General features: G+C 35.7%; 1 protein-coding gene across 1 annotated transcript; it reads left to right on the forward strand.

Annotated features, from left to right (window-relative positions):
• The first annotated feature begins 20,278 nt into the window (after window positions 1-20,278).
• Window positions 20,279-116,470, forward strand: AIR9 (Outer arm dynein light chain 1 protein). The gene is made up of 38 exons (XM_086440338.1): window positions 20,279-20,436; window positions 20,802-21,635; window positions 25,185-25,256; window positions 34,237-34,302; window positions 35,090-35,161; window positions 35,261-35,326; window positions 35,547-35,609; window positions 35,717-35,782; window positions 38,328-38,427; window positions 38,728-38,829; window positions 40,174-40,406; window positions 40,507-40,621; window positions 44,445-44,565; window positions 44,717-44,892; window positions 47,813-47,948; window positions 54,677-54,777; window positions 54,882-54,929; window positions 56,550-56,734; window positions 57,291-57,408; window positions 65,319-65,446; window positions 65,844-66,012; window positions 67,292-67,410; window positions 68,010-68,178; window positions 68,349-68,433; window positions 68,558-68,631; window positions 68,735-68,854; window positions 82,848-83,043; window positions 83,139-83,260; window positions 83,777-83,984; window positions 95,479-95,552; window positions 97,917-98,055; window positions 98,921-99,102; window positions 100,618-100,773; window positions 112,131-112,262; window positions 113,469-113,527; window positions 114,995-115,027; window positions 115,152-115,283; window positions 116,041-116,470. The coding sequence occupies exons 2-38, from the start codon at window positions 20,826-20,828 to the stop codon at window positions 116,215-116,217; spliced, it is 5,124 nt and encodes a 1,707-aa protein (XP_086296464.1). The 5' UTR covers window positions 20,279-20,436; window positions 20,802-20,825; the 3' UTR covers window positions 116,218-116,470.
• Window positions 116,471-144,179: the final 27,709 nt, after the last annotated feature.

Genomic DNA, 144,179 nt, shown 5'->3' on the forward strand with positions numbered 1-144,179 from the left:
TCTTGAAAGTAAAGTACAAAAGGGGACAATGGAGGAAGAACTACTGAAACATTTCCATACAAAACATAATAGGCACCAAATCTATCCTCTAAGTCTTTGATTTGAGAAGACTGGTCAATGATGATTCTCTCCGCATCCGAGGCAAGATGACTTACCGAATACTCAAATATCAGGTCGTCATGCATTTTCAAAGCAAGTCTCTCTCGAGAACGGCCACGCTACGTTAAGCCCTCTCAAGACGATCCCGTAACTTCCATGAAGGGGAAACTAAGTTCAAAATTTAAAATCAATGAGGGAAAAAGAAAAAGTATCTTAAGATTGCATTGCATGGTTTAAAACGTCAATCATTTTCTAAAACTCATCAAAAATCAATCCAAAATTTCAAACGAGCTCCGTGCCACGAAGTCAAGGGTTTCAAAAGGTCAACCCTGTCAGACCTTGTGCTTGGGTAGCCACATTCTACAAAAATATTCAATCCATCCGATGTTTTTAATCATTATGCAATAAATTATTTCGGATTCGTGCAAATAAAGGGTCTAATTTATTCTTTGCAGTTCTTTGCAAGTAACTCCTGCAAAGAGGGGCAGCTGTAGACACCCCAATTTGCACGAACCCCTTAGGAAAATTCAAATTTTTTCGAATTGATTCCGAGTTAGACTCAAGCTCTTTGACGGACTCCCATTGCCACGTGGCATCATTATTCATGCATACTTATTGCATCTCATATCATTGCATGCCCATACCTTGTCCCTAATCTACTTTAAACCTATATCCATCACCCATATCCTAACCCAAGTCCATAAATAAAGTCCATATCCCAAACCCAAACCCAAGTCCATCCTAAGCTCAAACCCAAGTCCATATCCTAACCCAAACCCAAACCCAACACCAAGTCCACTCCAAGTCCATTCTCTCACCCCTTCACAAGATGACACATGTTGATACCTCATAAGCCCCCAATACCCAATGCATCATCTAATTGGAGGGTCAACTTCCCCTTTGTGAAAACTCAAGAATGCCTTCTCAAAAAGTTTAGTCAAACCAAAAAGGTATTTGATCTTTGGTAATAATCCATAAAGGTGAGAGAACTTCCCATTATACCCTCAAAAGGTGGGAATCTTCAAGTACATACATGGAGTTCTCCCATTGGTCCATTTCAAAATACATTTCCACCATTGCTCTATGAGTTATTTACAAATGAACCAAGGTCTACTTTTCACCTACCACTTCACCTTTACACATGGCATTCTCCTATTCACCATCCCAAAAGTACTTTTGTTCTCCCATTGATCTATTTCAAAAATATACTTCCACCCTTGCTTTATTTGTTATTTACAAATGAACCAAGATATACTTTTTACCTACCACTCCACCTTTACACATGTCACACCCTTATTCACCCTCCTAAAAGTACTTTTGTTTTCTCACATCTATTTATCAAAAAGTCAAAGATCAAAGAATGCTTTTAGGATTTCTTCACAAATGTCATCTTTACCCTTAAACAAATGGAAAATCCCAAAAGAAACAACCTAAACCTCATGTCCATTTTCTTTATTTTTAGGGTTAGATCACTTTATCCCCAAAAGTCCTCCAAAAATTCTATAAATACCCTCATTTTCTAAGAATAATTCATGCTCTCAAGTCCCCCATTTCTCAATCTAAAACTCTACCAAAATTCCTACTCATTCTCTTACCTTCCAAAATTTCAACTCAACCCTCAACCATCTCACTCAACTCTCAAGTTTACTTTTCAAGGTTCAAGTTTATTAAGGGATAAGGTGGGGTTTAACATGTAGTCTATCTATTTCAAAGCTTGCATCTTCTTCTTCTAATCCTCTACTTTATTTTTTTAGAAAGCCTTAGGATGTAATGCATACCCTCTCCCATCCCCGGTAGATTGGACTAAGGTTCGATTGAAAGGATGGTAGTTGAAGTCCTTTTCACCTCAATCTCATGCATCATATTGTACACAATGCACACACTCACTTATGCATGGCAATGATGAAGAAATGTGTCACCCTCTTGATGGGGTGAAACACTAAGTTTCTAGCTATGCATCCATGCATCAAGGTTGTGGCCTCAAGGAAACTCCATCATGGAGTCTCTCTAAAAGCTCAAACCAATATTCACATTCATAAAAGTAATGTGGCTACATGGGTCATTTTTTATAAAATGTCCCTAATGTCACATTGAAATCAATATCCCTTTTTAGGGAACATTCCACTTAATGCACACACCACTCTTATCATACATTCTCATGCATTTTAATATTTGTTTTCTTGAGTTTTTACAAAATAAAATGACCAAGCAAGGTAACCACCTTTGGTGGAGAGGATGGGGTGCCTAACACCTTCCCCATCCTCTTACCGGACTTCCTTACCTAGATCTTAGGTAGACCTTGCCCTTTCCAACAAATGAGAACCACTACAATGCCATGAAAAAATGGTTTTCAAAAAATTGATTTGGGTGCCCATTCACACCCATTTCCAAAAAAGAATGGTGGCGACTCCAAATAATATAGCATTGAGGTTCATTGTGAACATTTCATGTCTACAGTTTTCAAAGCATTTTCAACAATGGGATAGCTCGTGATCTCGACATTTTCTCCTTAAGATCAAGAATTTGTACTAGCTCCTCTTCCTATGATATGTCTTCCTCTAAATTCATAGATTGCCAGTCTATGACATGAGATGGGTCGAGTTCATATGTCTTTAACATTGACACATGAAACAGATTAGGAACCATCTCCAACTGATCTGGTAAAGTTAACTTGTATGCAACAATTCCAATCACTTATATGATCTCAAATATTTCCGTATATCTCGATTTCAATTTATCCTTTTATCCCAAACCTACTAATTCCTCTTTTAGAAGATATCCTCAAGAACACAAAATCAGCAATAGTCATTTGTGATTGTCTACATAAGTCTTTTGTTTGTTTTGTGCTACCTTCAATCTCTCTCAAATGATTTTAATCTTCTCATTAGTCTCTAAGATTATGTCAGGTCCCAATAAAATACTGTCCCCAACTTCTACCCAATAATTTAGTGATTTACATGGTTTACCATACAATTATTCAAATAGTACATGCCTAATGCTAGGTTGATAATTATTATTAGAGGAAAATTTGGTTAATGCCAAATGATTATTTTAATTAGCTCTGAAATTTAACACACAAGCCCTCAAGATATCCTCCAATATCCAAATAATTCATTCTGACTATCAATCTGTTTGTGGGTGGAATGATGTACTAGTATTCAACTTCGTATTAAAAATAACTTGAAAACTTTATCAGAATTGGAATGTGAAACATGAATCCTTATCTGATACAATTGACATTGGGATTCTATGTAACTTTTCTATTTCTGAAATATAAATTATGTTCAATTATGTTCAAGCGTGATAACAACAACCGGCCACAAAATCAAGTATAACATTACCGAGAGTAATTTGGAATATCAATTCTTTATGCCAAGGTTGTGGTATCGATGTGTTCCTTAACACTTTTATTGACTACACTGTTTGTTTGTATTGTGTATTTTTCAAATTACATTTATACCTTTCTATCTTTATTATATAAAAGAGTTGGGTTTTGATAAATATGAAAAGTAAAAAGGTAGAAGAAAGATAAAATGATATTTTTGGTAAAGAACCTTATTTTCAAAAATGATAAATTACTGTTTTTAGAATTAATTTGAATGGTGTACCGTTTTGAAAATTTTTCAATTTTTGTGCTCTGTTTCGATAATGAGTTGTGCTGGAGTGACCCCAAGATTGGACCTCATGTCGCACATCTTGACGTGAAAGTGGATATGAACCATAAATGTTTTTCACTCGTATCTCGAGGAAAACGTTTATGGTTCTCGTACACTTTCACATCTAGGTGTGCAATGTGAGATCCAATCTTGAGGTCACTTCAATATTATACTTGAAGAATTTGCTCTATATTTTTTGAGTCGTATTGGTGTGACTTGAAGATTGACCTCAATTCACACTTTGTTGATGTGGAGGTGTGCACAAAATCATAATTGGAAAACAGTTCACCATTCAAATTAGTTTTGAAAGCAATAATTTATCATGTTTGAAGATAAGTTTTAAAAAAGAATAAAAAATAGTAAGAAAAAAAATTAACAATATTTTTTATAATTTTCGTATTCAAAATATCATATTTTAACTTTACATTGAAATTACTTAACTACCCTTCTTTGCATTTATATTGAAATTACATTTATAACCTCCTATCTTTATTATATAAAAGAGTTGTGTTTTAAGAAACGTGAACGGTAAAAAAGTAGAAGAAGGAGAAAATAACATTTTTAGAATTAGAAATGTAGTAATTACTATTTATTTTACTTTTTAAATTTTAGTAAAAAAAATTAATTTTTGAAAACGATAAATTACCATTTTCATAATTAATTTGAATAGCATACAATTCTGGGGATGTTTCAACTTCTATGTTCCATTTTGATCATTTGCTCTATATTTTTTGAGTGACCTTGAGATCGACCTCAATTCACACTTAGTTGATGTGAGCATAGTTCACTATTCAAATTAGTGTCGAAAATGACAAATTATTGTTTTCAAAAATAAGTTTCTTTTTTAATAACAAAAAATGGTAAAAAATAAAATGAACGGTGTTTTTACAATTTTCGTACTCAAAATACCCTTTTTAAATTTATATTGAAATTATTTAATACTCTTATTTTAATTTATATTCAAATTACATTCATACCCTCATATCTTTATTATATAAAAGAGTTGGATTTTGATAAATGTGAAGGGTAAAAATGGTAACAAGGTAGAAGAAAAAGAAAATGACATTTTTTGTATGAAAAATGTATAAATTATTATTAATTTTACTTTTTTAACGTTTTGGTAAAAAAAAAAAAATTTCGAAAATGATAAAGTATCGTTTTCAGCATTAATTTGAATAGTGCTCTGTTTTAATTTTTTCTTTGCACTATTTTGATAATTTGCTCTACATCTTTTGAGTCTTGCTGGAGTGACCTCGAGATTGAATTTAATTCACACTTTGTTGATGTGGAGGTGCACATAGAACCACAATTTGAAAATGGTTCACTATTCAAACCAATTTTGAAAATGATAATATATCATTTTTGAAAGTAAGTTTTTTATTTTACAAAAGCAATAAGAAATAAAATGAACAATATTTTTTTCCATTTTCGTACTCAAAATACCAATGTTTTATATTATATATAAATTACCCTTCATTTAATTTATATTCAAATTACATTTATACCCTCATATCTTTATTAGATAAAGAATTGGGTTTTGATAAATGTCAAGAGTAAAAATGGTAAGAAGATAGAAGAAAGAGAAAATAACATTTTTGGTATGAAAAATGTAGAAATTAGAATTCATTTTACTTTTTAACATTCTACAGTTTGGTAAAAAAAAAAAACTTATTTTGGAAAATAATAAATTATTGCTTTCATAATTAATTTGAATAGTATACCATTTTGAAAATGTTTCAAGTTTTTTGCTCAATTTTGATAATTTGCTTTATATGTTTTGAGTAGTACTGTAGTGACCTTGAGATTGACCTCAATCTCAAGGTCACTCCAACATAATTCATATATATATATATATGGGTCGCATTCGGACGACAACCATTTCCACTCACATCGCGACAAATCGATTCAGTCGTTCGATTTTGATCAGATCTACGGTTAAGATCATAAGTAGCGTTACAATTGATTTTAAACTAATGACTTTTTAGTATTTGCAATTACCTCTCCGTGAAAATGAGTTCTTCTTTCCTCTTTTTCTCTCTGCTATCGATTTCTTCCTACCTCAATTTTCCAAATCAGAAACTCAGCTAAGTTTCTTCCTCATCTCTTCGATTCACTCTCTCTACAACACTTCTTCCTCATCTCTCTCTCTCTCTCGATTTCTTTCGGGGATTCACTGCGTCTGCTGGAAAACGAAGATGACGCCCATGACGACAACGTCGACAAATCTGATCCTCTTCGACAGCGTCTTCCTCATCGACAGCAATCTAATCCTCTCAGATTTGCGGTTCATTTCTAAACGGCTTCTTCCTGACTCTCTCTCTCTCTAACTCGTTCTAAAGAAACCCTAAATTCGATTTCTCTCAAAGGTAAGAAATGACAAACCCTTAATTAGTTTTTATTATTTAATTTTTTTTTTTAATTTCATGTTCTGCTGAGTTTTTTTGGGTTTTGGCTTAGTTTGGATCTGGAATTGATAATGTGGGATGGTTAGGTAGGAGATTGAAATATATTTATGAATTTTAGGATTTACTCTTTTAGAATTTTGAGTAGTTTTTTCAGTTTTATATCTTTCCTTTTGTGTGTGATTTAGTTTGAGTATTTCACTCCATTTCTGTGGACATATGGTGATCTTTTTGTTGAATTTTAGGGTTTCATACCCAATTATAATCTGGGTTTGATTTTCTGAGTAGATCTGGTATCTATGGGTTCTTATTTTCATGAGGTTGCATTATGATGGTTTCCTTCAAATGTGTTCTTTTAATGGGGGGTTAATGTTTATATTGTTTGTATTTTTCTTCCGGATTTTGATTTTCTTTCATTATAGTTGAATTGATGTCTTCTGAATAAATTTCTTTTTTTTTTCTCTTGGCTTATCATTATAGTTTTATTTTTTATTTTTTCGTTATCATCTCAATTTGCATGCTATCCTTAGACCTATTGCCCAATTAGCCAAAAATATCAGATTAATTTAGGCTACAATCTCTCTTTTTATCTGATATATACATGGACAGTTGTGCATTTACAGATTCTAATGTATTGAGGCTCATTAATAAAATTATAAATCATTTTTGAACTTCTGTTGTATTCTTAATATCACAAGAACTATATATATATATATATATATTGAATTATTTATTCTGATCGTATGTTTTAATATTCATCTTAGAGTTTTGAGGCCGAGTTTATAAGATGGACATCATCTCTCAACTACAAGAACAAGTGAATACAATTGCATCACTTGCCTTCAATTCTTTAGACTCCCAAAAGAATATGATAGGATACTAGGAATTGGTATCATCTGGTTGGGCCACCTTTTGTTCTTGGAGCGCTTCTAGGTAAGGTCGATCTAGTATTGTGTCCCAATCTCTATGTGTGTGTCATGCTGATGATGATGGTGGGCATTCCTTGCAATCTGTTTGATGGATACTTTAATTCTCTTTCTAATAGTTTTTTTTCCCCCTTACAAATATATAAGATTTACATTTCAAAAGGATCCTGTTAAAAACATATATGCTCTTGAATATCTATTCTTGATGACGAAAATGGTAACTCCTCACATCTGTCAGTACATGATTCACTAAGAATTATGAAGACCTTGTAGAAAAGACGGTCAAACATCTGCCATCACTACCCAAAATGGTCAGGATTTCTTATTCAATATCTGCCACCACTATGGAAAATAATAAAATATGTTTACCCATTAAGTATAAAATATAGGCTTCATATTCAGGCCTCCTCAAATTCATTTCCTTCCTTCTGTATTCGGTAGCTTTTTTTTTCCCATTTACACTTAAATCGAAACTGCATGCATAACCTCTGAGAGAACATATAGAACTTGGCAAAAGTGCAAATGTTATGTCTCTCATGAGAATTGAGGCCTTTCTTCTATGGAGAAGTGCTTGCAGTTTGTATTGCTCTATAGATTCAATATCTTTTCTTATTTTCAAGCTTCATGCTTGATTGAATGAGAAATCTGGAGAACAGTTCATTGTGTTTGTTCTTCTATAGAGACTTCATATGTTTTTTTCCCTCTCTGGCCTTCGCGCTTGACTAACTGAGAATGATGTTCGTTTTTAGGGCCTTGTCACTTGTGGTTATAGACATAAGGTAGGATTAATTTTTCAATCACACCCATCAACTAATGGGCTTTGCTATTTGTTCAAGGTCAAGATCATTCCCAATCCAATCTTAGTGTTTTAAGAACTTCTCTTTCTGCAATTTTGATTTCTACAATACCAAAAAAAAAGTTAATTGAAACGATACTTTTTATAAGCATTAAGACATGTGTTATCAAATCTAGTATTCTTTCACTGGACATCATAGTTATATTAAGCGTTAAGACAATTGCATATAATGAATCAATTATTATTAAAACTCATTGTTATTTTTCCATTATATCATTCCGTCTTGTACTATGAACTAGCCAAGATGCCAAACCAGACAGATTTTAAACCTTGTATGTTATTAAACCACTTTTACCTCCGCAGTTTGATGTATTGGTTGTGGCACTTCCAGTGTCAGAGGGTGGCAAGGAAGCCCAATTGAAACGGATTGCAGAACTTCAGGTCTAGTTTTGACGAATTTACTGTCATTAATGTCAATTTTCTTGACTTTCCATTACTTCTCTCACTCCTTAATTTGCTCTCCAAGCAGAAAATGATGCAGTAGGACAAGAACTCCATAGGCAGCTGGAGGCTGCAGGTCACTTCTCTACCCTTTTCTGCTTAGGAACTGATGAAAGCGTGTATAGACCCAGAGTTGGTGGCTGCAATTATTTGCAATGTGAAGATCACTGCTCCTGGCCTTACCCAATTGAAACAGAAGCAAAAAAAAAAAAAAGAGGAAAGAAAACCACCAAAGGACAAAGCTAGACAGTTAATGTAGTTGACCTATATAATATGAACCTCTTATCTTTTGGGGCTCCTTATTACATGGGAATGTGGCATTTTGTATGTAGTCTTATCATTTTAATGTCGTATAGTAGCATTTAAAAGTGTGTGATGTGAGAAAAACTTGGAACTTGTAAAAAGGATAATATCCTTCTTTTTGTCGTTGAATGGAGCTTGAATTGGTATATAATTTTGATCGATTTGAGTAACGAATGTGAGTAATTTTTTATTAATGTCTGTATGAAGCAGGATCGATTAGGAGGTAATGAATGTGTGCACTTGCCTCTCTCTCTTTTGAGAGTTGTGGTTGAGTTTCAAAATGACCATGATTTGCCTTTGAGCAAATGTAGTTTGATCCATTCAATTGTGAAGGGTTTATAATTTTGAACTCAAAGAGAATAGATCCAACTGATGGGCTCATAAAAACTGATGTTCAATCTCAAAAATCTCAAATGGCATTCTAATTTTTCTAATAATAAGCACCTCCCCGTAAAAACAGGGAAAGATAAGACACTTTTGTTTGATTGAATCTTCACCTTTTGTTTGATTATGGTATTGGCAGAATAGACTTGTTATTTTTTTCCTTTTGAGTTTTATTTTGTCATGGATAGGATAGAGAAGGGAACACTGATGTCTTGTTGATTTTCGAATTTAACAAATGATGCAAGACTTTGGTGGATTTTGGCGTGAATGCATTCGCTAGCACAATTTGTTGAAACTTATTTTTGGTGGAATCTTGGATGTTATAACTTTCTAGGGGAAAGATAATGCAAATGCACTATATCAGCTCTCACTATTTCAATCTAACATTCTTACTTTGAAGCTACAATCACTGACTTGTTTAATTGCTTGAAAAAATGAGTTATTTCCTCATGGACTGCTGGAATTTGTTCAAGTGGAATTTCAGCTATTCCCGGTGCACTAGTTGCTCAACAAAGTTGTGCAAAAACAAGTTTAGCTTTACAACAATCACTATCTGTTTTAAATTTAGGAATTTAACAGCATACATGTTCCCAAAACTTTCATAATAGTAGCTGAAATAAGGGGAAAAAACTGCTTCCTTTCATTAAGTGAATACATCCATCAGAACTAACAAGCTTAGAAAACAAGTTCCCATTATGAAAAAAATAAGACTTATAAGGGAAGGCAATTCGTTGTTCAGTTTAAAAGCTAATCTTGACGCATATAAGTTCATTAGCCTGCCATTCCCCTTCCAGTTTGTTTGCTCCCATTTCATTGCTGCCTTAAGGGAATACATAGCAAATAAATGGCACGGCTTGTCTCTCAAACCTCAACTGCAATGACATATGTATCTATGTTCCTGTTTACTTCTAGATTCCCCTTAACCCCAACAAGGCAATGTTCCTTGCTGTGATTGAGCGAATGGCATGTGCGTCCCGTTCTGATAATTCTTTGTAGTTGATTAGCCTTCACCCAAATGAGCTCCTCGATGTTCTAAACTGAAGAACATAATCAAATGTATGTTAGATTATTTGCACTTTACAAGCATACAAGATCCTCCAAGGCTGAAGCAAGATCTGAGAGTTCCATCCAGGACAGCAAAATCCGAACAAGCATGTATGACAAGATTTTGGTTAAAATCTTCACATTTTACTATGCATATATCTCCATTATCTACAAAAACTTGGATGAAAAGTATACCTGAAAAATCAAATATGTTAGAAAACAACTTCTTACGCGATTTGCCATTCCAGTCAAACAACTTAAGGAAACCCCCAACATAACCTCCACCACCCTTTGAACCTCGTTTGTCAATCCCCATGTCTCATGTAGAGATCAAGACCATCCAACACTCAAATGAGGGGAAAATCATGTTTCTATAAACATGTTTCTCAAGAATCTGGAAATCGACAGATATAATAAGAATAATTAACTTCACCAAGCTAAAAATTTATCACAACAACACATAAAACAGAAATTTCAATCAAATCCACATTTTAGAGACACTCTAATTTCAATCAAAATGGATTTTGCTGTATAAGACATTACGTACCACATTCAGCCCAATTATTTGTAAACTAGAATTTCAAACTGATGAATTGGACAATAAACTAGACATAATTGTATGGGGGGACATAACTTATTCAGCTCAATTATCTGTCAATCAAGATTCTTATCTACTGTCCACACCAAGTTTGCATCATGAGCTAATATACAGTTTGAAGTCACCTTCTTGAGTTAATGGTTGAATATCCGACTCCAACACATTGAATTCAATCTTGTAGCTTCTCAGCTTGTTCAAGGCAATTGCTGTCATGAATTTGAGTAAGATGAATTATAAAAACAACTGCAATGAAATAAATCATGAAGCAGTGGGCACGAATTCAATCAATAAAATCCAATATATTGTGTTTAACAATATGGGATGGCATACCTGACCATGAGAACCTTTGCCTAGAAAAGTTGTTGTATCGAAGTTACTTGTAGCCTCTTCAAGCTCCTCAAAGGATGATGTTTGATAAGCCGGAAGCCCAAGTGCTCCTAGTCTCATGGTTTGAGACATGTACCCTTCAACCAAGCAAGAAAAGTCAATCTGTCAAACTTTGTACTCATAGAGAATTTGTTGAAGTCATATCAGGTGAAGGCTATGTACTCCACCAAATTGAATTTGTGACATAAATACCATGCGAAATCACATATAAAAAAAACAGGAGCATTGATTAAAGAAAAAAGAATCACGTCAAAAGGTAACTAATTCCAAAAATATATTGTCATGAGTATGTAAGCTGGGCTTGAATGTATATTGTGTTGAGAGAACAAAATTCAATAATCTTTCTACAATTCATTAAACCAAAACCAATTGGCCAAAGCAATTTGTACTAGACTACTTCTCTGCGATCATGAATTAGGGTAAGATGAATTATAAAAGGGAGAATATTGTAGCTTCTCAGCTTGTTGAATGCCCATGAAGTGAAGGTTTTAGTTGCATTCTCACTTAACAAAGAACCCATTATAAAAATGGCTATTCATGCATTTTAGTTACAACAATGCATAAAACTTAACAAAGAACCCATTGCATTATCACTTAACAAATTTTGAAAAGATCTTTTCAAATTATTTGGAACTCCATTACAAATTTAATTGATTTTATACAAGAAATTTCAAAGAGAGATATGCCTAAAACTTTCAAGACGTCTGCCATTCGAACGACCTTTTCAGATTAAAAAAATAAGAGTGGCATTCAGGTTGTCAAGTAAAGAGTGTCACCAACATGTACAGTTTTCATACATAAAACTCATAACATGAAATAAATAAATAAAATAATACAAAGTTTTATTAATTCGATTTTCCTGAAGATTAGGGTATATAAAGCTATACAAACTCATATACAGTTTAGAGACAAACATTGAGAAAATTAATTCAAAAAAATTGTTTCAGGTCTCATGAAACAATGTCAAATGCATTTGGAACCATACAAAGTTTAACTAAGCAGCTAGCAACAACAATAGTAAATAGCACAAGAGAGAACTTTATAAATTCCTTTGTAAAATCACTTGATGAAGGATTACCACAGATCATAACTTTGCACAAACTTATGGCAAAAAATCACTCTATTTTATCAGTGAAACAAAGCAACTAAAAAAAAGTGGCCAAATTTCGAATAAAAATTTGTCGATGATTTGTCATAATCGATACATAAGAAAAAAAAAACAAATGAAATAAAAAAAAATTTTAAAAAATAATTAAGGGTTTACCTTAGGGTTTCTTTGGAGAGAAAGAGAGAGAGAGAAAAAGATGAGGACGAAGCCGCGACCTTCGTCGGCGCCGTCGCAAACAAAGGGGAAGGAAGAAGATCGTCGTTAGCAGACGAAGTAAAAAAAAAACAGATCTGTTTGAATCGAAAATAATGAGTTGCATCTTCATTTTTGGGTGATTCGAATATCTGTTTGAATCGAAGAGATGGGTTGGAATAGTTGGCAGATCGAAGAGTGAAACGAAGAAGATGACGCAGATCTGTTTTTCGATCGGAAGAAGAAGATCTGAGTCGAAGAGGAAGAGTGAAATGAAGAGGAAGAAACTCTTAGATCTGTGTTGATGGGGAGGTAATTGTAAATACTAAAAATTCGTTAGTTTAAAATCGATTGTAACGCTACTTATGATCTGAACCATAGATCTGATCGAAATCGAACGGCTGAGTCGATTTGTCGCGATGTGAGTGGATTTGGTTGTCGTCCGAACGCGACCCATATATATATATATTTGCCAACATATATCTCCCAACGAATTCAGACATTATTTCAATGAAGAGCCATTCTAAGGGCGCCCTGTTGCTAACATGATTAGAATCAAGGTGTATGGTACATTAGTGCATTAGGGGGGCAGCAGCAATTCCCTTCCTCCTTTTTCAAAGGATGGACTGAATCATATATGTTTGATGAAGCAGCGTCGGCTTCCATTTCTTCAGTCAAATGTGATGTACAAGGTACCCCATTATCTTTCCTCTGACGAAAATTTAAATGGGTTTGAGTTTGTTGTAATGTTTCCTTACAAGATTACTGATAATTTGTAGATACAAGTAAAAGTAACCCAAATAGATGGAAATGAATTCTGCATCGAAGTTTTATGCTAGCACAAACCCATCATATACAAGAGATCAAATGCTTGCAATGGTCTGCATCTTCAGATTTTTCGTTTTATTACCATTATTTTTTTCTTAATGATGAAATAAACTGGCATCCCTTTTCAGGAGAAGCTAATTCTTAAGAAGTTGATGTTCCAATTGAACTCACCAACCCCATATGTGTTCATGCTAAGGTTTCTCAAGGCTACTCAATCTGACACAAAGGTATATATGTGTAATGCTTTCAAAATGAATAAGATTTCCAATCACTAACAATCTTAATATTTCTTCTCTTTGTGGGATTTTCTACCAGCTTGAACATCTATCTTTCTACCTCATCGAGTTGTGCTTGGTTGAATATGAGGCTTTAAAGTTCAAACCGTCCTTGCTATGTGCATTGGCAATCTATGTTGCGAGATGTACCCTGAAAATGACTCCAACTTGGACCCCACTACTTTGCAAACACACACGCTATGAAGAATCTCAACTCAGGCATATACTTCCTTTCCTTATTGTTTTTCGATTTATCATCATACCTTAAGAAAATGTCCCTGATTTGATCTCACTATCCCGGGATAAGGTTATGCTTAAGAAAATGTCCAAAAATGCTGAGCATTGAGGATTGGATGGGCAGAAGTTGATGAGGTTAGGTGAGAAACCCAGTAGCTTACCTGAACCAACAAACTCCTTGTCTTCTCATAGTTTAAGAGCATTAAACATTCGAGATATTGAGCTAGGACAAACAAAAACAAAGTACTTAGATTTTCAATTCAAATCACAGAGTTCAATTTTTTGGATGAAGTTCAAAGTTCCACCCCAGTAGGTCTTTGGATAATATTAGAAAAACCTCCTGTATTTTAAACTGTTGGCATAATCCCTTTGTCATTTTTGACCCCACACCCCCACACGCCATGAAGAAAAGCCCAAGTACATAAAACCTTCCTGGGCAATAAGGATGCTCATTAACCTTAATAAATTAATAGATAATGTATTTTTTTTTATTCATCTTCTTGTTCTTTCTAGTTGGACAAACTTGTGATCCTGAACACACCCTAATTTACCTATGGACTCCTCCAGTCCAGCCACTTAAATCCTGTTAAACTTCTTCAATTGTGAATCCCCACAATGAAGCCATAGTTGTTGATATTGCAATTAATTTACATTAAGATTTATTTGATCGTTGTTTCAAATAAAGGGCGTGTGCGAATATGATCTTGAGCTTCCAGAAATCTGCCAAAACTGGGCCTTTGAAAGTTAGTTATGAGAAATACTTGCAACCTGAACTCAGTTGTGTTGTAGAGATAAAAGTCATGAATCAGCTTCCTCATTGATTTAACTTTCTTTAAACAAGCTTGCAATCTCACTGTAAATTTTGTCCTCCATTCGAACCACACACTAACACTTGTGCTCATGTGGTGGTAAATCCGTGGTATCAAACATTCATGAAGAAAGATCCTGTGTCATTTTGTGCGTATAATATACTTCAAGAAGTCCCTTATATTGTTGTTGATAGTTACTCTTGTCTGTTATAGTTTGGAATTAGGATACTAAGGAAAAGTGATTTTTTTTGTAATTCAATCACTATTACTATTCACTTAATTTCAAATTCAAGCACTCTCCTAAGACTTGTGTTAAAAAAAAATGGTACCAGAAATTGGGCTCTGATGTATTGTTGTTGTTGACATTTTGCTTGAAGAAAATGGGTATTTGGAATTATAGGAAAGTTGTGGGGTACTGAGGTGGCACGAGAAGTAGGACCATCTTACCTCGCCTTCCACAGTTGAGAAAACCTTGCAAAATTCTTAGTTTATCCCTTATTCAGACATGGAAAGATTTACAGGACTTGAAGCAGCAATTTGGCACGGAGAAGTATGAGTATTTGATGAGAATGAGTGCAGCCATTCAAGCACTCAAACTCAATCTGGGAGTATTTGAAGCAATTCCAAGCCTTTTGCTGGGCATTACTATAATTCATCCATATGTGGGCGACATCATAATTTATTTTCCATTAACCAATTGGTCTTCTTTAATCTTCCATTCCAACCAACCCAATTGAATGATTGTATCATACACCTAATTAGCAGTGTTAGTGGGTATTTTGATCACCCATCGTATCCAAATTGGGTTGTTTCATTTTGGGGTTTATCATTCACTCTTCTTTGTTATTGTTGTAGTTTTTTTTTTTTTTTTTGAGAATCACAAAAGTGGATGTATGGACATGCAACTTTCCTCAGATTTACAAAAGAGCATACTTGGAATGCAAAGATCCAAGAAATAGTGAGATGGTCTGAGTAAATCCAAGCATACTGGACAACAGCCACCCCATCTTCATCTAGACAACAATAATTTTTTTTTTATCTCTAATTGGATTTGGTTCAACTCATATCATCACCACAAGTGCAACTCATAAAAAACAGGATGAGCGTATTGAACTCTTTATGGATAGAAATTCTGAAACTTGGAGTAAAAATGAAATAAGCTTTGACGGTACTAAGGTTCCTAGACCATGAATGTGGTCATACATGAAGATTGGAAACTGATAATCATCTCCAAGCTATTAAAAAGTCATAATGGTAACAAATCATCCTCGACTGTACTATTTAGAAGTGGAATGCATTAGCAAAAGTGGAGAAGTTCCACTCTAAAGTGTATCAGTCTTATCATATATTGTTCAAAATAGAGTAGAAGATAATAAACAATGCATCATTCCACACAAAATTGGAATTTTACATCACTAGTTGGAGTTTCCCAAAATAAATTCAAATGGTACAACGATCAAGAGAAAATATCATCCAAGTTAAAGAGGTAATATATCATTTAACCAACGACAATTTGATAAATAAATTACATAACACACAATTATATAATGGAATGAAGGAACGTGATTTATTTAACCATAATTTGGGATCTCATAAGAAAATTATTGAAAATTTTGGTGATATTACAAGATTCCTTAGATGGATCCATACAGAAAATACAAATTACAAATGTCTATTCTAGTCTTCGATTTCTAATTTATCTAATTTTTATTTCAAATTATTACAAAGATTTACAATATGTTTGTACAACGGTGAATCCTTCCACCAGTTTGAGCCGCGGCCATCGATGATATCTTCACCTTGAATTGTAATCCCACTCAGCTTTGTGAATTCAAGCCATTGAAACAATCCTGAATCCCAAGCTTTGAAGCTTGTTGGAGCAATGATGGTACCATCCAATTGCAAGAGATCCAACACTTCAATACTAAAACACCAAATAAAGATATTGGTACACAATTTAGATGTTATTTGTAATTCAGCATTATCCTATCCTTGCAAAAAATTACCAATTGCAACGTCAATAGCCACAAGCACAGCTTTCATCTTTCCCAAAACTCTCTCTTATAATCACTAATGAACAAACCAATGAGGGAGGAAAACATGAACTATTTTATTTTAGTTTTTGATTTGTAACAATATACAAAATTCAGTCACACAAAAACTTGTCAAGCCTTAATATTAAAAAAAACACAACTATGGTAACAATTGAATCACAGTTATACAGTTTTCCTAGCTAATTTCCTCTCTTTGTCAATAATAATCTGTTATACTTTAAGAACAAAAATTAGTGGCTTTAGTAAACTTTAGGCTACATCGAGGCCTTATTACCCTGTCTGATTCTCTAGTAACGGACATACAAATTTACCAATACGTGCAAACTTAAGAAAATGATAACCGTATAATGATGTTCAATTAACTAAATTACCTGGTAAATCTTATTGGTGGTGGTGATAATGTTGTCACGGGTCAAAAGACCGGTATGATGATAAATCGAAAAACAATAAGGAAAGGAAGTACATGCCTGAGTTGAGATTCTTCATAACGTGTATGTTTGCAAAGCAGTGGGGTCCAAGTTGGAGTCATTTTCAGGGTACATCTCGCAACATAGATTGCCAATGCACATAGCAAGGACGGTTTGAACTTCAAAGCCTCATATTCAACCAAGCACAACTCGATGAGGTAAAAAGATAGATGTTCAAGTTGGTAGAAAATCCCACAAAGAGAAGAAATATTAAGATTGTTAGTGATTGGAAATCTTATTCATTTTGAAAGCATTACACATATATACCTTTGTGTCAGATTGAGCAGCCTTGAGAAACCTTAGCATGAACACATATGGGGTTGGTGAGTTCAATCGGAACATCAACTTCTTAAGAATTAGCTTCTCCTGAAAAGGGATGCCAGTTTATTTCATCATTAAGAAAAAAATAATGGTAATAAAACGAAAAATCTGAAGATGCAGACCATTGCAAGCATTTGATTTCTTGTATATGATGGGTTTGTGCTTGCATAAAACTTCGATGCAGAATTCATTTCCATCTATTTGGGTTACTTTTACTTGTATCTACAAATTATCAGTAATCTTGTAAGGAAACATTACAACAAACTCAAACCCATTTAAATTTTCGTCAAAGGAAAGATAATGGGGTACCTTGTACATCACATTTGACTGAAGAAATGGAAGCCGACGCTGCTTCATCAAACATATATGATTCAGTCCATCCTTTGAAAAAGGAGGAAGGGAATTGCTGCTGCCCCCCTTATGTACTAATGTACCCATACACCTTGATTCTAATCATGTTAGCAACATGGCGCCCTTAGAATGGCTCTTCATTGAAATAATGTCTGAATTCGTTGGGAGAAAGCAACGCCTTGACGGCTGCTGTGTTATATAAACAGCATAGAAAAAAAGCAAAAAAAACCTTATCATTACAACAAATAATTTTGAAAAAAAACTGGGATCAATTCCATAATGACAGATTTCTGAATTTTGGAATCAATTCAATAGTATCATGGCATTTCAATTTCTACTACATAAGAAACTTGATGCAAACAAACATGTATACAATTGAAGTTAAGAAAATCTCTTTTTGAAACCTAACAATATCTCTGAAAAGCAAAGAATTTATCAGAAAAAAAATGTAGCCAAGTTGATGGGATAAAATGTTAAACCTGTGTTTCAATCATGCAATGTATAATCGATTGTGGATGAATCACAATCTCAATATCATCAATATCATCATCATCATCATATATATATATATATATATATATATATATATATAGGGTTTACCTTAGGGTTTCTTTGGATTTCTTTAGAGAGAAAGATCAACGAGTTAGAGAGAGAGATGAGGACGAAGCCGCGACCTTCGTCGGCGCCGTCGCAAACAAAGAGGAAGGAAGATGGTTGTCGTCGTTAGCAGACGAAGTCGAAAAAAAACAGATCTATTTGAATCGAAAAAAAAATGAGTTGCGTCTTCGTTTTTGGATGATTCAAAGATCAGTTAGAATCGTCGCGATGGGTTGGAATAGTTGGCAGATCGAAGAGTGAAACGAAGAAGATGACGCAGATCTGTTTTTCGATCAAAAGACGAAGATCTGAGTCGAAGAGAAAGAAACTCTTAGGGTATGTTTGATTGCATGGAAAGTGACTTTCCATGGAAAAATAGTTGTGGAAAATAGGTAGGGTTGGAAAATCAAATTCTATTGTTTGATTTTACTTGGACAAAATCATGGAAAATAATAGAAAAAAGAAGAAGAGGGGGAGGGGGAGAGGAAGAAGAAGATGAGGAGGAAGAGGGAGGGGGGAGGATGTGGCGGCGATGGTAGTGGCGACGGCGAGGGTAGCGGCGATGGAGACGATGGCGGCGGAGGAGACAACTATGGTAGCGGTGATGGCGACGACGATGGAAGTAAGTGAGGAAGAAGATGGGAGAACGTGGCGATGATGGTGGCGACGGTGGCGGCGACAGAGGTAAGTAAGGAAGAAGATGATGAGGAAGATCGGGGGAGAAAGTGGTGGTGGTGGTGGCGAAGGAGGCGAGAGAGAGAGAAGGTGGCCGGAGATGATGATAACGGAGACGGAGATGACGACAACGATGATGATGACGACGAGGTTAGTGTAATGGTGTTGGTGGTGGTAGGGAAGAAGAAGATATGAGTGGAGAAGAATTGGGGATGGAAAATATGGGTGGATTTCACTTTCCCACTTATATGGATGGGAAAGTGAAATCTATGTTTTGATGGACTTTTTGAAGGAGGTGGAAAATGAATTTCCATTTCCATATGTAATCAAACATTTGAAAAATGTTATTTTCCATGGAAATTGATTTTCCACCCTATTTTCCATGTGCAATCAAACATACCCTTAGATTTGTTCGGACGGGGAGGTAATTGCAAATACTAAAAAGTCGTTAGTTTTAAATCGATTGTTACACTACTTGTGATTTGAACCGTAGATCTGATCGAAATCGAACGGCTGAGTCGATTTGTCGTGATGTGAGTGGATTTGGTTGTCGTCCGAACGCGACCCATATATATATATTTTGAATGATGTTGAAGTGACCTCAAGATTGTATCTCATAACGCACATTTTGACATGAAATTTTATAGGAACCATAGATGTTTCATCGAGATATGAGTCAAAAGCATTTTTAGTTCCTACACACTTTCCCAATAGGATGTGCGATGTGAGGTACAATCTTAAGGTCACTCCACCATGACTCATTTTTTTTCAAAGGTTGGACAAGGAGACTGAAATGGGGGGTTAGTTTAGATGGTTTAAAGAGTCGTGATGAATGCATGCCGTTAGGTACACGATAAACGTGACAAAGGATACAAAATCATACATATTTTCATCGGGATACATAGGAAAAAGATGGGAGGTTCTTTGCCATTGTCACATCAGCCACGTAATCAATCGTATACTAAAATCGAGTGCATTCATCATTATTCTTCTTTTAAATTTCAGACTGACAAAATTTTCAAGATGGATAATGCTGTAAGTAACATTGTGAGGATATCTCGAGGGGGCTTTTTTTGACGTGGAAGTATGTAGGGTCCCCTTATAATATCTTCCACCCGCACATGTTGCTTCAGCGCGACTCTTTCAAAGTCTCGAATGGAACGTTTATGATCTCGGACGAATTGTGACTCGCCCGAGTCGCCTTTTAATTGATTTAAAACATGAGTCGAGTTTTTCATTTTTAAAACATACATACTCACTAGAGCGGGTAATGTAAGAGTAGTGTAGTACAGCAGCTGCCGGAATCTTTCTTTTTCAGTTTTTTTTTTTTCTAGCAAACAAACTCTCTCCATCTGCATTTCATGCAATCGCCTTGAAAGGGGCCAATTTTGCTATGGAACTTCACTGGATCTAGAAATCAACAAAGGTAAGATGGACGATCTCTTCACTCTCTCTGTTACTTCAGAATTATTCCTTGTTACTGTTCTTGCTTTGGATCCTCTACTTTTCGCTAACTCAGATCTAACTTTATATGCTTATTTTCTGGTTGAGGAGCCTTCATTTTATTCCAGATTGTTCATCATCGCTTAAATCTGAAAAAAAAAAGAAGCTTTTCCTCTTAGATTCAGTAATTTTTTTTTAGTGTTTAGGGGCCTCTCTGCAACTTTTTTTTGGGACCTAATCTACTTGTTTTAGGGTCAAAATCTATTTGTTGAATTGCTGTGAAATATGGTTAAAATGTGCCGATTTTGAACTGGACAAGGTTTTTTTTTTTGTTTCAATTTGTTGCAGTTTTTTCTTCTTTAACTCATCGAAATGGAGGATCCATCAGTAATTTCAACCGGAGGATCTTCGATGAGACAGCGTCAAGCTTCGGTGTCGCAGTCACTGAAACCTTCTTCGGTTTCTGTTAATTTGGATGGAAATGTTAAAAAATCTGCTAAAACTGCAAAACCTGGCGTTACTTCCGAAGTTAGGGTTTCAGGAAAGAGCGCTTCTGAATCAAGCTCTAAGATGATGGTGAAGAAGACAACTGTAGCAAAATCGCTTCCTAGCTCAAATGCAGCTCCATCGGTGAGGCGAAACAGTACAGGTGGCATACCTGGAAAGCTTCCAGCTTCTGTGCCGAAACGGCTGGATGAGGCCACTTCACTCGCCAAGAAAACTTCTACTTCTGCAGTTTCCAAGCCAATGACAAGATCTCTCACTGAAACTAGACGAGCTTCATTGCCTTCAGTTGGCCCTAGAAATTCAAATCAAGCAAGCATTTCAGACACAAAAAAGCTGTCTCCAGTTGCAAGAAGATCTAATATAAGCAAGCAAGATTCTGCCAGGAAGCCATCTGTTAGATCAACATTATTGGTTTCTGCAACAAAGAGTGTTCCTTCTTCATCCCTGGACAGTAGTGGCAGCAGCAGTAGCATCTTGAAGAGGACTGGTTCTAAGATTTCTTCTCCATCTACTCGCTCACCTTCCATTGGCAGTGGTTCAAAGTTTGGGTCCTTGTCGTCATCGGTAGACAGGGGTTCTTCTTTTTCTGGTCGAAGGAAGGCATCAACTCCGGAAAGTAGGGATTCTCGCTTCATTGTACTTCCTCAAGTGGAGGTCAAAGGTGGAGATGATGTGGTACGTGTCTTAGTCAGCAAACTTTTTCCTATAGTGCAATATTGTTTGATAAGATTTGGTATTCCATTTAAGCTTGAGTGGATTGGGTTTTTGTAATTCTATGTGTTTGAGGAGCAATTGAATTTGGCCTTCTTTTTCAGCTCTCACCGTGGGACAAAAGTTGGTGTTTGACATGATAACTTGGGTGCCTAGTTTCAATTCTATATTTCCTATTTAGGAAATTTCTTTGAATTTTGTGGGGGACTTATGATAGGAAACATATTGCTAGGATTGATTATTTGGATAGGAAAATTGTATTCCAATGGGAGACTATTTGGGATATGTAGATGAGGATGTTGTTGATTTCAAAGTTCTATTTTCCCCCCCATGAGGGCTCTTGGTGGTGGTTCATGCTTGGGATAAGTAGGTTGATAATTATTAGCTAGTGCACTGGGAACATAGCATAGTTTTTTGTTTTTTTGGTGTTTATGATTGTGAGGCAAGACTAATTATTTTTCAGTTCATTACGAACTTGTTTGGTTTTTCTAATTTTAGTGTGCTTTTTAGGATTTATTCAGAATTTTTCTTCATTAATAAGAAGTTGACAATTTCATTTTTCTTTCTGTTTTTGATATCTAAAGACCTAGACTTAGTGGCAATAAGGATGAAATTTGAGTTTTATACTAACTACGTTTTAATCAAGATGTCTTATATAGGATTTAATGATTGGAAGAGTTAGCAAATTTTCTTTAGCATATTTGGTTGTTTATCATAATAATCATTCTCAACATGGTTCAAAATTTCATTTCATTTTGGAAATGTCTCGGTGGAGCATTTTGGCTTTGGTTGAGACTAGAACGAAATATTCACATCGGAGCTTTGAATGTTTTGGATTGTTTTAGAATTAGAATGTCTTGTAATATTTCATTCAAGAGTATCTCACCAAATTGAAACATTGTCACGAGGAAAGATTTTAAACCTTGATTCTCAATGCAATATTTATCTAGAGTTTCTATTAGGGCATGCGTTTGTGAATGTTTCCTTACTTCAAGTCATTTTCAGCTTTCCTTTCACCCTTTTAGAGTTTTCCATGTTCCAAAGCACTCCTCACTAGTGCCATAATTGGTTTTCATTGTACATTATTGAACCATTTTAGGTTGACTTTCCTTTATTTTATCACATCTTATTTGGACTACTTCTAGACTTCTTTAAATGTGTTTATTTGTAATTGGGTCTTTTGTTTCTTTTTATTCATCCAATTCAAACATTTTTGTAACTACTAAACTCATTTTATCAACATGTTTCTTGATGATCGACCATTGCGCTTTGTCTTGTAAAATTTTCCTTGCCACCAAACTCTAATTCTCTGGACATTATCTTCTTTATCTCTTCTTTTTATGGATAGTCAAAATAGATAACAAAACTTGTGGCTTTGGGTATTACTTAATACCCAAAGCAATACCCAAAGCAACAAGTTTGGAAAATATAATTGGACTAGAATCCTTTTATTTTTTGGAGGACATAGAATACAAATTAGGGAATTGCATTTAAAGGAGAAGCACCATACAAATGATCCTTCCAAAAATTCATCCTATTCTTTCTTCCAACCTTAAAGGCGACCCTCTTATGAAAGTCCAATTATATTTTCGACATATGTCTTTCCCACACACCACAATTGAAGGAAGATGACATCTCTTTACTTTCCCAACTGTAATTGTGTTCTCCATATTTTTCCTTAATCACTCTCGATCGCAAGCTTTTAGGATTATTCCCAGACCTCCACAACCACTTCCCCAACAACGTTATACTCATGGAACTAAACTTTTTGAAACCTGACATCTTCCCTCTCAAGAGAGAAAACAAGAATCTTTGTTTACCCCCCTTTTCATTCCAAAGGAAGCCATGAATCATCAAGTTATCCAACTGTAACTTAACGCTCATAGGCATGGATAACAAGAGAGGAATACATCGGAATAGGCATCTACCTTTCCAAGATTCCAGCTTTCCCCATACCCTTTCAATTACTGGACCCCATAATCTCTGTTTTTATAGGTGGCCTTGAGAGGAAGATCTAAGTAGTTCACTGGGAACGAGGCCACCTAAGAACCCAGACTCTTTGGTAGAGTTTGAAGGTTGGCTACAATGCCAACCCAAAAACCTTCCTCTTATTAAGATTAACTGATAAACCCAAGATCAAAACCAACAAGGAGACCATCAAAATACTAGATCTGACCTATATATGCGTCTAGGAAAATCAAGTTACTATTCACAAACTGAATGTATGTCACTATTGGACAATCCTTATTAGTACAAAACTTCTTAGTGCACCATTCAACACCACCTTAGAAGTCATTTTTGTTTTTGTTTTGGTTGATAAGTATAAATTTTATTAAAAAAAGGAAAATGAGAAAAGGAGGCTAAGATAGCCCCCCTGATACATCAAAAAACAAAGAAAAAAGCAAATAAAAAAAAAAAAATCAGAAACTATGCTTAGCAGAGCGCATCCCATTTGAATAAGAAATCCTCGAAAGATACCACAACAAACTTACTGCTCAGCTTGGACCAAAAGTAAAGAAAACCCAAAATCTCCAAAAAACATTGCTTAGGGAGTACTTTCCTTTCCCTGGAACACCCTGTTATTTCTCTCCTTCTTAATACCCCACCCAATCGCTGGAGGAAGAATAGTCCAGAGGTATCTTTTTTTGGCAAGAGAAAACATTGTATGTCCACCCTTCCAAGAGAGAAAAGAACGAATGAGGGAAATCCAATCTACTTGGAAAAGACTTAAAAGGCGCATCCAATTTTCCCTCGAGAAAGAGCAATGAATTAGAATGTGATTTACAGATTCCCCATCTCTCTTACAAAGGAAACAAAAGTTTGAGCACATCCACCCTCAAACAATCAAATTATCCAAGGTTAAGATCCTCCTAGGGAGGCAAGCCACAAGAAGGAAACCTTGGATGGTACAATGACAAACCATAAAATAGATTCTGAGAAAGACCGAACAAAAGAAGGGAGTAGGATTTATAAAAAGATTGAATGGAAAATCTCTTATCCTTAACCCTGGTCCATTCTCTTCTGTCCTGAACATTCTCCCAGACTTGGTGAGAATTTAGGAGATCTAGACTCTACAACAATATTGAATTGGAAAGGAGATAAAAGAACTCCTTGCTTGAGCCCTTTGGAACTCCTAAAGCATCCAACAAGATTCCCATTCACTAAGGGCCCTCTTATCTTACTTGCCTTCACCAATTTCCCCCAAAAATGGGTTATTATATAGCTTCAATATTGGCTACTATTGTTTGAGTCCGGATGAGTTCTGTGATACCCCCCCCTTCTTTTTGTCTTAATCTTTGCTCTATCATTCTCACCTAAGTATATTTTACTGGCTCTGTTGATAAATATTAAGTATTCTTATTATCATTATTCTTTTTTGTATTTTTTTGTTTTAGATTCAAATATGCAGTTAATGAGGTGGAGAAGAATTCTCATAGGATATTATATCTTTCTATACAAGTATTCCTTTTTCGTAATTTTCATTGCATCTGATTGTTTTACTCATTGTTGTAGAGGCTGGATCTTAGAGGTCACAGAGTTCGCAGTCTCAATGCCAGTGGGTTAAATTTGTCACCCAATTTAGAGGTAAAGTGATTTTCTTTCTGAAAGCACTGTTATTTGCATCAGTACATCATATGAAAAAAAGGTTTGTGCAAGTCATATAAGGTGTCTTTTGAAAATGTAGTAGTTTAGGGAATCTAGAAATTTGTTAAACCAAGCATTTAAGGTGATTCATAAGCTATAATTCATATCTAAACTCATAACAGAAGCATCACATATGCAGTGGTGTCATAATCTGTAAAAGTTCATTCTTTCATCATTTTGGACAATTTTGCCGGAGAAATTTCTCTCTGAATTGATATAGGACACATCATAGACACTTGTGAGACTCTAGTATTCTTTGGAGTTTTACTACCATCAAAGTCTTCATTGATACTTTTAAGAATGTTAATTGAAGTTGGCTTATTTTATAATCCATACATAAAGAGCCTGTAGCTAGGGCATGTTGCAAATAATGTTTTGCATAGTCATATTTTGTCATATTGAAGCTGCAGCATGATAGAGGAGGGGCTGTGTGCTCATCTGTGAACATAAATGATATGATCCTGCTTTGTTGGCGATGAAAGAGGATTTGCTGAAATAGGTAAAGTAAGAGGAAGCATATAAAATGAGGAACTCGTTCAAAATGGGTAACATCCATAAAAGTGAAGAAACAAACGAGACGTCATAGCATCTGTAGCCCTTGAACATATTGAAATAGCCAATAGAGAAACACTGAATGGCTTTATCATCTAATTTATCACGATTAGGATGATGGTCCTATACAAAATAGGTACACAACTTAACTTGAGGCTCAATAGGAAACAAAGGATCTTTATGACAGATAAGTTGTTAGGGAGTATGACCTTCTAAAATAAGGCAAGGGTTTCAATTAATTAGCAAAGAAGAAAGAAGCCATGCCATTGATCAATAGGACTTAGCCATATGCATGTCCCATAGTAAAGTTCTAGTCACACCAAGGAGGTGCCTATTCTTACACTCTGCCACACCATTTTGGTAAGGAGTGTAAGGATAGGAAAGCTGATGAACCGTACTTTGGTTCTAGAGGTATTGAAAAAAGAGAGTGAGAGTAGTACTGATCACCATGATTAGAAGGACTTGAGAAGGACACCATGCTGAGTATGTACCATAGATAGAAATTCCTGAAACTTGGAAAAACCTCATCTTTAGTTTTTTGAAGATGAACCTAAGTAGAGAAGAATTTTAGAAGGGGAAAAATTACAAGTCTCATAATGAGAGCTTGATATATATTTATAATCCATTATAATAGAATGGACATAAATGCCCTTACATAGAAATAATATAAATAAACTAATGAAAATAAAACTAGAACTAACTATCTTAGTATTTCCAATACTCCTCCTCAAGCTGGGGCAAATATATCAACTAGGCCCAGCTTGGCAAGATGAGAGTTTGTGACAGAAGATCCAACAGACTTTGTAAGCATATCGGCCAGTTGATCTGAAGAAGGAACAAAGATTGTCTTAAGTACACCAGATCGAACTTTCTCCTTGAGAAAGTGAACATCAACCTCGATGTGCTTAGTCCTTTCGTGGAGAATTGAGTCAGATGTAAGCATGATAGCAGACTTGTTGTCACAGACCAGCGAGGAGGAACCATCAGTAGGAAATCCTAACTCTGTTAGCAAATATCGAAGCCAAAGAAGTTCACATGTGCCAAGGGCCATAGCACGATACTCCGCTTCAGTAGAGGAACGAGAAATTACACTCTGTTTCTTACTTTTCCACGAAATAAGATTACCACCATAGAAGGTACAAAAATCAGATGTAGATCTCCTATCGAGAACCCGCATAATCAGCATCAGTGAAACATGACAGATGTGGCTGAGTAGTAGATGAATAAAATAAGCCTAGACCAGGACGAGACTTCAAGTAGCGAAGAATACGATACACGGCATCAAGATGAGAGGTACGCGGAGCATGCATAAACTGACTGACTACACTAACTGCGAAGGTTAAATCCGGTCTAGTGTTAGTCAGATAAATCAAACGGCCTATGAGTCTCTGGTAAGATGAAGGATTAAATAAAAGTTCCCCAGATTCAGCATGAAGACGATGATTCTGATCCAGTGGGGTAGAGGCAGGACGACAACCAAGCATACCAGTGTCCTAAAGAAGATCCAATGTGTATTTAGGTTGAGATAACGAAATACCATGCCGTGAACGGGCTACCTCTAATCCTAAAAAGTACTTGAGGGGACCTAAGTCTTTAACCTCAAAGGTACTACCCAACTGCCTCTTAACTCTGTCAATCCACTGTGTATCATTTCCAGTTATTATAATATCATTCACATAAACCAAGACAATGGTATTGCGGCCATCTATTCCTCGTCGAGTAAAGCAAGTATGGTCAGAGTGGCATCTGAAAAATCCCATAGATAGAATGACCTTAGAGAAACATTGGAACCAAGCTCGCGGAGATTGCTTTAGGCCATACAGAGATTTGAGGAGGCGACATACTTTCCCAGAATACTTCCCCTGAAGACGAAACCCAGGAGGGGGGTCTATATAAATAACCTCTGTTAGATCACCATTTAGAAAGGCATTCTTCACATCAAGCTGGTGAAGAGGCCATGAACGACAGGCCGCTAAAGAGATAAGTAACCGGACAGTAGACAGTTTGGCTACAAGGGCAAATGTGGCTCCAAAGTCCTTTTCCGGAGTCTGCGTAAATCCCTTAGCGACAAGTCGAGTCTTGTAGCGATCAGCAATACCATCTGCGAGATACTTGACTGTGAAAACCCATTTACAACCAACAGTCCGCTCCCTAGAAGGAAGTGAAACAAGATCCCAGGTGTGGTTCTTCTGCAATGCATCCATCTCAGTAGTCATAGCTCTACTCCACATACGATCACGTAAAGCTTCAGATATAGACCGAGGAACCCGAATAGAGTCTGTGGTGGCAAGATAGGTTCGATAGGAAGGAGAAAGACCCTGATAAGAAACAAACTGGGCGATAGGGTGATCAGTAACACACCCTCGCTTACCTTTGCGAAGTGCAATAGGTAAGTGAGAGTTAGAAATAGAAGGAGTAGGCGTAAATGTAGAAGCGGATATATCTGAGTCCAAGGAGGAGGTTGGTAAAGTTTGAGAGGGGGGAGGGCGACGAGAGTAAACTTGCAGCGGCGGCGGCGAAGATGAAGATGGAGAGAAAATTGGAGAGGGTAGCACTATTGGAGAAGAATCCTGCAAAGTAGAAGAGTCCTGCAAAGAAGATGAAGTACGAAAATATGGAACATTTTCCAAAAAAGTAACATCCAGGGAATGAATAATACAATGAGAGAGGGGATCATAGCAGCGATACCCCTTTGACATGGAAGAGTAACCTAAGAAGACACAACGGGTAGCCTTGTCATCTAGTTTGGTTTGATGAGGAGTTCTATTCTGAACAAAGCAAGTACACCCAAAAACTCTAGGTGTAATAGGGAAGAGAGTGCTATCAGGTCGAAGAACATGAAGAGGCACCCGTCCTCCTAAAGTGTGACTTGAAACATGATTCAGGAGGAAAGCAGCAGTAAGAATTGTCATATTCCAATATGACTTGGGGACATGCATCCCTCGCAGGAGGCAACGAACGGTGTTCATGAGGTGGCGATTCTTACGTTCCGCCACCCCGTTTTGCTTAGGAGTGTATGGACAAGTTAACTTATGAAGCATACCATGCTCATGGAGATGGGAGCGAATTCTAGCAGAAATATATTTTCCGCCATTATCTGTTCTAAGAGTTTTGACGGTAATGTTGTATTGAATTTGAATCATTTTAAGGAAATTAACAAAAATAGGTAGTACCTCAGAGCGAGAACGCATTAAATAAGCCCAAGTACAACGAGAATAGTCATCAATAAAAGTAACATAATATCTATGACCATTAAAAGCAGTAATAGGGGAATGCCCCCACACATCAGAATGAACTAAATCAAAAATAGCATTAACTCTATGCATGCGAGTAATATAAGAAGTACGAGTGTGTTAGAAAGCTCACACACAGAGCACTGAAATTTATGTCCATTACAAGATTGTTTTAAAGTAGGAAATAATGAACATAAGTGCTGAAAATGAGCATGTCCTAAGCGAGCATGCCATAAGTCTAAAGTCTTAAAAGAAAAAGTATGAGTTCCAGTGAGTGGGAGCACGGAAGTGGGGACATCAATGGGTGGAGCGTCAAACAGGTACAACCTATCCCTCTCATATCCCTTGCCAAAAGTCCTCCTCGAAGTCAGGTCTTGAAAGACGCAGTGAGTAGGAAAAAACGTTACAGAACAATTAAGCGTTTTTGTAATGCTACTCACAGACATAAGGTTAAGAGATAAGTGTGGAACATGGAGAACAGAATCATGAGGAAAACCAGGGGATAGGGATATAGTACCCTTACTGTGAACAAGGGTAAGAGACCCATTAGCAAGGCGAACCTCCTTATGAGTAGTAGGAAAAATAGAAGAAATAAAATGAGTGGACTCATCGGTCATGTGATCAGAGGCACCAGAATCAATGACCCAGGTCAGAGGAGCAGAGCCAGACTGAGTGGTATGAAATGCAGAAGAAGTACCTGGAGGAGTGATAACAGATGCGACTGTCGAGGATGAGGGAGTCTGAGCCTGGAGCTGATCTCGTACAATAGCTGAAATCTGTGTTTGAAGATGTGGCAAATCAATAGTACCAAGAGAAGCATGATCAACTGAGGTAGATTCCACAATAGTAGCACGGGGCTGACCCCCATAAGATCTCAACAGGTGGGGATAGAGCTGAAAGCAACGGGCCTTTTCATGATCAATTTTCCCACAATGACTACACGTAAGGCCACTTCCTTTACCACGCCCACGGCTCCCACGGCCTCGATTTCTAGATCCTTGAGTACGGGAGTTAGAAAAATCCGAATTGGCCGCAAGAGCCATCTAATCTGTATCAGGAGCAGAGATAATGACAGAAGACTGAGTCTGAGAGGCAACAACACGACGACGATGCTCATCGCTATCAATAGTCGCGAATGTCTCAAATAAGGAAGGTAGAGGAGTGGTATTAAGGATTTGGGTCCGTAGTGCCTTAAACTCAGGGCGTAAACCCATGAGGAACTGGGATGTTTGATGTCGTATTTTTCACAGCGCAAATATCTATTGCAGCATGTGAAGGGTCAATAAATTCTTTATTGCAACATGCGATTAAAAAAACATGAATCAAAGAAGAAAAGAGCCCCCAGAGGGGAGAGAGATCGTATTAGGTTTTTTTTTCTTTTCTTTGAGCTCTGATACCAAGAAGAATTTTAGAAGAGGAAAAATTACAAGTCTCATAACGAGAGCTTGATATATATTTATAATCTATAATAATAGAATGGACGTTAATGCCCTTACATAGAAAGAATATAAATAAACTAATGAAAATAAAATTAGAACTAACTATCCTAGTATTTCCAATAAGTAGCTTGAGAGTAATCTATAAATGTAAGAAAATCATCAAAACCAATGTTATCCTCATTTGCATTATCATTATATTACGCTTTATTAGTAAAATGGTTACCATCATTTTCATCAAGGTCATATCCTCTTACTAGTGCAAAAAAGTCATCTTTCGTTTTTCCTTATTTAATAGTAAATATCGTGAAGTTTGTGATTTAATTGCGTAATTTGCAAAAACCGTGTCTTATTTGAAAAAGTCATGATTAAATTGGAGAAGGTAAAAGTCATGATTTAATTGCGACTTTTTCAATAAGTAGGAGAATTTGGTGATTATGAGTATGAGCATGTAATGCTTACGACAATGTTCTTGTCCTCTGCCTCCTCTACGACCTAGGTTATTCCCTCTTCCACGACTTGCAGGAGAAGGACGAGAATCATTAGTAAAGGATGCATGCTCCTACTATATAGGAGAAGACATAGTCATAATAGATTTTCATTGCTCCTCAACAAATAAGATGCCATAAATAGTGTTGGATCCATTTCAATTCACCTTTTTCAAATATTTGGACTACATTTTTTTTTCCTGTAGTTGATCTTTGCTTTAGCTGGCCCCAAGGTTTAAATCTCATTTCGATACTCAATCTTAGTCAAGAGAGAAATTGAAATTATCTCGGTCAAAATTTTTTGAGACATTCTCAAAACATTCAAGGTTTAGAGGGAATGTTTCGTTATGGTCTCAGTCGAAATTGGACAGTTTCGTTGAAACATTTCGAAATGTCTCGATACTTTGACCCATGAGTAGCTCTGTAATGTTTTCAATGGTAGAGGTAGGATCTTATGGAGTAACTTGCCAATTACCATTTGCAAATTGTTGGGGAATTAAGAAATAGAGGAATGCTAGAGCTTTCGAGAGCAAATTAAAGGAGCTTCATAATATGGTATTAGATGTCAAGGCTTTCCTCTTTTGTGGTCTAATTTGCATGAATTGAAAGGGAAATTTTGGTAAGCGGATTTTCCTTTAGTAGTTCGTTTTTAGATTGATTCTTTAATGATATATATATATATATATATATATATATATATATATATATATATATATAGTAGCCTAGTACGTCTTCTCTTTCATATATATATATATATATATATAGGAGCCTTGTACGTCTTCTCTTTCATCTTTTGGGTGGGTTTGTCTGTTCTAAGAGTTTTAAGGGAGACCAATGGGTCTGTCATATATATATGAGTCTAGTTTGTCTTCTCTTTCAACTTTTGGGTGGGTTTGTATGATTTAAGAGTTTTAAGGCAGATAAATGGGTCATCTCTTCCTCTATCTGATATGGTGTCACAGCCCAAAATCCTAACATGCATCCCCGTGATTAAGTATTAGAATATCGAGGTGTGAGATACTTCCCATATAGTGATGAACACATATAACTCAATGATTTCAGACAATGATACCATATACTGCAGCTGAAGCATAACTAAAAGACAATGCATAAACAAAACAACAATTCTAACTTACAACTCCCATTATTTATATATAATAGAAAGAAATATTGGCACATTCTGTCAAGAGTATGCTAACATGCTCTCTCAACATGAACCAACTACTCTATCTACAAATGCTCACAACACACAAACCTACTGATCCTGCTACTACAATAATCCTAAAGCTGATTATCTATCACTGGAACTAAAACTGAGGTGAATGGTAGGTTGAATAAAAGGGAAGTTACCCAGTAGGAAAGGTTTCAACATATAGTTAAGTATTCAGGAAAAACAACTAACACATTTTAACATATGCATTTTCAACATTTAAAACAACAATTAAACAGATGCTAATTAATTTCAACATAAACAATCTAAATTAGCAGATAACTATGCTTTTAAACTCATTAACATGCATCTATATATACATCCAACTGATAGGGTAACAATAGGAGTATTAACGAAATTCAAGAGTCACGCGTACTACGTGTGAACTCGTTGATTCCATCTATACTCTTTTCATACATCTATCTTTACAGACCAAGTTTTCTATCAAAGATAGCAAGGAACATCCCAAATTTTAGGTGTGATGTTATTCTCCAGGGTATTTCATACTATCAAGGAGAACGGACGCCTCAACTGTCATCCTAAACTAGTTGCCAATCTAGATCAACAAGCTAATCTTTATGGGCTTTCTTAAACACTTTGCTAGGTCACATTTACATATAAATTATTGAACACCCTTTTTGTTCTTTTTTTCAAGTCACAAACACATCCATTTTTATTCTCAAGTCAAAATCCATGTTTTCCTTTTTCAAATCCATATGACCCGAAAAATGTGAAATAATAAAAATAAATGAAACATCCATCACCCATTTCCGTACCAACACAGAGTAAATAAACCCTTCACGCTAATACGAGTATAAATAGCATCCCTTGCGCCAAGATGAGTATAAATAACATCCCTCGCACCAACACGAGTAGTAAATAAATCCCGCACCCCAACAAGAGTATAAATAGCATCTGTCACACCAACACGAGTATAAATAACTCATGGTCACTCACGTACCACACACATTACATTGGAAACTTTATTTCTATTTCAATCTCTATTGTGCATCTTTGATGCCTACCTACTCAAAAACCAAATCAAATGACTTCTACAAGTCATTTTGTGATAAATCATAGTTATGTTACATGTACAATATAAAACATTTTCAAAGAGAATTTTGAAGTTTTGATAGCCAAAAAATCATTTTTCAATTTTTTTTTTCCCTTCAATTAGCTGAGGAACAAAATTCTAATTTACACGTTTTCTGCAAAAAGAAACTGAAGGGAGCATCGGTTAGTCGAATGTGTGAAAATCCATTTTCCAAAACTCGATTTCCACTTCAAAAGCTTCAAAAATCTTCCATCCAAAACCCTACACATACGTGCATGATTTACAAAATAATCATATTTTAACATATGTGAACATTTCTAAAGTATTTTCTCTAAACACATAACCATATGGAGAAATCAGAAGTTTCCTACCTCTTTGGATTCAAATTCCTAACTTTTAAACTCGACGTCCTGAATCTTTATTCAACTAGTCCCAGTTTTTGATTCCCTTTCTAAAGATATCAAAACCTAAATAAAAATCAATAGACAATCAGGTTTTATATTCAACTTCCCTTGGTAGGTTTGACACAAAATGAACATGAACTAGCTCTTTATAAACATATATATTCTTAAATATCTTTTGTGTCAACTAACTTAAACTATCCAATCAAGATCACGCAAACTATGTTTCTCAACAGTTCTAAACCAACTAACAATACCTGGTTGACTAAAAAAACTATCCCATCACAACTTTGAATGATAATCAACAAATTTCATAAAATTTATTCCTTAATACGTAATAAAATTTTCAGGGCACTACATATAGGTTTTGTGTAATTTCTTTTGGGTGTAGTTAAACTTGTTTATACATCAAGATAAGAACAAAAGAAGAAAAAGAAAAATGATTTCAAGATTGAAAGAGGACATATTTTCTTCTAACGCCCTTGATAAAGTTTAATTTATATCATAGTTCTTCAATAACCTTAAACTAATACTCTTCTGTTGCAGTTTGTTTATCTCAGGGACAATCTCTTATCGTCCGTGGAGGGAATTGAGATCTTGAAGCGTGTAAAGGTTTGTTTTTATAATTCTAGTATCGTAAAATATGTATGTTTTTTAACATAGTTCCTTCCATATATTAAGGTGTGTTTGTTAATGGAAGCTAGTCTATTCTAGATTAGGATAAAATTTCTCAGGATTCACCCTTTATATGAATAAAGTTCCAAAGCTCACAAACTTGTGGCCGTTACAAAAAATTCTACAACTCATGAAAACCATTTTCTCAATATATATATATGTTGTGAATTTTATTCCAAAACCAGGAATTTTTTTTGACATCTAATAACAACTAATACCATCTAATGCCTATGCAATACAAAAAGGGGAAAAAGAAAAATACAAACATCTTCAATTTCACATCTATACTTTGAGGTTGTGCCCAGTTGATATGGTTAATGGTCTTTGAGATATCCTGTGCAACATAATGTAATTTGAATCTACATGGATGAGTTGGTTGGCCAGGTCCATGGTCCCTACAACTTCGAAAGCTACTCAATTATATGGTGGTGTGCCTGCTATAGGTCCACCTTTGATGCGTATTAATGATTTTCTAGAAATATTACCGGCAGCCATCGGTGTAATTGGGATAGAAGAAATTAATAACTTAAGGATCATTTTGGAAGTTTGGATGTTGTGGGACGTGGAGCTACTATTGTAAGGGGCAGTTTTATAATTTTTTTAATGGTGATGGTTAAAGCCTCACTATTAGGCGCAATTAGTTTTCTTTTAGCAATAAAGAATTCCAGTACCTCTAAGAAACCTATTCCTGGTGGTTGATCGGGCTAACTTTGTTTCCCTGCAGGTTCTTGATTTGAGCTTTAATGATTTCAAAGGACCCGGGTTTGAACCTCTTGGAAATTGCAAAGCCCTACAGGTCTGTGTATTGCTCAGGCTCTTGCAAAACACTGTGTCTCTATCTGTTGTTTTGAACTTTTCTATGTTATGTTTGTTGGAATATGTGTTATTTATGCAGCAACTCTATCTGGCTGGGAATCAAATCACATCCCTTGTGAGCCTTCCTCAACTTCCAAATCTGGAGGTATACCTCAGAAGCTCAGTTCTAATTATAGTGATACGATGATGTCTTCATTTACTCAACCCCCCCCCCCCCCCCCCCCCCCCCTATTGCATTTTTCTAACTTGTTCCTTGTATTTCTAAAACATTTTCTTTCCCAGTTTCTCTCAGTTGCTCAAAATATGCTAAGTCTCAATGGAAATTAACTTGTCCCTTGGATTTCTATAACAATTTTTTTCTTCAGTTTCTTTCAGTTGCTCAAAATAGGTTAAAGTCTCTCTCAATGGCAAGTCAGCCTCGACTACAGGTCAGTTAGTTATTTTAATTTATTTTCCTCGGTATGTGTTATTTCTGTGTATCTTTTTTTTTTTTTTATGTTTTTTTTTTTAAATTCCTTCTTGGTAAACTGCACAGGTATTAGCTGCCAGCAAGAACAAAATATCAACACTAAAGGGTTTCCCACATTTACCAGTTCTTGAGGTTAGTTTCTTCTTATGCACCTGAATCATTGGGCATGTTGCATTGTTACTCTGGCAAGTTTACCTATTTTATTCCACTTAAATTTTAATGGATAACATTAGTTTGTTTCTGGGTATTTTTGAATTGTAATATCTATTGTTGTAAAATTTCAATCTCACCTTGACAGTCCAGAACTGGGGTCGTCTCTTATGGGGATATCTATTTGCATGGACTTGTTTAACGATCTGCCCTAAACTTATTATTTATTCCTGTAATCAGTTATAGCATGTAGTATAGTATTGTCAGATGTAGAGGGAGGTGTTATTGGTTCAGTATAAGAAATTGGACCCATGCCCCATCCTTAGTTTTTTAATGATATTCTGTTTTTGAGGGGGCATCTCATTATCGATGGAGATTAGAGGCATGTTCTGTGTTCTGAGGTAATTTCGAGTTTATGTATTAATCTATCCAAGAGTTGGATTTTTGGGAAGTCGAGTTGGGCTGCATTGATGGGCTAATATCGTACTTCGGTTGTAGCGTTGGGTTCCCTATGACTTGTTTGGGTCTAGTTCCTGGGCTAGTTATCCTTTCAAGCATAGTAACAAAAATCGGCGATTTTTTGAAAAAGTAGCGTTTAAAATGTGACTTGCATCCATAATGATTAAAACGGTAACTAAAACACGACTTTTTCCCGTGTAACAAAAATCACTGACTTTATCCCCTTTTCTTCCACATGGACAAAATTTTAAACATTTTCTCTTTTTTTAAATGTGGGATTTGATAATTCAAAATTGTAAAAATATGGTATTTGATGATTATAACTTGATTTTATCTTTTATTTTCATCGTTTTTTTCCTGCTTTTTTCTCAATTTTTTTTTCCGTTTTTTACTTATTTCCAAAGTTTTCCCTTACCGATTTAAAACCGTACTCCAACTTTGTGATTATGGATTCAAGGTGTCATGGGGATCCAGTAATTGAAATATTTGAGAGTAGACTAACAGCTAGGAAGAAAGGCTACTTGTTGAAAGGGAGTAGACAGCCATGATCGATGAAACTTTGTCCATCTTGGCTATTTATTATTTGCTCCTCTCTTCAATGCCAATATGTGTTGCAAACAATTTAAAAAATTAATGAGGGACTTTCTGGCTTCTGCAGATGGGTATGGTTGATGATAAGACGTGCCACCTGGTAGAGTGGAAAAATGTGTGGAGTGGAAAACTATACTCCGAGGGGGGTGGGGGTATCTAGAGGTTTTTGCAGGAGGTGGATAACATTTGGAGGAGTGTTGTAGTGTGTAAGTAAGGGTGTGGGGTGTGAGAACGTTTTGGATTATCATACGTGGTTACTTACGGAGACTTGGAGAGTCATGTTGTATGTAATGGCTGAATTCAGAAGGTGTATGTGATGCAAAGTTGGGAAAGGAGGGTCATTTTTGAAAGATGTATGGTGTGGAATTACTCCTTTGAATGTAGATTTTCTGGGTTTGTTCATGCTATCAAACCAGAAAAGGTTGCTTAGGTGATCACTTGCTTATGCATTGTAGGGTAGCAGTGGTGTGCATAACGTAGGCTCCTTATGGTAATGTGCATCCAATCCCATTGGTGACTTTCTGGTGGCCTAGGTTGCACAATCATGATCAACCGTGATTATCACACCCTCGGCCCATTTGTCGCTTCCATCTATCTTGTTGGCACTGCACCCACAGTTGACCACTATTTCTCTATGTATTTGATCTTGTTGGTCACTTTCATTTGACTCTCAAGTATCACATACATATGATCGGCCCCATTGGTTGCTTTCGTGTGGACTCATTGTTTGTTCGTTCTCAAAAGTAATTGTAAGAATACCTAAAGAACACAATGAATTTGTCAATACAAGTAACTAGACTGTATAAACAGAAAATTAATGATAACATGTACAGGTGCTAGAGCTCAATATTGGATAGAGGAATGACATAAGAAAAATAATCGTAGCTAGAGCTCCATTTTAGGTGGAAAAACTCAAGAAATGTAGTACCTCTTCTTTGGTTTAAAACACATAACTTAGTACCTGCTTGATTTTCTGCAAGCTCCTACAGCCCACGGTAACTGTTTCTTGGTATCTTTCTAATCATGAAAAGTAGTTGTAAGAAACTAAGAATTTAGTGTTATAATGACCCTGAAAATTTGCCTCATAACCTTAGGAGCATGTTGATGTAGAAAATATGAAGGATATTGCTGAAATGCTTCTGTTTTTATTTTTATTTTATTTTATTTTATAACTTTTAGTTATTGTTATTATTTTAATTATTCAAAATTTAAAGAGTAAGTTCTTCTAGCCTCGGTAATTTATTTATTCTGCACTTAACAAAATTCTTCTACAAAAGGCCATCATGTTTTCATTTGAAACAAGGTATAGGACAAACCTGTCCTTTGAGGGTTTGCAAAGAATGCAGCCTCACCTCTGATCTTTACTAAAATCCTAAAATATGTGTATTTTTCTGTAGAAATTTATTGCACGGCCACATTGCTTGCCTCTATTTTTATTTATGTAGTTGGCCTGAGTTCTGTATATTATTTGCCGCAGCATTTGCGGGTGGAGGAGAATCCTATCCTTGAGATGCCTCACTTGGAAGCAGCTTCCATTTTGCTTGTTGGCCCTACTTTGAAAAAATTCAATGATAGAGGTACTTTTAAGTTAATTAATAGAGGTACTTTTAAGCTATGTAGCTAATGCATCATGCATTTCACGTGCGTGAGTGTGGGTGTGGGGGGAAATAAAGGTGAACCATTCTATGAAAAGAAAATATTTTTCTTTCTTCTGAAGACGTTTTTTTCCTCTTTATTTACATCTTTGTATAATTAGTTAATTTCCATTATTTCTGGCACATTCTATACTTTGCTGTAACTTGATATTCTGATTTTCCTGATTCCTTGTGAACTTGTTGTCAATTTTTTTCTGCATCAAATATGGATAATTCATGTAGATCTTTCTCGGGAGGAACTAGAAATTGCAAAGCGTTATCCTGCTCAAACAGCGTTATGCATTAGAGATGGTTGGGAATTTTGCCGTCCAGAGCTTGCTGAGGGTGAGGTTTCTCGATTTTGTATTATTCTGTTGATGAGTGGCTCACATTCTTGATTTATTCTTTAATAACTTGTGTATCTAACATTCTCTGGCTGCTCTGTAATACATTTTTATCTATGATGGACTATTAGTCATTCAATCAATAGTGTCAGATGAGGATTGGTTTCCACTTCAACATTTCCGATTCTGGTAATTGGACCAATAGGCTATCTCTCAAGCCTGTCCTTGATTAAACAGAAGCCTAGAAGGCTGATCCTTCACCTTATTTTGTTGACTGGTCATTTTTGGTTTGACAAATATACTGTTAGAGACATGCCACAATGGATCTCTCTCTTGGTTATGAGTATATTAAGGGGAAGACAAGTACAGGGGTTGCAATGAGGTTTGAGGAAACATACAAAAAATACAATTCAGAATAAAAATCTATCCCCCTATATACAATTCTACCTCACACACTACTTATTCTCTTCCATTAAAAACCGTCGTATCTTTTCTCTCCATAATCCCCAACAAGCTACGTGTGCTCTCAGGGGGGGGGGGGGGTGTTCTCCAAATTACCTGCCCTCTTGATGGCAATTACAATATAGAGGTTGACCAACCCTGAACCAAAACACTCCTGGGCATAATCTAGCTTGTACAAAATAAAAATTATGGAGTCCATACTTTCCTAGCAAATACAATTGGAGTCAATGATTATCCACCAACTCCTTCTTTGCTTTGCTAATGGCACTATAATTTGATAAAATTTTCTTGTACCCAGTCAAGTTATCAAAATCTTGTCTTAGCAGGCCTGGAGCGTGTACAAAATCATTATAGAAACCATGGCTTCTGCTTCTAGAATTATTATATCAATGGTCTAACCTTACAAGGAAAGGGACTGAAAACCATTATAGAGACCATAGATTCCTTTGCTGACAAATAATTCAGTCCCTTTCCTTTGTTGACAAATTCAAAGAAGGTAAACTCGACACTGACAATAATTTCTGAGGAAGAGGATCAAAGCAATTGTATCTCTTTTGAGTACAGTAACCAAGAATGTTGCTTTTTGAGATATTTGGGGGTTCTTGACTCATAGTTACTGACTGTTGCTTTTTAGAATGGTTGTAAATGATGCATGTTTTTGTACTTTGATTGCACATTTTGGTTAGTCTTCCCTGATATGTAAAATTTTCTTTTTGTTCATAAAATTTAACTGACCAACTTAGTGGAGTTATGTATAATTGAACACAATGTGAGGAGATCATTATAAGGTTTACCTATAAAATAAATATATATTGTAAGGGTTTGTGATACGTTTCTTCTATTTGTGGATCATTGCAAACATTAATGCTGGACTTTTAAACAGATTCGACTTTTCGATTTCTTTTTGAGCAATGGAAGGATCATTTGCCTCCCGGATACATGCTCAAGGAAGCCTCTATTGACCATCCATTTGAAGAAGATGCTTGTCGCTGCCACTTTGTTTTTGTGAAAGACCGTGCTCTTAGCACTGATTCGGATTTGGTCCTAAAATACCAATGGTTTATAGGAGAAAGAACTCCTATAAATTTTGTGCCTATCGCTGACGCTGTGAAAGAGGTAAAGAATTACAACAATGTTATTATTGTTCTTTGAATTGTTTTTTCATATTTGTTAAATATCACATTACGCTGAGCTGATAAAACTGGTTAGCCACCAGGTATACTGGCCAAAATGTGAGGATATTGACAAATTTCTGAAGGTTGAGTGTACTCCCATATTGAGAGAGACCGAGTATCCTTCTATTTTCGCCGTCTCTTCACCAGTTTCTCCTGGTATGGTGTCCTTTCACTTTTTGCTGCGAATAAAATTTATATCATACTCTTTCAATGATAAATTATTAGTTGTAATTTCAAGTATAATTTTTTTTTCTACGTAAGTTTAAATTTGTGTAGAAATTAAAATACTGAATCTCTGTAAATGGAAACACATGCTGACATTGAAATATTTCTTGCTGTAGTGTAAAATTCCAATTGCTAATCTAATTTTCAAATTTATCCTTGACATATTAATTTAGCTATCCAATTTACTAAATCCTTTGTTTGGTGCTTCTAAAATTTATACAAAGTTTGAGAAACAAAAGATGATAAAGAACTAAAAATGGTATTTTAATCAAGGTTTCAAATAATGGTGTGGTAATGCGGATTATTTTTCTGAAAGAATGATACATATGCGATGATCAAGGTTTAAGTCCTTTTCTTGCCGCAATGTCTCTGTTATGAGAGAAAATGAGTCAGTCTCAGTTGAATTGAGAGGATTAAAATTGATGATTAATTAATTAGCCCTAATTAGGCTTTAAAGGGATTACATAGTCTGATTAGTGGAAAAGACTAAAAAGGACAAAAAGACTAAAAAACCTAATAGAAACAGAATTATTCAACACTCCCTCTTAAGTTGGTGCGTGGATATCAGCAATCCCCAACTTGGACAAGACACCTTCAAAGGCTGTTTTGCTAATACCTTTAATAAGAATATCAGTTAGTTGTTGAGATGTAGGAACAAAAGGAGTACAAATCTATCCAGAAACAATGTTTTCTCTAATGAAATGTTGATCAATTTCAATATGTTTCATTCTGTCATGCTGAATCGGATTTGCTGCTATATTAATAGCTAATTTATTACCACAATATAGTGAAAAAATTGGCTACCACGGGAAGACACAAGCTAGTAAGATCTTGAGCCACAAAAACTTACACACTCCAAGTGCCATAACTCTATATTCTGATTCAGTACTGGACTGAGAAACCACATCTTGCTTCTTACTGCGCCAAGTTACTAAGTTGCCACCAACTTTACTACAGTACCCAGAAGTGGATTGTCTATCAGTCACTGAACCAGTATAATCTGCATCTGTCCATATCTCAACGCGAAGATGACCATGATTATTGAACAAAATACTTTGATTAGGACATCCTTTAAGATATCTAAGAATACAATAGACAACAATAATATGAGATGTTCTATGCGAGTACATAAACTGACTTACAACACTAGCAACATAGGAAATATCAGGACAAGTCAGAGACAATCATATCAATTTTCTCACAAGACGTTGATACTAGCCAATATTCGACAAACACTCCCCCTCAGAATCAGCCAACCTGTAATTCTACTCAATAAGAGTATCAACGGGATGAGAACCAAGCTGATCGGAGTCACTGAGTAAATCAAGGGCATATTTTTGTTGAGAGATAAATATACCGGATTGGGACCGGACAACCTCAATACCTAGAAAATAGTGAAGATGTCTAAGGTCCTTAATATCAAATTGATGTCCTAAATAAGATTTTACCTCAGTAATACCAACATTATCATCTTCAGTAAGGACAATATCATCCACATAAACAATCAGAGCGACAGTTTTGCCGTGGGAGTGACGCAAGAAAAGGGTGTGATCAACAAAACTTTGATGGAAACCAAACTGATGCATGGCCTTAGTAAAACACTTAGACTATGCGCGAAGAGATTGCTTCAGTCCATAGAGAGAACGGCGAAGATGACAGACATGTGCAAGAGAAACAGATGTGAGAAAATCAGGAGGTTGGACTTTATAGACTTCTTCCTGAAGATAATCATTGAGAAATACATTCTTGACATCTAACTGAAAGAGAGGTCACCCTCTGATAATGACAACATAAAAGAGAACTCAAATGGTGGTCATCTTGGCAACCGGAGCAAATGTCTCATGATAATCAATCCCATAAGTTTGAACATAATCCTTTGCCATCAGATGTGCCTTATAACGAGTAATAGAACCATCAGGATTATGCTTAAGAGTGAAAACCCAGCGTCATCCCACAATTTTCCTCCCAGGTGGAAGGGGAACACGTTCCCAAGTCTAAGTTTTTTCAAGAGCACTAAACTCATGAATCATAGCTGTTCACCACTCAGGATGAGTAATAGCATCTGTAACAATATTAGGAAGAGAAACAATAGAAATAGAAGTAAGAAAACTTCGATAGGAGGGTGCGAGGGTAGAATCAGATATATAATTAGAAATGTGATAAGTACAAGTGTACTTACCCTTACGAGTGGCAATAAGATGATCATCACAAGGGACTTGAGGGAAAACCACTCACATTGAATGCCAACGGACCCATTGTAGTATAGGATATGCTAAAAAAGGAAGCATCCCGAGAAATGAAACGTTGTCGAGAAGGAGGATTGGTAACAACGATATCCTTTCTAGATAGAGGAATAATCCCAAAAGATACATTTTACGGCCTTAGGGTCAAGTTTAATATGAGTTTGGTAAAAAATTTGAACAAAGTAAACGCACCCAAATATATGCGGAGGAAGTGGAAATAAGGGACGATCCGGATAGAGTTGAGAGAAGTGCATGGCAATCTAAAGAACGTGGGAGGGGGTCCGATTAATAAGGTAAAAAGCAATAAGAATTGCATCGGTCCAATAGGATTGTGGCACATTCATGCCAATAGAGAGGTCATGAGCTAACTCCAGAATATGACGATTTTTTCGTTTCGATCGATCATTCTGTTGAAGGGTCTTAACATTGGATATTTGATGCTCAATGCCAGACTCTAAACAAATTTTCAATACCTTACTATAGGTGTACCCAATACTATGATCAGAACGGAAAGTCTTGACGAGACGACCAAATTGGGTATGAACTATAGCGAGAAATTGCTTGAAGATCCCATATACTTCACTCTTTTGTTTCATAAGATAGATCTAAGTGGTACGACTGTGGTCATCAATGAACAATACAAAATAGCGAAAATCAAGAGTGGATGTGTCAGGAGAAGGGCCCCACATATCATAGTGAATTAGGTCAAATATATCAAGAGTAGTAGTATTCATACTAAAAGGATAAGAAAAACGCACATGTTTAGCTAATTGGCAAGTTTCACAAGAAAAATCAAGCAAATTGTTATTATTAAATAAAACAGGGAACACGTGTTTCAAATATTCAAAGGAAATATGGCCTAAGCGTCAATGCCAACACATTATAAGTGCCTTATTAGATTGACTATTACTGCTACTAAGCTGAGAAGCAGAATGAGTGCTAGGTGAAACAGGTACGTCCAAGAGATACAAGCCATTCATTTCACGTCTAGTGCCAATCGTCCTTTTCTTCCCTAGATCTTGCAATTCAAATTTTTGGTAATGCTACTAACAGATATAAGGTTTGTAGTACGTTGAGGAATATGCAGTGTGTTAGTTAAGGATAAAGATGTAAAAGGAAAATGACCTTGACCAGCTATAGGAGGCAAAAAAGCATCAGCCAGGCGAACCTTGCGATGATCAAAACAAACACTATAGGTTTTGAACAAAGAGGACGTACTAGTCATGTTATCTGAGGTACCCAAATCAATGATCCATGGTGAGGAAGTGGTGGAAACACTGTGTGCAGATGTAAAAGTACCTGAGTGAGCGAAAGTAGAGATCGATTGAGATGAAGTTTCCCAACTTAGATATGATAAACTCTTAGTCTAGGCTTCTCTAATTTTATGGACTAGGTTTTCAGCCTCCCCTTGTAGATATTCATATGCCAAGGTCTGTACAAAGTTTCATCATATGACGCATTCAAGTGATTTCTTGTTCTATTTGCTTATTCTAGCCCTTTTTCTTACACAGGAACTGGGCATCCGAAGGTTCTGAACCTGAGCGTGCATGGTGAACTCGTGGAGGGGAATGTGATCAAAGGTTATGCTGAGGTTGCATGGTGTGGGGGAACTCCAGGGAAAGGTGTTTCAAGGTGAAATTCTTCTACAGTTCTGATTAAATTTGTTACTCAAAAGATCTTCACTGCCCTTGAACTCTATAAGAATTACCTTATATATAAAAATACAGCTTTTTTTTTGTTTAAATAAAATATGTCAAATAATTTTTCTTCCCAAATTTTCTAGTTGGCTGAGGCGAAGATGGAACAGTAGTCCTGTCGTAATAGTTGGGGCTGAAGATGAAGAGTATCGGTTGACTATAGATGATGTTGATTCAAGTTTGGTTTACATGTATACTCCTGTAACAGATGAAGGTGCTAAAGGCGAACCTCAGTATGCAATGACAGATTTTGTAAAAGCAGGTGGGATGTAGCTTTTGTGTTTCAATTATATTTCATGTTTTTCAATAGCCATAACATAATAATTTGAGCTCACCTGAGATCATCTCCACTGAATTGTTGACAAATCAAAACACTTGTCTCATGCTGAACTTCCCAGGAAGTTTTAAAGATAATTACATTTTATTTGCATCTTCTCTATGTATTAATTGAGCTGGAACCTCATCCTCTCATTTGAAATCACTGGAGCATGGCAACCATGTGAGGATCAATGCAATTGTTCACTGATATCCAGAATGTTTATCCATTTCTATCCATGGAAATTAGATTCATTGTTGTTTGACGGAAGCAGGAATTCAGAAAACATATAAAAGATGTAGTGTATATCTAACAAATTTATGTCTTATTCCTTTCACGTGCATAAGATAAATATAAGTGTTAACTAATTTTTGACTATGATTATTGGGTTAGATGTGAGCTGCACATGTGTCTATCTTTTCATTTATGCATTTTCAATGCAGATCTCTTTTTCATTTTTAATAACATTGCCTTTTTAACTGATAACAAAATATGCATCCATAATTATTACAGTTTTGTGTGTTATCACACATTTTTTTGTTAGCACTAAAAGGTACATTGAACAGATATGAACTTCTCCTGCTGTGCCACATCTGCTTATTCCATTTTTCATAATCCCAGGTATTAGATTTTGTTTTTGGAAATATTTTGGGCAGCTTGGAAATGGAAATATTTCGTAAAAACATTTCAACTAGTCTAGAAATATTTAACTTTCAGGGAAATGGTGAAAATGTTATAGAAATGATTGAATTATTAAGAACATTTTCATTGAAACTGTAGGAAATAATAAAACTTGCATGAAAAACAATCATAGCTCATCAATCTAACTAATAACCTTTTCAAATTTTTTTTTCTTTTCAAAAAAAAAAAAAAAGATCAATCTAACTAATAATAATTTGTTTATTCCAGTGAATAAATATTACGAGTAATTTACAAGTCTTTCTACGAGTGATTTATATATATATATGGGGGGCGTTCAAGGGCCACGTTTGAAAACGCATGTAAATATATGGGTTAGAAGTTTCAGAATGGGCTGATTTTTTGTGAGGATGACCTCTATGGTGAGGAGATCATCCTCACCAAAAATCTGCTCATTCCGAAACTTCTAACTCCAGTTTACATGTTGAAGAATCGTGGACCGTCCAATTTTTGTAAACCACTTTTGATGGGGTTAGAAATTTTGGAATGGGTTGATTTTTGGTGAGGATGATCTCCTCACCATAGAGATCATCCTCACAAAAAAGCAGCCCATTCTGAAACTTCTAACCCGTATATTGAAAAATGTTTGTCTTTCCATGCATTTTCAAATGTGGCCCTTGAACGCCACCATCTATATATTTGTTATTTTTAGAATACTATAGTTGGCCGTGCCTATGGCACATTCATCCACTTTGGGGTTAGGGGGGGTACAAGAGGTAAGACAATAAAGTTGTAGGGGTATTATTGGAAAATGGGTAGAAGGGTAAAGGTAATAGAGTTGGAGGGTATTATTGGAAAAAGGGGAGAAGAGGAAAGAGAATAAAGTTGGAGTGGGTATTATTGGAAAGGGGGTATAAGAGAAGGCAATAAAATTGAAATTGTTCCTCGAGATGCATGGGAAGTTGAGCCTGAACCGCTCTTTAGGGGTATAAACATTGGAGGAAGACAACTATTGTGTTTTATTATATAGTTTGTTTTTTATATGAAAGAATGTTTCGGTCAAATTTAACCGTTCATTGAAATCTTACCTCTTCCTTATACCTAACGTTTGATCATTTTGATTACTATTTGCCAAAATATTTGTTGAAATGAATAGTTATTTTACACCGAAATATGTACTAAATAAAACTGTTGTTAAATTTCATGACGAGACTTGTGAAAATGGTTGTATTTCGGTGTATTTTGTGGAACTATGTTGAAAGTTAGTACTATGCCATTATGCATCTGGCATTGCAAGCCCTATTAGGTTCCACATTTGCAACTTTTGCGGGAGTTTTTAATAGTGATAGCAAAGGAAGCGTGTCAATTCTAATAATTGCTACTCTTGATATTTTCCACTGCAATATTTTGGACTAAAAGGTGCTAAGTGCTTGACAATTTCTGGTGGCTTCTTCTTTCTGGTTTAAAGTTTACAAAGGAAGCTTGTCAATTCTAATAACTGCTACTCTTGATATTTTCCACTGCAATATTTTGGACTAAAAGGTGCTAAGTGCTTGAAAATTTCTGGTGGCTTCTTCTTTCTGGTTTAAAGTTTGCATACGTAAAGAAGTCTACTAGTTCATTTTTTTTCCTGATCTATGGTTCAGTCAATGGCAGTCTGTCGGCGGTCTGTTCAATATGGCAAACATTTTTCGTATATACAATTATTTGAAATTTCAGATGCACGTTTCTTCCTTTTTCAAAGCTTTATTCAACAGGTGTGGGTGTGCTCTCTTTGAAAATATCAGCTTAAGTTTCATGATTGTTGCCTTGCTTCTAATTTATTTTATTGGAAGAGGGCGGGTGGTTTTGTTTGGGTGTTCCTCTTATAAACTTCCAAGGAAATAGTTTGTAATAAATGAAGTTTTTCATGGATATCTGAGTCTATCATTTCTTCTCCTTCCTGTTCCTGCATCCTTAAATAATTCTATTTATTTAGTTATTGTACAATTTGACACATTTGTTGCTAAGGAACAAATTTTAGTTTTTCCCCAGAAAACATTCATTTGGAATTTACTTATCTAGAATTTCTCCTTTTTTTAGTTGATTTTTCTGGAATTACTATTTGGTTTTTAACTTTTTTTTAAATTCATCTGTTGCTAGTTGAATCCAGACTGTTATGCTGTTCAACTGAAATCATTTTTAGTTTACTAATGAGTTTTTGTGGCTTATGATATTGTTGTAACAGCTGCTCCATCAGTAAGTAATGTGAGGATTCTTGGTGATGTTGTTGAAGGAAATACAATCAAGGGGGTCGGGGAATATTTTGGAGGAAGGGAAGGTCCCAGCAAGTTTGATTGGTTACGTGAGAATAAGGAAATGAGGCAAGTATTTCTTTCTTACTGTTATGATTCATTGCCATATATCTAAAAGTTTTTTTTTTTTTGGCTAGTATGCTACTTGTTTTTTTGATAAGTAAAATTTTTATTAAAGGGGAGGACAAGAAGTCCTCAAGAAAACAGTGAACAAGAGGAAGAGAAAACAAGGCAATCACTGCCTAATTACATTTTTCTATCTAAACAAAAAATCTTCAAAAAATAAACCACTAAGCTCCTTGAATTGCTTACATCAAAAGAACAACAAACCAAGAATACTAAAACTGAGCTCTTGTAAGGTGCTTTCAATCCTCTCGAACGTGCATAGGTTCCTCTCTGTCCACAAGCCCCAACAAATCGCAAAAGGGGTAAATTTCCATAGAATCTTCCACTTGTCAGAGAAGGAATGGGTCTTCCAACTAAAAAGAAGAGGAACAATCGAATTCGAAAGACACCTCGAAACATCAAACAAAGATAGAAAAAAAGACCAAATGCTATAGGCTACCTCGCAATGAATAAGGAGGTGATCCACCGACTCACCACTAGACTTGCACAAACAACAATTGTCAGTCAAGATGAGGCCTTTACGAAGAGAGTTGATTGTTGGCAATTTATTCAAAGCTGCAAACCACATGAAAAAAGACACTTTTGAGGGAATCTTGGGAGCCCATATCAAGGAAGAAGGGAAGCAAACCTTGATATTGTCTTTAAGAAGCGAGTAAAAAGAGCTAACCGGGAAGCGACTGTCTCTATTTCCTTTCCAAATTCGACAATCTGCCTATCCATGGAAGGACCCGTAGTGGCAAGTAAATTTGAGATAGAGATAGCATCTTGAATCTCCTAATCATTCAGTCTTCTTCTAAGCCTGAGGTCCCAAGACTCTCCCCTCTCATTAGGAATTAGAAAGGTAGAGACATGCATTCTTTTCCTCAAAGAAAACGAATACAACCCGGGAAACAGAAACTGTAATCTACTGGGCTGACTCTCCCAACCAAGAGGATCTTCCTCAAACTTAGCAGCTAGTACACTACTAGCTTTCCATGATCTTCTTATCTTCATATTAAATGTTTGATGTTACATACATCTTGTTTTCATATGATGGACTTTATTAGGGAAAAGAAAGAGAGTACATGAGGGAAGTGCTTTTCCTTGATAAGTAAAAGAAAAATTTCACTCCTTACCCTTGCTACGCGACTTCTCTAAATTTCAAGAAATTAGTGAAATCCGACCCCCAAAAAAATCGTATACGCTAACATTCATGAATTACTTAAAAAATTAATGACCAATCCATTAGAAACACTATTGCATTGGGATCACACATCCAATTTTCAAAAATTTTATTGTTCCACTCCTCTAGACTCAAAGAGGAAGTCACATGTTGCAACATCCTTCATAAAATCATGCCTCTACTCCCTATATAATCACCATGCATCCAAATGCATTCACCATGTTGCTTGGGAACACACAATTGTCCGAAAATGTATAGGACAAAACACTATATCGCATGGGTGACTGTACAATTGATGAAATATATGGCTAGTAATCTCATCATTTTTCTGCACACAACTCGTGTTTGAGTCATGAACGTCCTATTGTTAATTGGTCAATCATTAGAATTTCGTCCAAAGTAGTTGTCCTAACAAAAGCCTCAACACTCAAAGATAACCAATTAACATCTTATTGGACCACACCATAACCTTGCATCTTGGAAGTTTAGCTATGGTTCAAAGTTTTGTTCCATTTCACAATATTTTGGTGGAATGTTCCGGTTTTGGCAAGTCAGTTTGATATTGGCGAAGGTCAGCATGAAACATTGACCCTGAAACATTCATTGTTTCGAGAATGTTTTGAAATCCCTTAGAATGTTTCAGTATGGACACCTTTCTAAATACAACGTGAGTTTTGGGGGTGGTATCTTAACAACCTAATTATTAAACAACGTGAGTTTTGGGGGTGGTATCTTAACAAGCTCCCCACTGGAATCGTGGTTGACGTGGGGAGCTTCATTCTCGGCTTTGAAACGGATTCTTTGGTTCTTGACACCTTTTGCTATTTGTTGGGGTATTTGGACAGAACGTAATCGATGCATCTTTGAGGGGAAAGGTATTTCAACGGAAGGTCTAGTTATGTCTATTTTGGAGCTCTTGTACTCTTGGAGCAAACTCTATAAGGAATTTAAGGGGGTTTTCTTTGAAGATTTTATTGTGAGATGGGATAGGGTTTGTTCGTTGTCGTGAGAGTTTCTTGTTTTTTGGGTGTTGTTTGTTTTCTTCTTTGTTTTGTTTTTCTTGTTGCTTCTCTTTGTTTCTTGGGATGGTCATCTCGAACCCCTCGTTTTCTTTATCAATAAATCTATCTTTATCTATCAAAAAAAAAAAAAAAATCTTTCTTTCTTAGAACCCTCTTGACCCTGATAAAACAATGAATTCAAATCCTTGTGATTGACGATTCAAATCGTCGATCTTGAAAACTTCAATTGTTGAATGTGATGATTCTTGTACAAATGCCAAGATAGACATTTTGCAATTTTTGATCTCGCTGGTTGTGAAAGGTCAATCTCGACGACTGGAGCAAAGGTTGATCTCAATGATTTGAATTGTCTATCTTGAGAATTTGAAGGCTGGGGGATGAGGGGGAATTATGAAAGAATTTTTTTACTAAATTGACTATCAAGTTAAGAAATCCCTTCGCCAGGTTCATTAAATTATTTTTTTGTGTGTGCATAAATTTCCTGAATTTGACATTGTTTATTTTACAAAAAGTTTCTTATGGTTCTTAGGTTGTTATTTTCAAAGGGTATTAACTTCTTGTGTGGGAAAATAAGTTACTTACATAGGTTGTTTTAGTCTTCCATCTTGACTATGGTTAACACTGTGAGTTAGGTACATACGAAAAGTAAATAATTTGTCTTTTGTGATGAGTATTATCGGTGTTGTCAAATGCAATCGCATATGCGATTTAGGGTTTCTGGTTCATTATACCATGGCATACAAAAGTATGCGATCACACATTGTAATATGCGATGACATATTACTCCAGTAGGCAATGATTTGACTATTGGAGCATTAAATTTAAGTTTTTTTTAATCTATCTTCTCCTACAACTACCTTATTTCCACCCCGTATTTATGCATTATTCTAAGCCATTTTTTTATATTCTTTTACTCGCATATATTCACTTTAAATTTTATTTTTTACTTTATTTTTTCCAAATATTGAGTTTATGCATTCTAACATAAGATCATAATATCCAATGATTAAACTATTAAATCAGAATCCACTTTAATTATCTAGAGCTAGAACTAGAACTAGAACTTAATAATTAAAGTAGGCCACCTTCGTATCATAAATAGTTTATATATTATTGACTTCTTAGCTTTTTGAGTTCTTTTATTCTTGTTACTAAATGGCTAAATGTAAGCAATGTTATTCAATTTGAAAAATGAGTGCTATCCAAAATCCAAATATATTGTTATAGTTTTGTTTTTTTTCTCCTTATATTTTTCTGATTTTTTAAATATTCCCCCCCCCCCCCTTTTTTTCTTATTTTTTACTCTTTTTATTTATTTATTTTAAATAAAAAAATATTTTGTGCAATATGCGACCGCATATACCATTTCACATATGCGCACAACATATGCTGGTTGCATATGCTATTTGATAACATTGAGTATACTAATGGTTGGGTGTTTTAGACTAAACAAAGTAAATTCTTGTATTTACTATACATAGTCAACATTAGGGTCGTTGTTCAGAGATCTATAATGAATGGGAAATCTACAGAAAAATATTTTATAAGTTTTCTTAAATGAATCTGGTCCCCCTCCCACCACCCCTCCTTTTTTTTTTTTTTTTTTCAAACTTTAGCTTTTAGGATCAGTGTCTTGAACAAGCTTTACTTTCATTTTCCTTCGAGAAATTTTGACTCCAAAGGATATAGGAATCTCTCTTTTTGTAAGTGGATTCATTTCCTTTTTAATTTGCTTCAAGTGGTGTTAGAGCCTTGTTACTTTACATTTTGTTCCTATTATGGATCCATGGCTGGATGTAGGAACGACTTGGAGTGAAATAAATTTTTTTTCAGAAGCATCTCAAGCAACATATAATATAACCATGGCAACAAAAGAAGACGAGGAGAACCTGCAAGAATAATTTGCTCAACTATGTGTTAGGTTTAAGCAAGTTCGTAGATTTTATCCTCGCAATGCGATCATTGGGAGATAAAAGAGGACAACATGCCCATGTGTATGAATGTAGAAGTGGAAGAGGCCAACCTTATCTAGATACTCTTGCATAATAAATTCATTCATTTGGCATTGGAGCTCTTCGTTCTCGTTTGGGCTTATTCAGTTGTGTGGTACATCAAATCAATAAGATGTTGGATGTGTCTCTTAGTTATTACCTTCTTATATTATTGCATTAGAGGTTTCAACTGTGTGGGTATTGCTGGTTGGTCGGTCTCAACCTCTTTAACTATTAGAACATAAGACCAACTTCATTCTCCTTAGACTCTTTCATGAATGTTTGGGTGGTCAATAATTTTATCCCTCCATTTTGGGCTGAGGAAGAACAACCTAATCCTGTTTTTGTAAAAGGTTGTGTTCTTGTCACCAAGTTGTATAGCCCTTTAATCAAAGTGTTTGGTACCTCTCAACGAGAGATGGCATGCCTCCATTTCAAGCACATCGCATCGGGCTTTATCAAAGTATTTTTTGCAAATTGAAATTGGAACAAGGCACTGTGAGTTAACTTCGCCTCCTTATTGAACCATTGTGATGTTCAATAAGGCTTGGGATGTGATTGGACTTTCAAGGTCAGCTTGGTTTCCATTTCTTTGGAGAATAGGTCCTCACAACTACCTCCATTACTAATGACGTTGCATAAACATCAGCCAGATGAAACCTTGTCCTAGAGATGTTATTCTTCTTCGGTAGGCTTTGAACCAGCAATGGTACATTGTTCAACAAGACTAGGCAAGTCTTGATCATCGTGTCACCTCATCCCTTTTTTTTTACTTAAAAAAACATCGTACTGTTCCAACTTTTCTTCTTGTCATAATCCTCTTCTTCAACCACTAATATAGTGGCTTCTCTCCTACAATTAGAGGATTTATGTCCCTTTTTCCCACACTTGTAACACAAGGCTATCCAGCAAAACAGCTGGTGTTGTTACTCCTACTTGGAACATGGTAACAAGGAAACCTACCTCTACCAGTTCTTGAGGGTTAGGTGTTGTACAGTTATTCAGATTATTGTTACCATGCCTTGACTTGCTCTTGGGTGTCTATCATGTGGCTGTGTTTGCGACTTTTTTGCTGGTGTTCCATGTTGGCTGGAATGAGACAATTGTGCCTCAACTTGTGGCAATTTCACCACATTGGGTAGGGCCCAACAAGGCTGCGACTCCACCAAATTACCAATATTGAGTCGAAACTCATCTAATACTGGTGGATGATTTGTTTCTCATGAAAATCCTCAGCTTGTGGAAGCCATTAATTATTCCTGAACTGTTCTACCTCTTGCCTAAGTGATTGGTACTATTGAAACAAAATTGCTTCATAATTGAGATGGAGGAATTGGCTTTTTAGCACCTTCTGTATCTTGGGATAGATCTGAATTTTTTCTTTTCCAGATTGAATCCTTGTCATTTGGACTTTTTGTCACCATGATGAAGCATGATCCTTCTGAAATTCCTCTCAATGATTTTGGATTATCTTTTAATGATTTAACCTAATCGGTGTAATCACTCTGACCAATTCAGATCTAAAGATCTTTTATTTGGATTGTTCAATGGATTAATAGGTTTTGCGATCACAATGCATGCAATCAAACACAATTTTTTTACATGGAGAACCCAACTGGGAGAAATCATGGAACCCTGTCCAGTTGTGAAGGTGTTCTATGTGAAAAACATGGTACCCACACTCAACCAGACATCCTGACTGATTCGATTACCCACGAGCAGCCATTGGTGGATTAACCATGGCCACGATCCGATTCCATGTACTGCCTCATGTCACGATCACAATCCATAGTCCAACGAATCTCACTACGCTTGAGTCCTTAAGCAGGAAGTATCACGTTTGTTGTTGTTGAATGAATCAATTCTCCTAATTCGAGATCAATATAATGGAATCACATGTAGAATTGAATCTACATGCTTGAAGCTTGAAGGGTCTTTGACTGATTGTATGGAGCTTTAAGGTTTCTCAGAGAATTTTTAAAAGGCTTATTATAACACTAGAGAAAGTTATAATATATATCAGCTCAAATACAAAACCCTAAATTCAGAATTTAGTTAATTAATTACGTGTTGTCTGATTGATCGCAAGCACTGTTCAATCGATCGGATTGTTCAATTCTGATCAATCGCTTAATAGTGTTTGATCGATCGGCTGTAAGCCCATTTCGATCGATCGATCGGTTGTGTACTCCGATCAATTGAAATTGATTTGAATTTTGGCTTCAGGAGCTCTTACTTGAGAACATATTAAGGTAATAAAATTAATTGATTACCTAGATTAATTAGGGTCTCTAAGTCACCAACATAGATGGTGAGATGACGACACCTTTGGACAGTCATCATCATCCTTGCCAATCTTCACCGAGCAATGACTCAAACACAACCAATTACCTAGATCGGCTCTACATAATATCATTCTTTTTGATAAGTGGGTTTACTCAGCATCGTAGCACCTCCATTTTTAATAGTTCTTAATTACTATAGCTATTTTTGCAGTGGTTTTGTATTGATGTCAACTGGTACTGCTGAATATTCTTTGACCAAGGAGGATGTGGGCTGCCGATTGGCGTTTGTATATATACCAATCAATTTTGAGGGTACACTCATCACCTTTTAGTGCTTGGAGAAACCAATCATAATACTATTTTGTTGCATGGCAGTTACTATTGATTTAGTGTGGTTTTTTCTGTTTATTTTCCAGGGCAGGAAGGTGAATCTTCATCAATTTTGACTCCAATTGTAAAGCAAGGTACTTTTAGTTTGTGATATATTTCGGCATATGTAATAACTGATACACGCATCTGCTCAGAGTACCAGTAATAACACAATAAGATATCATTTGTATGGGGTTTCCCTTTTAGAGCTTCCAAGCGTATTTTGTGGGGCCTTCTACCTTTAGCCATCTGTAGGGGAATGTGGAAGGAAAGGATTTGACACACTTTCGAGGGAAAGGAGTTGCAGTTAGAGGAGCTTATTTTATCCATCTTGGGTTTGTTTTTTTTTTGGGGAAGGCTTTTAAGGAGTTTAAATGAATCTTTTTTGAGGATTTTGTTGTCAGGAGGGAGTACATTTGTAATTTTGAGGCGGACTAGGGGGTTTCTTCTTTTGATAAGTTTCTTGTCCTTTTGGGGTCATCTCGACACCGCTCTTTTTTCTTTAATAAATTTTAGCTTATTAAAAAAACACACACACAGACACACAATAAGATATCAATATCAATACCCTACTTGCACGAATAATTCACCTGAACAAGCTTCTGTTTCTCAAGCAGGGAAACTCAAATGCCTTACAGTCCATGTAACAATTTTCTCATTTCCTTGTGTTTTTTGGACATGTCATTGAATCTTTGTACCAAAGATTTGGGTTTGGCTGAATGAAGCCTGCTCCTCTATTCAATTTTGTTTTGTCTATTGTTATTGCAAGCATGGTTCAAAGTTTCTTTTTCTTTGGAATATTTTGGTGACACATTCTGATTTCGATCAAGGCTTGACTGTTTCGAATTGTCTCAGAATGTTTCATAATGTATTGGAATGTTTTGGTCATAAGTATTTGTATAACGCCTCGATAGTTAGTACAATTCTGCATGTCTTGTTTATTCTCATATATATAGGTACTACATTACTCTTTTTCCATTCATACAACTATCTTTTTAGTCTTCAAAATATTATTAACAGATACTCTTAAAAAGACTAGTGTGCTGGAAACTTGAAAGTTGAGGGGACCTTTTGTTTTTTTTTCTTTGGCGGGCCGCACGTGCCATCCAACCCGACACGTGCACAGTATTAAATAGTTTCTAAAGGGAAATGGAACACATTATTATCATGATATTTGATTGTTACCATGTATGCAAACATGTCCCAGTTTTCAGGAAACAAGGAGTTGTATTCTGCTATCTATATTCTATACCACTTTCTGTATCAGAAAACCATATTTTGGCATCTTAGATTGGTAGTTACTTGGTATCTTCAGCTTCCTCCTTGAATCTGTGACTACTGAGAAATTGATAATGGAATTATTAATGCTATTAAAAATCCAAATTCTGCTTTTGATTTTATCTTTGATTTACCTGACCTCTTTCTGATTGGAGGGATGCGATCGGTCTTTTAATGTACTGTAGTCCATACTTTAGGATACTTGTTTCATATACTCATTCATGTTGATTAGGGCACTTGTTTTTTCCTCCTAGATTTATTTTGCTTATGTTTCCTTCAACATTTTTTTGTCACAAGTCTCTTTAAATTTTCTCTCACTAAATTCTGTTTCTGAGAAAATTTGAGCTTTCATTCAGTTAGTAGTATTTATGCAATAATATTCTCAGTTGTCATATATCTGCTTTTCTATTCTGGACTTATCTCTATAAAAATTGCAGCACCCCCAAAAGTTACTAGTCTGAAGATAATTGGAGACTTAAGGGAGGGGAATAAAGTTACTGTAACTGCTATTGTTACTGGGGGAACTGAAGGATCTAGTAGAGTTCAGTGGTTCAAAACAAGTTCCTCGAAGTTGGTGGGTGAGAATAGTCTTGAGGCTCTAACCACATCCAAAATTTCAAAGGTGAAAAGCTTCAACAACTCGTTATGTGTCCATCAGTTGATATCGTACTTTATTGCAAACAACAATATTCTTGTTGCTGATATTCTCTATGCAACACTTTCCTTACTGAGTAAGATTTTAAGCCTTACTAAGGGTTGTTTTTCTCAAATGGACTACCATATTGGCAATCCAACACCATACCCCTCTAGATTTCATGGAAAAACTCATAAAACAAATAATTAAAAAAAAAAAATAAAAAATATTTTGGACTTGATCCAAGGTTTCGAAAATGGATGGCTATTGAGCTTCCACTTAACTCCCAAATTTAAAATTAAAATTCAATGGGGAAAAATAACTTTTTTTTTTTCTTTCAAAGTTCATAGAATTTTGTTGTTTACAACCCTGAAGAATCAGATAATGGTTTTTCTATGCCACAAGTTGAGCCCAAGGACCCTTAGTAAGGGTTAAGGGTTAATTCCTTATTGACTTAGTAAGGCTAGACTAACTCTTTTGGAAATGGTATGTTTTCTTATTCCGTTTAGACTATCATGTTGATTAAGCATTCTTCATTGCATAGGCTTTTCGCATACCCTTGGGAGCTGTTGGCCACTATATTGTCGCAAAGTTTACTCCTATGGCTCCAGATGGTGAATCTGGTGAACCATCATATATTATTTCTGAAAATGCAGTTGAAAGTAAGTGTTATTTTTTTTTTGTGTGCCAAATTTTGATGGTTCATGTTCTCCTTACCAATTGTTAAACATCATCAGATAGGTTCTTGTTATAAATATAGTTCTATTTTATTTATGTTTACGTCATATCTTTTTTTTTGTAACACTACTAACAGACTCAAGATTTGTAGTGAGATTAGGAACATGCAAAAAATTAGAAAAGGAAAACTATGACAAACCTTCATGGTTCCTTTACCGGCTATGGATGATAAGGAACCATCAGCTAGACAGACTTTGTCCTTGCTAGGATAAGGGCTCTAGGAATGAAAGAAAGAAGACATACCTGCTATGTTATATGAAGCTTCTGGAGATGAGGAAACATGATGAGCAGTGGTAGGGGTACCTGCGTGTGTGAAGGAAGATGTCATAGTTGAACCATCCAATAGAGTCCTCAAATGGATAATATCCTCTTGGGAGAATGGTGCATATACCACTGAAACCGATATCTCAGAATTCAGGGAATCATCTAGTATGTCAACATTGAAAGCATGATGAGTTGTGGAAGATCGACTCTTAGGCTGAAATGAATCTGGATGACCTATCAAGTCCCCACACTTTGTTTGAATATGCCCAAATTTGCCGCAATGGTCATACTTCGGCCTCTCTATGCTATTGGGTGCTCGAGTGGATTTACCAAACTTCTTCGCTCCTGAAGCTTGTCCTTCTCCCTATCTAGTAGTTGCCATGACATATCTATCACTTATAGGAATATCTAGCTATCCCATAGCCAAGCATCGACTATCCTCACTTGAACATAAGAGTACACAATGTTCAAAGGAGGTAAAAGATCTCTGTTCAGAATTTGAACTCAAACCATCTCAAACTCAGGATTCAGATTGACGAGAAATTGGAATGTATGACGTGTCTCAACATATTTGTTAGACTGTGCACAATCTTTAGAGCTTTCCCAATTGAAGGGTAAATAGTGATTGCGCTCTTCCCATATGTTGCGCAATTAAGAGAAGTAGCCTGACAATGTCTTCTCCCCCTTTTTGAAATGTGATATATTCTTTTCCAACTGATAGATTGTAGCATTGTTTTGAGCTTGAGAATAAGTTTGAGTCACTGATGTCCAAATTTGTTGTATTGTCTTCAAGAAAAGATATCCTCTACTAATATGAGGTTGCATTGAATGCAACGACCAAGATATAACTAAGGCGTTCTCAACATCCCATTGTTCGTACATAGGATCTAAGATATTAGGTTGTCTCTCTTTTCCATTCAAATAACTCGCTTTTCATCTTTCATGGATGACTAGTTTAGTAGTCTAAGCCCACTCCTGGTAGTTTGTGCCATTGAGTTTGTCACGCCCCAAAAACTCAACCCGAATCCTCATGATTCCCAAGTTGAATCCAGAGGCATGATATAAAACCCATATCATGATAATCAATTCATAAACGTAAACAACAAATAATATAACTATATGTCATACCTGATCATTGCTCAACAGAACATATACGTATCCTCAAACATCAGAACACTTGACATATATACATAAAACAATAATGACATAATATGGTTTTCATAATTACATAACAAAAACGACAACTAAAGACTTAAACCTAACTCTAGTTGAAGACTTATTACTAGTAATACCCATGCTCCACTCCTGGAAGCTTGGATTGATCATCTATAAGGCTCTGGCACTGAGCCTCCTCAGAAGGATCACCTAAACCAGGTGTGCTTGAAATTTGTGATGTCGTAGGGGTGAGTAACAGGGGAGTTACCCAGTAGGGGAATCTTATAATTCTAAATAACATGCAGTTTAAACATTCTAAGAATTCATAAATCATGCATATTTGATATTCAACACATAATTGAAAATAATTGAAGACCGATATCATAAAATCTAGTAGGAAATTGAAACACTTAAAATCTAACGAAACAATTGTTCATAATATAACATCAAATAATAGAGTATTATAATAGAGAGTTGAGGGTCACGACTGATGTGAACATCTCAGTCAAAATACGATTATTCCAATACTTCACCAGTGTGGAACCCCACCGTTAGTTCTTGATTCTATGGCCAGCCTCTGCCATAATTTAGGTAACTGTTTTCCGGCTCAGGTTGGCCGTTGACCAAGGCCTTAAGAAACGGGCCAAATCAAGTAGGTCATTCTTTCTTGACTACTCTAGACTATTAATGATCATTAACTAACCATCTTCATCTATGCCAATCTGGCGTGCTTGTGATCTTTGATATTCTCTATCAATCATATAACTATCTACATCTTGTTCTCTATTAAAGATAGAAAAGAAATTCCCGGATTCTTGTTGTGATGTTGTGTTCTTATGCATCCCATAATACATAATAACTTAAACAACGCAACTGTTATCCTAGAATAACACATCATTCCGGAAATGTCACAACATGTTATTTTTTATAGGTTTTCACAATCTCTTTAATAAATCACTAAAATACTACGTATAAGTATTTATTTTCTTTTCAAAACGTAATAAAAGTAAAACATACACGTGTTTTAAATACCCAGTCCACTCTTAAATGTACAGTCTCATCTCTCTTTTCTTTTTCTTTCTTTCGTGTCTTAAACAGTCTATGACTGAAGCATCACTTCATCTTTTCTCTCATTTTCGTGTCTTATACGGCATACGCCGAAGCATCTTACTAATTGGGTATTTTAAAAGCACGACATTCAATTGAGAATTCGTTCTCATATTTATTTTAATAAATTACTTTTCTACACAACTTTTTAATTAGAAACATTTTTTGGAAATGTTTCACTAAAATGATTAAAGTAAACTGTCCACCAGTATAACTTATTCAAAAATTATGTATGTTTATAAAAAAAATGTGAACAAAATATATGTATTGTGTGTAAAAAAAACAGCAACTTATATAGTTGCTGTATTTTCTTTTTGACAATATTAGATAAAAACAGCAACTTTCATAGTTGCTGTATTTTATATTTAACACGTATAAATATGTATAACGTACGTATAAAACACATATAACGTACGTATAAAGCAATAATTTTTTTTTATATCCTTTCTAGCATACATATTGTCAATTTAATACAAAAAAACAGCAACTTTCATAGTAGCTGTATTTTGTTTTTAGCATGTATATTTAAGTATAAAACATGTATAAAGTATATGCATGTTGTAAAAAAATTTACAAAACAACTTTAGCATTAAAATTACTAAATCAGAATTGTTTTAAAAACAAAACAAATTCTATTTTTTACAACTATAAAATCAGCAATATATATATTTTGTCAAATTACTAAAACTATTATAAAGAGTTGTAAGGGCCTACCTTCTTTTCTTTCTATTCCTTCTTTCTTTTCTCTTCTTTTTTTTTTTTTTTTTCTTTTCTTTTCTTTCTTTGTGTAAAGAAAATGAAACAACAAACAAAAAAAAATCAGCTAATATCTTATTTTATATTTTCAAAAAAAATATCTAGATATTATAAAAATTCTAATTCTTTTAGAATTTCTTAAAAGATCTTAGTCAAAGTTATTTGACTAGTCAACAATAATTGACTTGACTTGACTTGAGTCAATAATGGTTGACTCAGTCAACCTTAGTTGACTTGGTCAACTTTTTTTTAAAAAACATTATAGAGTTTGACTGTGGTGATCTGGAGGTTTGGATTTTCGTCTGTGATTTATGAGGAGCCAAACCCATTATTGGTAGATTGTCTTGTAATTACTTCTGACATTACTGCAAAGAAATAATACTACTCACAAAAAATCCAGATCAAACGAGAGATTACTTGGAAACACTAATGAACTACTGACAACATGAGATTAGAATCTATCTCTGCAATCCTGATGAAAGAAAAAAATCTGACTCACCTAGAGGTTATTACAACCATGACATAGGCTGTAATAGCCAATCAAGTGTGAAGAATGACCCAATGGAGATCCACAAAACCCTACTAGGTTGGATGAAGAACCCATAAGAGGTTTTGAAGGGAAGCGATGGACCTAGGATAGTCTGTGGGAGGTGGCAACAACCCTAGGTGGCAGCCCTAGGAGGCGGTGAAGTGGTGTTACAACCCTTAGATGGTTGCTGCTGATGTGTGGTAGTCCCTAGATTGTTGTTGCTTATGGAAACAAGCCCTAGATGGTGTTTGGGTGGTTGGCGACAACCGTAGTTAGGTGTGCGAAGGCCCTAGGGTTGTAAAAAGGTGGAGATTGAACTCTTGTAACTCTCCTTGAGTGATTACAAAATTTCTCTACTTGTTTCAGAACTCTCTTTGATCTTCTTAGTCGTCACCAAAGCTCTGATACCATGTAGAAAGTGATTTAGGGTTTAAAGAAGATAAAGAGATAAAAGAATAGAAGAAGAAATTCTAGAGAAAAGTTATGTTTATTATTTCTTCTTTCCTATTTTTATAAGTTACATGATAAATAGGAAAAGACGAAGAAGGGCATGACATAAACATAAATGAAAAATAACTATATTTAATAACCATAAGATTCCTCATTTCGGGGTAAATAGTATATTTATAGAGCAAAGTAGTGGAGGGTGATTACATATAGTCATCGAGGCTTAAAACCTTGTTTTATTTTGTTGTTTTAGTTTTTCAAAAAACCAAAATGGGACTAAAAAGCAGTCACTTTAATAAATAAAAACAACTTTTTTTTATAAATAGTCAACCCACTTTTTTTTTGATCGATAAAGATGAATTTATTAAGAGAAAGAAACTGGGGGGGGGGGGTCGAGGGACCAACCCAAAACAAAGAAGAGAAAAAGAAGAAAAAAAGCAAACAACAACAAAAGCAAAGACAAAAGACTCTCACGCCAACAAACAAACCCTATCCCATCTCACAACAAAATCTTCAAAGAAAATCCCTTTAAACTCCTTATAAAGTTTACTCCAAGAGAATAGAAACTCCAAATTAGAAAGAACTAATTCTTCCACCGAAGCCTCTTTTCCCTCGATAATTCGAAGACTGCGATGTTTCCAAATTCCCCAACAAGCTGCGAAAAGAACCAATTACTAAAGAATCCGTTTAGAAGACAAGAAAGACCCTCCCCAAGATAGCCAAGACTCCAAAGCCGACTTAACTGATCTGGGAAAGCAACCCACGATGCCAAACAAAGATAAGAAATGCGACCAAATATGTTGAGCCACCTAACAATGCATGAATAAATGATCCATCGATTCTGCCTGAGAACCACACAAACTACACTTATTCAGCGATATGAAGCTCCTTTTAATCAACTGATCTATAGTAGCGAGTCTCCCTAAAGTCGCAATCTAAAGAAAAGTCGAGATTTTCAGAGGAATTTTACCACCCCAAACTAAAGAGCAAGGAAAATACGTTACTGAACTAGGAGCAATACCCTCATACAAAGACTTCATAGTAAATTTCCCAACCCTAGTACCTTCCCACACTCTCTGATCTTCCGAGGAACTCTCCATACTACTGCTCTCCACCAAAGAAGTTAGCTTCTCAAGATTATCCACCTCTCAATCATTAAAAGATTTTCTAAATCCAAAATCCCAATTAGTGACTCCGCTATATAAACTTCTAAAACACGAGATAACTTGATTCTTTTTCAGCGACAAAACATAAAGATTCGGAAAAAGGTCCTTCAATGGGCCATTCTCATACCACCAATCCTCCCGAAATCCCACCTTACTCTCCCTTCCCACCTTACACTTCACTTTTTTCTTCAAATGTGGAAGACGTCTAAGGATATCTTTTCACACCCCACAACCCAACGCCCTTGTAGCCGGTTCACGCTCCCATCCATTCTCATTCACCCCATATTTATCCACAATTACTTTCCTCGAAAGACTCTCCCTTCTCCCCAAACATCCATAGCCACTTTCCTAACAGAGCTAAATAGATATAACTAAACTTCCGAAAACCCAAACCCCCACTCCTCTTAGGCAAGCATAACTTGTTCCAACTCACCCAATGATGTTTTCTTACGCCCTCTTTACCATGCCACAAGAAGTCCCTACAGATTCTATCTAATTGCACTTCCACATTCCTAGGCAGTGAAAATAAGGAGAAAGTATAACCCACTTTTTCACATTGGTACACATTCAAGATGTTCTAAAGCATTCTGCAACAAACATAGGTACCTTGAGACATTGTATTTGATGCTTATATAATGTTGAAAAATTATGTTTTATTTGATTAAATAAATTCTACGAGTTATAAGATTTGTTTAATGCTTAATATATTGTCGAATACCGGCATGTTTTGAGAAACGTTTTGAAACACATTGAACACCAAGTTAATTGGACATATGACAATCATTCTGGCACGTAGGGTGGTGGGGATGTTTCGGATGAATCAATCCCAAGTTGAACAAAACTTTGAATTTTTTTTGTTAGTCGTTATAGCAGTTGAAAATTCTGCTAGCCTTGAAAATAATACATTTTTTTGCAAATGATGGAAGTGTTGTGGGAATGACAAAAATATCATAGAACTATTATTTTTGTTTTTTGATAGGCAAATAAAATTTTATTAATAAAAGAAGGGAACTTGAGACGACCAATTCAAGGGAACAAATCAGAAAAACACGACACCACCTCCAAATTACACACCTACCCCTTCCTTATAAATTCTCTAAAAGCTTTACACCAAAAAAATAAAGAAGGACAAAACAGACAAGATAATATCATGAATAGGGAGTTCCCTGTTCTCGAAGATGTGTCTATTTCTCTCCTTCCAAACTCCCCAACAAATGATAGAAGGCATTAAACTCCAAAGGATGTGTTTAGAAGCCGAGAACAAAGACCCCCAAACCGACCGAAAGTGTAAAGGATGACCACACCAAAGCTGGGAAACAACCCCTCAAGCCAAAAAGATCAATAAAATTCCCCCAAACCAACTGAGCAACCGGGCAATTAAGCAATAAGCGATCCGTCAACTTCTGCATTCTTCTTGGACATGCAATAGTTTGGCCCTTGGAATCCCCTCTTGATAATTTAATCCAAAGTAGATACTTTACCCAAAGCACTCGCCCAAGAAAAACAGAGACCTTGAAAGGCACCTTTGCTTCCCAGACAATAGAAGCCGGAAAATCCCCTGGCAGGAGTAGGTAGCCTGCCAAATACATCGATCTAACTGAAAAGGTCCCATTCCCCTGGCAGGAGTAGGTAGCCTGCCTATCCTCAGCATTCCCAAAGGTAGGGACCAACTCTAAAACCTCCAGCAAACACCCCACACTTCCAAGGTCCATGTTGTTAAATCATGGAACATTTTTCTTAAGCTGGGTTCATGGCCCAGACAACTAATGATGCCATTGTGGCCTAGCAATATCTTCTCTGTTGTCCTTGAAGCTTCCAATCATTTTAAGCCTCCTCTATTGAGGTGGATTCCTTTATTTGACCATCATCTACAGCATGAAACCTTGAAGTAATTTTGGGAGTTGGCTTTTTGTAAGTTGCATAAAAAAAATAGCTTGCATCTGTATTGGTTAAGAATCACATTCTACTGGTCTCTCATACATCATTAAGAAGTTGACTTGAAAATTATTACCAACAAATTGTTGACTGGTTCTGCTTTTCCATCTAATAGGGTTCTTATGATCTTTTTTTCTAGTCACAGAAATGCATAGACCACCCACACTCGCACCTACAATTTTGATGATTTTCTTTCACTGTTATATTTGGTATATTTTATTGTGCTTTTATGGACCCCATTTTTAGCCGATTGAATGGATTTCTAGAGTTCCAGTTAATATGTGATTATTATTTTTTTTCTTACTAATAATTTTACTGAAATCTTATTTTCATTAATAAATACATAACTTTATAGGTTTTCTTATGGACTTAAATTTTCTCTCAACTGACGAACTTCTAGGGTTCCATAATATGTGATTCGTTTCTTCTTTGCACTATGCCTGTTTATTTGACTAATCATCTAACATCTTTGCAGCTCTTCCCCCAAGCCTAAATTTTTTATCTATTACTGGCGATTACTTAGAGGGTGAAATATTGACAGCATCATATGGATACATAGGTGGTCATGAAGGCAAAAGTCTCTATAATTGGTATCATCATGAGGTAATTATTTTTCATATTACATAGGGAGCTATGAATTGCTTCCTCCAATGTTGTATACTCTGAAAGGGGAAGGAATATCTGTCAAATGTGATGGTGCACAGATCCTTCAAATCACCCTAGTAAATTTGTGTCAACAAACATGACCCGCTTATCTGATCCATGTTGGGTATGGCTCTGCTGTACTCATATTATATTGAGAAGTTCAATTAATGAGAGAGCACTCCTAAACTTAAAATCAGTTTAGTCATTTTTTTATATAAAATTAAAGTATATATATTAAGAAGGTTGCATTTTGCAAGCTCTATTCCCAATCTGATGCTCTTGACCATTTTCATGTCAAAGAATTTGTCACAATGTTTTCATTCCATCTTATTTATGACTTATTGGTGATCCGCAGGTTGAAACTGATCCAGGTGCTTTAGTACCTGAGGCATCAGGGTATCTTCAGTTCTGTATAACCAAAGATGCTATTGGAAAGTTTATTTCTTTCAGATGTACTCCGGTACGTGATGATGGTACTGTGGGTGAGCCAAGAACTTCCTTTGGACAGGAGCGGGTTCGTCCTGGTGATTACATTTCCTTTCTTTATTATCATGATTGACAACTACAACAAAAGAAAAAAAAGAAAAAAAGAAAAAAAGAAAAAAAGAAAAAAAGAAAAAAAGAAAACAAGTTTCTTGTACCAACCATTTGGTGTTGGCAACATGAACCTTTATTCAATTAATCTCGAGTCATATGCTACATTTTCCTTGATGTTGTGAAATGTCGTAATGAATATAGAAGTAGGTATGAGCTTTTCCCATTTTTTTGTAGCTTGCTACTAGGGTTTTATAGAAAGGAAAAAAAGAAGAAGAGAGGAGCTAAGAGAGGAGGAGAAAAAAATAAGAGAAGATTGGAGAAAATAGTAGAAGGGGACATGAGTTTCTTGATCGCTACCACAATTCCCTCTCCTAATATTATTTTCTTGAAGATAAAATGCTTACATACCTCTGTTTAAGTAATAAAACCAGAAAACACCATTATACCCTAACAGGCTTATAAATATTAATAAATAAACATTAACTTCCCTCAAACTGTAGCATAGATATCATTTATTCCAAGCCTGGAACAAATTCTAAGGGATTTCTTCCATGTGCCTTGGTAAACATATTTACGAGTTGGTTCACATATGCCACATGAGGGGTAGATATCACGTTATGTTTCCTTTGACCTAAAATCCTATTTCTTGCATAAGGGTCTTCAACTGAATAAATTCACATGTTGTATGAGGCATAGCTTTATTTTCCTGTTCACCACTTGTTCTAGCAACTGACCCTTGTTTTTTTTATAGGCATTGTGAAATTTATAATGATATGGAAGGGATATAATCCCAGTTTGCACAAAGTATGAACAGAGAGGAGATCATGAGATGGATACCTTTGTTTTTTTTTTCCTCCATGGATAATAACCTCTCAATTACAAGTGAAGCTAGCATAGATATCCACGTTGAGTTCTTCTAGGATAGAGCACCAAAAAATATTACTATGAGCGGTTCTCCTCTATCACTTGGTCTTAGTTTCCACGCATATGCAACGATTATATTCTTTCCTTTTAAGCTTATGGTTCAATATATTACCAAGGGTGGTGAACCAAACAAAATATGCCGACAAACTTCAAAATTGTTGGTGGGCCATCATTGAATGGGATTAAGCAAGGTCCTCCTAGGCATGATCAAATGGATCCTGAGATTTTAAAAAAAAAAATCATATCTTAGATTTACCACTAAGCCTGAAGTCCCAAAGATAATTTTTGGGTTTTAAATGTTGTTCAATTTGTTTCTTATATGAAATTCAATTCAATGAATAGGTAGCCCCAAACTGCTTGCTCTACAAATATTGGGAAAGGCTATTGAAGGGACCACACTGCACATTGACAGAACATATTGGGGAGGGGAAGAAGGCGATTCAATTTTCCGTTGGTTTCTGGTATTACTATCAATCTTTATCTATAGCAGTAATGTTCTTTTGTAGTTGTCTTGTGAAGCTGTGATTTAGCTCGGGCTTGGCATATATTTTTTTAGCTATTGTTTCAGTAGTAAGTGGAGGAATATCATCTGGGTGTTGTAACAATTAGCTTTCTAGAATATCAAAATTGTCTGTACAGTGTAGATTACCTGCGTAAGCCTTTTCTATGTTTTTTTTTTTTTTTTGTAATTTTGATATATGGGGTTTCGGTCAGTTTCTTTTTTACATCCCATTTTCACCGTATTTGGGCTTTGTTAGGCTTGTTGCGATAAAATCTTTTTTATTGGTAAAAAATAGATAGCTTTGCTTTTTTAAATATTTTCCTCAATGTATGGGATGGTTTCTATTTGTTATTTTTTTTTTCCTGATAGATCAACAGAAATTTATTGAAGAAAAATGGAGGTTGGGAAGACCTATTGAAACATAAAAGGATACAATCATGACCTACCTAACTTGGAACAAATGAAGTCCCACCTATAGAACACCCCTTCGATTTTCTACCATATGATTGATGTCTAAATGTCTCATTGAATTAACGTGATTCACACCCTGTTTTGCAGACTGGTTCCGATGGATCACAAAGTGAAATCAAAGGTGCCACCTCTGCATCATATACCTTATCAAATAATGATATTGGCTTCTTTGTTTCTGTTTCGTGTGAGCCGGTAAGAAGTGATTCGGCCCGTGGTGCTATTGTTCTTTCTGAACAAATTGGTCCCATTATACCTGGTAAGCTGTTGACAAATGTTTATGAATTATGAACTTCAGTTTCTAAATAAATACCACAAAGGTATTTCTACCCTTCCAATGAGTTCCTACAATACTTTTCTTTCTCCATGAATGATTGTATTTTATGATGTTAAACCTTTCCCCCCTAAACATATGCATCAATAATGTAGGCCCACCAATTTGTCAGTCTCTCGAATTACATGGATCAATGATGGAAGGAGAGCGTCTAAGCTTTGTCACCAGATACAGTGGAGGGTGAGATTGTCTCTATCTCTAACAGCTTTTCGGAGTCATATTTTACCTCTGACCTTTACTTTTGATTCCGGCGCACTTGTGCCTGAGCCTGAGTCATGAACTTCTACTTTTGTTTACCATCCAGTGAAAGAGGAAACTGTTCCCATGAATGGTTTAGGTTGAGCAGTAACGGTGTCAAGGACCGACTAAGTGTTGATGGTTAGTATCTTTAGCTCGCCATGTGCTTCTTACAAGCTTTTCTCATAAGAAACAAATACAACTAGTAAGGTTTAATAATTATTTTAGTTTATTCTCTTGGCAGAGTATCTTGATTTAACCGTGGAGGATGTAGGTAGTATCATAGAGATTGTTTACACGCCTGTGCGGCAAGATGGACTAAAAGGGACCCCCAAGCGTGTAGTCTCAGATGTGATTGCTCCTGGTAATATCTTTCTGAAAGAAATATTTCATATTTTGGAATAATGATCAATTTGTTCTTAACTCCGCCGATCAAAGAGAAAAAAGATTTCCTAACTTGAACAAACTTGCCATGTTTTTTTATCCTTTTGGAATGATGGAATTGAGCTTTACATCTGCTTTTTTTCTTTCTTCATGATACATACAATTCCTTTTTCAAAAAAAAAAAAAAAGCATATGTAGCTAGCATCATTTAAGATCAAATAGAGTGCTAATAAATCTTATATAAATTGCTGGTATCAAGGTTTAAAATCTCATCTCGAGGCACTGTTTTTTCCCATTTTGAGACAATCCGAATTGTAGGTTGTTTTCCATTGGTCTTGGCCGAAACCGGAATATCTCGGCCAATACATTCTGAAATGATATGAAACTAACCATGGCTGATATGATACATAATGACCTATTAAAAAATCCGAGACATTGTGAAACGATACGAAATTCAATGAATTCCAAACATATCAATTCAATTATCTTTTCTTTCTTAATTACTTTTTTAGCTTTATGCTTTATTTTCTTCCAAGCCATTGCTTGTTTATCAATTGAATCTATTGGTTCAAATTGATTTTATGTGTTCCATTGAACACAAACCCTCAATTTCTTTCTAATCTATTGATTCACACACTTCCGCTATATTAAGTGGTATTAGAAACTTGATTGAGATCCACCACATGGCTGAAAGCAACAATTTCGTCACCATGGAGCAACTAGATGAACGATTGGATCAAAGATTTCAAGAACTTGAAGATCGCTTAATAACCGAGATGCAAGACATGATCTTGACTACTTTTAACAAGCATAATGGTAATGGAAAGGAAGGAGAAGATCATCCTAGGCAATCAGAGAGTTCTCCACTAATTTTTAGCCATGAGGTGACCCTTGACCTGTTAGAAAGGGCTGATGAGGATTACCAAGGAATCCAAGTCAGAACCTTTCCTGATTTTGTGTAATCCAAATCAGAACCTTTCCTGATTTTGTGTTATTTATTTCCTTGGTTAGGCTATGATTTAGTTTCCTATTTTGTTTAGGCTAATTTAGTGGGTTAGTTTCCTAGAATAGCTCCTAGATTGATTCAGTTTCCTATAACAGCTCCTAGATTGATTCTTAGAAGCTGTATATAATTGTACAGATTGTTTCAATAAAAATCTGAACAGAAATTTTCCAAACTTTTATTTCTGTTTTCATGGTATCAGAGCTGTGCGTTCCTACCGGCTAAAATTCCAGTTTTTTTTTTTCTGATCGAAGCAAAAATCGATTATCGTCATCAAACATGTCAGGCAATTGTCCACAAACAGCAACAGAGAAGTATTCTAATGCCTCTCCAGATGTTAGCCATTCTCTACAGATTACTCAACACAAATTAAACGGGTCAAACTTCCGTGAATGGTTTCAATCTGTGTTGTTAGTAATTCGAGGGAAAGGAAAAGTGGGCTACCTAACTGGTGAAATTCCTCCTCCGACAAGCAGTGATGCAAGTTACAAGACATGGGATGCTGAAAATTCCATTGTCATGGCATGGTTAATAAATTCCATGGAACCTCGCATAGGACGCACCTATCTGTTTTACAAGACTGCACACGAAATATGGAAGGCTGTTCAGGAGATGTACTCAGATCTTGAAAACACGTCTCAATGTTTTGAAATTCGTTCTGTTTTGCGAAACATAAGGCAGGGATCAATGTCGGTAACAGAGTATTACAATCGGCTGATTGATCTCTGGCAAGAAATGGATTTGTTTTACACAATTCCATGGAAGTGTGCTGATGATGGAATACTGTATAATCAAGTCCTTGAGAAAGATCGAGTATTTGATTTTCTCCAAGGACTCAATAAAGACTTGGATGAAGTACGAGGTCGTATTCTTGGAATGAAACCCCTTCCTTCTCTCCGTGAGGTGTTCTCTGAGGTCCGACGAGAAGAAAGCAGGAGAAAAGTAATGTTGAACTCATCCCTTGGAATCCCAGAGGAACAATCTCAAGGATCTGCACTTGCATCTACTCGGTCTCATCCTCAGAAGCAAAAAGAACACCGTTTATGGTGTGAGTACTGCAAAAAGCCATATCACACGAAGGAGACCTGCTGGGACATTCATGGAAAACCTCGGGATTGGAAGCCACGAAATCAGAGGAAAGACAACCCTACAGCCTGTGTAGCTGAATCTGTTGAGAAAAAAAATCCTAGCACTGCAGCTTTTACTCCGGAACAAATGGAGATTTTGAGGTCCCTTCTTCACCAACAACAAATTTCTGAGGTATCAAGCTCTACATCTAAAGCAGCAATTGCACAACGAGGTAATATCTCCTCATCTCTGTTATCACAGAAAGATGATCTAAATGATTGGATTGTTGACACCGGTGCATCAGATCATATGACGGGGCTTCATACAGTCTTATTGAATTATAAAAAATGTGATGGTGAGATAAAAGTCTCGGTGGCAAATGGGAATACACTACTTGTGGCTGGAGTTGGAGATGTTTTCTGCCAAGGACTTTATTTGAAATCTGTCCTATATGTTCCAAGTTTAAGATACAATCTCCTTTCTGTTAGTAAGTTAACTAAAGATCAAAATTGTAAAGTAACTTTTCTCTGTGATCGTTGTGTTTTTCAGGATCCGTCTTCGGGGAAGATGATTGGCAATGCTGAAGAACGACATGGTCTCTACTATCTTTTTGATTCTTCTCCAAGGTTAAACCCACATATGTCTCTTGCTGCTTCTACTTCGTTAAATTCAGATGTAATTTTATGGCATAAACGCTTAGGACATCCTAGTTTTCCATATATGAAACATCTGTATCCAAAACTATTTCTTAATAAAGATCTCTCTTCGTTCCATTGTGAGTCATGTATTCTTGCAAAACAGTCCCGGAAAAATTATCCTGTTCACAATTACAAATCTTCAAAACCATTCCATATAGTTCATAGTGATATCTGGGGAGCAACAAGGATTGTAGATTTAACAGGCAAGAGATGGTTCATCACCTTCATAGATGACCATACTCGTGTCTGTTGGGTCTTCCTTTTGAAAAACAAATCTGATGCTGGGCATGTGTTTCAACAGTTCCATAAAATGATAAAGAATGTGTTTCAATGCAACATTCACATACTCCGCACAGACAATGGAGGAGAGTATTTCTCCCAGATTCTAGGAGACTACCTCATTGAGAATGGCATATTTCATCAAAGCTCATGTACATCAACCCCACAACAGAATGGGGTTGCAGAGAGAAAAAATCGCCATCTGCTGGAAGTAGCACGATCACTCATGTTTGCTAGTGCAGTTCCACATCATTTTTGGGGTGACTCTATATTAACTGCTGCATATCTGATCAATAGACTTCCATCAAAACCCCTAAAATTCCGTACACCAGTTAGTTGTCTCCAAAAAGAATTCTCTCATATCCGTTTAATCAACTCACTCCCACCAAAAATATTTGGGTGTTCTGTGTTTGTTCATAACACCAGTCCTACTCGGGGAAAACTTGATCCAAAGGCCATCAAATGTATATTCATAGGATATTCTCCCACTAAAAAAGGGTATAAATGTTACAATCCTATCACAAAAAGATTCTATGTGTCTTATGATGTCACATTCCTAGAAGATAAATCATTCTATTCCCACGATTGTCCTCAGGGGGATAACTTAAATGAAGACAATCATTGGGATCCTTCAATCTCACTTCCTGTGTCTTTGTCCCACTCTCCATCATTGCCTACGTTATCATCCTCTGAGTCTCCTCCATTACCCTCACAAGATATAACCTCAAGTATTGGTCAAGGGGGAGAATCAATCCAACAACAAGGTGAACTACTTGTTTACTCAAGGAGACCCCGTGTTACTCAGCATACTCAGTCATCAGAACTTTTGGCGGATCCACCACAAGATTCACAGAGAAGAGCTATTACAATAGATGATCTGGATGTTCCCATTGCTATCAGAAAAGGAGTAAGATCTTGTACTCAACACCCAATTTCAAATCATTTGTCATATTGTCGTTTATCTAACACTCACAGGGCATTCGTATCTCAACTTGATAATGTAACAATTCCAACAAATATATGTGATGCCTTGAGAGATTCAAAATGGAAAGCGGCAGTTTTGGAAGAAATGAAGGCACTACATGACAATGATACGTGGGAAGTTGTAAATATGCCTGAAGGGAAGAAGTTAGTGGGTTGTAAGTGGATTTTTACTGTGAAAGTAGGCTTGGAAGGGAAGATAGAGAGATACAAGGCGCGTTTGGTTGCTCAAGGGTACACGCAAACATATGGGCTTGATTACAAAGAAACTTTTGCACCAGTTGCAAAATTGAACTCTATACGGGTTCTCTTGTCCATGGCAGCCAACTTAGATTGGGAATTGCACCAAATGGACGTCTCAAATGCTTTCCTAAATGGAACTCTTAAAGAAGAAGTCTACATGAAGTTGCCTCCTGGCTTCGAAGACAAAGAAAAACCGAGATCAGTGTGTAAACTGAAGAAGTCTCTGTATGGTTTAAAACAATCCCCTAGGGCATGGTTCACTCGATTCAGCACGGTTATGAAAAGTTTTGGGTACACACAAGGGCAGGCAGACCACACCCTATTCATAAAACAGTCAAAGGATGGAAGAAAATCAATCCTGATTGTATATGTTGATGATATGGTGATCACAGGAGATGACAATGACGAGATTGAAAACCTTAAGGGTCTATTACAGACTGAGTTCAAGGTTAAAGATCTTGGAAAACTTCAATATTTCCTAGGAATGGAGATTGCCAGAAGCAAAACTGGTATTTTCATTTCTCAAAGGAAATACATCCTAGATCTATTGAAGGAAACCGGGAAGCTTGGTTGTCGTCCAGCTAACACTCCTCTGGAGAAGAATTGGAAGCATAAGATTTCTGAGAATGATCCTCCAGCTAACAAAGAGAGATATCAACGTCTCGTGGGAAAACTAATCTATCTATCACTTACTAGGCCTGACATTACCTATAGTGTTAGCATAGTTAGTCAGTTTATGCATGCTCCTACCTTGAGACATCAAAATGCTGTTGATCAGATTCTTAGATATTTGAAAGGAACTCCTGGCAAGGGTATATTATTCAGAAAGAGTGATAATCGGTCGATTGAAGGATTTGCAGATGCTGATTGGGCTGGTTCAGTTGAGGACAGCAAGTCAACCACTGGATACTGTACAAAGCTTTGGGGGAATGTTGTTACATGGCGAAGTAAGAAGCAAACTGTTGTGTCAAGGAGTAGTGCAGAAGCAGAATACAGGGCAATTGCACAAGGGATTTGTGAGTTAATCTGGATTGAACGACTATTGTCAGACTTAAATGTTCAAATTGATGGTCCAATAAAACTATACAGTGACAGTAAGTCAGCAATAGCAATTGTTCATAACCCTATTCAACATGATCGGATGAAACATGTTCGCATCGACAAAAATTTCATCAAATCCGAGATTGAAAGTGGAAAAATCAGTTTGTCCTATGTGCCATCTGAATCACAGGAAGCAGATATCCTCACAAAACCTTTACTTAGGGTCGGGTTTGAGATAAATGTATCCAAGCTGGGAATGATTGATATACATTCACCAGCTTGAGGGGGAGTGTTAGAAAGGGCTGATGAGGATTACCAAGGAATCCAAGTCAGAACCTTTCCTGATTTTGTGTAATCCAAATCAGAACCTTTCCTGATTTTGTGTTATTTATTTCCTTGGTTAGGCTATGATTTAGTTTCCTATTTTGTTTAGGCTAATTTAGTGGGTTAGTTTCCTAGAATAGCTCCTAGATTGATTCAGTTTCCTATAACAGCTCCTAGATTGATTCTTAGAAGCTGTATATAATTGTACAGATTGTTTCAATAAAAATCTGAACAGAAATTTTCCAAACTTTTATTTCTGTTTTCATGACCAACACCCTCTTGCTGCTTCTTCATGTCTTACAAAACCTTCCCATCAAAATCCTTCTAATAATCAACTCCCCACACCTCATACCCCCGAACCTCAACCTTCTAGCCATATCGCATAGTTTCGAGACCCTCAAAATCAAAACCCCCACCCAATGTTGTTTCATAGCATATGTGACCAACATAGGCTGTGCACATATGCGGTTGCATATTGGTCAGCAATTTTATTTTTTGAAAAAATAGAAAAAAATCAGGAAAAAAATCATAACAAATCATAAAAAATCTCAATAAATTATGTAAGACTCATAAACATATATATATATATAAAATATAAAAGATCAACAAAACTTTATGAAATTCAATTAAAAAACCTCAAATCTTTGTTAAAAATGTAAGTTAAAAATTAAAAATTACAAAGCATAGTCTTTAATAAATCTAATTTGCATCATATTCCACACAACCATCGCTAATCCATTGGGGAATAACATCTGGATTAGGACCACCACCTTCGTCATCATCACTTCCATTCCCATCATCATCTGAATCATCACCTTCTTCTACATTCATTTCTTCCTCTTTTGTTTCTTCATCATATGTTCTCACTAACATCTTAGCTATTGTCAATGGTTCTTCAGCTTCATTTTCATTCTCTTCCTCTTGTATCTCTTCTTTATCTTGTAATCTTGAGTGTCCTCTTCTTCTTTGGCTTGGGCCTTCTCCAAGTGCCAGTGCAAAAGTTGCTTGCTCAACTTGGGCCCAAGTTAAGTCTTTTCCTTCAAACACCGGCTCTTCTCATGCATCAATGAGCCTCGAATGATATCCACTCAAGATTTCGATAGAGATAGGGTCGGAGAATCCCAGATTCTCCTTTGCTTGAATCTTTCATGCAATTTTTAATTGTATTGTATGAAGACCAAATCATTGAGCTTCGTTTGCTCAAGTCTATTTCTCTTCTTTGTATGAATTTGTTCAATGCATAATAAATTTTTAACTTAAGTTAGTAACTAGTAAGTAGTAACTATTAATTACTAACTACTAACTAACAACAAGTAACAAGTTAAGTTTTTAATTTGTTATACCATCTCAAATGTGCTCCAATTATGTCGCATCCTGATGTCAAACATGTTAGGCCAAGTATTCTAATAGACAATCTCTTGAAGGCTGGATCCTTTGTAATTGGATCATCTCTATAAGCGCACCACCAGTTGGCTGGATTTAATTATAAGTATTTAATTTTAAAATACAAAGTACAAACAAAGACAAAATATATATTTAATTTATTTATACTTGGAATCTTCGTAGTTCTATGTCTCTTTACAATCTCCTTTTCAAAAATTCCTTCGTAGTTTTTATATCGATCTAGCTATGATGAGATCCTATCTTGTTCTTCATACGTTGGATCATCTTTTCCAAGACATCAAGTAATCGAATCGTATGCGTCAAATCCGCCTTATCAAGATTAGCGGATTGGAAGTATACGATTGAATTAAGGATGCAGGCAGCCAATATATGGCAGATGATATTTGACTACCCCATCTCCTATTTATAATTTCAACTATTTTATCATAATTTCTGTCTCTATATTGATTATATTCCTTAATTTTGCAATTGCTTTTTTCCATAGAGTCATAAATATAACTCATGGGTGACTTTTCATCGCCATCTACTAATCTAAACATAGTAATTAAATGCATGGAATCTCTAAGTGCTTTAACAACACTTGTCCAAAAGTTTTGGGACAAGATAATTTGGGCAACGAATTTGGCTTCGGACTTTTTAGACTAAGGCCCATTGTTCCAATTAGCTAAAACTACAAAGCTTCTAAGTTCTGCCTTTTCCCTATGAAGGCTTTGTAGTGTTAGAAAGATAGTAGCAACATGTATTATTACAGGTCTAAGTAAATTACCATTTATATGAGTACGCATTCTTGGTAAAAGTAAAGCATGTTATACAGAAAAACACTACTTTTCTAGCTTTAGCTTACAATACGTATATGCAATTTACCTATATCTTCTAACATGAGATCTATGCAATGTGCCGCACATGGCGACTAATATAAGTGAGGCCTCTTAGCTATTAAGAGGCGGCCGACGGTCACATAGGCAGCGACATTGTCCTTTACAACTCGGACAACATGTTCATCACCAATTTCATCAATTGTTTTATCTAACAATTGAAATAAATACTCAACCGTATGAGAATGGGACGAAGCACCCACAAATTTAAGGAACATTGTTCCTGTAGGACAGTTAATTGAAAGGTTAATTATTGTTCAACCGGTTCTATTTGTCCATCCATTGGCCATTAAAGTACATCCATAGTATTTCCAAGATTCTCGATATTCAGTAATTAAATCTTTGGTAAACTCTACCTCCTTTCATAGACATGGCTCTCGTATTTCATGGTATGAAGGTGGTTTGAGGCCATGTCCAAATTGACAATCACTTCCACCATTACTTTGAAGCTTTTTAGTTTAACTGTGTTTGAAGCAATACTGGCTTGGTATAATCATTTAGTTATGTACTGAATGGTAGTTTTCCTATCTTTAATACTAAGTTCTATGGTTGTTTGGACATGACCATGACCCTTTGCTTTTTGATCGACCACATCCTCTGGATGTGGTCTACACCAATTATCAAGTGGGCCACGTGCTCGAGCTCTTTTAGTAGCTTTTCGTGGGGGAAGAACCAATGGTCGACTACTTCTCGTTGACGTAGGAGGAGTATCATAACTTTCTAAGTTAATTGCATCAACTTGTTTTTTCCTAGAACTCTTATCCATGCATTCCATGATCTCTCTTCGGATCTCGGGTGTAATCTTGTTACATTCTCTTGCATTTGATCACGACATATGCACTAGATGATGTTTGTGGTGTGAAATGCCACCTTGGCTTATGTAGCCGCATAACTTTGGCCTTAGGGAAGAGTTGGCCTATGAGGAAGACATGATGGTCGTATTAGTGATAGTGATAGTGAATGTGTGATGTAAATATGTAATGTTTTTCAAAATTCTAATGTGTGAATGTGTGAGTGTGACTTTGTTCTAATTTAAAGCTTCTAATTTCTAATTTCAAAGTTCAAAGCTCTAGGTAATCCAAATGTGAGTCAAAATCTGTTCTAAATTCTATTTCTAATCTAACTTCTAAGTTCTAACTAAGTTGTAAATTCTAACTTACAACAAGTTAACAAACTAACAAGTACCAAAGTAGCAATAACAAATTAACTCAATTAAATATATATATATAAATACCTCAAGAATGAAGAGTTGAGATTGAGAAGATGAGATTTGATTTTGGAATGAAAAATAAATATGATGTTGAGTTGACTTGAGAGTTGAGAGTTGAGACTTGAGAAGATGATGATATTGAATTATTGATTGCTTTGAATGCTTGATGAATGATGATGATTGATGATGTACTGAATCTTGATTCGTGTATTGTTGTACTTGTATACTTGTATGTTGTATTATTGTTTCTTGAATCTTGAGTCTTGATCTTTATTCTTGAAGGCTTCAGTTGAAGGCTTGAAGCTTGAATGCTTGATGATGAATGATGAATGATGAAATATTGATTGATGGCTTTGAATTTTGATCTTGGCTTTGGAGCTTAGACTTGAGACCTGAGAGTCTTGAATCAATTCAAGACTCTTGATCTTGAATCTTAGAGAAGGTAGTAGATATTGAAGTAGAGTAGAGACTAGAAAAGAGGGTAGATAATATGTTGTAGTAGATGTATTGTGGTAGGGGGGGGGGGTAGGAGGTGGTATTTATAGCAAAAAGTGGAGTTTAAAACAAAAAAACCAAAAAAATGTGTCCAACATTCGTATTTTTGGCCGTTGGACATATGCCATCGCACAAAAAAATGTCATTGCATACTACACAAACAACATATTTTCACATATGCGAGTGTGGCATATGCGAAAACATGCTTGGAAATCGCATATGTGATCGCCTATTTGCATATGCGAGTACTTTGACAACACTGCCCCTACCATTCAACAACCACATGTCAGTCCCCACAGCATGTTTCTCATATAGAGATCATCCTCAACAAAAATCAGCCCATTCTGAAACTTCTAACCCCACCAAAAGTGGTTTACAAAAAATGGATGGTCCACGATTTTTCAACTTGTAAACATGGGGTTAGAAGTTTCGGAATGGATTGATTTTTGGTGAGAATGATCTCCTCACTAACCCACATAGGACAAAACTCATTGGCCAAAATGTTGGTTCTTATATATATATATATATAAACATAAAAAAAAATATTGGCATGTATATAACAGCCTGCCTTTCCAACATCAATTGATCTACTCCATTTATTGATGCTTACAACACACAAACCTTTTGATCCCAAAACAACAACAGTCCTAAAGCTAATCATCGATCACTGGAACATCTTGAAATTGAGATGTTTGGTAGGGTGAGTAAGGAGAGTTATTCAATAGGAAACACAAATTTCTAAACCATAGTCCTCATATGCAGACTAATCATACAAATTCTTTTATAAATAATTTTAGTTTCTTAAAATAATAAATTAATTTGAAATATCTCAAGTAATTGTAAAATAAAATAAACTAAAGTACTAAAATAGATATCAAATACTGAAAGTTCATCGTCAACCTATAATGTAATACACAATGGCTGATGTGAATATCTCAATTAAGATATGATTGATCCAATGCTTCAATGATGGTGTGGAACCGCACCATTAGTTCTTGATTCTATGGCCAACCTTTTCCGTATTTGAGTGATTGATTTTTTGCCTACTATAGACTATTAATGATCATTAGCTAGCCATCATCTCTAGTAATTTGGTGTTCATGCGATTCTAAGTAAACTTTATGTTTAGACAATTATCTTTAAATCTTGTTCTCTATTAAAAATAGAAAGGAATTTTCAAGGTTCCTAATGTGACGTTCTTATGCATAAACACTTTTCCTGTTCTGTCAGCTGAAATTGCTAAAAATCCCTTTTTAGTTTGCAATATTTGGGGTGAAAGAGTTTGGGTGGTAAAGTGGAGAGGGGAAAGGTCCTATAGGACGTGGGGTGCGGAAAGGCATTCTGAAGAGAACCCCCGCTTTTTGTATAAAAGTTTAATTTAAATTGCGGAGGGGTAATAGAAGCCGTTTCTGGGAAGACAAATGGTATGGGGAGACTTTTTTGGAGGAGAAATTTTCGGATCTTCATGTAATTTCTTCCAAGAAGGGAAGCCTTATAGTGGAGTTCTTAGTGGGGGATAACATGTTAAGGTCATGTTATGGTCTATGTTTGTGTGGTAAGTGTCGTTGGAAAATGCTACCACGTTGGATCAGTTGATTAAAAGAGGTTTACAAACACTGACTGGATGCTTGCTTTGCTTAAGGGAGGGGGAGACGGCGAATCATTTGCTCTTTCACTGTGATCTTGCTCACGCGGTTTGGGCACATTTCCTTGGCCTCTTCGGTGTGGAGGACTATTTTCTGAGGTCGGCTAAAGAGCTTTTTGCGACTTGGGGTTCGTTGGGTAACCCGTTCATGGGAACCAAACGGATTCTTTGGAATTTCACCTTGTTCGCCATTTGTTGGGGAATTTGGAAAGAGAGAAATCATTGAATTTTTGAGGGGAAAGAGCTTCTGAGTCGGGATCTCTTACTGTCTATTTTGGGTCTTTTGTTCATTTGGGGAAAATTGTATAAGGTTTTTGAAGGTATCTTCTTTGAGGACCTTGTTGTTAGGTAGGATATGGTTTGTAATTTAGAGGATGCCTAAGTGACCCCTTTTCGATAAGTTTGTTTTTCGGGGCCATCGCGTCGCCTTTTTAATAAAATTTTAACTTTCAAAAATTATTTTCATCTGAAATTCTTTCAAAAATCTCTCTTTTTTCATAAGAATATTTTTACATCAAAAGTACATGGTTAATCAAAACAGATGTATAGCTTGATTAGCTCAAAACCAGGTTCTATTATCCTAATTAGTTTAATAATAAGAACATTATCGGTTTAGTTCAAAATCAATTTTAAAGGTTTTTTTTTTCAAAAGTAAAATAGTTCCTATACGCTATTGGTGCCATCAACCAAAACCTTGTAAAACGTAAATACAATATTGATATATTAAAATTCTAATCTAACATTCATGAATTTTGTCAAAATACATACATTGAATCTAAATTTCAAAATAATTCATTTACTTGAAATAAAAACATTTTCAAAACAAATCCAGGAGTACAATTAAGAAATTTAAAGTTTCCCACTTCTTTGGATTCAATTCTTAGCTTCTGAACTCGAAGATACTTGAACTCTAGTGAAGGTTGGACTTTAAAGCTTGGCTCAATACTCAATTTTACTCCATGTCGAACCACTCAACAATCTGAATCTTTTCTTCAATTGGCCCGACTTTTGATTCACTTTCTAACGAGATCAAAACTTAAATCAAAGGTCAGGGGACATACAAGTTTTAGATTCGGTTTTGGGGCGATGAGTTTTAAAAAATAGAAAGAAAACGAATTGAATATTTATGTATTTGTATATTTCTTTTAAAATATCTGTTGGGCCCATTAACTTTGACCTTCAAATTGAACTAACCCTAAACTATGTTCTCGGCTGTTCTAAATCTATTGACGATGCTTGATTGACACAAAAGCTCTCCGATCACAATTTTGATCAATAATCGACCAATTTCATTAAATTTATTCCTCCAGATTTGTAATTATTTTTGTCAAAAGTGTTACAGATAGACTAGTTTCCAATGTTGTCAACTGCGGTTGCATATTTGCATATGCTATTTTCAAGGTGAAAATCGCATATGCTATAGTTGCATACCGCAAATTATGCTATCTGCCAATATGCGATGGCATATTTTTGTGTGCAATGGCATATGCAGTTTGTGCGATGACATATTTTTCTGCATTTTTTTTCTTGTAGCATATGCCACCGCATATGTGAGTGCGAAATCTCATATGCAAAAGGCATGTGTTGGTCACACATGGTCGCATATGCTACTTAACAACATTGCTAGTGTCGGATAGCTTTCACAGAAAGAGGAATGTGCAAATAATTGGTTTTAGCAAGCCATTGTTTCCACGCTGCATTCTCATCTTCTTTCTTGAGTAAAGTCCTGGAAAGACAATGAGTGGGGGAGGGAATGTTACAATACAAATCAACCAGATAGTTAGGAACATGAAAAATAGAGGTGGAATGGAAGAACAATTGAATAGAACCTTAATTTAGCAAAATGGAGATGTAGTGGGAGGGAGGGAGTGTACTGAAATCAGCACTGGATCTGACGATGCAGATGATGATCAGTGCTCATTTAACCTATCCATACCTTATTTCTGCACAAGCCTTCTAATCATCCTGGTCTGACCCTAGAATTTGCTGAATAATTGCAATACAGTTATCCTGTTTAGCCCCTATACCCACATTTTTTGGACCTCTTGACGACCAAGTCACGGATTCGTCGATCCTTGGAACCCAATTGCAGATTAACCGGGTCCGTGGAAGCTGTGATGGATATTTTTTCTCAGTGACATACAATCATGAATTAGCTTTGGTCGTGGAATTGTGGAACCCCATCATGATATTGAAAATGAGCAAATTCGCTACCAAAACAGGCTCACACGTTATTAGCATTGTAGCCTTGTCACAAAAAAATCCGTCTGGCTGTTTGTCCATTTATTTCTAACTAAAACATGTCTTCTGTTACGGAAAGTGTGCCCATATCCTCTCTCACAGTCTCACTACTTTAATCCACATTCTTTCAGGCCTTCCTCTCTTTTAGAACCTCAACTATCACTCCTGTGGCTAAATCTCTGTCTTACATCAAGGAACTTGAATTTATGAAACATATGCGGGATAGGATAGGAGAATGATAAAATGTTGTTATGATCATGTAATTTGAAGTGGTTTTGAGAGTGAGTGTTGTTTAAAATAAGTTTAATTAGTTATTTCTTTATCATTATGTTTTATATTTTTTATCTAAGTTTCTGGAAATTTTATTTTATGCATTACCTTTATTAGGATGGTTATTCTGTCATTTTTTTTTTCTCATTCTAATAAGTATATCTGCTCATTGATTTTTTTCTCTTCTTTGAGACAGCATATCCAATGGGTATGAAACTACTCATTTCTGAATGTTATGAGGACATAGAAGTGGTTCCTGAGAAATCATACTATGGTGGAAAGGAAGGCAATGGAGAGTATACTTGGTACAGGACAAAGAGTAAGCTGCAGGCATCTGATTTCTTGAATGTAGATAGTGATTGTGAAGATGTTCTTGTTTGCGGAAGATCATTGTAAGTATCACCCAACAATATGAAGTTTCACTTTCAAAGTCTTTTAATAGATTTCCTTAAAACTCTATTTTCTAATGGGTGATGGATTATGATAGAACCTACACTCCGTCACTTGAAGACGTGGGATATTATTTGGCCTTGAATTGGGTGCCCACTCGGGCAGATGGGCAGCATGGTGAGCCGCTGCTCACAAGTAGCAGTAATCCAGTCAAGCCAGGTATATCCCATTCTAATGTTATTATTCAGTTATTTTTATTTTTAATTCTCTATTTCATGTTATTGGAGAAAATCTGAAGTGGCCATCAGTTAGATCATTAGGATCTACTAAGATTTGTCTAGAAGGCAGCCCAATATTTGGGATTAGGAGTAAATGAGATTAATAATTTACCCAATATTTGACTGTAAGGCACCTTCATTTATTTTGTTTGACTTGCCAATTGCAAAACAAAACTCAACTTGATTTGATTGTAAGCATCTGCTCATGAATAAAAAGAAAGAAAGAAAAAAAATCTGGACATTTTGCCATTTTTCACTATTGCCTAACCTAGGTAACAGATGAATAATTAGGATCTTCCAATTTCTTAACAGAAGAGGTGGAATGCCTCAAATAATGGGTTCCACCTTGTGAGTGCACCTCACATATACTGGTGAATGTTGAATGAACATTTGATTCCATTTATTTTTCATAAATCGAATTCTTGGACATTTATCAACACTAATAATAATGTTGCAGCTCTTCCCATAGTTTCTAACGTTCATCTTGAGGAGTTGTCTACTGGTGTATATTCTGGAAGAGGCAAGTATTATGGTGGATACGAGGGATCAAGCCTGTTTAGTTGGTATCGAGAAACTAATGAAGGGACCATTGTTCTTATTAATGGGGCTAACTCAACCACTTATGAAGTTGATGATTCTGACTACAATTGCCGCTTGTTGTTCGGGTAATCTCTTGTAGACTGATAACAAAATATTATTAGAAATGAAAAGAGCCACAAGAGGAAACGTTCCTCAATATAAACAAGAAAAATATGATGTAAATCTAGCCAACCGGAATGTATTGAACTTCATTCCAAGATGAGAGATTCCCTGTTACAATGAATGTCTTCTTGCTGTAGATCTTGAAATTCTCTATTTTTATTTTGTATTAAAATTATTTTAAGATTCAGTTGTTATGCTCTGCTAAGATATTCTGATATAAATCATGGTCACAATCTTCCAATTTTTTTTTTTTTCCCTTTACACCAAATGGGGAAAAACCCAAGCAATACCAAACATATAGAGAGGAAAGCACTACACTAAGACAACTATACACATCCTTTAACAATCTATTCTATCTCCTTATGAAAAGACGGAGACACTTCTGTATAATTACAAGCATAAGACAAAATGGCACTGTCCTATTTTTTTCTCTATACTCATCTGGTGAAGGAGTCTCTTCAATCTGATCAGAACTGTTTTCTGAATCATAGATGTCATCATCTGTGGTGGTTGAAATTGAAGATGTAGTTTCTGTTAGAATAAGTTTATATGTCCTTTTTAGTCTTTTCCTCTCTTATGATTATGTAATACCTTTTAAGCCTGATTAGGGCTAATTAATGAAATTAATCTTTTTCTCTTAATTTCAATTTGGTATCAGAGCCTCTCTCTCTCTCTCTACCTCCATCGATCTTCCACTCCTTCTGCGACAAACCAGTGACTAATCTTCGTTTAAACAACACACACACTCGTCTACAATTCGTATCACCCCTACGAGGGTTCTCAGCCACTATACAACCTTATTGCATCATGCGATAGGGAGTTCACACCCATTCAGAGCCTATGATCAGGCTGTGTTCACAACAGTAGTGCTGTTTGAGGATTACGATGCCTTTAGTGGCTTTGTTTAAGCCTTGCGACACCCAAAGTGGATGTCTTTGAGCCTTGCGACTCTGAAAACAGCCTCTTTCAACTCTTGCGATCACAATCTACCTCATACGACGTTGGTAAGTGGCTGTTTGAGCCCTGCGATCACAGCAGGTTTATGATTCTGAGCAGGCGACACCAGTAGGTGGCTGCTCTAGTTCGTGCGACACTTGTGGGTGGCAATCTGGGTTTCTAAATCATAGTAGGTGACCTCCCTGTCTTGTACGAAACAACAGATTGCTGTTATAAGGCTGCTTCAGTTTGTGCGACACTTTTGGGTGGCCATCTGGGCTCCTAGATCACAGTAGGTGATTGTTCTTTGCTGATTCGATCACAGCAGGTGACTGTTCTTAGTTGATTCGATCATCGTCAGGGTCATATGAGGATGGCGGCAGTTGTTTTGAACATCTATGGAGGTCTGTGATTATAGCAAGATGTTATTTGGGATTGTTCTACTAGCAATATTATTGCTAGAGACTCTACACTTGCGAGATTGACTGCTCGGATAACCCACAGCAGTGTTTAATTAGATTTAGCAGTGTTCAATTGTTTTTTCACAGGTGTTGCAATCACTTTATCCTAGGGAGTTGTGTCCTCATCTTACGTGAACTCGTTTCCAACCATAGTATTCGGATTATTCGATGGCTTCTGAGACATCCTCGTCCTCGATCACTGGTAATAGTAATGGATTGAGCGGTCCGCTTTCTCACTCAACTGATTTTCCAGGCATTCAGATTACTACAGTGAAATTAGATGGTCCTAATTATCTTCTCTGGGCACGATCAGTTGAAATGTTCATTGGTGGAAAAGGGAAGATCGGTTACCTCACGGGGGTGGACAAACAACCTTCACAGACTGACAACTCCTACTCCCATTGGTTTGCTAATGATTCTATGGTCCATTTATGGCTGGTTACTTCTATGCAATTACACATTGTAGCTAGTTTTATGTTTTCCTTGACAGCAAAACAGATATGGGATTCCGCAAAGAGTATTTACTCACAACGTCAGAACAATGTTAGGATTTTCAACTTGGAGCGTGAGATTTCTCGTCTTTCACAAGGAGATTCTTCAGTTATCACCAATATATCACAGTTACGTGCTCGGTGGGAAGAATTGTCTTTCTATTCCTCATCTTATGCCTGGAAGGACTCTTTTGACGAGACGTTATATCGTCGATTTTGGATAAGAATCGGGTTTTTCAGTTTTTAGCTGGTCTTCGGGATGAGTTTGAGTATGCGAGAGTTCATTTGTTGGGTATGGATCCGTTTCCGTCTTTACAGACCGCATATTCTTATGTCTTGGCTGATGAGAGTCGTCGCGTAGCTGTCATACCTCATTCTTCGGGAGATCATTCCGTTATGCTTGCTCGCCTATCGTCTCCACAAAACCCCAGTGGGACTATGTCTACCCATCAACGACATAAGTGTGATCATTGTGGAAAGTTGGGTCATGTGAAGGCTCGATGTTATGCACTTCATGGTCGTCCTAATCAGCAACGACAACAGTCTCAACGATCTTCAGCTCATGTAGCTTCTCAGTCGACTACTGATTCACCACCTCCTTCAGCTAATACATCCTCATCAGATTTGGTATCTCTATCCCAGGCTGAGCTTGACAAGTTCCGGAAATTCTTCAATCAGATGGAGACTTCATCTCAGCCGGTCTCTACATTCACTCACTCAGGTACTTTTGCATCTGCACACAGTGTTTCCACCACTTCCTCACCATGAATCATTGATTTTGGTGCCTCCGATAACATGACCGGTACGTCATCCCTATTCAAAACTTATAGTGTTTGTTCTGGTCATCGCAAGGTTCGTCTTGCTGATGGTTCTTTGTCTTCTATAGCTGGTCAATGTCATTTTCCTATTACATCTTCTTTATCTTTGACTAATACACTGCATGTTCCTCAACTCACTACTAATCTTATATCTGTTAGTAGTATTACCAAAACCTTGAATTGCAGTGTAATTTTTTATCCCTCTCATTGTATCTTTCAGGATCTGGAATCGAAGAGGACGATTGGCACTGGACGTGAAGAAAATGGACTGTATCTCTTGGACGTATCTAGTTTACCTAGCACCCATTCTGTTTCCCAGATTAGTTGTAGTAGTCAATCTAATAAGGCTCTTGTAATGCGTTGGTACTTACGTTTAGGCCATATTTCTTTTGGATATTTGAAACACATGTTCCCTGTTTTATTTAATAATAACAATTTGCTTGATTTTTCTTGTGAAACTTGCCAATTAGGTAAACATGTGCATTCTTCCTATCCTGTTAGTATGAATACTGTTGCACCTGTTATATTTGACCTAATTCATTCTGATGTGTGGGGTCCTTCCCCGGTCTCATCCACTCTTGGTTTTCGTTACTTTGTCTTATTCATTGATGACCATAGTCGTACCACTTGGGTCTATCTTATGAAACACAAGAGTGAAGTTTGTGGAATTTTTAAGCAATTTCTTGCTATGGTTCATACCCAGTTTGGTCATACTGTCAAGACTTTTCGTTCTGATCATGGTACTGAGTACACTTATAGCGAGGTCTTAAAACTTTGTCTAGAGTCTGGCATTGAGCATCAAATGTCTAATGTTAAGACCCCTCAGTAGAATGGTCGTTCAGAAAGAAAAAATCGTCATATTCTAGAGTTAGCTCGGGCCATTTTTATTGGTATGAATGTGCCACAATCTTATTGGGCCGATGCTGTTCTTACTGCTGTTTACCTTATTAATTGCACCCCCTCCCGCGTTCTTCAGTTTGCCACGCCTCTTTCTCAGCTCGATCAAGATCGTCCCCTGTTTCCCCTTTCTCCACGTGTGTTTTGTTCAAATTCTTGACCAAACTTGTACTAAACTTGACCCTAAGGCTATAAAATGTATCTTTTTGGGTTATTCATCTACCAGAAAGGTTACCGGTGTTACCATCCTCCTTCTCGACGGCGTTTCATTTCTCGGGATGTTTCCTTCTTTGAGCACACCCCATACTACTTTGGGTTAGTTGGCACTCAGTCTGAGTGGTTCCTCTCGATTCCCGATGATACCCTTCCTGTTCCCTTTCCTCTTCCCTTACCTGTACCCTTCCTCTTCCACCTGTACCCTGCTCCACCCCCTGTGTAGTGTGTCACCTCCTCCTCTGCAGGTTTACTCTCGGCGTCCACGCGATACTACCATCACTTCTACGCTAGACCAGCTCGCCTCTTTGCCTTCAGATCCGTTACCTTCTGTTCCCTGTGATGATCGTCCTATTGCCACTCGTAAGGGTAAGCGCACTTGTACTTATCCTATTTCTAATTATGTATCTGATTCTGCACTTTCACCCTCCTATAAGAGTTTTTTTGCCTCTGTCTCTTCTGTTTCTCTTCCTACTACTATTGCAGATGCTATTGCTCATCCTGAGTGGCGAGCAGCTATGATTGATGAGTTGAATGCTTGAAAAGACTCAGACTTGGGAACTTGTTCCTCTCCCGCCTGGAAGGAAAGCTGTGTGATGTCGTTGGGTTTTCACACTTAAGCATAATCCAGACGGTTCTATTGCTAGGTATAAGGCTCGTCTGGTGGCCAAAGGTTATGCTCAGACTATGGAATTGATTATTAGGAGACATTTGCTCCGGTTACCAAAATGACCACCATTCGCGTTCTTCTTTCTGTGCCGCTATCAAAGGTTGGCCTCTCTATCAGTTAGATGTCAAGAATGCGTTTCTCAATGGTGATCTTCAGGAAGAGGTTTATATGGTCCAACCTCCTGGGTTTCTTACATCTGCCTCTCCTACACATGTCTGTCGTCTTCGCCGTTCTCTTTATGGTTTGAAGCAGTCTCCCCGTGCATGGTCTGAGCGTTTTACTAAGGCCATGTATCAGTTTGGCTTCCATCAGAGCTCTGCTGATCACACTCTTTTCTTGCGTCACTCCCACGGAAAAACTGTTGCTCTGATTGTTTATGTTGATGATATTGTTCTTACTGGAGATGATATGGCGGGTATTACTGAGGTAAAAACTTACTTAGGCCGTCAATTTGAGATTAAGGATCTTGGGCATCTTCGCTATTTTCTGGGTATTGAGGTGGCGCGGTCCTAATCTGGTATATTTGTTTCTCAGCGAAAGTATGTCCTTGATTTACTCACTGACTCCGGTCAGATTGGTTCTTGTCCCGCTGATACTCCTATTGAGCAGAATCATAGGTTGGCTGATTCTGAGGGGGAGTGTGTCGAATATTGGGCAGTACCAGCGACTTGTGGGAAATTGATTTATTTGTCTATGACTCGTCCAGATATTGCTTATGCTGTTAGTGTTGTAAGTCAGTTTATGCACTCGCCTCGAACATCTCATCTTACTGCAGTCTATCGTATTCTTAGATATCTGAAGGGATGTCCTGGTCGAGGTATTTTGTTCAGTAATCATGGTCATTTGCATGTTGAGGCATGGACAGATGCAGACTATGCTGGTTCAGTGACTGATAGACGTTCTACTTCTGGGTACTGTACTAAAGTTGGTGGTAACTTGGCGCAGTAAGAAGCAGATTGTGGTTTCTCGGTCGAGTGCTGAGTCTGACTACAGAGCTATGGCACTTGGAGTGTGTGAGTTGTTGTGGCTCAAGATCTTATTAGCTGACTTCTGTCTTCCTGTGCCAGTCCCTTTCTTACTATATTGTGATAATAAGTCAGCTATTAACATAGCGGCAAATCCAGTTCAACATGACAGAACGAAGCATATCGAAGTTGATCGTCATTTTATTAGAGAAAAGATTATTTCTGGACAAATTTGTACTCCCTTTGTTCCTACATTTCAACAACTTGCTGATGTTCTTACTAAAGGTGTTAGTAAAATTACCTTTGAAGGTGTTTTGTTCCAGTTGGGTGTTGTTGACATTCACGCACCAACTTGAGGGGAGTGTTAGAATAAGTTTATATATGTCTTTTTTAGTCTTTTCCTCTCTTATGATTATGTAATACCTTTTAAGCCTGATTAGGGCTAATTAATGAAATTAATCTTTTTCTCTTAATTTCAATTGTTTCTTCACTGTTATCCTCTTCAGATGTAGTAAGGATAGGGATTTGTATCTTTGGTTCCTCAGGTTCTGGGGGAACTGTGGGAGGTATGTAGGAAGTGTAAATTGGAACATGGGTTCGTATTCGTTTAGAAGTTTCGGCAATAGGTGCTTGTCCTTTTTTGCATTACGGAACCTCTTGAGCTCTTCCTTTTGTTGTTCGATCTTAGTTGTTAGCTTATCTAACTTTCGAACTAATCTTCGGATTGTTTTATCCGAATCAGTTTCATTTGTTGACAAGGGCATGGTTCTTGCTGCTAATGATCCAGATACGGCTCTAGTTTAAATAAACAACTGGGAAGCCTCTGTGGACATAGCCATTGGCGTCCATTTCAAAGAATGGACACCACCCAGAAGCTTAACTATCAGATTAACAGTCTGACAGGATTAGCTAAGAAAGTCTGGGAAGGCTTCACCAAGACAAATCGATACGAATTGTTCAAAGGTGAATTTGAGTTAGCTGGAGGAAGTGGTCCCCTCATCGGCAACCTTCTGTGAAAAGAAATCTGTGGTATCACTGATAGTGCAGCCGCGGAACAAGAGAAGAGAAACAAAGCATGGAAAATGCTCCGCAAAATTAAGCTTTGTGATATGGCTGAAACCAACTCCTTTAACAGAGCCTTTCAGCAACTCTTCTATATCCGGGGAGAAATCTCCAATGTCGACTCCTTTAACGGGTTTTTGTTAGCAACCATGTTGTCATCTAGTGACTGGTTTATAGCTGAAGTGTTGTCAATTGACCAAGAAGTGTCAAAGACTTTAGATGGGCCGTAAGGGCTTATGCATGATGAAGATGCAATTTCTTGAACTTGGGCAAGTTCTCTGGTAAGGGCATCTGTGAGGAAGTTCTTGGTACCTGCAATATGCTCAACAGTCATCCATTCATGAGATCTGATTTTTAGTTTATCACGAATGCATTTGACCGAATGCTCAGCTAAATTTGTGTCTTTTGATTGTATAAAACCTATGACACTAGTGGAATCTGTTCTTAAAACGAAAGGGTTATAAAGAACAAATAATTTAAATTTGTTAAGGGCTAATCTTATTGCCCTTAGTTCTTTATCGAACGTTGTCCATTTCTTTTCAGAATCGGACCAAACTCCATTAGCGAATTGAGCGCAGCTCTTGATCATCCCATTGATCTTTGCCAGTTTTTCTTTTGAAATGTAACACAGCGCCCCAAGCAATATCGCTGACATCTGTGGTTATAATGAGTTTGTCTCCATCCTTAGGGAGAGACATCTTCGGAATGTTTCTACGAACATTCTTAATTTTTTGGAGATTGATCGAGTCTTGCTCAGTCCAAGTCCATCCTGAAGAATTATTTTTCTTCTTCAGTTTCTCTTGTAATGTTGCTTTAAGCAAACCGATATTTGAGAGGTAATGACTTGTAGCATAGTTGACACATCCAAGAAATCTCTGGAGCATCTTTTTGTCTGTTATCTCATTAGGGAATTGAGATAGGTTTTCTAGGACATGTGGCTGAAGAGTTATTTTGCCATTTTCAATTTCTATTCCTAGAAATTTGATCTTGGTCTTATTTAACTCTGCCTTCTTTTTTGAAACAATAATCCCATTGTCTCGAAGGGCTTGAGCAACTAATTTTAAGTGCTCGAGGTGTTCATCCTGTGTTTGGTTAAAGATGAGGATGTCATCAATGTAAACCATACAGAATTCGCTGTATTGTCTAAGGACAATGTCCATCTTTTGCTGGAATATACTCGGAGCGGTTTTTAATCCCATTGGCATTACTAGCCATTTGTAGGAGAATGCCGTATACTGGATTGACTCTTCCTCCATTTTCACTTGGAAGAATCTGCTCTTACATTTAAGTTTTGAATAGAATAAACTATTCCTGAGTCGTAGGAACAACTCATCCTTGATTGGTATTCTGTAAGCATTGGCTTTGATAGCCTGATTGAGCTTGACATAGTTTATTACCATTCTGCTATTCCCCCGTTTTTCTTCTCCATGATTTATGGTTTCTTACTTTTCTTTTAACAATATAATTATTCATGTTTTAAATCCCTTAATGGATTGTTAGTTTGTTACTTGAGTATTTGTTGGTGGTTAGGTCCCTCGTTATGTAAATTGAAATGTTGAATACTGAATTATTACAACAATTGTAAATTAAAAAAAAAAAATTATTACAACAATTGGTTGTACTTATACTTTATAAGGATTTATTATTTATATTTTCAATTATTTCTCTTTTTTTCACCTCAAGCACTAAGACGCCTTAGTGTATTTCATGGTTGCAAAACTACAATGGTTCCAACTACAGAAAAACTCCTGGTTGGGAATGACTACCAAAATCTTATTATAACTTGGAAATCTCAATTAACTAGTTTTCTATCTTGAACAAAATATGTCCTTGGGGGGGGGGGGGGTATTAATTACAGAATACTTCACTATTTCTTTCTTCCCACAAGATATACATAGGGTAGCTAGCTGGGATACCTTTTGTGATGGTTGATGTTATCTTTTCTTCTACTGCACACACAACAAAAAGACAGAATCTTCTTCTTCACTAATCTGTCTCGCATCTCAATCTGTCCTCTCATAATGAGATACCTGAGAACTGCCAACAATTTCTAGTTGACTCCAATTCTCTATAAAAATGTCATATCATTCAATTAATTTGGACCACAACCTTGGAAGGACCCGTGCGAGCTTATCCTCATCTGCATCTAAGTGTCATCCCAAAATTATTGTAAAATTTAATTCTCTTTGTTAAATTTATCATCTTGGTATCATTGAAAATGTTAATTCATATTTGATTAATTAGCAACTTGATATTAAATGAGTTAAACTGTGTTGAATTAGTGAAAACTGAAGGTTACTCTCGATAAATTTTCATGATAAATTCTAGGGTCAGTTTAAAGCATCATGTGATTTGCCTTAGTTTCTCCAGAAAATTTCTTAGAAATTAGTAGTAAATCTTTATATATACATTTTACATAACATAAATATTTTATTCATCCATATTTTAAGTATTGGTGTTCTGTAATAATGTCATGTTTTTTTTCCTAAATTTTCAAGAAAAATGAAATCCCAAATTAAATTTTATTTTTTCTCAGTTTGAGGAAATGTTATGTGGTTTTTTTAAAGTGTTGGGGATTTTTTGCAGTGCATGAAGTCACAATCTTGTCTTAAGGAGAAGATGAGTGAGTCTTAATAAGAGATGAAGAAATTAGGGAAGGCGACTGGTTTATTTTAAGAAACTTTTAAATGAGGACCAAGACAAGAGACGTGACTAGTGAGAGATACATTGGAGACCGGAGAGCATGCATACATCCATAAAATTCTGGTTTCATAAGTTAAAATAACATTGTCAAAGATGCAAATAGGTAGGGATTTAGGATCAGATGATATTCTGATATAAGCATGGACATTCACCGGAAGGTTTGGATGGTCCTGGCTAACTAAGCTATTCAATAATATTGTCAAGGCTAAAAGGATGTTGGATGAATGAAAAAAAAAGGCATTGTTGTACTTCTAATTATATAAGCATAATGGAGACTCATGGAGTTGTTCCAACCATCGAGGTATTAAACTTGAGGCACACTATTAAACTGTGGGGAAAGAGTGATTGAACTAAGTTTAAGATAAAAACAAATGTCTATATCTGAGAACCAATTTTGTTTTAGGCCAGGAAGATCAAAATTTGAGGTAATCTTTCTACTTTGACAAATGATAGAAAAGTTCAAAGAAAAGATGAAGAAAATCCATATAGTTTTTCTTGTCTTAGATAATGCATATGAAAAAAAAAAATATCTAGAGAGTTAATTTGATCGGTATTGGGAAAGGAAGGAGTCCCTAATGAATGATATAATTGAGGACACATATGTGAGGATTGTGACTATCTGAGAGCAAATGAAAAGGAGACAAATGAGTTCCCAATTACAATTGGTTTACCTATGGATTCATGTTGAGTTTGTATTTGTTGTCTCTCTGGTATTAGATGAATTAACCGTTCGTATTCAAGAGCATGTATCTTGGTGTATTTTATTCGCAGATGATACCTTATGGCCTAGATCCTAAACCTTAAACCTCGTTTAACCGACCCTAATCCTTTGGGGCGCAATTTCCTATTATTAGATACTGGCATGCTGGTTTTTATTGTTGTTGGTCCAGTCCCAACATTTTCCCCCAACATCTTTCTTCTAAAATGTGGTTGTTTTGTCTATCATACATTGAAGTGGTACCTACTATTGTCCACATATCAATTACATTTGATATTACTTTAACAGTGCGCTGACTTTTCTTTGGGGTTCCCTGCCTTTTTGAGGTACTATTTTCCTAGAATCTTCCCTCAAACCCAGAAATATGTCATAACAGCTACGGAGTCACCTAGGAAAAGATCCACTCTTTCTTTCATTGTTTTATCGACAATTTTGGTTTACAATTTCTAGTCATCTTGCAAAGGAATCATCAGTGGTCATATTAGTCGCTACTTGCAACTGCCATTAACATTTTAAGATTGTCGGTCCACACTCCTATCATTGATCTCGCTCTAATGAAGATGGAAGAGATGGGTTTGGAATCAAAAGGGCTGTTTAATTTCTTTGCTAGGAGCTCTAGGGTCCTATCTAAGTTAGCTTTTTTTCTTTGGACCATTAACTTGGACAAATGGTGGATCACTTGTCTCAAGTGCAAAGGTAATGGGTAATTAGTGAATCATTTATAATTTCACTGTAATTTTGCAAAGGGCATTTGGTTTTTTGTTTTTCTCTCAGTTTGCGGTTAGTTGGATTTATGAACATCTATATAATAAAACACAACTATAAGGCCTACAATTGCTACAGTTTTGTGGGGGATAAACCTCCATCAACTACAGTTTTGTGGGATAAACCTCCTATCAAGCTATAATTTTGTGCTGGCAACTTTATTTCCTTTACTATTCACCCTCTCTAACTTTACTATATTTCATCTTCCACTCCTTTAACTTACTTGTTTTTCATCCTTTACCCCTTTAACCTCAGTTTTTTTTTAATAATAGCCCTCCAACTCAATTTTTTTCCCACTTTTACCCCCTTAACCCAAAAGAGGATTTCAGTGCCATTGGCACGAAACAAACTCTAGTATGTGATAAGTGGCATTGTTGGATGATTCTGCTTTTGTGGTTTGTTTGGTCATTTTGGAAGAAAGGAATCGTTATGTTCTATAGCATCAAGGGAGATATTCATGCTTGTGTTCTTAATGTTAAAGCTTTAATGTACAAGTGGTTGATTTTTTGTTGAGCGTAGGGGTTTACTTTTTGGGGAGTGTGTATTTAAATGGAATTTGATTATTTGGGGGTTTAGATGATTGTTTCTTTGAGTTCTTTCTTTGTATTGTCTTGGTAGGTCATGTGAGCATCTTTTGTTTCTTGAGCTTTATGTACTCTTTGTTGGCTTTTGCAATGAATTTATACTTAATTGAAAAACATTCCTTTGTTGCTTCTGTATGCGTGTTTGTATATTCTAAAAGGAGTATCAACTTGCAGGTATACCCCCGTTCGTTCGGATTCAGTTGTAGGAGAGCTCAGATTATCCGAGCCTACTGACATTATTCTTCCAGGTAAATATAAGCTTCTTGCACCAAAAAGCGTGGACTCTTTATTAGCTCCATGAAATTGTAAACAAAGGTTAATACATGTATCAAGACGATGGACTGCATCGTTTGTTTTTTATTATGCTTATCAGATATCAAATGTTGAATAGTCCAGATTTTTGTTTAATATCATATTTTTCATTAATTCTCATCGTTTCAAACCATGACTGGTTTGTCATCCATGATTTTATATTCAAGATTTAAATTTCATGTGGAGGAATTTTTTGGTCAAGGAAACCACCAAAACGGAGCGAAACATTCAATTTTTTATAGAAAGATTCCTGAAACATTCATAAAAATTAGCATTTTAGTGTTTGATATGTAAAAAACATGTTATAAAATGACAACTATTTTTGTCAAATGTGTCACTTTCATGTGCTGATCTGCATTTATAAATCTGTTTATTTTTCTCCCAAAATTCTATGCTGTATTTGAGATTTGAAGGTGGTAGGATATAAACTATTAAGGTTAAAGAGACAAGGGTAATTTTTTTATTTTTTTATCTTAGAGGTAGTAGGAAAGGTACAATTTGGTTCTTGTGCTCGAGGGTCTTGTTACACTCATTCTATCATATGTAGAGAGAGAAGGAATCATAGAGCATAAGACTCAAGGACTAGCATGCCCAAGCTTGGCATGCCACAAAAGCAAAGTTTTATGAGTAGCAATAATAGGAAAACGAAAAATATAATTAAAAAAAACATGAGTAGGTCCATACAAAACAATAGTAGTTGCCATTACTTTAGTAAGAATAGAAGAATTCGGGTTTGCATCCAAGTAGTACAACCCTCCTCTCTCAACACCTCTACCAACAATCCTCCATGTAGTGAGGTCCTGAAAGACACAATGAAATGGGTGGAAATAACTCAAACAGTTTAATATTTTCCTAAGGCTACTAATTGGCAAAAGGTTGGAGGAAGGCTTTTATACCAAGTTAATTTTTGTGAACAGAGTACAGAGCTAATTTTCTCTACTTAACAATATATAAGTATAAACAAAGTCGTTTACACTTAGAACACCCAACTATTATATACACACCACATGACTACTATACACATACCAACAGTCTTCTCTTTTTGATTTTGTTTCATTGAATTGTGGTTCATATTGGGATGTTTTGGCTAAACTATTCCAAAGTTAGAGACAAACCAGAACATTCTGAAACATTTTGAGACAAACTGTCACAAATCGAAACATTCATTTTTTGATTCCATCTATGTTTTGTATCGGAATGTCCAAATAACGGTACATCTTGTCTGATACATTCCAAAGCGCACAATACTTTAAATTGTTGTTCTATTCACTCATTATGTGTAACGTACATGATCAGTCTTTGTAAAGTAATCTCTTTCCCTTTCTGTTACGTGATGCTACATTTTTCAAAATAGCATATCGCCTTTCTTAATTTTATTGTAGGCCAATATATCTTAGATTCAAAGGTTCCTTTCTATGAATCAATGTACCCTTCACTGAAAATGCATCTCATCAAATAGTAAAGCTTTCTGGCTTTGAGCTGTTATTGATTTCCTCTGTACCAAATTCTGCTGGTGCCGATTTGTTCTTTCTGTTTTCTCCCATGTAGAACTTTTTGAGTGCGTTTATCAAGTTTCTTGAATGTTTATCTTATTTTTTATTTTATTTCAATCTACTGTAATTACTGCCAACATGCTTTGAATAATTTTGCTCCCGTTAAATGTTTTTTGGTTAACATAGGCAAGTTCCATTTTTTTAGAGACAGAGAGTTGATTTTTTTTATTCGTATTTTCACATTGGCTTGCCCCAAGTCGTCGCAAGGTAGTGTTTTGGTCAGGAGAAAAATTGAGACGACCAAAACATTTCGAGGCAATCTGAAATATTTCTGAAGTATTGAATGTTCTGGTCAATGTTTCAATTGCTCAAAATATGAATGTCTCGGCAAAACATTCCGAAACAGTACTAAACTTCAAAACATGGACCTAGTTGATGTCTTTTTATTTAAAAATGCCAATAGTGTTCTGTTAATCATCAAAATGATTTTTATTATTATTATAGAAATATGCCTGTCCTTTTAGTGGTGACCTTTGCATGACTTCGAAATGAATGTATTTCAATGGTGAAGCACACTGTGTGTCTTAGGTGAACCATGTTCTTGAGGGTTAAGCAACCTGCACGTGACATCTGAGATGTCAGCGGATGATGTGTGGCATCGATTCATTTGATCCTTCAAGCACTGACCCTCAGTCACACTTAATAGAAACTTCTATTCTGTAGTGTATTCTGTTATATTGAAACTTACTCAATATGCTTCTTTTTTTTTGCTTATAATAGTCAAATATTTTGTTCTTTCCCCTTCAGAGCTTCCAAAAGTTGAGATGCTTACCCTCATTGGAAAGGCAGTGGAAGGAGAAAAACTCACAGCTGTTGAAGTTATTCCAAACAGTGAGATTCAACAACGTGTTTGGAGCAAGTACAAAAAGGATGTCAAATACCAATGGTACAATTCTACATCCTATTCTTCAATGGATGGTTACAATTCCATTTGCACTGCAGAGGGAAAGTAAAAAATATATAGCAGGAACTTATAAATATTTTAATATTTTATATGCACTCTTGAAATTTTACAGTAACTTCATGTGGTCAAAAAACTTAATTTGCTGGAAGCATCTAAAGACATGTTAGGATATCCATTGACGTTTTATCCAACTTGGTCTGCTGATAGCATCAAGTTTGAGGAAAATAGAATGGTGTTTTTTATTTTTTTTAATGGGGGTTGAACATTATTTTCGATACTCTGCAAACCTTGGGAAATAGTGTATCATGACGTTTGTCATATGTGATGAGATACTTACAGTATCACTTTCCCAATTGTTCATTCTTATTTGTGTAAAGACAATGATATTATAGCCATAGAGTTAATTGCTATTCTTGAAGCCCTCAAGTATGCACGATTGAAGAACTTCAGACGTCTGATCATTAGTTCAAATAACTCCTATGCATTAATTGCATTAAAGGAGAGATGAGTCCTTCATGGAGATATCATCGAACAATTCGAACTATTAAAAATATCTCTTTTTCATTTCATCACATCTCCTTTGAGTTCTTCTGGAGAGAAGCAAATTGGCAGCTGATTTTCTAGCAAAATTGGGCTCCTTTCAAAGAACGCCTGTTCTTCTAGAGGATGAGAATAGGCTTCCTAGCAGTCTTTTAAATATTTGTAGTAGTGATCTTGCGTGTAATGTCTTCGGCCTTGGGTGGGATCCCTTTAACCCCAGCTTATCAATAATAATAATTATAATAATAAATATATATAATATAGCTTTCCAATTCCTCAACTTTTGATGCAAGTAATGATGGTGCAGGTTCTTTTCTACTGAAATTGGAATGGATAAGTCTTTTGAACCATTGCCTTCGCAGCATTCCTGCTCATATAAGATGCGGTTGGAGGATATTGGTAGATGCTTAAGATGTGAATGCACTGTGACAGATGTGTTTGGAAGGTCTAGTGATTCTGTATCAGCAGAAACTGCCCCTATTTCACCAGGTACTTATTTTTGTCTTGTATATAATTACACAGCTTGAAATCTTCTTTGAAAGTCTAACTAGTTGATATGTACTTCATTCCATTGGCAATTCTAAAAAGTTTTGGGTCTAGATTTAAATGACAGATGTTGTGGTGGTGTTGGGATCCTGCATGGTTCAGAGAACATGTTTTTTTGTTTTGCTTTTGGTAGGTTAAGTTACTTTATTGTTTGGTCGAAGGTTTTGGGTTTGTTTCAGATCGAGGGTTGTTTGTCTCACTCAGTTACTTCGTTGTTTTGCTCTTGGGGCTAGTGGGGCTCATGCTTTAGTAGGTCTAAGAGGTTGCTATGGATTGTTTTTTAATTTGCTTTTTGTTGGGGTATTTAGGAGCAGAGTTGTAGAGTTTCTGAAGGAAAGTTGAAATCAGTGCATGCCTCCTTTCTATCTATTTTGAGTCTTGTGTTTTTCTGGTGTAAGACCTTCAAGGAATTTAGAGGAGTCTTCTTGGAGGACTTTATAGGAACATGGGAGTGGGTTTGTCACCTGTCTTCGACTTAGTTGCTTTCGTGTTAGATTCTTTGCTTGTATCTTTGTTGTTCATCTTAACCACCTTATAATAGAATTTCTACTTATAAAAAAAAGAAGATATGACTGCTTCTGATGTAAAACATAGTCTCGGTTTTGCTCAAGTTCTCTTTTTATTAGTAATATGAGATTTATATTATTGGGGAGCCTTCAGTTTTTTTTCCTTCATCTTCTGCTTTTGGTTTATAAGCTAGAATTACACACATGCCCTTATTGTTGCCTGCAGAAAGCCATCTAATTGAGTTACTGATCAGTTGTTTATTTTCACTCATATTATATTGATCTACCAGTTTTAAGCAATATTTCTTGAACTTTGAAATTCTGTGAAGCTATGGCAAGTAGAAAAGAAATAGAAAAAAGATTCTACAATTTGAAACTCCATTGATGACATCACTTATGCAACTGACTAAATTGCATATTTTTTCCAAATTTCTAGAGTTATGGCGCTAAACCTCTGAAATAAATTATTGTTTTAAGATTTCCCGAGTTAAAGGTTTACTTGTAACTTGTAACTCAATATTTAAAATCTCTTCACAAGGCAATGTTTCGGTTATGAGAAACACTTGAACAGTCTTGATTGAAACATTCCCGAGAGTCTATGTTCGATTCCGATCTTGATTGAAATCGGAATAGTTTACTGAACCTTAACGGAACTTGGAACCGTGGTATCCACTAAATTTTATGTTTTCACTTCCGAGTTGATTCTTCCCCCCTTTTCTAGAATGTCTTTCTAGATTATCCAGGTGGTTAATAACAAGGTTTAAAATCTCATTTTGAAGCAATGTTTCGATCAGGGAATAAAATCAAAACATTCTTTGCTTGAGACATTCCGAAATGGTGGGAAATTTTGAACCTTGGTTAGTTACACGTTATTATGTGTGGCAGCAGTAATCTTCTTTTATGATTCATCATTGTTTCACTTTCATGATTCAAAAGATTTATTGGCTTTCAGGGATTCCAAAAATTGACAAACTGGAGATTGAGGGAAGGGGTTTCCACACCAATTTATATGCTGTGCGTGGCATATATAGTGGAGGAAAGGAGGGCAAAAGTAGAATTCAGTGGCTTAGATCAATGGTTGGGAGTCCTGATCTTATCTCCATACCTGGTATACTACATCTCTAAGAAAGTTTTTGATTTTTCTATGATGTCTAAACACTTAACCATGATCTGATGATGGGTATGCTTGTTTAGTTTGAAACCTTGAAAAATAGGATTCTCGTGTTTGGCAAGATATCTGGAATATTGGAAAAAGAAGAATATTGGCAGATATTTATGTTAATAAAAGAATTAATGGACATAAATTCCCTTACATATAAGAAATAGAAAAATAAAAGCTATTACTAAAACAATTAGGACTGAAATAACTAGATTATTTTCAATACTGCCTCTCAAGTTAGGGCAAATATATCAACTAAACCCAGCTTGACAATAGAAGGACCAACGGACTTCATAAGCATGTTGGCAAGTTGATCTGAAGAAGGTACGAAGATTGTCTAAAGATCACCATATCAAACTTTCTTCCTGAGAAAGTGAACATCAACCTCAATAAGCTTAGGTCTTTTGTGAAAAATTGATTCAGAAGCAAGCATGATAGTAGACTTGTTCCAAAACAAAGTGGAGGAATCAGAAATAGGAAATCCCTATTCTGTCAATAAAGATCGAAGTCAAATAAGCTCACATGTGCCAAGGGCCATAGCACGATACTCAGCTTCAGCAGAAGAACGAGAAATCACAGTCAATTTCTTATTTTTCCACGAGATTAGGTTATACCATAAAAAGTACATAAATCAGAGGTAGATCACCTATCTGTAAGAAAACTAGCATAATCATCATCTGTGAAACAAGATAAATGTGGCTGAGCAGTGGAAGAGTAGAAAAACCCAAGACTAGGACGCGACTTCAAGTAACAAATGATACGATAAACAACATCAAGATGAGAAGTATACAAAGTATGCATGAATTGACCGACCACATTAATCGCGAAGGACAAATCCGGTCTAGTGTTCGTCAGATAAATCAGACGACCTACGAGTCTCTGATAAGATGGATCCGATAAAAGATCACCAAAGTCGGCATGAAAACGATGATTTTGATCCATAAAGGAGGAGGCAGGATGACAACCAAACGTTGAGATAGCGAAATACCACGGCGAGAGCGGGCCACATCTATCCCCAATAAGTACGTGAGTGGATTGAAATCTTTAACGTTAAAAACACGACCCAATAACACTTTAACTCATCAATCCACTGTGCATCATCTCCAATCACAATAATATCATCCACATAAATCAAGACAATGATACAATGATCATCCACTCCTCGACGAATAGGGCAAGTATGATATGAGTGGCATCTAGAAAACTCCATAGATAAAATAATCTCAGAAAATCGTTGAGACTAGGCTCACGGGGACTGTTTCAGGCCATTCAAAGATTTAAGAAGGCGGCATACTTTCCGAAAATACTCCCCTTGAAAACGAAATCCAAGAGAATAATCCATATAATAACCTCAGTCAAATCACCATTCAGAAAGACAATTTTCACATCGAGTTGGTGTAGTGGCCAGGAGTGACATGCAGCTCAAGAGATAAAAAGTCGAATAGTGGAAAATTTGGTGACAGGAGCAAACATGGCTCCAAAATCTTTTCTTGGAGTCTATGTAAACCCCTTAGCAACTAGGCGTGCTTTATACCGATCAACAGTGCCATCAGCGGAATATTTCACAGTGAAGACTCATTTACAACCAATGGTCCGCTCCCTAGAAGGAAGGCTAACGAGCTCCCTAGTATTATTTTTTTCCAAAACATCTATCTCAACAATCATAGCTTTAGTCCATTGAGGATCTCACAAAGTCTCTGACATAGATTGAGGAACGTGAATAGAATTAGTGGCCTCAAGGTAGGCCTGATAAGAGGAAGAAAGACCCTAATAGAAAATAAATTGGGTATTGGGATGATCAGTCACACACCCTCACTTTCTTTTGCGCATGACAATAGGCAAGTGAAAGTCAGAAATAGAAGGGATAAGAACAGGTGTATATGTAGAGGTGGAGATGATATACCTGAATGTAAGGAGGAGGTTGACAAGGGTGGAGGAGGGCGAGGGCGACGAGTGTAGACCTTTAGTGTTGGCAAAGATGGATAAAAGGCTGGAGAAGGCAATACTATAGGAGACAGGTCCTGCAAAGTAGATGTGACACAGAAGTATGAAACATTTTCAAAATAAAGTAACATCAAGAGAGTATGGCACGGTGAGAAATTGGATCATAACATTAATATCTCTTTGACATAGAGGAGTAACCCAAGAAAATACATTGAATGGTTTTGTTATCCAATTTTGTGTAATTGGGACGTGCACCCAAAGACTCAAGGTATAATGGGGAAGAGTATGCTATTATGTTGAAGGACATGAAAAAGCACCTGTCCCCATAAGGTGCGAATCGGAAAGCAGTCAAGAAGAAAAGTCACAATGAGGATTGTCATATTCCAATATGCCTTAGGAACATGCATTCCTCGAAGAAGACAACGGACAATATTCATGAGGTGGCGATTCTTGCATTCTGCCACCCTGTTCTGCTCAGGAGTATAAGGACAAGTCAACTGGTGAAGCATATCATGCTCATGAAGATGAGAGTGAATTCCATCAGATATATATCCCCCCTTTCCTCTCAATTATCAAACCTAAGAGATTAACAAGGATATTGTGTTGAGTCCGAATCATTTTAAGAAGATTAACAAAAATAGGGTGCACCTTAGACATCTATGACCATAGATAATTAAAAGTAGTAACAAGGGAAGACCCTTACACATCAGAATGAACTAAATCAAATATTGCATTAAATCGATGTATACGAGGAATATAAGAAGTACGTGTGTATTTAGAAAGTTCATGCATAGAGCACTGAAATTTGCATCAACTACAAGCAGTTTTTAAGGAAGGAAATACAAAACATAAGTATTGAATATTGTCATGTTCTAAGTGAGCATGCCATAAAGCTAGAGTTTGAGATGAGAACGTATGGCTCCTAGAAGAAGGAAACACATAAGCTGGAACAATAGTGGGCTAAGATCCAAACAAGTATAACCCATCCTTCTCATACCCTTGCCAAAAATCCTCCTCGAAGTCAGGTCCTGAAAAATACAGTGAGTAGGAAAAAAAGTAATTGAACAATTTATAGATTTTGTAATATTATTCATAGATAAAAGATTAAGAGATAGGTGAGAGGCATGAAGCACAAAATATAAAGAAATCCCATAAGATAAGGGGATGATACCCTTGATGTGGATAGGTGTAAGAGATCCATCAGTAAGGTGAACCTCCCTATGAGTGGTAGGAAAAGTAGAAGTAAAATAGCTAGACTCATTGGTCATGTGATCAGAGGCACCAGAATCAATAACCATGTCAGAGGAGCAGAGTCAGACTGAGTGATATGAAAAGTAGAGGATGTACCTAAAGGCGTCATAATTGAGGCCACAATCGAATATGAGAGAGTGTGAGCATGAATTTGATCCCGTACAATAGTGGTAATCTGAGTCTGTAATTGTTGCAAATCAATAGTGCTAAGTGAAGAAGGAACATCAGTGAGAGGAATGGACGATGATTCCACTATAGCGGCACGAGGAATAGATTGTCCCAAAGATGGAGTGACAGGATCGATAATATGAATGAGTTAAGCAACGTGACATCTTATGAACTATCATTAGGGCAGCAGACAATTGATGTTACATTTGTTATAAAGGGCACAAAATCTATGATAAATCAATATTTTGCAAGGAAAGAAAGAAATAATCGGAAGTCTCACTAGAGTGCACATAGTGTTATAAGAATGCATTATGCGATGGGATGTCTTGTGCCATGAATTATATAACTATAGGTAAGGAGTACATATATTCAATTTTTGATTTGCTAGAAAGAAAGGTTCCATTTTCGATTAAATCCTTTTCAGTAGTCTGTAGTTCATTCTTCTCCCATGGAGTTCTCAACCCCATCCATTCGGGAACCAAGAGTCTTGTCTATGGTAGCTTTTTTCATCTACTTTGCTGCCCTTGGTGAAATTTTGTTGATTTATGTTTCCTCCAAGGTCAGTAGTAGTTGTAGATAGTAAGAAGAAGAAAGAAGAGACAAGAAAATTAGGAATAAAAATGGATGAGATTAGGGTTCATCAACCCTTCTCTCCATATTTTATGTTTCAACTAATGATTTATTACAAATAAACCCTCAACATATAAATAATATAAGTCAACCCTTACTACTTAAATAAATTATTATTTATTCCTACATTCCCTCTCAAGTGGGGCATAGATATTAATCATGCCCAACTTGCTTAGAACATCATCTAGATTCTTCTTAGTAACTCCTTTAGTTAAGATGTCCGCCAATTGGTTCTCTGACTTCACATAGGGTAAGCACATGACTTGATGCTTTAATTGGTATGGGATTTTTTTACTTGCTTTTGTGTTAATTCAACTATGTATCCGGTTTGACAATCAATCTTTAGAAAAGCAAGGTGTTCACGGTTGGAAGTGGTCCTTGCATGGAGGTTCTAACAACTACATTGGGTTGTAATGTAGCCTTCCTTCCCTCCTCATGTCTTGGCTTATACTTAGGGTTACTTATAATATTAGGAAAATTTGTGATTTAGTGATTACAAGAGTGTCTTGGAGATTGAATCCCTAGAAGATGAGATACCTTTCCAAAAATAAGTCTTGCGTGGAGAGAAGTGGCTAGATTTTCACATGGTTGTTGGTGTTTAAATATGTTCTCAAAGTCTTACTGCCTTTTTGAAGAAAGTGGTTTTTATGGTTGTCAAGGAGAGGAAAGTTCGTTTCTGGGATGATCATTTGTGTGGCTCAAAGCCCCTCATGTTGTAGTTTCTTACTTATTTGCCTTGTCTTAGGAAACAGATTTACTAATTTCCAGCTTCTTAGTTAGGACAAGTGAGGAGTTGTCTTCATAGTTTGTTTTAGGAGGGTTTCAATGATTGGGAGATGGACTATTTGGCTTATTTGACTAATAAGTTGTCCTTTTGCATTTTAATTGGAGGAGGATGACAAAAGGGTATGGGATGTTAGCAAGACATGGTTTTTTCGATAAGATCGTTATTCCTATCCCTTATGGAAGGAACGCCATCATTGTTTCCTTATTTGGCTGTTTGGGGTTTGAAATTTTCTTCCAAAATATCTTTTTTCATTGTGATGGTTCTCTATTGAGGAAAATTCTCACAATCGATCATCTCATTAAGAGGGACTGAATTGTCACAAATCTTTGTTATCTATGCAAGCATAATGACTGGATGAGGAGTCGACATGTCATATTCTAATAAGATAGTGTTCGAGGTTTGAGCGCATTTCATGTTGTTGTTTGGTATCTCTAACTACTTTCTTAAGTCGCTCAAGTGCGTCTTTGATGGTAGGTTGCATATGGGCTTTGCTTTCTCCACATGTAATTGGCTTTTTGTGTTTAGTTTAGAGTAGCAAAAACCTTGCGTGGGACAGCCACAGAGTCAACTGAAAAAAGAAAGGCTCTATAGGGAGAAGAAATGGCCTGGTAACAAACATACTTTGCAAGCGGGTAAGGAGAAAAACACTTACGAGTCCCCTTACGAAGAGCAAGAGTAGAAGTATCAGTGGGTTTAATAGCATCATAAGGAATAAAGGAAGTAGGGGGTGTAAACATAGGGTGAGAAATACCTACCGGAGCTGCTTGCATGGAGGAAAGAGATTGTGGTGTATGATATCATATATAGCAGTGGAAGCATATAGTTATGCGATACATAAACAAAACAACAATCCTATCTCACAACCCTCTTTATATGTGTATAACAGAAGGAAATATTGTCACATTCTGCCAAGAATATACTAACTTGCACTCTCAACATAAATTGACCTTCTGTCTACTGAAGCTCACAACACACAAACCTATTGATCTCAAAACTGCAACAATCATAAAGCTGATCATCGATCACTGGAATTTCTTGAAACTGAGATGATTGGTAGGGTGAGTAACAGGGGAGTTACTCAGCAAGAAACATATATTTCTAAATCATAATCTTAATATATAGATTAATCGCACAAATTCATTTGTAAACAATGTATGTTTATTAACATAAATTCGTCTAAAAGATTTCAATAATTGTGAAATAAAACATTCTCAAAAGCCTAAAATATGAAACATACAACATCAACCCATAATATAACATTCAATGATAGAGTACTATAATAGAAAGTTGAGAGTCACGACTATGAACATCTCAATCAAGATATGATTGATCCAATACTTCACCGGTGTGGAACTCAACCGTTAATTCCTGATTCTATGGCTAGCCTCTACCATACTTGGGTGACTGATTTTCTGGCTCAGGTCGGCCGTTGACCTATGCCCTCAGAAACGGGCCAAAGAAGTGGGTCATTTTTTCCTGTCTACTCTGACTGTTCATGATCATTGACTAGTCATCTTCATATATGCCAATCTGGCATGTGCATGTGATTTTCAGTAAAACTCTATCATTTATACAATTATTTTTACATTTTGTTCTCTATTAAAAATAAAAAGGAAATTCCTAGATTCCTGTTGTAATGTTAAGTTCTTATACATCTCATACTATATAAGAAATCAGACATCGCAACAGTTATCCTGGAATAACTTGTCATTCCAAAAGTGACACAACACGTTATACTTTGTAGACTTTAACAAACCCTTTAATAGATCACTAAAATAATATATAATTTTCATTTTTTCAAAACATGAAATTTTTTTCTTTTTTTCGAAATATAAAACTTCTCGTTTTTAAAAATATGAAACGGAAAATAATAGCCAAGTATGTGAGTTGAATACCTAATCTATTACTCAACATAAATACACCTTTTTTTTTTTTTTTTTCATTTATTTCTTCTTTTCTTCCCTCGTGTCTTACACGGCAATGAGCCGAAGCATTTCCACTCTTTTTTTTTTCTGTGTCTTACACGATTCTTGGATCGAACTATTCGTGACTTACACGGCATACACTGAAGCATTTCACCACTGGGTATGCACTCCACGTACACACTCAACTGAAAATCATGTTCTCAATAACATCAGAAGTTAATCACATCTTCAGTGTGATTTTATTATAAAGGAACTATAATCTCTTTTAAAAATCATTTTTTTATCAATCCAAAACTTGTGTTTTCTTTTACAAAATGAATAAAACTACTTTTGAAATCACATTGAAATTCTCGAACATCAAATATCAATTTTTTTATAAAATAATTCTCCTGCTCAGATAATTGAAATTATAGAAAAACTTGCTTTAATTTTTAATCTTCTTCTTTCAAAAATTCTTCCAAAAATTCCTTTTTTTTTTTCCACAACAATATTTCCTATGTCTAAACTAAATGGTTAACTAAAACATGTTTCTGATTAATCATAGACCATGCTTGATTAGCTCAAAATCATGCTCTGTTATTCTAATTAGTTTAACAATACGAAACATTATTGGTTTTTTATTTATTTATTCAAAACCAGTTTTACAAAAAAATAATAATAATAAAAAAAAAATACAAAACTCTTTCGCAATTAAAGCATCTTACAAGATTGTTTTAGTGCATCAATAAAATGTACTATAAGATAAATACAATGTCGATATATCAAAATTCAAATCTAACATGCATGAGTTTTTTTTTGGTTGCAAAATACACATATTTTATATAATTTTGAAATGACTCATTTACTTTGAGACAAAAACATTAAAAAAAAAAAAAAAATCTATGACAATAATCAAGAAATTAGAAGTTCCCTGCTTCATTGGATTCAATTCTTAGCTTCAGACCTCAACGTCTTGAATCTTTATTCAACTAGTCCAGTTTTTTATTCACTTTCACTTCCTAACGAGATCAACACCTACATTAAAAGTCAAGAGACAAACAACTTTAAGAGTCGACTTCTCTCAATAGGTTTAATAGAAATGAATATGAATTAGCTATTTATATTCATAATTTTTTTTTCTAAAATATCATTTTGGATCAACTAACTTAGACACTAAATCAAGTTCACACAAAACTATGTTTCTCGATAGTTTAAAACCAAGTAACAATACATGATTGACTAAAAATCTATCTCATCACAATTATGATTAATAATTATCAAATTTAATAAAATTTATCCCTTGAGATACGCAATTAAATTTCAGGGCATTACAAGTAACCAATAAAGACACAATGAATAGCATTATCGTTTAACTCGCGAAAATCTTGAACAAAGCATGTACAACCAAAGACATGTGGCTCAATGGGAAACATGGGATGCCCATGAAGAATCCGAGAAGGCATGTGATTAATTAGGAAACAAGTAGTAAGGATAGCCATGGACCAATAGGTCTTAGGCATGTGCATACCACGTAACAAAGAGCGAGCAACCCAATCAAATGGCGGTTCTTACGTTCAATAACACCATTTGGTTGAGGGGTATACGGGCAAGTAAACTGATGGATAAGTCCATGGTCTAGGAGATAGTGGAGAAAGGGAGTAGACCAATACTCACCACCATTATCAAATCGAAATACCAAACTGAGTAGACACCATAGCATGAAATTCTCGAAATTTTGAAAAAAACTTCATCCTTAGATTTAATAAGGTAAACCCAAGTGGCACAAAAGTAATCATCAATAAAAGTAGCACAATAGTGAAAACCATCAAGAGATGTAGTTAGAGAAGGACCCCATACGTCAGATTGAACCAATTCAAACATTAACTTACAATGATGCATACGTGATGGATAAACATTTCTAACATGTTTAGTGAGTTCACATGTTTATCAAAAAAAAAAAAACATGTTTAGTGAGTTCACAAGCCGTACATTGAAAGTTAGACGAAGAACAAAAAATACGGAATTTTGGAATTAAAGCACCCAATGTTTGAAAACCAACATGCCCAAGCTTGGCATGCCACAAATGTAAAGTATCCCTACTAGCAGCTATACCAAAAGGAAAACTAGAAGGGTCGCCATTAGTAGCCATGACAGCAGCAGAAGACGCATGGCTAGTGTCCAAGTAGTGTAGGTCTCCTCTCTCTCGACACCACTACCAACAATCCTCTTTGTAGACAAGTCTTGAAAAAAAAATTGGTTGGGTAAAAAAATACACAACAATTTAATTGTTTAACAAGACTGCTGAATGAAAGAAGATTAATAGAAAAATGAGGAACATGTAGAACATGAGACAAAGAAAGAGAATAAGAGATAGAGATGGTTCCTATTCCATTGACGAGTAGAAAAACCATTAGGAAGGCGAACCTTCTTGCTAGAAGTTGATTGACAATATAAGGAGTAACTTTGTGAGTTATCCGTCATGTGGTCAATGGCTCCTGAGTCTATGACCTATTGAGTGGGAAAGGATGTAGCAAGGACTGCATAAGCGGGAGAATCATGGATACTTGATGTTGAAGATGATGATGGGTCAACTGTACAAGATGTGGTAGTAGGAATGGATGAAATCCGCATCTCAGCACAAAGCAATGCAGTGGTACACATTATCTTAGTCATTTGTGCTTTCATTGAGCTCAAAACATCAACGGTAGATTCGGGTTGGGAAACATCAACTGTGGAATCACTGGTAGCAGTAGCAGTAGAACAAAAATAGTAACCCTCATGATAACTATGGAGGCGATAACACTTAGCACGATGATGCCCTGCAATACCACAGTGGGAACATATCACATTGGAGCGACTACGGCCACGACCACTACAACCTTGATCATTCCCTCGACCATGTCCGACAGATGGTGGAATGGGAGAATGAGAGGCATTGGCAAAAGCAATACGATCTAAATGAGCAATAGAGGAAGTTCCGAAGGACATAACTGCACGACGACGCTCCTCACTAAAAATTGTAGCATAGATGGTGCGAAGTGGAGGAAGAGAGGGATGTCGCTAGAATTTGAGTACACAACTGCTCATGCTCAGTACGAAAATCCCCCAAGAAATCATAGATTTGGCGACGTTCAACCCGCTTAGTTCCAATTTGGGCAAACTTGGGTTGTAGCTCAAAAAGGGGATCATACTAACTTGGCTCCTCCCAATGGCACTATAGTAATTAGAAATAGAATAATCTCCCTGTTGAAACGTGGCTATAAGTTGTGTAGATACGTGCATCATTCTCAGCTAAGGCATAAGTCTCATTGAGAGACTTTCAAATCCGATGAGTGGTCTCATAAAAGATGTAGCTGGCAGTAATTTGGTGCTTCATGGAGTTGATAAGCCAACTCAAAATAATACAATTCTCAGAGTCCGACTTAGCAATATCAGTAGCACCTTTAGCAGACCTAGAAGCTTCTCCTGTCAAATAACCTGTCTTCGAACAACCACCTATATAAAGAGAAATCGCATGCCACCATGCTAGAAAGTTATCACCATTAAATTTGAGATTGGTGATAGAGTTAGCAATAGGGTCAGAGAAGGTGAGAGGAACAAGAAACTTTGAATCCATTGATGATGGAATATTTCAACTGAATCACAAGAAAAGCTTGAAATTGATCAAAGGGAGGTTATGCTATCATAGGACAACAAGAGATAGCCAAATAGAGGTAAAATATCTCACAAGAAGAAGGGAAAAAACAGGTTTGAATTTCTGCCCAGAAAAGCTCAACCGAACACACCCAAAACCCAAATAGATTCCTAAAAAGTCTGTTTCCACCATATGATTCTAAGATCTGGGCCTATAGATGTGTTCTATAAAAAAAACAGAATCTCCTTTGTGAGGGTTTCGCAATCGAAGATTTGGATCATTATCCGATCGAGAAAACAAATAAATCGAGGAAATTGTTCTCCAAACCTGCAACTCAACCAATTGGCAATTAGTGTAGAGGCCCAGGAGATTATAAGGAGAGAGACAAGGAATTTGTGTCCGATATGGGACTAAACACAACACGGCCCCGCACGTGTGGGGCCAGACTGGGCCAAAGTTCGTGGAGATTTGAACTGGGTTAAGTGGAGGAGGGAAAGGCCCGCTCTAATACCATGATAAATTTGGGGGTCCAACTCAAAACCAATTGGCAATGAATGGAGAGGCACAAGAGCTTATAAGGAGAGAGACAAGGTAATTTGTGTCCGATGTGGGACTAAACTCAACATTATGGAGTTTAGTTTGTTGGGTGCTTTGGATGGACCGAGTGCATACTCATTAGAACTCAATCTCTCCTTCTTGGTGTTTCTTTTCTTTTGATATAAGGTCTTGAAGGGAAGGGATTTTTAGCTTTTCCTTTGAGGATATCTTTGGTAGATGAGCTGGATATTTCAACCCCCCCCCCCACATATTTTCATTTTAATGGATCGGTACAAGTAAAAAGAACAATAATATTAATAATAAATCAGAATATTGATTATACTTGCTGGTTTGCATTTTCCTTCTCTTTGGTTCACATGTTATTGGCTCCATGATCCTCCAGCTATTCCAATTTTCATTTTTTTGGTGACAAAATATTGTGCTGCTGCAGGTGAGATAGGGAGAATGTATGAAGCCAATGTTGATGATGTGGGGTACAGGCTGGTGGTACTATACACTCCAATAAGAGAAGATGGAGTTGAGGGACAACCTGTTTCTGCATCAACAGAACCAATTTCTGTCGGTAAATTCCAATTCACATCTCTCCTGTAGCTGGAATCAATGGTTTCTGGACTTTTAATTGCTTTCCTGATTTTGCAATTATATTACCTGTTTTTGCTTATCCAATGTTTAACTTAATTAAATATGGTATTTTATAGCCTCAACATGGGCAATCTTATTTATTTATATTTTTTCCTTCTTTTTTCTCTTTCTGGTTAAACTTTCAGTGAGCAAGCAGAGTAACGGAATCCATCTGACGCAACAAATTTACCCGACATTTTATTTATGATTGAATATCTTATAAATTTTTTTTTCTGACTTCTAGAATATTGATTGTGTTCAAGAAATGGATTCTGAATTTGTTGTTCTTTAGTTTTGGTAATTTCCAAGAGTGTTAGAAATGAACACATCATCGATACCTTATCCAAACTATTTGGAGTGATTTATTGCTACATTAATCATTTAGCTAAGTAAGGCCTTTTTTTTTTTTTTTTTTAGTTTCATACTTCTTCGATTAAAGTTTAAGTTTATTTCAATCAGATAGGGTTGTGTGGATTCCTATTTCTTTTGAATATCAAGAGACCTCGAGGTTGCCAGAGTCCCAACCAATAGTGCGGTAAGTTTAGTGCCTCATGGAAAACTTTAGAACGAAGGTAGTACTGCTACAGATGTGATGTCACTCTTGAACATGCTTTATCTCACCCCGATCCTTGAGATTCATGATCCAACCCATGATTGATTGCCCAAACCCGTGTCTTGGAATCTAGGGGTGAAATAGGATTTTTAATTAGAATATAAATCGTTGATGAAAATTAAGTTCAAATCTAACTTGATTCTATCCTGACTTTAATCAACAAGGTTGACCTAGGTAATTTAATACTAACTTTTCACTTCAAGAAAGCAGAGACATCAAACTTCAAAAATCCATAAATTGGTCGATTCAACTCGGATTTCTACAAATTACCAATGAGAACATTAGCTCACTTTTTTTTTAAGGATAGTGTACTTGGATGGAGGTACAAGACAAGAGAAATAAATGATACTAATAAATATTTTTTGTTATTCCCGTCCTTGCTGAACAAGATATTTTTCATTTGATTTCTTTGAGATTGCGAATCAAGGCTACTTTAAAAGCTTTACACAATACACCCTCTCTCTCCCTTTCAAACGTTTTTAGTTTCTGATTCGTATATTATATATATTCAGTTGTCCCTTGCTTTGTTTGCAGAGCCTGATGTCCTTAAAGAAGTGAAACAGAAGCTGGATCTTGGTTCTGTGAAGTTTGAGGTAAGCTTTCCATTTCTTTAAGTTCACTCCTACATTGTTTGGTAAATAGTGCTTGCTATTTTTCTGTTCATGCAGATTTCGGACTTTTGGTGGGTATTGGAGTTACTCCTATATTTTCTCAAATGCATTCATTTCTAACTTTGATTTTCCTAGTATGTCCATTCATCCATCTCAACATCCTCATCATAAAAGATCATCCCTTGAGGTGTGACTTTGATTGTCCACAGTGTTTCTTAGCTCATTGTGAGTCAATCCACGGGAATATCCAGAGCCAAAGATGATCGGATGACCAAATACTGGGAAAAAGTGCAAAACCTTCTGGAGAAGATAGAAGATGTAAAGATGGTGAAAATCCCGAGAGGACATCTTTGTAACTAGGAAGGGGCTCGTTAAGATAAAGATTCATTAAAACCTAGCTTTCCTAGGGTGTCAATGGGTTTTCATTCAAATTTTTTGACACCACCTCCCTTCTTCCTATACCCATTTATAGTCAGATCTAAAATGAACTAAGCCAATAGGAATCAAAATTGATTTAGTTGTATCCAAACATCACTTCCTAAAGGACACTGAGCCATTGGTACCAAATGGGTTCACGAGAAAAGAAAAAAAAGAATTCAAATGGTGAGACCGTAATACTAAGTGAATTTCGATCGAAATAATTGAATTTTATCTATGAATTGCAAGATTTCTGTGAATAGTAATTTCAACTAAATATTCTTTCTTGAAAAATTAAACAATTATAAATATAAAAAAAATTATAAATTGCTTATGGAAAGACTTGTAAATTTCACATAATAATAATCTTTACAAAATAAATTAGAAATAATAACCATAAATGAATAATGATTAGTTAGGCATCTATATCATCTTATTTTTGCTTATCGTGGGTATCCCTACCCTTCGGGTGAGACTACTCCCACGGTCACATGCACCGCCCCCTCGGAAAGTCCTACATGCAATATATCATCTTATTTTGATGTGTTTTAAGCATATTAACACGTTCATACAAGTACGCACATGATCATCCATATTAGTTGAATATAGGATTACATTATTAATTTATTCATACATATTAATAAAAATAGAATAAGATGTGAATACAATACTGGGTAGTTCTTCTTTTAAGCAAGTACTTTATATGTATCAAAACATCGTTGATCATCATTTCTACACTCCCATGTCGTTTTTTATTGTATTTGATGGTTTAATTAATGTGTTTTAATGGTTATGTTATCATTTCCCACAGTTTCAATGAAAATTGTTGTAGTACTTGTCATTTTAATAAAGTGTATTTATTTTCACATTGATCAGAATATTTTAATTTCGAGTTTGACTTAAATAGACACCAAAATTGAAATTTAACCTTGGCTAAAAGCAATTAGTACTTACTAAAACATTATAATGCAGATACAAATTACCCCCAATTTGTAGTCTTGACTTACTTTTTATTGCTTTTGTTGGAAGCAGTCATTGTGTGATAAAGACCGCTCTCCAAGGAAGGTACATGCCTTTTATTTATTTCACATAGTGGTTGTCCTCAAATTACTTTTGTACCTTATATAGGAGAAATGTGATGATTCAAATGAAAGCCTTTAAACCATTTTTTTCCTCATTACGGTTGCAGGTTCCAGGTGTGGGAAGTCTTGAAAGGAGAATTCTAGAAGTTAATCGAAAGAGAGTCAAGGTTGTAAAACCTGGTTCAAAGACTTCTTTTCCAGCGACTGAAATCCGTGGAAGTTATGCTCCTCCCTTTCATGTAAGTCTCTTCCTGAACTTGTGATAACTTAAGTTCACCAAAGAAGGTTAAGTCCCTTTTGAGGGTGAGAAGATCGAGGTAAGTTTATCAAAAGAAGCCAAGTGGAGCTCTGTCCACAATTTACAAGGAAATAAGTTTTATTGATCGTTTACTCTCTATGGTGCCTTAATATCCAAATGTTCTTTGTTTCTAAAATACAAGATCTTCTACTCTCTATGGACCGTTAAAGGGAAAAACATTTTGCCAACGTGTTTCGTCTTATTTGGGTTAGAAGTTTCGGAATGGGTTGATTTTTTGTGAGGATCATCTCCTCCTCACCATAAAGATCATCCTCACAAAAACCCATATAGGACGAAACACGTTGGCACAATGGTTGGACCTTGAACACCCCTTTTATTTATATGGACGGCGTTCAAAAGTTTCAGAATGGGATCATCCTCACAAAAAATCAGCCGACTCCGAAACTTCTAACCCCATGAGAAGTGTTTACAAACTTAATGGTAAAAAATTGATGGTTCACAATTCTTCAACCTATAAACTAGGGTTAGGAATTTCAGAATGAGCTGATTTTTTGTGAGGATGATTTCCTCACCATAGAGATCATCCTCGCAAAAAATCAGGCCATTCCGAAACTTTTAGCCCATATATTTCAAAACACTTTGTCTACGGAATATATATATATATATATATATGAAAGGTAACATTGTTTCTTATGGCTCCTATTTGACTTGTCTATACGACTGTTTGGTTGATGCAGGTGGAGCTTTTTCGTAATGACCAGCATCGCCTTAGGATTGTAGTGGACAGTGAGAATGAGGTGGACCTGATGGTTCAGACCCGGCACCTGAGGGATGTCATTGTCCTTGTAATTCGGGGCCTTGCACAGAGGTTCAACAGCACATCCCTCAACTCCCTTCTCAAAATTGAAACCTGAAAGACCAGTATAGATACAAGTAGCCTTACTCTTAGAACTTTTGAGTCATGCGTGCCATTTACTACATTATTTTTTCCTTACTTTCATTATTATTATTGTGTTCATTGTCTTATATTTTGTAAATTAGTGTGTCAATTGGTGACCTTATTCTTCTAGTTTTGTAAATTAGTGTTTCTATTGTGACACTGCTGGAACGCAATGTGTGGGGATTCCATTATTACAGACTAACAATCTGTGTTTTCTGGGGAAACCATGATATACTGCTGATGAATTTTTTTTTTTTAATGGTGGCTTGCACAATATTTATATGCTAGTGATAATTTTAAATGTAGAAAAACATTGTTTTATGTTAGGGTTTATATGTTTACGACTATATGTTGCTAACATGGGAAACTTGCTTTTTATGAAAAATGATTCTCATGATATTTTCCTTAAAATCTTTTTCTCGTCCGTTTATGCATAAATCATTTTGTTTTTATGAGAACTGAATGGGTTGGAAAGAATTTCTCTAATTTCTTTTCTTTACAATTGCAATTAGAAGGTAGAGTAAAGGTATTTGACCCCAAAATTACGCACTTTTGCATTTAACTGGATTATCAGCAGGGCCATTTTTTCATGACATAAAATTACAATCTCACGACTCCTAGAACAATGTTAGATAAGTTCTTTAGAAAGGAAAACTACGTAAAGGAACCTGGTGGAGGGATTTTTTTGTTTTTTTTAAGCTTTAGGGCATCTTTTAATAGTCCATTTAGTATAGCTTCCTTCACAATATATTTTGTTGTTCCTCATTTCCCTAATCCGTATCTATCAATCCCAATATTTGGAACTGAGCATTCAAGGCTTCATTGCTAGCCCTCTACATTATTTTGGGGCAATTTTGAAATCATCTGTAAGGGCATAAAATAAACTCCCGACTAAATTAACCAAGTTGGGTAAAATATCGAGGTGGTTGATTGGGAGAAGGAATTTTTGGTAATTACATGGGCCTCTGAGGTGTTGGAATTGTTGATTAGACAAATCCACTTTAAAAATGAAAAGGAGTAGGTTTTACCAGTGTTGAGTTCAGCACTTTTTATTTTTGGCTTCAACATTTTTATTGTCAAGTTTGACATTTTTTTTAAAATTGTCAAACTCATCAATAAAAATGGGTGAGCTCCGCAATAAATATAATGGGGGAGTTTGATAATATATAAAATTGGTGAGTTCGGCAATAAATAAATAAAATGGTGAGGTCAACGATAAGAAGTGGTGAACTTGACACTAATTTTTTTTTTATTTGAAGTTGTCAAAATAGATTAAAAAATGCATCTAACTATTCAAAATTACAAGTATATAATTTCAATTCGTCCTTAACGATAGAAATGATTTGGACCTTCCTCACTCCAATCATTTTTTAGTGCACAATATATTTCATTGTTCCCCATCTCCCAAGTCCATATCTTTCAATCCAATATGGAAATAACTCCAATATTTGCATTTATTAAGCATACAAGGCTTCTTACTTAGCCATCTACATTGTTTTGGGCAATTTTCGAATCCCCTCTATAAGGGCATAAAATAAACTCCGGACTAAATTAACCTAGGTGGGTAAAATATTGAGGTAGTGTTATACCTCATGATGGGCCCACTTACAATTTGGGCCTCGACATAAACATTATAACTGAGAGAGATTCAAACATCAATGCAGTTGATCAGAACTGTATAGGTCTAAGAATGTGTAAACTTTGACAGATTTGAAGGTGGTAAAGTCAAGAATCAAGAGAATTAGAGGAGTAAAGTGATGGTTAGAAGGGATGAGGACTTAAAATAATCAAGAACAAGCAAAATCATAAAATGGTGATTTTCAAACTTATAGTGATCTCAAGTCGCTATATAAATAGTGACTTGAGCAGATAGCGATTTCGGATCGCTATATTGGATATAGCGATCCAAAATTTGGTTCAATCCTCTAAAAGTGAATTGGGTTGGTTAATTCGTGGTTATTTTGTAATTAACTTTGTATTCCTCCTCCCTCTATGATTCTATAAATAGAGGGAGAGATTCAAATTTAGAGAGGAGTTTTCCTTTTGATTTTTGATTATCAATCCTTAGTCCCCTAAGGAGACTAGTTTTGAAGAGGATCTAGGAGAGGGAGAGAGTTTTAAGCAGATTTCAAATCTACTCTCCAGGATCTCAGAAAATTCTAGAAAGAAATAAAGACAGAATTCAAATCTTGGGAGAGTTCCCCCGAAAATTATTGTAAATTTGGAGTTTCGGCACCCAAAAGCAATTGAAAAAGAATTCTATTCAAATTTGTGGAATTTGTACAAGTTGATGTGAGTAAGATTAAATTTATGTTAGATTCATCGAGTTTTTCTCTCTAATTTTTTTTTTATTTTCATTTATTTTTTGAATATGAGTTTTATCGTGAATTTAGCTTATTTGTTCTTCAATTAAAATTAATTTCTCAATCGCTGGACTTTATGCTTAATTTCAACAAATCTCTAAATTGGATCTGAATTTCTGATTTACATCTAACCGAGAGGTTTTAGTTGTGGTTTCAAGTTTGAAGCTTTAGAAAAACTCTAAAATGCGGATCAAAACCGATCTCCTTATAGTGGGAATGAGATCAGCCAAGGATTCATCATTGTCCCCTTGCTCATAGCCATCATTCCATTTATTCTACTTTCTATGAGCAGGCTTCAGAGGGAGGAAACAAAATGATGCTTTCATTGAGAGGATCTTGGTTGTGATCGGTTCTGTTTTAAATTTTGTTGATTTTTCTTTGGTATTTTCGGTTTTGGATCAGATCTAACAATTTCAATTGTGCAATTTTGATTTTTGAGCTTTCTTCTAATCTTGGAAATTCTCTCACTATTTTATGCTTAATTTTTGTTTCTTTGTGTTTTTTATCATTATTTCTTTACTTTGTTTCTTTCAAATATGAATTTTGAACTTGCTATTGTCATTGTTATTCTTTTGGCTTCATGAGTGAATGTCACGCTGCTGATTTCATATCAATTTATGTGATTTTCTTTCTTTTAAGTGTTTTCTATTGGAAAATGTGTTGGAATACCCCGGTTTCACCAATTTTTGTTGTATAGTGATACCATGGTTACGTTGTACAAGCTTTTAGTGAAGAGCTATTTTTCCCTTGATTTTCCAGCTCTTTTTGCACTTAAAGATGTCTTATCGCTATGCCTCGATAGGTGACATTGCTATGTGTGGTGGTAATGAAATCATTATCATATAGCACTTTCGACTTCGCTATACATAGCGACCACCAAATCGCTATATAGCAATTTTCAGCATGACTTCTTTCTTTTGACTCCTTTTTGTTTTTACAATGTCCCCTTGTTTCATTTCTGACTTTTTTCATTTACCTTAGTCTGTGATTATACTCTATTTTTAGGCATTTATATATATATATATATATATATTTCTGACTTTTTTCATTTACCTTAGTCTGTGATTATACTCTATTTTTAGGCATTTATATATATATATATTCTTGTTCTCTTTGTTTTCTCTTTCATTGTGTGATTTTTGATATATTGGTTGATTTAAGGATTGAGTAACTCCCAACATTTTTTTTCAAAAAAATATTATCATTCAAATGATTTCAACCCTTCATCTTTGTTATCTCTTTTTGGAGATGATTTGAGATTTGGGTTGATATTCCTTTGAATGATAGCATTTTATTCATTGTGAGGCGTTATGCTGCCTAAATTTTCCTAGCCATATTCTTTAATAATATCTTATTTGTTCATTGAAATTTCAAGTGTTTGGAATTCGACATGATTTCTTGTTGGAATTTCATCATTATTTTGTATCATTATTGTATTTGTACTTTTCATGTTGTCTTTATTATGGCCTATTTACTATCTTCGGAATGTTTGGATTGTTGTTTAGACCAATCATTGTACAATATATTACGTTTTTGTTACATAATACATTGCTCTGACTTGTTCGATATCTTTGGAATGCTTGGATTATTGATTTTAGTTATTTTTGCATAATGTGTTATTGTGACATGTTCTTAGTTAGATGATCAAACTTATGATGTTTTCACATCGTGTCGTTTTTTTCAAATTTTTTTATAAAAATATGAAATTTTAAATTTCCATAAAAAAGAATAAATAAATAAATAAAACAAGTTTTCTAGTGTTTCATTTTCAAAATTACATATACTTGTCCCACCAGGAGACTTTTCTCCTAGTTTAGAAAAATAATAATATTGTTTGTCCCACGAGAAGACTTCTCTTATTTCAATTCAAAAGAAAAGAAAAGAAAATAGAATTTATGTGTTTTTACAAAAAATGCATGACTTCCAAAACATATGTATATATATTTTAAAAAATGTGTTGATATCCGCAATGTTCTGGATATCCATTTTCCCAATGTTTTAAATGTTTCGAGCACCTAAATGTTCTGATACGACTGAATATATCTATAATGTTTAGGATGTTGATGCCCACAATGTACAGGGTGTTCCTGCGATTGGTCAGTGCCGTCGGAGGTGTCTCAAAATGAAAATATTCAATGATCAATGTCCAAAGCACATAAAATGTCTTGACACAGTTGGACGCACTCACAATGAACAATATGCTGGCACCTACAATGTACAGGTATTCTTATGATTGGCTAATCCCATCAATGGGGCTCAAAATGCTCGTCAAGGAAGGATTAGAATTCTATTGCACTTTTCAAAATGTTTGTCAAGGAAAATTTTTATTCCCAAGATTATTTTAATGATTAAGAAACAATGTGTAAGATTAGAACCCTGATGCACTTTTCAAAATGTTTGTCAAGGACATATTTTGTTCCCAAGATTCTTTTACAAATGATTAAGAAACAATTTGTATTATTTATAATGATTCAAAAACAAATCTTTTGTTTACTCTACGAGTTTCATTTTCTCCAAATAATATTACAATGATTGTCCTGTTTGAATCTCAAATGTAGTCCCCTCCAATTATATGCAAGTGCAATTTGTTTTCATTTCAAACAAAACCAAGAAGCCCCCACCAAAAAAATGATCATTGATGGGTACACTTCTTTGTTCCCTACAATAATCGTGTGAAATTCTAATAATCTTTTAGTCCCCTCTACTGATTCTTCAGAAAAAGAGCATGCATATTTTGTTATGATAATTTTTCTTCAATTTTTTATTTTTATTTGTAAGTTGATTTGGAATAATAATTGTGATAATGTAGACTAACCATGATCAGTCTTTCAAAAAATAAAAAAGACTAGGTATATGTTTTGTCATGATTGCAGACATATAGCATGGGAACAAATGCAAAATACAGACGATGATAAATTTTCTACATTCATACCATCAGAGTTATCATCATATCTAAAAATCAAAAGTCTCTTTTAAACATCAAATCTATTTTGTTTCTGGTGTACCTGCAATCACTGCAAATATCATCGTGATGTTTGTTAGGCCGAAGCCCCCTAAATATTACAAAACCAAAAAAAATATATAGTTTTCCTAATGCCTTTATCCTCTTCTTTGTCCCTTCTTTTACCCATTTTCTTCCTCACATCCTCCATCTTCACTATTTTCTTCAATAATAATGGGAGCTGCTTTTGTCCTCCCCAATTTACTGTTTTTCTTTTTTCCTTGCCATTCAAAAATAAAAAAGACTAGGTATATGTTTTGTCATGATTGCAGACATATAGCATGGGAACAAATGCAAAATACAGACGATGATAAATTTTCTACATTCATACCATCAGAGTTATCATCATATCTAAAAATCAAAAGTCTCTTTTAAACACCAAATCTATTTTGTTTCTGGTGTACCTGCAATCACTGCAAATATCATCGTGATGTTTGTTAGGCCGAAGCCCCCTAAATATTACAAAACCACAAAAAATATATAGTTTTCCTAATGCCTTTATCCTCTTCTTTGTCCCTTCTTTTACCCATTTTCTTCCTCACATCCTCCATCTTCACTATTTTCTTCAATAATAATGGGAACTGCTTTTGTCCTCCCCAATTTACTGTTTTTCTTTTTTCCTTGCCATTCAAAAATTAAAAAAATCATCAATGGATCCCCGAACTCTTAGTTTTAATACTTCATTCAAATAAGAAAAATGTATTGTGTGTGTTTACTATTCTGAACAAAAAAAAAAAACTTTTATTTGTTTTAGTCTCTTTTCAAAATAACCCTTAGAGTCCTTGATATTGATACAATGCTCAAATTCTCATCGTAATTCTCTCCTTTTCGATTGAAAAGAGTAATGACCTCTATTGTTCTAATATTTTATGGTTCATTCTATTTTTGAAGGGATAAGTTGACCTATTTTTGTTGCATCATTATCATGGAACATTGATTTTTCTTTTTTTATTAACAAATTCTTAATAATTGCCACTTAGGGTCTTGGTTTGCTTACCTAATGTGGTCCCCTAACTGACAAAGATTTAGAACATTACTGACCTTATCCATTTGTATTTCGTTTCAAGTTTTTCTTAAAAAAATGTTTAACCCAAATTTTAGGATCTTGTCACTTACGTTGAACATGTGTCTTTTGGATCTTCTCGTCCCCTTGCTTGTTGATTCTGTTGTTACTTTTCTTTTTCCTCTTCTTATTTTTTTCCTTAGTTATGTTGTTGTTGCTTCTAGTGACACATCTTCTACTTCTAATATATTTCTTGCCTCTTCCAATTGCTACTCTTCTGTTTCATTTGCTATTGAATTCATTGGGGGCTACAATTGCTTCTGCTTCTTCTACTAGTAATACAACCCTCTTTCTTTCATAGACTGCTTTAATTTCTTCTTCTAAGACATCTCTTCCAAGCCATTGTAAAGAAATTTCTTTTTCCTTGCTTTTTTCATCCTTAATGTGTTGGATTAATGTCCACTAGATCCCAATCCAAATAAACACCCCTTTCTGTTTCGACCGCCAAATAGCCATGTCCTTTCCCTTGCATGTTTTGCATTGCTACACATTTTTCTCTCCTTACCCAGTCTACCCACTTGTTTTTGGCTACATGGTTATTCACCACATTTCTCACAGTCCCCTGCACATTTCCTTGCAACTGTTGTATAGAAGCACAACGAGTTTTATAGTGCAATTCATAATACCTCGTATATTCCATAGATACTTGGCTTTCTTGGTCTTTTAGTGTTATTTCTTGTGTTTGGCTCAGAGGTATTTTGAAAAATTAGGTTATAACTTCCTCCCAGATTTGTAGTGCCCCAAACGACCGAGTACGGGTCATACTGATTCCACTTCTCCTCCTTGTCTTGCCTCTCAACTTGATGGTGAATACTATCTAGCCTTTAATACATAGGGGCCACCATCAAACTAGCAAGGCACAAATCTTTGCCACCAAGGAATCTCACTATAATTGTGGTATTAATACATCTTGGTGAAATGGCTAGTGTGACAAAGACTGAAAAAATACACAAGGAAGGCTGATAAATGAGTTTCTTCATAGTAATATTTATTGTATTCTTTCCTCCAATTACTTAAATACATTCTGCCTCGAGTCTTCTTAAGGTTCTCGACAAGAGTCCTCATAGCCTCTAAGCTACGGATTTTGTTGGCATCAAATCCCTCCAAGTTGTTCCTAAGGATATAAGTTATTTCAATTCTTACTGGAAGTCGTGTGAATCTGATATCATCTTCCACTGTGAAGGTAAAATCTTGTGAAGGAGTAATAAACGTATGGGTTCCAGGGTTCCACAATTCTACCAGGACCAACATCAAAGGCTCGTTCAGTGGTACTTCCAACATCGAAATTTCTACTGCTACTAGTGGCCCCAAGTCTTCCAGTCTCTTTCTTAGTGTGTTGTGTCTCAGTACTTGCTTTACCTAGTTAACCCATGTTATTAGTTCACAATTATTGACAAAGAAAAGTTCTAGGATAATATCAGAAGAATTTTAGAAGAGAAAAGTCAAGTCTCATAATGAGAGCTTGGCATATATTTATAATCAATAATAAGGGAATAGACATAAATGCCCTTACAAAGAAATAAAACGAAATAAACTAATATTAGTAAAACTAGAACTAACTATTCTAATATTTCTAATACTCCCCCTCAAATTAGGGCAAATATATCAACTAGACCTAGCTTGGCAATGTGAGAGTTAGTGACAGAAGGTCCAGTAAACTTTGTAAGCATATCAGCCAATTGATTTGAAAAAGAACAAAGATTGTCTTAAGTGTACCAGATTGAACTTTCTCCTTGAGAAAATGAACATCAACCTCGATGTGCTTAGTTCTTTTGTGAAGGACTAAGTTAGATGCAAGCATGATAGCAGACTTGTTGTCACAGAACAGCGAAGAGAAATCAACAATAAGAAATCCCAACTCTGTCAGTAAAGATCTAAGCCAAAGAAGCTCATATGTGCCAAGAGTCATAACACGATACTCAACTTTAGTAGACGAACTAGAAATCACACTATGTTTCTTAATTTTTCACGAAATAAGGTTATCACCATAGAAAGTACAAAAACTAGATGTAGATCTCCTATCTATAAGAGAACATACATAATCAGCATTAGTAAAACATGACAAATGTGATTGAGTGGTAAACGAATAAAATAGGTCTAGATCAGGACGAGACTTCAAGTAGCGAAGGATACGGTACATAATGTCAAGGTGAAAGGCACGCGGAGCATACATAAACTGACTGACTATACTGACTGCAAAGGTCAAATCTGGTCTAGTGTTAGTCAGATAAATCAAACGGCCTACGAGTCTCTGGTAAGATGGAGGATCAGATAAAAGCTCCCCAGATTCAGTATGAAGACAATGATTATGACCTATTGGGGAAGATGCAGGATGACAACTAAGCATACCAGTGTCTTGAAGAAAATCAAATATGTATTTGCGTTGAGATAACGAAATACCACGACGTGAACGACTTACCTCTATTCCCAAAAAGTACTTAAGGGGACCTGAGTCCTTAACCTCAAAAGCATTATCCAATTGCTTCTTAACCTTATCAATTCATTGTGTATCATTTCTAATTACTATTATATCATCCACATAAATCAGGACAATAGTATTGCGACCATCTATTACCCGTCAAATAAAACAAGTATGGTCAAAGTGGCATCTAGAAAATCCCATAGATAGAATGACCTTAGAGAAATGCTGGAACCAACCTCGTAGAGACTACTTTAGGCCATACAGAGATTTGAGAAGGCGACATACTTTCCCTAAAGACGAAACCCAGGAGGGAGATCCATATAAATGACTTCTGTCAAATCATCGTTAAGAAAGACATTCTTCACATCAAGTTGGTGAAGAGGCCATGAATGACATGCCGCTAAAGAAATAAGAAGACGAACAATAGAAAGTTTGGCTACAGGGGTAAATATGACACCAAAGTCCTTTTTCAGAGTTTGTGTAAATCCCTTAGTGATAAGGTGGGCCTTATAGCGATCAATAGTACCGTCTACCAGATATTTGATGGTGAAAACCTATTTACAGCCAACAGTCCACTTCTTAGAGGAAAAAGAAACAAGTTCCCAAGTATGATTCTTCTACAATGCGTCCATCTCAGTAGTCATAGCTCTAGTCCACTTAGGATCATGTAAAGCCTCAGATACAGATCGAGGAATCCAAATAGAGTCTGTGGTGGCAAGATAGACTCGATAGGAAAGAAAAAGATCTTGATAGGAAATAAACTGGGCAATCGGGTGATCAGTAACACACCTTCGCTTATCTTTGTGAAGTGCAATAGGTAAGTGAGAGTCAGAAATGGAAGGAACATGAGTAAATGTAGAAGGAGGTATACCTGAGTCCAAGGAAGAGGTTGGAAAAGTTTGAGAAGGGGAGGGCGTCGAGAGCAAACCTGCAACAGAGGTGAGGAAGAAGGTGGAGAGAAAACTGGTGGCGGTAACACTATAGGAGAGTGATCCTGCAAAGGAAAAGAGTCTTGTAAAGAAGATGAAGCACTAAAAATGAAATATTTTCAAAAAAATGTGACATCCAATGAATGAATAAGATGATGAGTAAGTGGATTATAGCACCGATATCCCTTTTACATAGATGAGTAATTCAAGAAATACAATGAATGGCTTTGTCACCTAGTTTGGTGCGATGGAGAGTTCTATCCTGAACAAAGTAGGTACACCCAAAAATTCTCGGTGTAATGGGGAAGAAAGTACTATCAGGTCGAAGAACATGAAGAGGCACCTGTCCCCCTAAGGTGCGGTTCGAAACACGATTCATTAGAAAAATAGCAATAAGAACTGTCATATTCCAATAGGACTTGGGAATATGCATCCCTTGTAAAAGGCAATGGATGATATTCATCAGGTGAAGGTTCTTATATTCTGCCACCCCATTTTGCTCAGGAGTGTATGGGCAAGTTAACTGATGAAGCATACCATGTTCATGGAGATGGGCAAGTTAACTGATGAAGCATACTAAGTCTGAATCATTTTGAAGAAATTAGCAAAAATAGGGAGCACTTCAGAACGAGAACGCATTACATAAACTTAAGTACAACGAGAATAGTCATCAATAAATGTAACATAATATTTATGACCATTAAAAGTAGTAATAGGAGAAGGCCCCCAAACATCAGAATGAACTAAATAAAAAATAACATTAAATTTATGCATGCGAGGAATATAAGATGTACGTGTGTGTTTAGAAAGCACACACACAGAGCACTGAAATTTTTGTCCACTACAAGAATTTTTTAAAGTAGAAAATAATGAACATAAGTGCTAAAATTTAGCATGTCCTAATTGAGCACGCCATAAGTCTAAAGTCTAGGAAGAAAAAATATGATTCCCAGTTAGTAGGTGGACGGAAGTTGGAGCAGTAGTAGGTGAAGCGTCAAATAGGTACAATCCATCCCTCTTATACCTTTTGCCAAAAATCCTCCTCGAAGTTAGGTCTTGAAAGATAGAGTGAGTAAGAAAAAATATTACAGAACAATTTAGAGATTTTGTTGTACTACTCACAGACATAAAGTTAAGAGATAGGTGGGAAAATGGAGAACGAAATCAAGAGAAAAATCAAGGGTGGTCAAGGAGAAAGTACCTTGTTGTGAATAGGGGTAAGAGACCTATCAGCAATGCAAACCTCCTTATGAGTAGTAGAAAAAATGAAAGAAATAAAATGATTAAACTCATCGATCATGTGATTAGAGGCATAAAAATCAATTACCCAAGTCAGAGGAGCAAAGCCAGACTAAAAAGCATGAAATGCAAAAGCGGAACCTAGAATTATGGTAACAGATGCGACTGTCGAGGATGAGGGAGTCTGAACCTGGAGCTGATCCCGTACAATAGCTATAATTTGCGTCTATAGATATTGCAAATCAATAGTTCCAAGGGACGCAGGATCAACGGAGGTAGATTTCACAACAACAATACGGGGTTGTCCCCAGAAGATCTCAACAAGTGGTGATAGAGTTGAAAATAGTGGGCCTTCTCATAGCCAATCTTCTCACAGTAGCTACACGTAAGACCACTACCTTTACGACGTCAACGGTTACCACGACCTCAAGTACGGGAGTTAGAGAAATCCGAATTGACTACAAAAGTCATTTGATCTATATCTGGAGTAAAGATTGGTTTGTACCAATCTATTTTGCCCATTTCGTTCCAAATTGTCATGTTCTTCACGTTTTGCCAGTGCTTGTTGTTTTAGCAACATCTTCTAAGAAAGATGGTGAATCGCTTTATATAAGAGTGAAAATCAAACACCTTATCAATATATTCAAGGTAAAACTTTTTCCCTTTATTATTTTAAATCATTTATATGACTAGTTACTTGTCATTTATCATGAGGCATTTTGTATTTGAGGCATCTTTTTTTTTTTGGTTGATAGATCCACATTTTCAAGGCTAAGGATTTGTTGGACTAAATAATTGTTTTGCCCCTTTTGCAGAATGACCCTGTTATTCCTGTTTTCCCTGATCTTCACCTCTCTCCTGCCACAATCATGAAAAAACTGTTAATGTACTTCAAAAAATTCTCAAGCCAAACTCGTTTTACTGTGAAACTCATAAGCTCGTCTGCTTGACATAGTGTGGTCAATTTAAAATTAGCTAGTGAAATTGTTTGAAGAGAGTGATAATATTTTGTAATGTGAATGCCATGTTTTATTCTAATTATGGTTTGATAATTAATTGAATTGTAATAAGTAAAATGTGGGGTACCAATAACATATCTTTTTCTTTATATACGTACAAGTTTTATTTTAAAACGAAAAATTTGACAACAGTAGGGGCAATTTTGAACCGCCTAAAATGAGATTTATTTATATATAAAAAAATAGAAATTAGGGGTGGTTTTAAAGCGTCGGGTATAGTGTATATCTTTCATTTAAAAAATAAACAATTCGAGGCAGTTTTAAATCACTTTTAAAAATATAACAATGGTTTTTTAAATAACTGTCGTTAATACTAAAAAATCGCCCTTAAAATACATTAATTAGAGGCGGTTTTAAACCACCTCTAAAAATATAAAAACCACCTTTAAATTGCTTTTATTAGAGGTGGTTTTGAAACCTCTGTTACTTAGCTGCTAAAAGTAATCAGCGCACCACTATAGTGGGCGTTTGACTAAACCGCCCTTATATATATTGGAGGCGGTTTTCATGAATATGGTGGCGGTTTAAAACCGTCTAAAAAATCTCATTTTATAGTGAAACAACCCAAATAGCATGTAATTAGGTGATAGGTTTTTGGATTCTTTGGTCATTTCCCTTGAGAGAATCTCTAACAAATTAGGGATAGGTTGGTCATTAGACTTACATTCTAGAGAATTCTCTTTGGTGGACAAAATAGTCAAAAGCTTTGGATATTGGTCATATTACATTGAATTCCATGGAAGCTCTTTGAATGGTGAAAGATGTAGAAGGGTTAGAAAGGAGATTTGCCTTTAATATGTCTCAACAAACTAAGGTTAATGGGGTAATTGGCCTTAAGTGGGGACCAAATTGACCAAAGGTCCTTGTTAGAAGAAAATGAGAATTCACAAAAAAACCTTGATGGTGGGTTTATTATGAAATTAATCTATGGGTAAAAATGTCAAATAAAGGGATTTTCTTGAGAAAAAAAAAGATTAAGAAGTGGGTTAAAGGGTAATTATCTCTTAACAAATTCGAATGCACATGTGGCTTCTTAATTGCCCAAAAGAATTGGCCTTAGGTGACCAATGGTCAGTGAAAATTTTCCTTTTGGCTATTGGTCACCTCCATACTAAGTAAACAAATCCTTTTGGCCGTTGGTTATCTCCATATTGCATATTTTATTACTCTGGCCCGTGGTAACCTATGGCCAGGCTAATAATTAAGCAAGGCTGTTGGTTACCTCCATACCAGGCCAAAAACACAAATGTAGTTAACTGTTGGCTCAACATGTGGTCCTCGCAACCATTTGAAGATTGACTTGAGTCAAATCCATTCTTGAAAGGTCTTTGGTGCTCTTGGACTAGGTCTAGGCAAAAATGGGATGTCTACACTTGTGATGTGTTTTTTATTTCTATTCACGTGTCTACCATTTCTCGGTAATCTAGTAGACAATTAAGCTTTAATTATCGAATGATTCGAACTCATAACTTCCTTTTCTAACACAGTTTTAAGATTCACAATGTTTTGTACCATGCCTCGTTGTTCGTGCATTGGAAATGTAATCTCTAATATCCATTTTTCTTGACTAGAACTACCCCAGTCTCATTATCTTTATGTTTGAATGCTTAGTCGAAGCCTATTCAATTTCTCCATATAATCGACGAAGCTTTTAATTGATAGGCTTAGATTAAAAAATATATGTAAATGATGAATAATTAGGCTAGTATCGAGTCCTGATACTATTGCAAAAACTCAATCATTTTTTTCTTTTTCTTAGATGATAAAAAGGTTTTGATTTTGAAATTTTTTTGTCATCTTTGAGATCAAAGCGAGGTCATACTCATCTTGTTTAAGTTCCGCTCCTTCCAACTCAAACATGTTTGCAAACTTTTGATTTTATAGATTTTTACAATTTTTGAATTTTTGTTAATAGAAGTGGATCTTTTAAATTAAGCCATCTTGAAAATGAAGGTCCATTAGAATCCTTGGGAGGATAGTTAGAATTTAATGAAAATTTCTTTGGGAGGTTACGAAGGCCTCGTAAATGATTAGGATGACGTCTCAGTTGTGAAGAACAAATGCTTCCTTCACAGGGTCAACTATAAAGGGGAGGGAGCCTCTCTTGAGTTATTAGTGATGACTATCACAGAGTTGTAATGGTCATCGGATACAGGTAACTCACAATGAGGTAAGGTTACAATAGAATCCTAGTCAATATTAGGTGTGAAAATTTGGCCGTTATGGGTAGCGTCATTTATTTTTACAGGTTCTCTTTCCTTGAATTTCTTTCTAAAAAAACTACCGATACCATCTTCAATCATGTCAACAATTTTCACTAGCGAAGAGAAACTTGTTGTGGTGTGACAAGTGAGATGTGTATAATAGTGCTTCCCCAATGTCAAGATAAGCGTTGTGTTCATCTCAATCTCAGCCATAGAGGGCTTCACTTGTGATGTTGATTCCATCCATCTCTGTGCGAATTCTCTGATAGTCTTTTTGGGCTTCCTTGTCATCCTGACCACATCCTGCCTATCCATCGCAATACTGATATTGAACCCATAGTCGTTCATGAAGGTGCTTGCCAGTTTTTTCCAACTTTGGATCTTATATCGATAGATTTTGAACCTCTTTGAGTTGGAAACCAACTTTGGGAGTTTAGCCTATTAAAATTCAAATTGTAAAATTCAAACAAATGATAAAGTGAAAGCCCACCCTTACCAAAGGATGGGAATCTTACTCTATTACATGAATAATTGAAAGGACCTTACAATTTGACTTTCAAGGGTCGACTTGAACTTACAAAACTTAAAATAAAAAGTTGGCATACAATCCGTCAGGATTTGTTTTCAAAACACTTGTCATAAACCTCTAATTGAAGGCTATGCATGATTGGCAATAGGTAGGTTGAAAGTTTTCAAATCTTCAAACCTCCACACAAGCCGAAGCAAACATGTCATTGGTTGGTGATTGAGTTGGGTGATTTCATCTCCGTTTCTCAAGATAAATGACCTATAAGACGTAAGGTTACTTGCATCAGGGGATAGATAGTTTCTATAAGACGAGTGATTAGTGTATTGGCTATGATCGAGGTGCACAAGTGCAATTTTAAAAATCACAAGGAAATTAGTTCCAGAAAACAAAAGAAAAAAATTAATCCTATATTATTATAACATTCACCACACATAAATAAAAGGAAAAAAAAAGAAATAAAACAAGTTAGCTACAAAAATCATAAAATTAATGTTTCAAAATTATCACCATCAACAAAAATCTGGTTTTAACCCTCAGCTTCTCCAGTAAAGTCGTCAAGTTGTAGATAAGTGAGTTTCGAAATCTTTGGAGGTTTGAGCTCATCTATAAGGGTTTAAGAGTCACCACTCTTCAATTAAGGTGTCAATGGGCACCATAAAAAGTTTTAAAATCTAATTTTCTTTGGCTTGTAATGACTCACATATCCAAAAGATGAAAGGAGAAAGGCCTACCTAGAGAATCTAAGGTAAGGAGGTTCGATTGAGGGGCAATGAAGGTGTTAAGTACCTTGTACCTCCCATCCTAAAATGGTTACTGTTATTGTTTAGAAAAGAAAGAGAAATTTAGAGAAGAAGCATTGAAAGGGACTACATAGAAAAGAAAAATATTTTATGAACCCCATCTCTTATATTTATATAAGAGAATTAGGGCTACACTAAGTGGGACATGTGGAACTGGAAAATACCAGTTTGCTCTTACACGTCCTATACATACCAATAACACTCCCCCTCAAGTTGGAAAGTCCAACTTGGAACAAAAGACTAAAGGAAATAAACTAAAGAAACTACATAAAATAAACTACTAAAAAAAAAGAAAATAAAAGAAACTGTAGAAAAAATAACACTCCCCTTCAAGCTAGAGCATAAATATCAAGTAAATCTAGTTTGAAGCAAATAAGATTGAGGTGCCTACAATTAAGTACCTTAGCGAACTTATCTGCCAACTGATCTTCAGACTTCACAAATGGTGTACTAATTTTCTCACATAAAACCTTGTTTATGATAAAGTGATAACTTGTCTCAATGTACTTTGTTCGCTCATGAAACACTGGATGGGAAACAATATGAATTGCAATTGGATTATCACAATATAATCGCATAGGGTAGCTATCTTAACACTCAATTCTCTTAGAAAATTCTTAACCTATGTCAGTTCATATATCATAAAAGCCATTACTCTATATTCTGCTTTTGGACTAGACCTTGTAAGTTTTGCTTTTTTACTTCTTTAGGAAACCAAGTTTCCTCCCAAGAAAGTACAATACCTAGATGTAGATCTCCTATCAGATGGAGAAGCTACCCAGTTAGCATCACTGTGGCGCCCCGCCAAACACTAACACAAATCCCCATGTCAGATCTCGAGGTATTATGTAGCACCTCGAAATTTCGGCATGATTTCCTCTGTTTATGTTAGCATTCCAAGGCGTTCAACCTGCACCTGATAAACGACATACAATCCTGCATACATATACAAAATATAATACTAGCGGAAGCTTATATACGTCTAATAACGTACGAAAGATCAGAGTGCGGAAGAATAATCAGAATACAGGATTATACAAAATTTCTCACTCTAACAGAAATCCTAACACTCAAGACAGAATCCATAAAACTACCTGGGGAATTGACACCACTAGGGGGTATAGCCCTAGTACTTACCAGTTGACGAACTCTGGTTGTCTATCTAATCAACCAGATGATCCTCATTCGTACTCTATACTTGCCTCGCCAAACTCTGAATCTGAAACTAAAAAAATAGAGAAGGAAAGGGTGAGTAACAATGGTTACCTAGTAGGGAAACAAACAATTTCTGCCAATAACCCCTCCTAGCATGAACGAATAAGCATACTGAATCATTTTAAAATAATCAAAGTTTTACATAATAAACTACGATTAACTGGTACATATAGCCAGGGATGAGCAACTAAACATTTTAAAACTGACATTACATCAATCAACAGTACTCACTATACCATTTTCTTTATGTACAAATCTAATTGATCAAATGGAAACATTAAACATGTATTTCATTTTATATATCAAAGTAAAGCAGCAGATACATAATACACAATGGTGGAGTATTGGAATTAGAGTGTTGGGATTCACGACTGGATCGCTTCCAGTCGGGACATGATGTTACAATTTCTCTCTGGCTTTTAGTTCTTGATTTTGTAGCCGGTCGCTGTCCTTACCACGTTTGGTTGACCATTTATCCGGCTCAGGCTGGCCATTTGAAGTGACCGTAAGCAATGGGTCTCTTTTTGATGTGTCAGAACGTTCGACTACTATAGATTGTTAGTGATCACTGACCAATCATCTTCGTCTATGCCTATCAGGCGTGCATGTGATTCCCAAATATACAAACCATTCGTATACGACCACCTTTACATTACAAGTTCATTGGTAAAGATAGAGAGGAATAAACCCGGATTCCAGTTGTGACTCCATTCTCATACGCGTCCCATACCACGTATAAGCTTGGTGGTCCCTACCATACATCCCAGGATAGTACACCACTCCAGATGATATGACGCACTATCCCTTCAGGCATTCACAAACTCTTTAACAGCTCACAAAATAGCTACATATGTATATTATTTTCATTTGAAAACAAAAGAGAAATTAACAATACAAGGTTGAGAATGGATATCCAGTTTCCTACCATGCAAGTGTGGCCACCCGGTCTAAAATAAATAACATAACGGAAACGTAAACAGCGCCTCGCGCTAACAAAAAAGAAATAAACATGCAACCAATAATATTATCCCTAGATATCTGTTCACCAACCTACACACAGCACAACAACGTAAAATGCAGACATCACCTCTCGGGTGTGACTCTGACATTTTACCGTTTCATACCTTTTTTCCCCTTTTCTGATTTTTACAATTTTCAATCTCTTCAATAAAACATCCATTTTTTGATATTCATCAACTCAACATGAGTTAATTGAATAGTAAATCGTTTTTCTAATTATGAAATTCATTTCTATCAAAAATCTCAAAAAAATACAAAACTTATATTAAAACAGGGTCCGAGCGGTGCACAGGACCCAACTGACAGAAATAACCCGATAAAATATCCTACCCACGTATAATTTGTTAAAAATACAATTAAACATATCAAACATGCAATTTCTGGCGTGAATTTTTAAATAACATAAGAATTCTATATTTTGGAAACTCACCACAAATTTTTAATAAAATCCTAAATGCAATTTTCACAATCTACGATTACTAATAGAAATTGAGAGTTCCTTACAATGTCTAGGCGACGGAATTGAAGCACGTGCGCGGAAATCGAGGCGAATGGCACGAAAATCGAGACTGACCGAACTTCGAAGCGGCTGATTTTCAAAACCGGCCTGGTGGTTTTGAAGATCTCGATGTGCTCGTCTCTTCTCCCTTCTACGATGAAAGACGGTTTGACCCCGAAATTGATGAAAATCGAGGTTGAAGTTACGAAATCTCCGTATAAAAATACGGCTGATTTTTGACTATACGGGGTGAAAAAGGCGAGAAAACAGAAGGAATTTGGGTGGGTTATGTAGAGAATGAGGCTGCGGACATTTCTCCCTTCTACGTCGGAAGACGGTTTAACCCAGAAACGGACGAAATCTTAGGTCAAAGTTTCGAAACTTCCGTATCCAAATACGGCTGATTTTAGCCGATATCGGGTAAAATAGAAAGTGAAACAAAGAAAGGTTGGGTGGGTTTTGTAGAGAACGTAGCTGCGGACATTTCTCCCTTCTACGTCGATCGTCGACGACGAGCCGTTTGTGAGAGATCTGAGATGGAAGATCGAAGAGAAAAAAAAAAAATTTTTGTTTTTTATATGTCTCGGCCGTATGGACGCGTTGGGGAAGATGACATATAAAAAAAATTAAAAATATTATTTAAATAAAATGTGGGACGAATTCGGTATTTTGTCAATTGTTTCGATCGATGATAACTTGATCATCCGGACTCCAAAACTGACAAATGAGTACTCTATTTCACCTAATTTTTCGTTCCGGATCTAATGGTATAGTCAATTTCTACAAATTATGTCGCCATAAAAATTTTACATTTTTGGCCTGATGTGACCCCTAAACTTGATGTCGTTTTCGTTTTTGGCGATAATTCGACTTCCTGATCTCCAAAAATGACAAATAAATAGTCTATGTTGAATAATTTTTCGTTATGAACCCAATGGTATGATCGAATTTTAAAAATTATTACTCTACCAAAAAATCACTGTTTTAGCCTAGTCCGACCCGATAATCGAGGATTTTGCAACTTTTATATTCGGACTCGCATTTGAGCGTGCTTATAGGCTAAACTATGTTTTTCGATCATTTTGAATCTAATAGTGAAGTCAGATTCCATTAAAAATGATCAAAAACATCCTACAGTTTTACCCCTAAATCCCACTTTCAAGATTTTCTTAATATTCCACTATTTATTTTTTTCCTCGAGATACGAATTAAAAATTCGGGGTGTTACAATCACAATACCCTTATAAGTCCAAATGATCTTAGAACTTATACCACAAACCACATCATGGAAATTGTTTAAAAAATCGAAGGATCCAAACAACAACTTCTTAATGTGGAACCCTTGGCGTTTCCATATGCTGACTCACTACACTCACTGCAAAAGAAATATCTGGATGAGTGATAGTCAAAATAATTGAGTTTACCAACTAGTCTTATATATTTTCCTGGATCATCAAATAACTCTCCACTATCTACTATAGACTTTGACTTAGGGTTTATTGGAGTGTCCATAGGTTTACTTCCCAACATACTTGTTTTATCAAGCAAATCAAGAACATACTTTCTTTGAGCCAGGTTAATACTTTACTTGGATTTCGCAACTTCTATCCCTAAGAAATAACGTAACTTGTCAAATCTTGTGTCTGAAATTGTGTCTAAAAAAAGGCTTTCAACTCATCTATTCCATTAATGTCATCACCTGTGACGACTATATCATTAACGTAAACTATCAGAATAATAGTCCTTGAAGAATTGAAGCGAACAAACACGGAATGATCTGTCTGACATTTTTTCAACTTAAATTGAACTACTACCTCACTGAATCTCTCAAACCAAGCTCGTGAAAACTGTTTTAGGCCATAAATGACATTTTTCAACTTACAAACCATGTCAAACTCCCCCTGAGAACCAAAACTAGGAGGCTGATTCATGTACACGTCCTCCTCCAAATCACCATTAAAAAATGCATTCTTAACATCCAATTGACATAAGGGCTACTGAAAGTGGGCAGCAAGGGAAATGATAATACGAATAGAAATCATTTTTGCCATAGGAGAAAAAGTTTTTGAACAATCCACACCATACGTTTGAATATAACCTTTGGCCACGAGGCGGGCCATCGACAGCTCAACAAACCCATCAAGCAAATACTTCACCACATACACCTAATGATAACCAACAGTGCGCATACTAGCAGGTAAGGACACTAACTCCCAAGTACCATTGTGATGAAGAGCATCCATCTCAACCTCCATAACCTATCTCCAATCTGAATGAGACAAAACATCCTGTACACTACTAGGAATAGACACAGATGAAAGAGCATAAACGAAACCACAATATGAAGCAGACAAATGAGATAAAGAAATAAACTTTTTTTTTTGTGACTATAGAAACTTGAACTACCTTAGCAATTATTCACGTTTAGGAATAAATAATGTCCAATTCAATAAATCCTAACACGTGATATATTATTCGTCAATTTGAAAATTACTCCATGTGATAGTATATTTATTAAATTGGAAAATATTCATGTAATGACTACCCAATTGGGAGTTGATTTATATGTGAGATTATTTTTTCCAATTTAGAAATTTCTTGCATGTGATAGATTGTATCAATTTAACAAATATTATTACTTGGACGGAGAGTTGGTTGGTTTGGTAAATCTCTATGCTTGCGATAACTCACTGGTTAATTTGATAAATATTCATGTTTTGAATGATGACTATTTTAAAAATATCTATGCATGTTGTAGTCTTCACTAACTAGAAAATCAATTATTGTGAAGAAATTTTGTTAATTTTGGGATTGTTATACATCATTATGTGAAAAAAGCCCATATTTGACGGTATTAGCCCGTCAAATTTTGAGAAATTTAACGAACCCTCCTGTCAAATATTTTCTTTTAAAATTTTTCTTTTGACGGCCCTGGACTATCAAATTATTGGAGAATGAGTTTCAAAAAAAAAAAAAAATCATAGAGTATGACCGTCGAATTTGGAGGTGTAATAAACAATAGCATGGTCCTCTAATTCACCAATCACAATAAACGAAATAATAATAAAAAAATTAGAAAAATAAAAAACAAAAGAAAAATCATAAAACAAGCTCCAAATTAAACTAAACAACTCAAAATTCATATTATATATTGAAATTCCATCACTAAACAAGTTCTAATAGAAGCAATTGGGCACTAACAAATGAAATTGAGTTACATAATTGCTTAGAAATAAAACACAATCAGAAGCAAATGGTCGTGATGCCTTTCATCTCTTCTAGCTCTCTCCGCGCTATCGTGTCTTCTTATTTTCCTCAAGATTTGGATTTCTCCTATATTGCCATTGTTTCCTTAAATTAGATACTCCTTATTGGTTCGATGTTGAGATGGTTGAAGACTTCACCGCCATGTCAAAAGTTTCTTATGTGATGTATGCTCAAAATTTCAAGTTCAAAGATCATGCCATGTGGAATCAATCACCATCTATAAACCACTAATACCATCAAACAGCCAAAGAGAATCCCACATTCTCTCATGCCTCATGAACACAAAACATGATTATCAAGATATCACTCCATACCATCAATATTAAAAGTTCATCAACAGAAGTGTGACGTTTTTTTTTATTTCAATGTCGGAGCTACAAAACAATAAGCAGAAAAAGAAATTAATGATCATACAGAAGATGGAATACAGACAAAACATATTGTGTAGTTAATTAAAAAGAATAATACTAAACTCAAACACACTCAACTGACGTGGAATGTGCACAGAATCATAGTGCTTGAGTCACGTATTATGCCCATCATGTAGTGCTTGAGTCATCTGGGGATAGATGGAACTTGAACTTAAGTTGTGCTTTTGTTTTTCTTTCACTTATTTCTCTTCCCATTTGGGTTTTGTGACTAAGGAAGAATGTTGTTTACTGTATAGCAGTTATGAAAATGCATATAAACAAATTAAAGGGCATCAAGACAAATACCTCAGGAGTGAATGTGAGGCCAACTCTAATCTCTTCACAATACTCTTGGTCCTTGACCACATTGTAAGGAGTTTGTGGCAAGTTTCCCTCCATAAACAGTGGATCAAGGGGAATGCTACAAGAATCATAGAATAAAAATTTGAATAACTTCACTTCAAGTATGATGATAATACATAAAAATTAGTAGAGCTAAACAAAGCAATGTCAGCCTCGTATATTTTATGACAACCACTGACCCATGAGCAATTTTCAAGCTACAATTTAATGAGATTTTAATAATATGAAAAATAAGAGTTGAAAGATGTTCCTTTATAAATTAAGAGAGACTGTCATTGCAAACAAAGGAACTGAAGGAGGGGGGAGGCTATGTCTAGGAGTCAATTCAAGGGCAATAAATAGTAGCAGACAGAAAACTCATTACTATACCAAACCCCTCTTACAAATGACTCAGCATCTATTTAGCAAACTCATTACTATACCAATATGATACCAATTTTTCAGTGGCAGTAAATAATAACTTGAAGCACTGAAAATTTTATTTTAATGTTAGGTGTAAATGAAAAAAAGAATGTTAACTGGGTTTTGCATAGAGGTCAATGCTACCTATTTGCAATCACGACGTTGCTTGAACATCTCGAGTAGACAGAAAGCTGAACCTATCAATTGTTTACAATTCAATCCTAGACAAGAGTAAGAATTATGAAAGACCATATGGTTTGGTTTGAGTAGATCTGTAGATGTTACCTAAATGCATTTGATGGGTGACCCACCGATCCAATCTAAAATGTTTTATTCTGGAAACGTTTTTCAAAAATTTGGGAAGTTTGTTGATCCAAAATGTACCAACTGGAGCCCCCATCATTGCTTCTCTCAACAACCTTGAAATACATAAATTTGATTGTCCAAAAATCCAAGTATTATAGCATTGATTTTACGGAGTGAAATATACAAAAGAAAGCTAGAACTACCTTTCTAGAAAATTCATATCTACTAAGTACATATGGTGGAAGTTCATACTCCCTTTTGTCTCCATGTTGCCTTAAATTTACTCATTTGAAACATATGGATAATATACAAGACACCATAAATTAACTATCCATTCATCTCAATATTTGAGGATTGATTAGCTTCTCATCCATAGAACATTGCTCTATAAAGCTTAAAGGGAAGTTATGCTAGTAGTTGGAGCTAGGGTGACCATGATCAACTAAAGCAGAGGTACTCTACTTCTTAAGATGCACTTTCATTCCTTTTTCTTTTCTTTCCTTCCCCCTCCCCCTTCCTTTTTTTTTTTTTTTTTCTGTTGGCAACCTATGATCAAGCATCTTTCAACCCTTGGTACTCCCCCAAAACCAACTTTTTGATGGGTATAATGTCTAAAATACCCCCAAGCGTATACAACTCATGGATTTATATTCCTTGTATACAATACAAATTATATGATGATAATAATTCCTAGAATGATGCTTGGTTTTGATATCATAAACAACAACTCTTGGTGATCAAGAACCAACTGATCCAAGACATCTATCACAACACGAGGCCATAGGATTCATATGTGTTCATATATGTTCTCATTATCACAATATATCTTGCAACACTCATAGTAGTACAGTTGTGCTGGCTAGTCCAGGGCTCCTGGGTTACTACATCAACCTGAGACAGACACATCTCTCTCTGTCTGTGTTCCTATTCTTGTTTAATCAATTCTACTCAACCTAATAAATCCCTTTTGTTGATCATTATATCACTCTGATATAGATACATAATTATTCCTTGTATGCGTAATGCATACCACAATTGAAAAGGATTTAATAGTAAATATTCTATATATTAAAGCAATACTCACGTTGCTTCTCCCACAAAATCATATGAAGTTCCACTACCACTGTCCATTATTTTAGTCGTAAGTTCTGAAAAGCCAACGGAGACTTGAATACGAAATTCTCGTTCCATTCTGGTTCAATTCCTTTGCCTATATCAATCCATATACCTCACCAACATTGACGAGTACCAAGCTGAAACATAATAAGTATTGATCCAGGTTTCACAATCATATATGCAAAGATCAAGAGACAACTCCTTGCCTGAAAAAAAAAGTACTTAACAAAATTTAATAACCGTAGAAAACTTCATAAACAACTACAATTAAGAAAATAATAGCTTAAACCAGGGCCCTTCGATTATTTTGTGTAGAACCAAGATGATGCATGTCGGAGGAGCATCAATACACCTATCTAGAAATTAGTTATCTGTTTTTTTTTTTTTGGTGTGTGTGAAATATTTTTTTAAGTAGGTGTAGTTAAGGATATGAGGATGTGAGTATACACATGATGAAATAGAGGAGTTGGGTTACATGGCTACCACGAACGAATTCTTAGAGTCACCTATGTACGGATCAACTAAATTAAAATCATTTTTAAAAATAAATGATGTTTAGTAGGTGAGAAATGTACATATGGTATCGTAAACCAAATCATATTTTTCTTGAATTTCTTTGTATTTTGTCTCTGTGTAATCGACGACCTTGTCAACACCCAAGCTCTTGACAAACTCCACCTTTGGAGTGCTTGTTGTGGAGACCACATTAGAAGCACCATAGAAGTACTTAGCCAACTGAACAACCAAGTGCCAACACCACCAGCTCCACCCACGATAAAAATGGTCTGGCCCTTTTTAAAACACGTGGTCTCAAAGCCTTCAATGGCCGTTTGTAGTGCTAGTGGCAAACTTGCGGCCTCGTCGAATGACAGGTTTGTGGCTTTCAGTGCCACCAAGTTTTCTTCCACGACGATGTACTCTACTAGCATCCCAAGTAAGATGAAGACAACTTGAGTATGATATAAGGATTCTATCATATGGTACAAGGTCAGATAAAAAAGGAGTAAAAATGTATGCACATAAGCCTATTTTACTATAGTCTGACAGCAATCTGGGTGTACAAATTATTAATGACTAGGACAAAGTATAGAAAGTCATTAATTGGAAAAAAAAAGTTTTAAGTTGCACCAAGTGGGAGATTTAAAGAAGATAAGTTTTGATTGGGAGTAACTTATTATGTTACTACTTATGGGATAACTCCCAAGTAGTTATAACTTATCCAAATAGTTGCTTCAACATAGAGATACGTCATTAGGGGTCGGTCCATTGGGAGACACCCATTATTGCTAATGGCACCCCATCGTTTGTATCCTTGGAAATTGTTGGAACCCTTCTCGTACTTATAAATATTAGTTGATCCATTAGGATCATTTACTCTATTTTCTTCTTAGGCAAATCCTTGTGAGATTCTCGAGTCTACCGACCACATCACACTGTTACAAGATCGAAACTCCAACAAAATTCCCATTTCAATGCATTATTCATTTTAATTTCAAAATCAGTAAATAACTATTATTCAAATAAATTCTTTTATTAAACAGAAAAAAAAAATTAAGTTAAATTACAAAAATACCTTAATGAAAAATGTGTTCTTTAGTAATAAACACTAAGGGGTATTTTAGTAATTTAAATATTTTTAATTTAGTAAACATAATTTAAGTTCAAAAGCAGTAATTTAACCTTTTAGGAATTAAAATGAATAATACGTTGAAACAGGAATTTCACCATTTTTCTCTTCTATTTTGGTAATTTCCTTCTAATTTTAACATAGTTTTGGAAGAATTGGACTTCAACTGTGAGTGCTCCTAATAATCAATCGGGCCAGAGACTCATAATTATCAGAGAAAACATAGCATGATACAAAACAGATCCAAAAATAGTTTGAAATGGAATATTTGATAAAATAGTTTTGGATGATTAATCAATGAAGAAATCACACACCAAATCCTTCAGCTACTTTTTTTTTTTTGTTGTAGTGTAGGCAAATGTTTTGAGCCCAGGTATGTGATGACTTTAGCACCTCACCAAAGTTATGAACTACAACTATCTCAAATGAGAAAACCTTCAAAGTGCAACCCCTCCTACAACCATAGAACAAACCTCACCAAGGTTATGAACTACAAGCATATTATACTTAACTAATTTACTTTCATATATGACCTATGTCAGTTCGGTTCCAATTTGGCCTCAAACATAACCAAATTACACCCCTGTACATGACCAAACCATCTCAATAGTATTTATTTTTCACGAATATATTCCTTTTTGAATTTATCTTTCTTAGTATTTCCATTTATCAATCTGACATCCTCAACTTAAGTAACTTCATCCTAAGAATATGGTTTTTATTGCCCAACATCATATACTTCATTAAGCATAAAAGATCTAACATCAGTCACACAACATTTCAAAAGCATCTCTCCATCTTAGTCACCAAGTTTTAACTTCAAGGAAGCTCATTTCCTTCCCCATACCCCTACCAACTACATACTAGGTACTCTAATTCTCAGGGTAAAAAATGACAATATGGAGCTTCTACCTCTTTTCTTTGTTCATCATCATGACTATCATGGTACAGCCTCAATGGTTGACTTGCCCATCACAAAACAACATCATATTATTTCCTGATATTCCTATTTTTTCATATATCAAAATCATTTTTCGATAACCTTATTCTCAATGATGTCAACACATTGTCCTTCACTCTACCCCTCTTTTGCGTACCTTTTTAACATTTTTATACCTTTTGAAGTTTTTCTCAATCTATTCCTTTGTTAATTCTTTCTTACCTCCTCTAGTCCTTCACTTCACCCCTCTTTTTGCCTCCCTTTTTAGCATTTTTACACATTTTTGAAGTTTTCCTCAATCTATTCCGTTGTTAAACAATTTTATCAGCTCCTCTAGTCCTTCACTTTACCCTTCTTTTGGACTTGACAACATGTAGAACATCATCATTCCATCAAAAAGCTTCCCTATGTTAAGTGACTTCCCCCTTTGATTCACCAAGAACCTATTTCTTTTTTCCAATATATTTGGCTACTTCATCCTACATATCAAACAAAACAAAAAAATCAATAGGACTAGCACAACCCATATATGATTTTTCCACACCTAGAGACAAAATCATAGAAATGGATACCATAAATATAGAGATTGATGGATGACCAACAAATACATAGTTATCTTGGCCTTCTACACCATAGAGTTGATCATATTCTTCACTCTCTTAAAAATAATACTTTTTTTTGTACAAATCACCACGTAAGCAGGAAAGGTGAAAGCCTCCATATGATACATTTTTTATAAACAAGTGAAGGTGGGGTTTTGATCACACTTCTCTGGTACTACCACTCATAGAAATGTATTACTAAACCAAACACCGACTTATGGGACTAATCCAATACATTCCAACATGCTGAAAGTAGTACTTCCCACAACTATGTAGCAAAATCATAACACAAATGAAGGCCACCTTAGATGGAATGCGAGATCCATGGCCCAGGCCGGAAGGAAAGATCTCTAAATTTGGGGATGATATCATTTTAAAGAACAAATATAATTAAAAACACTCCACTCAGGTTCCCACCACCAAACTCTATTGCGTGCTTTTGATTCCAAGATTGACACTAATCATAAAGTGGAAATGTTATGGATGAATCACCACACTAAATCTCTTTATCCAAATCAAGCACAAGTATATGCACACAATTGTTTGTCAACCAATGAAACGATCTATTCGCAAAAACAACTTGGTTCCTATTCATATTGA

This window comes from Akebia trifoliata, chromosome 1 (assembly GCF_017979445.1).
Source record: "Akebia trifoliata isolate Shusen 1 chromosome 1, ASM1797944v1, whole genome shotgun sequence".
Lineage (NCBI taxonomy): Eukaryota > Viridiplantae > Streptophyta > Magnoliopsida > Ranunculales > Lardizabalaceae > Akebia > Akebia trifoliata.

Excerpts from the sequence above, each read along its gene's own strand:
- AIR9 (XM_086440338.1), top strand. The coding sequence starts at position 20,826 with ATGGAGGATCCATCAGTAATTTCAACCGGAGGATCTTCGATGAGACAG. Across the intron at positions 47,949-54,676 it reads CGTGAGAATAAGGAAATGAG|TGGTTTTGTATTGATGTCAA; the intron begins GCAAGTATTTCT and ends CTATTTTTGCAG. Across the intron at positions 98,056-98,920 it reads AAGGATGTCAAATACCAATG|GTTCTTTTCTACTGAAATTG; the intron begins GTACAATTCTAC and ends ATGATGGTGCAG.